This window comes from Balaenoptera acutorostrata, chromosome 2 (assembly GCF_949987535.1).
Source record: "Balaenoptera acutorostrata chromosome 2, mBalAcu1.1, whole genome shotgun sequence".
Classification (NCBI taxonomy): domain Eukaryota; kingdom Metazoa; phylum Chordata; class Mammalia; order Artiodactyla; family Balaenopteridae; genus Balaenoptera; species Balaenoptera acutorostrata.
The window spans coordinates 57,797,494-57,941,672 of NC_080065.1; the positions used below are offsets into that span (position 1 = coordinate 57,797,494).

The 144,179-nt window shown below is 41.4% G+C and overlaps 1 protein-coding gene across 5 annotated transcripts; it reads left to right on the forward strand.

Annotated features, from left to right (window-relative positions):
- Positions 1-12,606: 12,606 nt before the first annotated feature.
- On the forward strand, positions 12,607-94,922 carry PIK3R1 (phosphoinositide-3-kinase regulatory subunit 1). Of its 5 annotated transcripts, none has more exons than XM_057540531.1 (16): positions 12,607-12,746; positions 23,619-24,338; positions 69,669-69,761; positions 70,201-70,275; positions 75,850-75,981; positions 76,758-76,959; positions 77,173-77,252; positions 88,761-88,863; positions 89,423-89,521; positions 89,639-89,819; positions 90,071-90,196; positions 90,932-91,074; positions 91,286-91,462; positions 91,561-91,629; positions 92,342-92,512; positions 93,744-94,922. In XM_057540531.1, the coding sequence occupies exons 2-16, from the start codon at positions 24,005-24,007 to the stop codon at positions 93,931-93,933; spliced, it is 2,175 nt and encodes a 724-aa protein (XP_057396514.1). In that variant the 5' UTR covers positions 12,607-12,746; positions 23,619-24,004; the 3' UTR covers positions 93,934-94,922. The 5 variants fall into 5 exon arrangements, with proteins under 5 accessions (XP_057396514.1, XP_057396515.1, XP_057396516.1 ...); XM_057540532.1 differs by lacking the exon at positions 12,607-12,746 and adding an exon at positions 13,493-13,693; XM_057540533.1 differs by lacking the exon at positions 12,607-12,746 and adding an exon at positions 13,493-13,669.
- The last annotated feature ends 49,257 nt before the right edge of the window (positions 94,923-144,179 follow it).

Here is a 144,179-nt window from a genome sequence, read left to right on the forward strand (position 1 = left end):
GCATCTGAAGTTTCCAAGATTTCTAGAATTTCATATTAGATAGTGATGTACGCCAATAAATTTGCATTTGTGTATGATTTGGACTATGAAGTTTTGAACAGATCAACAAAGCAACACACTAGTTGTGAAATTATGCTGATTTTAAATGTCATTTGCATTTCTGTAGATAGAAAGTTATATAACAATTTCTAGCTCTTTTGATTCTCATTAGTATTTGATTAACACTGACTCCCCAAAGCCCTAAAAGAAGGAGCAGGGGTTGTGATTTCAATTGCTTTTGGGAAAATATGTACTTTGTTCCCTCGGAAATGAAGGAGAACATGTTACGTGACAAGTCATGAAGAAGCTGGTTTTGACAGTATTCTTTTGAAGCTCTAAGATAAAATGAGGGCTTTGCAAATGACTGGTGATGAAAATGAACAGAAATAAAGATCTCAGCTGAGCTTTCTTATGGATGGGCCTTGAAAAATACTAGGAAATAATCAGGTCGATATTTCCATTCTAACTTCTCAGGGTGGGGCCCTCTTTGCAGACTCTATACCTCACGTATTCATGACCTTTGGAATTTCCCTCAAGCCATTTACAATCCAGTTAGGACTAAATGAATACATGGTTAATAATGTTTATAAAACCATCTATTTTTGAGTGTCCAGTAGACAGTCTACACTAGTTTAGAGAGAAGTCAAGGGCTGGGAATCCAGGCAGGCTTGAGTGGCCCTGCTCTGGCTGGCCCTCAACAAAATTGTGAAATAGCTGCCTCTGTACACCTTTATCAGCACAGACTGGGTTTTCTCCCTGTTGGCCTCTCTGTACTTACCTTTAACTTCCTTCTCCATCTGCTGGATGGTCCCTCTGATTTGTGCCAGTCTTGCTCTCAACTCATCTTCAACTAATTCCTGCTAAGGCACTAACTGAAAATTGAGGGGCTGTCTCAAACACAGCAGGACAGTGGGTTGGGGATTTGTATTCTGGACCTGCATCTGCTGTTATCAGTGTCATCTAGGGGTCATTTTTCTCATGTCCCCAGACCTCAGTTTCCTCTCCTTTAAGACAAATGGGAAAGAATTAAATAGATGCTAAACTATCTCCCAGATATTAAATTGTTAGTGTATATAACAACAGCCTTCAGATGTGTCTGTACTTCTAAAAGGTGTGAGAGGGACAGTCTCTCTCCTTCCCCAGTATAATTCAGAGCAAGGGTCAGCAAACTCTTTCTGTAAAGAGCCAGTAAATATTTTAGGCTCTGTGGGCCACGCGGTCCCTGTTGCAACTACTAACTCTGCCAAGCGAGTGTGAAAGCCACACAGATAATGGGAGTTATTTATGAAAATAGGTAATGGGCCGGAGTTGGCCTCTGAGGTAGAGTTTGTAAACCCCTGGTTTAGAAGATGCTGTCTGGGACCAAGTTGCTTCAGTTCAAAGCTCAGCTCTACCAGCTACCTAGCCTTTTGGTGCCAGTTTCCTTATCTGTAAAGTGGGAGGAACGGCACTGTGGAGGCTAAATGAATTCATATATGTGCAGCACTTGGACCAGTGCTTGATTAGGTAATTAGTGTGATTAACTATTATTCTTCTCCCTCTTTTCAACTTCATTTTGTGTTTCTGCACACTGTTTTTCTGTTGATGAGTATGGCGCAACAACTTTTTCTGCAGGGACATGGTACTAAGGCAAGAGGCACTCGCCTGCCAGGTGAGGACCTGTCCCCGTAGAGAAACTTCTGTCTTCTGAACTTTCTACTGGTGAACAGTCATCAATCTCTCCAAAGCTTCTTTTACTAGAGCAAAAGCATAGGAACTTGGCCTGCCTCAACCTAATGGCTCTTGTGCTCCCTTGTCAGATACTACTTTGACTCTAAGACAAATGGTCTTGTAGGCTTCTGCAAGGTAGCCTGTTGGTAAGCCAAGAAGTTTCTGAACCCCCTTCCAAGAAAGGATGAATAAGGAAAAGCTTGGCAAAGCCACCTCTGTCAAAGTACTGAGCCTCATGATGGGTAGAATACTAGGTTTTTAGTATCACACGGGGATTGGTGAGGGAACGTTCCCCGCATGAGGGGAATATCAGGGCATGCTTTTAATGCGGTCCAACATGGCTTGCAGAAAGGAGGTGGGGGGGGGGTGTGTGTGTGCCGACATTCATGGCCAGGTAAATGGTTTGGGAAACAAGTACGTATTCTTTTTTCCCCTCGAATTCAGTGACTGAGAAAATAGCAGGAATTGCCATCTCTTTGCCATGGAACTGGGTGTTAGAGTCTTTTAGAGCATTTCAGGTTTAAAGAAGTTTTGTCCTTAGAGTACATCATCAGCCTGCACGGTTCCTCCTGTTTTTCACGTGGCACAGTGCCTAAATTGCGTACAAGATTATTAATCTTTTACAAAGCCATTGTTGACAGACCCGTAATCATGTATACGAGTCATAAATCTTGTCTTCCATAAGTCAGCGGTGCCTGTTATATTTGGCAAGTGCTTACCAGGCACTAGCTAAACCAGAATCGTACCGTGATGCCACGTGCTAGACCAGTGAGGCCTACGGACAGATTAAGGAGATGTAGGTTCTTTTCATGATTCTGTCACTAACTGCCTGTGTGACTTGGAGCATCACCTAACTCTGTATCATAGAGACAGTTATCTAACTTCTCTGAGACTCGGTTTCCTTCTCTGAAAAAGAGAGAGTTAAACTAGATGAGGCAGGCACTTGCCAACTCTGTGATTTAGGGTTACCCAAGGAGGGAGAGGAGATGGTCTCAGAGGTCTGAAGTTCTCTGTTGATCAGCCTAGATCCTTTTGGGCCCTTTCGAAGTTTCTCCTGGATTTGTAGTGATGATAGATTAGCTGATAATTGCAATCGTTAGACTGAAAGTTGCCTAGAAGTGGCCGATCACAGATTCAGGGTAAGGAGCATATTAACCAGAAGGGAGGTGTCACTGAACAATGAGGCAGCACATGCTGCAGTCCTAGAGTCAGAAAGCCCCAGCGGAGATTTTATTCCACTGCTCTCAGTCTATGAAACCCGGGTCAAATCACATAGGCTTCCCAAGTCTGTTTCTTCATCTGTAAAATGGAAATCAGGATGCACGCTCTGCCTACGACCCAGGAATGATGCATCAAATAAAAGAATTCATGTCCAAGTCCTCTTGAAGCATTAAAATCCGATACAAAAGCCATCATAAGCACGGCTCCCTTCTTACAACAGAAAACCTAAGATGTATTTTTCAAACATATTCATGGTTAAAGAAACTCATGCCCTACAAAACATCCTAAGTGAGGAGTAGTCATTCCTTCACAATGCATTTTGTTCATAACTGAAGAAAGGAAATCCTTGTTAACATTGTGATACAGTCACCCAACAAAAGATTCTAAGAATCTTAGAAAATTGGTACTGTCAGAAGATAACCTTACCTGATCTAAAGCGTTTTCTTTGCATACACAGCTTGGCAAGACCCAGAGAAAAGGCAGCGTGGTAGGGGCTAGTCTGGAGAGGCTGATGGCAATGGGTTTCCTTTATTCTGCGAGGCTGTCTGAATACTCGGGGCTCAGTTCTGTCAGAAGCACTGACAGTTCTGGATCCCCTCCAGTGGAGGGAACAAAGGCTGGGGTTTCTTTTGAAAAATTCTTTCTGAGCAGTGAGATTGTCCAACACAGTTTCCTTGATAAAGGGCTCATTATCTATCGGTGTGACTTTGCCCTTAATTTTTATGTTGGCGGTGCCAACATGAGCATATTTAAGCCAATCCTTTTACCCAGACAGCTGTAACAGCACCCTAACAATTTGTACCAGTGCTCAAAGCTTGGGTGTAGAATATAATCAACTACGGGCGAAATTTCCAATTAATTGAATCACCAAGAAATATAATTTATCAGCTGGCTTTTCATCATATTTACACTTTTTGTCATTTTTTAAATGCAAGCCCATTTTAAATTTAAAAAAAAAATAGTAGAATGTTTCAGAATTGCTTCCTTAGCTTAACTGATACAGGCTTATGGATCTAAGTGGGTTGATTTTGTTGGAGAAAGGTGGCTCCAGAACTTTGGGAAAAGGTGACCCTCTGAAAGAGAAATCCATATTAACAATGAACATATGATAAACCAGTCTGAGAGGGAGAGTCTGTCAATGGTGATGGAGAAAATCTTGTATCGCCCAAGTCTAAATGAGGTGATTAAATTTTAGCCTCTAAAACTGGAAGGACTGGAATATGATGTTAGCTCAGGAAGCTGAGAGCTAACTAAGCATACTATAAGCTTTGTAAAAGATTTTTAATCAAAATGAGGAAGCTTCACGGAGCCTACACAAAGGGGAGTCAGAGAGTAAGAGTGAAATAGAACCAGGGGCAACGTTTGTGAGGTGGGACTTATAAACACTGCTCACTAGGGAGGAGCACCTTCCAGCGGGTGCCTGGGACACTTCAGTAAGGTTTTCCAAAGCCAGGATGAAACATCCCTCAAGCCTCCCCACCACCATGTACTCTGGGTGTTTCTGAGGGTAGAACTCCATGTGTCAGAACTCCATTCCTTTTTAAGGCCGAATAATATTCCATTGCATGTCAGTACCACATTTTGTTCATCCATTTATCTGTTCATGAATACTTGTGTAGTTTCCAGCTTTGGGCTATTGTGAACAATGCTGTTATGAACATTGCATACAAGTATCTATTTGAATCCCTTCTTACTGTGGTTTTAATTTGCATTTCCCTAATAACTAAAGTTGCTGAGCTTCTTCTATACATGAGCTTATTGGCCACCCGTTTATATTCTTGGGTAAAGTGTTCAAATCTTTTGTCTATTTTTAAAAACTGTTCTGTTTGCTTTTTAAGAAAATATTGTGTTGTGAGGGTTCCTGACGTATTCTAAATACAAGTCCTTTGTTGGATATATATTTTGCAAATATTCTCTCTAAGATGTGGCTTTTTATTTTCACAACAGTGGCTTTTGAGGAGCAAACGTTTCTGATTTTGATGAAATTCAATTTACTGGTTTTCTTCCTTGTATAGTTCATGTTTTTGTGTCCTAATATTTAAGAAATCTTTTCTAAACCTATATTCTCTTTTAGCAGTTTTATAGTTTCAGCTTTTAAATGTAGGTCTATGATCCATTTCCAGTCAAATTTTTTATATGGTAGGATACCAGCATGAAGGTTCATTTTTCCTTGCGCATAGCTTTCCAGTTGCTCCCAGCCTGGTGATGTTTTAGCAGCACTCGTAGACTGGCAGCATTTGTGACCCTGTTGCTCCGTCCTCAAGTCTGGCTCTGACTTAGGCCCTCAGAGGTTCTATCTGAACAACACTTGCATTCTATTGCTTTAACAGTTGCACATATAAGAATTTCACGTTGAGTTTCTTTTAACCCTCCAGACCATTCTCCTTTACTGAGTGCCCACTATGTACCAGGAAGTCTAGTATTTGCCGGAGTTATACAAAAATAAAGGTGGCCCTGGCATTCAAGAAAATAACTACACAAAATTTTGTTTGTGTGTCTCATATTTTATCAACTGAGATTACTGTGTTGTAATTTTTTTTTTCTTTTTTTTCAAATCCAGCTTCTTATTACAGGGGATTTTGAGAGCAGATACAGAGTAGAATTAACTGAAACTATCACTAAGGTGGTTCATTTACTTCCATCGCTTGCTGGTTGATTTATTTAGTTTTATTCCCAAAGTATGAGGACTGAAGAGCTGAAAGAGACAAGAATGCCCAGACCACAGATTATGACCAGAGAACTCTGAGTACAGGTGATTATGATCCGACGTGTTCTCTGGGGGTACAGTCAGGAAGTTGCCTCTCCTTCTAATACCTCCACATGGTTAACAGCATGTACAAGCTCAGAAATAACAGAATGGGAATTCTAAAACTGTTGGCCTTCTGAATTCTCCCTCTGCTAGGAAGCACTATTCCAGCCAATAATTTTTTTCATGCTTCTCTTTATATGTGTTTAACCTGGTTAGCTCACAAAGAGGGGAAAATTTGAAGCTAAGTAATACAAAGATTGATTTTTCTCCCATTTCAGTTATCAGGGCAGGAGATAGGAAAAATAAAAATATTGGACAAAATTCCAGAGTATTTTGCCCCAGGGTTGCTAGCACTGGTATCTCACCCATTACCAATTCTCAGCCATTGAAGGCCTGCAATGTTTGATGTTGTAGAGAACAGAAGACTCAAAATACATGAGCCTTGAGATCAACAGTTTGACCTTCCAACAAGCCCGTTCTCTTCTTGGGTGTGCTTCCTTTTTTTTTTTTTTTTTTTTTTGGCCCACTTAATTTTATGATGTACAGCATCCTAAAACGATAAACTCCTGGTGGTCATAACGCTTACGTGGCCTAACCCAGGTTTCAAAAAATGTTGAATGAATTGCCATCGTTTAATAATTGGGAAATTGCCCATTAAAAATCTGGATTTCCAGCTTCTCTCTGAGAATTGGAAGGCCTGGCAAATCTGGGCTCACATTCCTGCGTGGCCACAGTCAGCTAAACTCCAGTAACAGCTGCTCCCTTTAAGACCAGCCATTTGGGCTCCAGTCTCTCCCGAGCTGGCTTTCCTGATGGTACCTTTCCTACCTGGATTCTTCAAGATGGTGGTTCTTGAACCTGGCTTCAAAACTGTCAGGAATCACGTGAGGAACTTTTAAAGCTACTGATGCCTCTGTTGCAACCCCCAAAGATTTTGATATAATCCATCTGTTGTGTAATCCAGGCGCTGGGATTTTTTATAAGCTCCCCAGGCAATTCCAAAATTGAGGACACCTGTGTAAGAGCATCTCGGAGTTTAACTTGCATATGAATCACCTGGGGACCTTATTAAACTGCAGATTGTGATTCAGCATGCATGTCTGGGATTCTGCATATGTAGCAAGCTCCTACATGGTGTCAGTGCTGCTGGGGTATGAGAAGTAAGGCTCGAAGGCATTTGTCTTTGTTTTATTTTGATTTTGAACCCTAAACTACAGACTTAGGTTTCGAGTCTAATGGAAGCTTATTCTAGCACTCACATTATTGAAGTAGCCGGAGTGATGGTGGCAAATGAGAATGTACTACTGGTCCTCTTTGGGAGGGTACATCTCAGCTTGCTGTGGCCACTGAAAACCTTTTGGTGTTGGGGGTCCTTGACTCCCATAGGTCTGCCTTCCAAACCACCTTTGCTGTCACCCATTATACATGACAACCCTCTCCCCCTTTGGCAAACTGTACCTCCTTTGACATTTTGAGCTCTTTGATGGTGGCACCGCTGTCACCCACCAGTTCCGCTGTTACTGATTGCACGGTAGTGTTTGTGCGTTTATTTGAGCATTTTCTTGCAGTGGTTTCAGTTTGTGTTCCCAGATGCCTTAGGCCTGGAGCAATGGTTCTCAAACCCTAGCATGCCACTTGGAAGGTGTATTAAAACAGATCCATAGGCTCCATCCCCAGTATGTCTGATTCACTGAGGAGAGAATTTGCATTTCCAACAAATTCCCAAGAGGGAATGCCATGGCTGGTCCAAAGACCTAGAGGCGCCCTTGGTGTCACCACATGGCTTCTCATAACAGTTACATTTTTGGAGTCCAGATAAGATTTGATTAAAGGAAAAGGTTATTTTTTAAAATTTTGAATACTGCTGTTTTGGTGACTTTTGCTTTAATTATTTCATAGAAATTAATAGAAAAAAAAATAATTAAAAATTTGAATATTGAGGACTCAAATCAATAAAATCAGAAACGAAAAAGGAGAAGTTACAACAGACACCGCAGAAATACAAAACATCCTAAGAGACTACTACAAGCAACTTTATGCCAATAAAATGGACAACCTGGAAGAAATGGACAAATTCTTAGAAAGGTATAAACTTCCAAGACTGAATAAGGAAGAAACAGAAAATATCAACAGACCAATCACAAGTAATGAAATTGAAACTGTGATTAAAAATCTTCCAACAAACAAAAGTCCAGGACCAGATGGCTTCACAGGTGAATTCTATCAAACATTTAGAGAAGAGCTAACACCCATCCTTCTCAAACTCTTCCAAAAAATTGCAGAAGAAGGAACACTCCCAAACTCATTCTATGAGGCCACCATCACCCTGATACCAAAACCAGACAAAGACACTACAAAAAAAGAAAATTACAGACCAATATCACTGATGAATATAGATGCAAAAATCCTCAACAAAATACTAGCAAACAGAATCCAACAACACATTAAAAGGATCATACACCACGATCAAGTGGGATTTATCCCAGGGATGCAAGGATTCTTCAATATACGCAAATCAATCAATGTGATACACCATATTAACAAATTGAAGAATAAAAACCATATGATCATCTCAATAGATGCAGAAAAAGCTTTTGACAAAATTCAACACCCATTTATGATAAAAACTCTCCAGAAAGTGGGCATAGAGGGAACCTACCTCAACATAATAAAGGCCATATATGACAAACCCACAGCAAACATCATTCTCAATGGTGAAAAACTGAAAGCATTTCCTCTAAGATCAGGAACGAGACAAGGATGTCCACTCTCACCACTATTATTCAACATAGTTCTGGAAGTCCTAGCCACGGCAATCAGAGAAGAAAAAGAAATAAAAGGAATACAAATTGGAAAAGAAGAAGTAAAACTGTCACTGTTTGCGGATGACATGATACTATACATAGAGAATCCTAAAACTGCCACCAGAAAACTGCTAGAGCTAATTAATGAATATGGTAAAGTTGCAGGTTACAAAATTAATGCACAGAAATCTCTTGCATTCCTATACACTAATGATGAAAAATCTGAAAGAGAAATTATGGAAACACTCCCATTTACCATTGCAACAAAAAGAATAAAATACCTAGGAATAAACCTACCTAGGGAGACAAAAGACCTGTATGCAGAAAACTATAAGACACTGATGAAAGAAATTAAAGATGATACCAACAGATGGAGAGATATACCATGTTCTTGGATTGGAAGAATCAACATTGTGAAAATGAGTATACTACCCAAAGCAATCTACAGATTCAATGCAATCCCTATCAAATTACCAATGGCATTTTTTACGGAGCTAGAACAAATCATCTTAAAATTTGTATGGAGACACAAAAGACCCCGAATAGCCAAAGCAGTCTTGAGGCAAAAAAATGGAGCTGGAGGAATCAGACTCCCTGACTTCAGACTATACTACAAAGCTACAGTAATCAAGACAATATGGTACTGGCACAAAAACAGAAACATAGATCAATGGAACAAGATAGAAAGCCCAGAGATTAACCCACGCACCTATGGTCAACTAATCTATGACAAAGGAGGCAAAGATATACAATGGAGAAAAGACAGTCTCTTCAATAAGTGGTGCTGGGAAAACTGGACAGCCACATGTAAAAGAATGAAATTAGAATACTCCCTAACACCATACACAAAAATAAACTCAAAATGGATTAGAGACCTAAATATAAGACTGGACACTATAAAACTCTTAGAGGAAAACATAGGAAGAACACTCTTTGACATAAATCACAGCAAGATCTTTTTCGATCCACCTCCTAGAGTAATGGAAATAAAAACAAAAATAAACAAGTGGGACCTAATGAAACTTCAAAGCTTTTGCACAGCAAAGGAAACCATAAACAAGACGAAAAGACAACCCTCAGAATGGGAGAAAATATTTGCAAATGAATCAACGGACAAAGGATTAATCTCCAAAATATATAAACAGCTCATTCAGCTCAATATCAAAGAAACAAACACCCCAATCCAAAAATGGGCAGAAGACCTAAATAGACATTTCTCCAAAGAAGACATACAGACGGCCACGAAGCACATGAAAAGATGCTCAACATCACTAATTACTAGAGAAATGCAAATCAAAACTACAATGAGGTATCACCTCACTCCTGTTAGAATGGGCATCATCAGAAAATCTACAAACAACAAATGCTGGAGAGGGTGTGGAGAAAAGGGAACCCTCTTGCACTGTTGGTGGGAATGTAAATTGATACAGCCACTATGGAGAACAATATGGAGGTTCCTTAAAAAACTAAAAATAGAATTACCATATGACCCAGCAATCCCACTACTGGGCATATACCCAGAGAAAACCGTAATTCAAAAAGACACGTGCACCCGAATGTTCATTGCAGCACTATTTACAATAGCCAGGTCATGGAAGCAACCTAAATGCCCATCAACAGACGAATGGATAAAGAAGTTGTGGTACATATATACGATGGAATATTATTCAGCCATAAAAAGGAACGAAATTGAGTCATTTGTTGAGAAGTGGATGGATCTAGAGACTGTCATACAGAGTGAAGTAAGTCAGAAAGAGAAAAACAAATATCGTATGTTAATGCATGTATGTGGAACGTAGAAAAATGGTACAGATGAGCCAGTTTGCAGGGCAGAAGTTGAGACACAGATGTAGAGAATGGACATATGGACACCAAGGGGGGAAAACTGCGATGAGGTGGGGATGGTGATGTGCTGAATTGGGCGATTGGGATTGACATGTATACACTGATGTGTATAAAACTGATGCCTAATAAGAACCTGCAGTATAAAAAAACAAACAAAACAACTAATACTAAACTTTCATTGGGTTATTTGTATGGAAATATGTTAATATAAATGTTTCAGACATTACATGAAATTTCTAAAAATCTTAAAAAAAAAAAAAAAATTTGAATATTAGTGATATGGCGGGGAGGTATCAGTTTAATAAAGATGAAACAAAGACTAAACTTATTCAATTATGGAAAGAGAACCATATTGTCCTATCATGGAACACTCTTTGGACTTAATGCTATGTGTTCAAATATGACAGAAAAATATTAAAGAAAAAACAACATATACTGGAAATAAGTTGTTGAAGTCTATCTAGAAAAGGAAGCTTGATTAAGGATTTCATGCTATTTTTAGGTTTGGGGGGAATAGAACCCCCTTATAACAGTATATAAATGTCTTTCCAGGAATTCATCGTGTATAAAAGGAGACAGCTGGTGAGGTTTCTTCAGACGCAAGCCTAAAGGAAATACAGCAAACGTCACAGCAGTTACATCTCAGCTTATTGGACTGGATCAAAGTAACTCTATCTCAGGGTGAGACCCCTCATTTCATTTATAAATCTCAGGCAAACAATATATGAGGTCCTTCATTTCACAGGATGGGTGGGAATCATGTAGCTTAGTAAACTTCATATTTACTTTTAGATGAAGTGGATTCTTAAACAACACAAGTATCTGTCTGCTTTTGTATCTCCACTTCAAGAAATATGCTGTAATAACAAAAATGCCAGGGCCTGAAGACCCTAAAGTAGAACTAACTTGTCCGTTAGAATGTGAGTCACCTTTAAGAATGATTATATTTCCTTAGGACAGTCAATAAATTTCAGGATATTCTTTACTTCCAACGCCCAGAGGAATAAACCACCAAATTCAAAGTTTGACGAAAGTCTAAGTGCTTGGTTTAAAAAAAAAAAAAGTAATATTCTTGCAAGGAAATTGGGAAAAGGGCTCTAGGGCAAGTAGGCTGGGCGGGTGCAGGTCTCAAAACCGCAGAAAGAGGAATCTGGGAAGAGCTTTTTAAAAAGCGGACTCAACATGTTTTCACGGGCGAAAGAGGAACAGAGGGTGCTGGCATCCCATCCTACTGTCAGAGGAAGGTTTGAATCAACGTCAGATTTTTCTTGAGCAACTAAAATAATGACGACTAGCTGAAGAGTGTGCATTTGAAAATTAACAAATTTAAGGAACCGTACAATTCACATGAGCTTCCTCCACCGACCCCATGAGCAACCAAGGGGCCATGGTCTGCCTGAGCGACCTACATTTGCTCTGTCATCTCAGGACTGAGAGGAATCAGCCAGCGTGCGCCCTCCTCATAAAACTCTGCCCTTCTGGCGGGCCGGGCCGGCTCCCGGTGGCGGCAGTGCCAGGCAGGCTCCTGGAGTTCTAGGCAGGCTGCGGGCGCTCGTCCCTCCGGTTCACCCTTTCACCCCTCCTTCACCGCCAGGCGCTACGCGGGGTGGCGAGGATTTTCCGCCCACTCCCGCGGCCGCGCTGGCGAGGCCATGAATGGCAGGGCCTCGCGGCTTTGGCGAGCCTGGAATCCGAATCCTCCCCATCCCAGCCACTCCGCTGGGGCGCTGGGGGCTCGAAAGAGGCTGGGGTTTGTTTCAAGACACTGCGATTAGAGACGCAGCTTCTAAGTCGGAATTTGTCCTCGATCTTCCCCTGACCCGCCGCCTCTGGTCTCGAAGACGCCCGGCAGCCGGCTCGGCCGCAGGCGGGCAGCAGCCTGGCCGGCCCGGAGGGCGCAAAGCCAGAGCGCTCGGCCCGGCAGCCCAGGGCATCCCCGCAGCTGGGGGCGGAAGGCGAGCCCGGCAGCAGGAAAGGTTCGCAGGGCTGGAGCTCCACCCCGCTGGCCGCCGGGCTCGGGGGCCCGCAAAGTGAACGGCAGAGGCGGAGGGCGCGGGGCCAGCGGAGAGGGGCGGAGACGCGGGCGCCGGTTGGCGCGGGCTCGGGGGCGGGGCGCGCGGGGCGGGGCCGGAGGCGGGGCCGGCCGCCAGGCGCTGGAGCTGCCGGCGCACGGAAAGGAGTCGCGAGCATCTGGAGCGGAGTTGGAGGAAGCGGCGGCCGCGGCCGGGGCGGCGGGGAGCGGGTCGGGAGACGGCGAGCTTGGGTCGGGAACGGCCGGCGGGTTGGAGCCTGGTCAGGGGCGCATCGGAGCCGTGCGCGCAAGAGGCTGCCGCTGCAGCCTGGGCCCCGCAGAGGAAGGAAGCCGGCCGGCGGGGGAGGTAGGCGGCAGCAGCGGGTCCGGGTGTGTGCTCGGGAGGGGGAGGCGGTGCGTGCGCGCGCGGCCACCGCCGCTCTCTTCCTGTCACCAGCAGCCGCTTCTCCTTCTGCAGAGCCGAGCCGGGGGAAGCGAGCCGGCCGCCGTCCTCCCTGCCGCCGGCATCTCCCGCCCGCTGGGCAGCCGCGGGCCCTCCTCGCGGCCAGCGTCCTGCGTGCCCCCGGCCACCTCGCGGCTCCCGTTTCCCTAGTCCTCTTCCGAGCGGGTTGTGCGCGCCGCCGGGCGCATTCGTCCCTGGAGTTGCAAGCGAACTCGGGCTTCCGCCACCCCTCCGTCACCTCACGCTTCTGTGGGTCCCCACTGTCGCCTTGCTGCAGTTTTCCGGCGCCTTTCAGCAGAGGAGAGCGCCCTGACCGCTGCCTTTGCGTTAGCAGGAAGGAGCTATGCCTTCCCCCGCGCCCTCCGGCTGCACCCGGGTCGCTGCCCGGGCCCTTCTCCGGGGCGAGCGGGGCGGCGGGGGTCCCCGGAGTTAGCCTCCAGCCCCCGCCCTCCGAAGTTCGCCTCCCTCCTCTTCCGGGGTGGGGGAAGTGCGCCTCGGGGCGGCCGGTCATGGGGACCCTAACTCGGCGTGTGGTGCCGACCGGGCCTGGGCAGGTTGTTGGAGGCAGACTTAATGGGGTCTTGGAACAGCCCGGAAATCCAGGTTTTTTGTAACGCGGGGCGAGGCTGGAGGGACTGGCCCAGCAATATGGAGCCGGCTAGAGAGAGCGAGAGAGCGTGCAAACCCGAGCTGAAAGATCGTGGGGAATTGTCTGGAATCCACAGCTCTCACACTCACTTCCCAAGGGCAGAAACTGCCCCGCAGATCACAAGACAAAGAGAACAGGAAAGCTCAGACCAACCGCTCCAGTGCAGAAATGTACTTTGGTAACCAGAATTCGATCATGAAATGTAAGGGTGTGAGCGGAATGGCTGTTACATGTTGAATGCAGAATGTGTGTGGACTGGATTTGGGGAAATTCTTCTGCTTCTCTGGGCGCAATTAAGATCAGAAAGGTCTCACTTATACCGTTAATCCCTGGTGGAGCTGCAGCACTGTTGGTATCTGAGTATGAGTTTACTCTGTTTGGGGGTTTTGTGACTTTAGAAGTGATAGGGGTTTGGGGGGCTTTTTTTTTTTTTTTTCAGTTCTTTTCCTCTTTGTCAGTGCGAAGTACGAATGGATAAAGCAGTTCCGGGTTTTGAATGCAGCATAAGATTGTCATTTCAGTGTGATGGGGCTGGAGTTTTAGTTGTTAGGCGGGACATTCACAAAGTAAGTGACCCAGGGGTTATGTGGAATGGTTTTTGTTTGTTTGTTTTTTAATATTTCATTAGCTTGTCTTGCGTTTGGCAGCTTTAAAAGATGGTTAGGTATTAGCTAGAAAAGGTCAGAGTAGGAAGACAAATTTATTTCTGAGACAGGCTATCAGTAATGGGGCAAATCATCAGGAATTTGGTGACTTCTGCACAGAAGGCCACAAACATCTTTTATTGTTGGAAGAGAAAAAAAAAAGCACCCTCCTAGCCATAATTTTTTGATAGATTACACTGTCTTGAAATAAACAGCTTTTAAAAAGCATAGATGATAGTTTTCTTAGAAACAAAAGTTCTTAAACTTTGGGAAGCAAGTGTTTTGGTCATTACAAAGAAAATACCCTGAGTGATTTTTTGGGGGGATCCCTCTTCAGTTTGGGAAGGTGTGTTTGGTTCAGAATCAGGCTTAAACTGGAAAGGCTGGTGGAGGAGGCTCCCTGCCTTGCAGAAGTGTTGGGTTATGTCACTGCTGGCCTCTTCAGCTTTTATATGACAATTGCAACTAGAGAGTTGTACTTTTTCCATAGAAGTGTATAGATTTTTGTGGTTGGAAGAAAGTTTTATATATCTGATACTGGCTTTCAAAGTGTGATGTGCATTTGCTTTTTAACTTTCATCTTGATTTGGGACCTGTTCTTGCCAGTTGCATAGCAGATAATTTGCATTGTACACACTACTATCTGCTGTTTTATCTGTTTTTGTAAAATGATGGTATCACTGTGTCTTTTCACCTCTGTGATGCTGATAGCCAAGGTGAAAAAGCATTTCACTTCCCATTGATTAATTATATTGTCTTTCCATAGCTGTTTCTTTAAATTTCACTTTATTAAGAACAGTAAATCCCCACAACATTAAGTTGGTTTTGGGAAACAGAAGTGGTACAATAAGTCATAGGTGATACGTATTTTGGTTATTGACAGTGATGATGGTAGTACGCATTTATTTGCTGAAAGTGTTAAGTGCACCTAAGCTAGTTTTTGAAGGGTTTTGGTATCTTCAGTGCAAGCCTGCTCCACTTACTCAAATTTTGTGTTATTAAGAGTGTTGCCCATATATTTAATTAAAATTTTCCATGAATGCCCCGTATTCTTAGGCTAATATGTTCGTCAGAATCTCCTTTTTTTCTTAGGTAGTTCAAGGGAGTATTCTAAAAAGGCATCCACTCTGAAAGATTGTCCACACACTCATTAAAACAGAAACAATTCTAGTTCAGCTCTCATTGTGTTTGCATTTTGTCATATGCAGAATGAGTTTTAGTGAATAGAGAGATGGTCAGTGAGCACATTGAAAATAAAATGATTTCATGGTCAGGTAGAATATAGAAAGCTGAGATCATGTTTGCATTTGGTGTTTTGCTTTTAATTCTCCCACAACTGGGGCATACACAATGCAGAAGAAAAAGGGAAGTGCCTTTTTCAGTATATTATACATTTAGACGGGCCCCCCACAGCTCTTCTGTCTTTTGGAGGATACAGGGATTTGCCAGTGAAGGCAAGAGAATGGAGCATCTTACTGAAGCCCTCAGAAAACAAGAAGTTACTTATCAATGGAAGGAAGGGATTATCACTTCATTTTTACCTTAGAAGGCATAATATCAATTATATAACAGCTTTTAATAAAAAACTTAGGTTGTAATTCATTTAAAAAATATTCATCCTATTTATTGATTTTTTTCCCCGTCTCCTCCACCTACACCCTAATGTGATTACCTGCCATGGTTCTGCCAACTCTCTTATTGGAATTACTTGCTTAAGAGAGTGGCAATTAAAGGCCATTTCATGTACGTATGCCAAAGCAGCTGAAAATAGACTATGTAATTACTCCTAAACTTGTCTGTTTGGGTGATGTTAGGGGTTTTGTCTATTTATTTATTTGAAAGGATAGAATGAGTGTAGTGTACCTTTTGCTTTAAAAAAAAAATAATCTACTATAAAAACATCTTTGGAGATTGTATCCTCCCAACATTGTTTTCCTTAAAGTAAATCCAATACGTACCCCCAGGCACCTGCAATCAAAATAGTTTTCATGTTAACGATCACCCAGAGAGTACTGCGAGTACTGCGATCACAGGAGTCCAGCAAAAGTGAGGAGACTCCAGCAGTGGGTGGAGAGAGTGAAGAAAGCAAGGTGCCTGGGCTGGGTTGGAGTGCTTTGCCCCTCTCCTTTTTCACTGGACCCCTAGTGGTCTAGCCCCGGCGCCCAGCCCCAGGATCTAGGGCTGTAACAGGAGGACGCTGCTGCCTTCAGTCCCTGGAGGACTGCATGAGCGCTGTCACCTTTTCTCTTTGAGGGCAGCTAGGGACCAGCCACCAAACCCTGCTGGAGAGGAGTGTTGCCCCCTAACTCCACCCCCTGCCTCATACCACCCTCTCACGCAGCCCTGGCCCCTCCCAGGTCTCCTTTGCCCTGACCTCTATAGAGCCACCCTCTGCCTCAGGACTAGATGGGCAAAGTCCACGAGCAGCCCTTATCTGTCTATCTATTTACTCTGAAAAGGAGTTAAAGAAACAGTGGAGAGGTTTATTTTGGCTAGCTTGAGGATTCTTTCAGTAGAGTTTGCAGCATTTAGAAGCAGTGCAAAAGAAAATTCTTAGCAAATGTTCTGGTTTTAAAATGAATTCTATAAGTGGTAGTAAGTGGCAATCAATATTAATAGTAATGATAGTAGTAACAATAATCCTACTATAGCTGTGGTTTACTAGGCATGTGACTTAAGCAAATTATTTAACTTCTCTGTGCTTATTTTCCCATCTGTAAAATGGAGATGAGAATCATACCCGGGATGGTTTTAAGGATTAAATGAGTTGACATATGCAAAACTGGAAGAAGTGTGCCTGGCCCCTAATAAGCACTATGTTGGTGTTAATTAAGCTCTAATGATCAAGCATGGAGCACAGTCTTTGTATAAATAATTTCCTTTAATCTTCGTAATAAATCATGGCACACAGAGGTTTAAGTAACTTGCCCAAGTTTAAAAATTTAGGCACCAATGGGGACAAGCATCTTTGAGTGTGAAACCCAGTGCTATACTCACCTTCTTGCTAAGAATTTTACACAGTAGCATTGTATTTTCACAAGAGGGGGGACTCTAGATTGTCTGCTTTAGTCCTGCCATTCCATGGCCGCCTCCTCAGGGCTTCTTCCCCGGGATGATGCAGAGAACTAGAATGGTCCATCCCATGGCCTCTTCTGGGTGATGGAATATGTTTCTCAGGCTCTGGAAGCCACAGCCTCCCTGTGGTGACCACTGAGCCTGAGAACTGCCTCCAGCCTGGTCTGTGTCTCTGCCCCTCGGCAGTGCTCCGCTATCCCATCACCTTGCTTTCTGGAGAGCCCTGTGTCCTTGTTTGACCGGGGCTTGTCCTGTCCCCCCACCCCCATATCCCCAACCCCCAGAGGGCTTGCGGGCAGGAGTTGTGCCCTAGGTGCCCTGCTTCCCCAGAGTGCAGACCCAGCCCTGAGCGCGGCAGCCTGGGACACGTTCTGGTTGGTTTGAAAAATGAATGGAGATACTTGAGGACTGTGGCTTGGGGCTTCCTCTGAGTCCATCATTTTATTTTGTTTTAATTGAGGTAAAATTTACATCCCATAAAATTTTACCCTGAGCCCATCATTTTAGCTTGAAATTCATTATGTTAGTAGGAAATTTTAACTGTTCAGTTTGATTTTCATGATTTCCAGGACACTATTTGAAAGGTAAAAAGAGTTTTAAATAATGAATTGTGCATTTTGTTTTTTAAAAAGGCTGTGTGAATTTAGTTAGGGAGCTTGCCCTACTCAGAGCTACCACACTGAAGATGGAGAGGTGAATTATAGGTCTGGGGGCCCAGGAACCTCTCTGTAGCTTTGCAGCTGGATTGAAAGTCCATTTTGTGCTGGGACCCAGGGCCAAACTGCTGACTTCATGGCAGGATAGAATCACACGATCAGGTTATATTCTTGATTTATTTAAAGTGATTTGAAAGTATCCTTTATTCCTGCCTCCCCACCAAGTTTGCTAAATCCCCGTCCTTTGTGAAAGGGGAAGGAGTAAGTCAACAAAGTCAGAGGACTTTTCAAAGAATTTTGTTTGGTTCTTTGCCCAAACGCCTGCGGGTTAGAGGGTTTAAATTGAAAATTTACTTTCAAGCAGTTGTACATTAAAAAGTCATGGATTGCTCCTTGTCGGGCATCAGAAACAACTTTATTCTGAGGAACAGAATGGGAATTGGTCGGTGTTTTAGCAGAGAGAGAAAAATCTGTCTTCCGAGTAATGGTATTGCAGGCAGTCTTTGAAAGGCTTGAAAGACAGGAGCAAAATAATTCCCGTGAAGGAACTTTTGAACTGTTGCATATGATGTTCTGTATGAGTAAGTTAATTTGTTATTTGTTCCTAGGACTCCTTTATACCTTTTGTTACAGTAACTTAGGTTATGTACTGTCTTGGAGCATACGTCATAAAACTGCCTTGGTTATTTGAAAACATTAGATTATCCACATATAAAAATCTTAACTGTGGAAATAATTCTGTTGAAGCTGGCTGGAAACATTTCAATGAACAGGTGTATGTAGCCGAAGAGGTTGGAGGGGTAAGCTTGTGAATCTGGGCACCATGTAGTATCGGCTCCGCACTGATCACAGGAGAGTGATCTAGGCACTACCAGTGCCCCGGTCTGCTGAGTCTTCTGCTCTGTGGGTGAGAGAGAAATTTGAGGGTGAGACAAAAGAGAACTTGCCAGTCCTCTAAACGTGATAGCCCTGGTGACTGTGGACGGTGCTTCACTTACACCCCCAGGGAGGAGCTGAGCTGTTAGAAATTGTGCGGTGAGGGGCCTGGGGTAGCAGCAGGGGGCAGAGATGCCAAGAAGCATGTAGGTGACAGAAGCTGAAGCTTGTAGAGCAGAAATGGGCAGGATTCCAGAAGTGATGTACCCAGTATTCTTTGATTCACTGGTTCATGGACTTCTTTGGCAAGGATGCATCTTTTTTTTTTTAAAGAAGTTTGTTTATTTATTTGTTTATTTGTTTGTTTGTTTGTTTATATTTGGCTGTGTTGGGTCTTCGTTTCTGTGCGAGGGCCTTCTCCAGTTGCGGCAAGCGGGGGCCACTCTTCATCGCGGTGCGCGGGCCTCTCACTGTCGCGGCCTCTCTTGTTGCGGAGCACAGGCTCCAGACGCGCAGGCTCAGTAGTTGTGGCTCACGGGCCCAGTTGCTCCACAGCATGTGGGATCCTCCCAGACCAGGGCTCGAACCCGTGTCCCCTGCATTGGCAGGCAGACTCTCAACCACTGCGCCACCAGGGAAGCCCCGGCAAGGATGCATCTTAATGAAGTCTCTTTGGAAGAAAATCTGCGTGGTCCAGGTTGCTGAGTCTCAGACTAAGGGCACTCCTGCTGAGTTATAATGGCTTTTTTTTGTGCAGGTGTTTTTGTGAAAGAGCCACAAGCACTGTTGGTAAGGCCACTGTCACAGAGAGCAACAAGCAGACCTTCAAGATGAATCTGAGAGGTCAGAGTGTGGGAGCAAGGAATCTGCACCATTGACCCCATGGACATATCTGGGCCGCCCTGGGGCATCCGAGCAAGCTGAGTTTGGGCAGTAGGTTCTAAGGTGTTAAAAGTGGTGGCTCTGGAGCCAGACTGCCTGGATCTGAACTCTAGTTACACCTCGCCCTTGGTGAGTGTTATCATGGCCGAGATATCACAGCCAAGACGCTGAACTCTCCACACCTCGTTTTCCTCCTATGTAAAGTGAGAATGTTGATAGTACCCATCTCTTGGTTACCTTGAGTATTGAACACGTTAATACGCCTATAGCTCCCACTGAATATTTGATGGTGACGATTGAATGGGTTAATACACCTATAGCTTCCAGTATTTGGTGACGACAACAGTGGCAGCCATTAAAATGGGCATGGCCGTCAGGAGAAAGTGTACAGTGTGCAGCAGGGGAGGGCCGCCCTCCTCCTCCCTCTAGCCAAGGCCTCTCTGCACCTCCCCATGGGATGCGCTCCACTCACCACCCCACGGCTAGTCAGCGCTCCCTCTTAATTGGCACCGAATCATGGCTGACCTTGGACTGTTTGGATTGGTCTTCCCGGCCTTGAAGGTGGAGTCCCGGAAGATAAGAGTGGTGTGTGCTGCTTATGGTCCAAGAGTCATTAGAAGATCTGGGGTTCTCTTGGTCAGTTGAGGGCCCAGAGTTCTGCACAGGATTCTTCTGCACAGAAAGTAAGGTGGTTCTTACAAACGGTGAGGGAGGAGGACTTTGTAGAGACAGGTAGATCTCCGGCATCTATGGCGGGAATTGTTACTCTAAAGTCTGGTCTTGCTAAAGTCTTCGGGTTCCTCAGCGTTCTTTGTCTCCTTGCAGGGATTTAGCCTCAGGCCAATGTAAACACCGTTCTTAGGTTTGTAAAACCTTGAGCAGACCTGGATCTTTTCTTACTGCAGCGTCCCCTGGTGAGGGACAAGCATAGCTACATAGGTGTGCCATGAGCAGGGCTTGGCGGTTGCTGAGCGCCGTGTAGCGGGGAGAGGAGGAACTGAGGGGGACAGAGTAGGAGGGAGAGAGAGGAATTATTATACTCCCCATTCTGTTAAGAATCTCACCAAACTGGCCTCCTGGGTTGTTGAAATAGAGGAAGCCATAGGCAGCAGCTGGCGGAAAGATCTACCCAGCCTACTAGTTGAGGATTTTTTTTTTCCAAAAAAACATACATTGCCAGGAAAAGCTAACAAAAATTTCAAGGCAGATTTGGAGGAATTAAATTATTCTCAGGCATATTGCCTGGTTTCCAGGCATTTAGGGATATGTAAATTTTCATGTTCTGTGTCTCATTTGTAACAGTACATTAGTACTAAAAATGGGATTTGCTAGTTCTACATTTTCTTGTGAATTTATGCAGTGAATATTTAATTTGATTCTGGATCTAGCAAAAGGAGAGGCTGTCTTCAAACATAACATAGTTTATTTTTCTCATATGCTCTACTGGCTGCTTTAATTTTTTTTCTCTGCCAACTGAAATACAAAGTAGAATACTACTGCAAATTAATATTCTTGCTACACAAAGATCTCCAGTGTTTGTTTTTCCTTCTTTTAATATGTAACTCTCCTAAGAGCGTTATTGTATTACAGCTAAGAGGCTTTAGCCATGTAAAGTTGAATACTTTACACTTCTGAATGCCAGCATAACAATTAATCTGTGATTAGATTTGCTTCTTAAGATGCCTACACCGCAGAGTGCCTATAATAATAAACTTCTAAAGGGCTCCATTCTTGAAAACTTATAAAAGCTCTCTTTGACATAGCACACCGAAATTGTGAGGCTATTGTTTTTATTGCTTTATTGTTCAGCCAGCTTAACTGAAACCTTTAGTTTGCTTTTCCTCTTTCTAACAAAGATAACGTGGAGAAATGAACGGAGCGCATAGTGTGTCCCTGTGCACATTGTTCTCTACTGTTCTAGCGGCTATCCAAGCTGCCTTACTGCCTCGCTAACTTAAAGAGCCTCGGACTCTCTAAGCCCTCTGCCTCTACTAGTTAAAAAAAAGAAAAGAAAAAACTTGCATTTCCGTTTCCCCCTCCACTGAGCTGTCTTCATAGAGTGATCTGCAGCAGCCATCTCTACTTTCTCTTTATTCCTTAGCTCCTTAAACTCTGGTTACTATCCCCAATACTACTAGACTAGAGTGGGCTTTCTCAAGTCCGTGATGATTCTACTATGGACAAAAGCCCCAGATGACCTAGCCCTGCCTGTTTCCCACTTCCGGAGGCCTCTGCAGGATTTAGTCTTAGAGATCACCTTTTCCTACCTGAACCCTCTTATCCCTTGTTTCCAGGACATTACATTGTCTTCAGACCTTGACTTTCCCTTCTTAGTGGCATTCATTGAACCTCGATGTTTGGTCCTTGGATCTTTTTTTTTTTTTTTTTTTTTTACTTTTAATATTTTTCCTCTGAGTTCCTTCATTCCATTGAGCTTGGTCTTGCCTTATTTGCGGCTGATTACCAAACCTCAGGTGTGTTTCCTCTCCTGAATCACAGACCAGGTTTTCAACGACCGACGCTTGCATTTGGATGCCCAGCATCACCATTAGCCCATCAGGCCTCCTGGCTTCCCTTTGCCTGATATTGGTAGCTACATTCTTCTTGTGAACTCAGGATCAGGCACCTTTTGCTTCTCTCTTTCTTTCTTTTTCTTCTTCTTTTTTTAAACATATGTATCATTTTTATTGCTTTTTAAGAAAGGAATCAATATAAAATTAAAACAGTAATCAACTTTGGGATAAAGGAGAAAGTGCGAGAGAGAGAAGTTTTTCCTTTTTATTTTGTACTTGTATTTTCTGTACAATTTATACTTTCTATTTTACTTTTTTGCTAGGAAGGTACCAACAAAATGACCTATGCTCTGCTATTATGTACTGAGTTTTGTGTCTTTATTTCTTTGGCTTAAAAATACTAATATGTTGCTAAACAGACACACAGGTCAATCTCTTTGATTATCTCTTTGATTATCTCATGTCATGCAGAAATGAATTCTAAAATAGCTGGCCGAGTGGATGATCTTTAAGGTCCAGCAGTCAGCTAGTACCTTGAACCTTGGCTCAGCCCTCCAGCCTGGGAAGAGCCCCTTCCTCTTGGCTTCTCTGCCATCCTCTGTTTCTCATACGCTGCAGTCTGTCCATCTCCCCAACCAGGATCCAGTACCCAGTACCATGTGCTTCTCTCTTTCTTGATCCATTTTTCAGCATTGCCACGTCCCACACATGCTTCTTTCTCCCTTACTTCAGTCCTCCCCTTTCCGTACCTTCTGCTGCCACTTTGGTTCACGCCTTCATGGCCACTTGCCCAGATGGCTGCAAAACACCTTTCATGGCTTTCCTCTTCTGTCCCTATGCCAGTCCCTTCCATGCACCAGGATTAGATTGAGGTTCTTCAAGTGCCGCTCTGGTCTTGTTGTTCCCCTCTCTCCAAGCCTTTTTCCAGCTCCCCATTGTAGATTACATCACTCATAAACTGGACACGGGCATGTTTGATGTTTGTTATACAACCCCTGCTTATCTTTCTAACCCGGATGTGATGTTCCCTCTTTGGCTTCACACATACTGGTCTGCCTGTTCTAGCTCTTCCCAGAATATGACATATGCTTCCTCACACCTGTACGTAAGATCATGCCACACGTTCTCTTCTGTCTTCAGATGCCTGCAGTGAGATGTGGTCTCTCCCTTGTTTGAACTCCCTAGCGTTCAGTCTCTGCTCTCTTATGACATTTACCTAGTGTTACAGTTCCTTGTGTCCTGTCTTATCTCTGAGATGTTGCCACATGCCAGCATCCCTCCCACCCTGCCGAGTGCTCTTAGAAGGCGGGGACTGCCTGCCTCACTAATCTTCGTTGTGTATACCATGTCAAGCAAAAGCATACTGGCCTGTGTATGTCTGCCAGGTTGATTAAGTACTTGTTGAATGGAAGTCGAAATTCAGATCCACACAGATGGCCAAGTGTGCCGTTGATTCATAAGTCTTGTTTTCCCTTTGCTAGGTGCAGCTCGCACGTGGTCTATGCCATAGTCAAATCAGATGACAGATGGACAGTGTGACAAGAGCGTCAGAAAGGATCGGGCCTCGAAGGGAGAGTCAGCCCCGAGTCAATGTGTTGACGAGTTGCTGAAAAGGAAGCCAGTGGGAAGACTGCGGCCACAGAGGAAGTGAGCCCTGACTTCAGTCACACCCTTGATGGAGGACAGATGGACGGCCGGATGGCCAATCACCTCTCCTCTTAAACCTTTGGAGAGTTATCCTTTATCCCCTGCTGGACGTGTATTAGGAACCTTAACACACTCTCTGAATTCACTTTCCGTAGAAACGTCAGGTTAGACTGCAGCGTGCAGCCGGCCTCAGCTGTCGCATGGTCGCAGGTCTGCAGCCATGAGTGCCGAGGGGTACCAGTACAGGGCGCTGTACGACTATAAAAAGGAGCGGGAAGAAGACATTGACTTGCACTTGGGGGACGTACTGACTGTGAATAAAGGGTCCTTAGTAGCTCTTGGATTCAGTGATGGACAAGAAGCCAGGCCTGAAGAAATCGGCTGGTTAAATGGCTATAACGAGACCACGGGGGAGAGGGGGGACTTTCCGGGAACTTACGTAGAATACATTGGAAGGAAAAAGATCTCACCGCCCACACCAAAGCCCCGGCCACCTCGACCCCTTCCTGTTGCACCAGGTTCTTCAAAAACTGAAGCAGACAGTGAGCAACAAGGTCAGTATTGATGAGTGATTGCTTCATGACTCTTTTTTTTTGTTGTTTGTTTGTTTAAAGGAAAAGTCTCACATTGGTTGAGCTGGGCTGAAACGCTCTGGGCAGAAGTTGTTTTGGCAACTTTACCTGAATTTATGTATGGTGCATAAAAGTTTGGTCAATCATTACATGGCTAGAAATTTGTGTTTGTGGGGTGGAGAGTTGTTATAAAACTAGGGTGATGATATCTGAGAACCTTTTCAGTTAGTGTCTCTAAACACTGTTATTAGAGTTGCCATGGAATTAAACACCTTTTGCATTCTTATTCTTGTAACTGGTATTATATACCTAAGTAATCATTCTGGGAAAGTAGAGGGTAAGTCTGATGTAAGTATATTTAACATTAATATGATCTGCATGGAAAATGGAGAGAGTAATAAAATGACCACAGAACTCAACGGAGAAGAAACCATTGTTTTTATAACCCGGTGTCTACCTCTTGGTTTCCTCACCAGGAATACTGGCTGACGCTGAAACTCTGTCCTGTAGTTAGTGTAGACTCACAGGGAGTCCTCTTCCTGCCTGGGTAGTGTCATCTGTAGCATTAATGCCAATACTGTGCTTGGCCTTCATGAGAAAAAAAAAAAGAAAAAAAATCACTGAATATTTTTCTCAAATGGAAAACACCTTGATCCAAAACCCACTCATTGTTCATTGGAGATGGTCCCCACTTCAGCTCTGAGCACAGCTGTTCCTTAAGGTATTTCTTCTGTTCAGTTTCACACAGAGGCAAGCCTTTTACTCCGCTTTGCTGTTAACAGCCTTGTCAAATCATTCATTTCTTCACTGGTAAATGTCAAGCATTGTTCCCCCTGTATAATCTTTTCCCCAGAGAATGAGAAAGGCATGGAAAGATGTGTTTCAAATGGGTGGACTCAACTGCGGTGGTATGTGTCAAGTAAAACTGACTGTGGGCATCACGGTGTATTTCTGGAAGAGATCCTGTTACTATTGTGTCTTCTTTAATGTTGGCTTATTTTAGCACAAATGAATGAGGTACCGGGAATGAAGAAGCAGAATGCAAGGGTAAATGGAATTGGGAATATTTTATAAATGTCGAAGAACTCACTAAGGATACTTGAAGGGAAGAGCTTTTCTCTTCCCATCCCAGCCCAAAAGGGATACTTGTTTTATAAACATTATACCGTACTTTAGAAATAATATTCAAATGATATGTTTTACTTGACAGTTCAAAAGCAAAAGTTAGTTTTTTTTCTAGATGAATCAAAAAAACTTGACTCTGAAAGTTTTTGGTATATATGTAATATATATACAATTTTGTCATTTTATATATATGTATATATATATATAAAATTATATAATTTTGTCAACCATTGTGTTTCTTGCATAGTTTCACTTAGCCGAGGGGAGGTATATACATACTTGTTTTTTCCTACCAAACTACATATTTTTAATTTGACTTTTGATTTTTTAAGTTAGATACACTTCCTAATATGTAGGCTAATTCAAAAGGAAAAATGATATAATTTCTCCTGGCATACAAAAGATTACAGACTTATAAAAATATCTGAGTCAGGTTAGAAAAGATTATTTAAAAGGGGTACCTTGTCAAGATTAGGGACAAACAGATTTTGTAAAAATAGCTTCTAAACAAAGATTGCATTTGATATTTTCATTTGGGTATAGTATACGGGAAAGCAAGTGTTTCCTTAAAAATAATTTTCTCTTTGTAGGATCTAAGCTATTTTATAACGCTTTCTTTCTCACGTAATGTGGTAACAACTGAGATTTTTAACATCTTTTTCTTTTTTTTTATAATACATAGAAAGAGTAAAATGAAATATTTTAGCAGAGTTTAAGAAAGAGACCCACGGTAATGTGCATTAAAGTATTAGAGCAGGCCTGAATATAAATGAGAAATTAGGAGCAATTGAAAGGTTGAAAAGACAGTATGGGGGGTTGGGTGGGGAGTTGAGGAACTAAATATTAGATTTTCTAGAAATGTTAATCTTGCATTCTCATTTTAATATGATTCCTATGAAATGAGAATTCAACAGCTCCTGCTAGTTGCCTGTCAAATTGATATGGAAAGTAGTTGTAAGGACAGACTTATTTGTTGGAACCTGTGGGGCTTTAATTTCTTTTGCCTGAGGGTGTGTTTATTTGAAAAGTGTTTGCAGGGACAAATTATGTGAAGGTGAGAAAGGATAGTACTTTTCTCTTCTTACTGAAATTGAATTCTTTCGCCTTTTTTTCCTTTTTACTCCCTCACCTTACTTAGCCTGTTTTTCATGTTTGACTGTATTTTATTGAGAAGGTTACCCCGGTGACATGCAGGTCTCTTTTGCAGAGGGAGTGTTATGGGGACAGTGGGCACGCCCCTGAGATGAGCGTGGGATAAACCTACCTTTACGCCCTTCTCACCACCTTCCCTCTTTGTATTTAAAAGAACGTTGTCTTTAAACTCTGCCCACAAGTAGCATCTGTGTGAGGAGTTCCCCCTGATGACAGAACCCACTTTTTGCTTTTCTTGCATGTTCCTAGAAAGAAAGCTGTGATGTCTCACATTTTGGGGAAAAGAGAGTCAAAAACCCATTTGAAGATCTGATCCCCCAGCTCCTCTCAGGAAAATGTACCTTCCACCAATCCAGTTTGTGTACAGTTTTCTTATGAAGCCCTGGCCTAGTTTGGATTGAATTTGTATATTGGATAATCTTATATTTCTTGGAGTTTAAATCATTCAGTAAATATGAACTGAGCCCCTATCTTGTGCTAGAAAGCAGGGATGAAAGATGAAGTCAGGACCCGAGAGAGACGGCGTGCCCTCTGATACCCTTTCCGGCTCCTCTCCCACCTCGGGCCTCTGCTTGGACAGTTCTTCCTCAGCCATCCTCTTAGCTGACCCACCCTCCACTCTTTGCTTAAAGCTTTCTTCTCAAGGAGGCTGGCTCTGCTCATCTCGTTTCACGTACAGCCTGCCCTTCTGCTTTTGCAAAGCATTTATTATCTAACCTACTCTAGAATTTACGTACCACATTGTTCGTTTATTATCTGTTCCCTCCGGTAGATTGTAAGCCCTGTGAGGGCAGGGGTCTTGGATGTCTCTCCGTTATCCCAAGTACCTAGAACAGCATCGTAGGTGCCTAGCAAGTGGACAGATGCTTGCTGTGGAAACGCATCATCCAGCTGTTTCACATCCCACGTGACTGTGGAAGTGAGCCACGTGCTTGGTATGTCATGTGCAGGCACACGGCTGTAACAACCGATTCTGTTTTTAAACATCACGGTTTATTGTTATTCACATCATTCACGTCTGAGGAATCTTGACCTGGCCTTGACCGTCGCATGCTGTGTCTCCAAAGCTGTTATTTTTTACCCCATTTCCTAGGACTGGTAGTTCTGCGGGTGGGAAAGCATGTTGAGCTGAGAGTGTACTCTGTCAGCCACTTAAGCAAAGTTAATAGAACACGTGTCAAGATCAGCACGTGTCCTCGGGCACAGATTTTATGCTGTCCCTCCCCCTCTTTTATCTCCTCTTTGCATGGAAGCTAAAATCACAGATATGAGCATCACATTTCATTTTCCCACAACCCAGTAAAGCCCCGTTTTACCTTCTTTGGAGAGAACCTCTTCCCCGTCTGGTGCAGGTGAACGGTGTGATGGGGGCGCACAATGGGTGGTACATGCTCCTTAGGGGAGGCGAGCTCTTGAAAGGCCATCCTCCTGCTCTTTCTGCATTCAGCGGTGCTTCCATATTTCCCCTGACACAGGGAAATGAGCTGATGGAAGTGGGGATTTAGGGATAAGAGAACCAAACTGTATTCCTTTTATAAGTAAGCTGTCCAGTGGGGCTATTTCTTGAGACAGTATTCTGAGATCCTTTGATTAAAGTCACACTAATCCAGAATATTTAGACTAGTGAGATTCCATGACCACGTCAGTTTGTATAGGATGTTGAAATCTGCTAGCTTGAGAGATCACTTAGGAATCTGAGTTCATCCCCGCTTCCATCCCCCATCTGCACACCCCTCCCCCAGCTCCCACTCTGGACCCTGACAGTGGGTCCCAGCTGGTCCTACATATAAAACATAAAGCACACATTTGGTGTGGGCTGTTTTAAACTTTGATCAAAATTCCTTCTAAACAGAAAAAAAGAAAAGCTTGCAGCTTGTGTTTGCTTTCACGGTCTCCCCAGCCACGTGATTTTTCCATTTCTCACACTCAGCATTTGAGTGTCCCTCCACGGTTGTCGCCCCCTGTCTAGAAAGCAAGGCTGTAATAAATCACGTAAATTGACTACACTGTACAGAGGTCGCAGAGGATGGTGACCCCCGATCCCAAATTGTACACCTTTGCTGAGCCCCCTGGTCGGAAAGTACTGCTGTGACTCACAGAAATAGTACCTGTGAAAGTAGTTTGCTTTGCTTCACGAATTCCTGCCTTTATGAATTCTGTTTTAGTTCAGAAGCTGCCGTGTCATAACTTTCCTCACCTTTTCTCCTACTTAAGTGAGACTTTGCTGTGAAGTGGGAGGACTGTGGTTAACCGCCCCCAGTGATGGGGTGAGGCCTCTGACCTTGGTGCTGACTCCCTGTTTTTCATCGATCACTGTGTTTTGGGGAGCAAGCAGGCCTGGTTGCAGGATATTTGAAGATCAGGGCCTTGGACTCCTGTCTTTAATTTCTGACCCACCAGAAAAATTAATCAGAACAGTAGAGATTTTAAACATATACCTGTTCTTTGTTTGTTTGTTTTGGGAGTTTTGTTTGTTTGTTTTTCTTTTGGGCCACACAGCGAGGCTTTCAGGGTCTTAGTTCCCCGACCAGGGATTGAACCCGGGCCCCTGCAGTGAAAGAGCTGAGTCCTAACCACTGGACTGCCAGGAAATTCCCAGCATGTAAGTGTTTGCCCTTTGTGTTTTAGTAGGAAGTGACATCTGAAAGATGTCATCAATATAATTGATGAAAGAGCAGGCCTGAAAAAAACAAATGTGGTAATCATTTTTGATAAAATCAGGTGAGCCTAACCAGTTCTTTTATGACAGACTGTATCACTCAGGCATTTGGTTACATATTATACCAGAGTTCTCCCTCTCAGGAGCACCAGCGTTTCTATTCTTCTTACTAAATTCTTGATTTTTAAGACGTTTTCCCTGTTAATTTTAAATTTAATTATTTTGTTTCCCCAGAAATGTGAAGGAGAAAGTAACCCTAATAAACAATTCCCATATCCACAGTTATTTGAAGAGGTAATTGACAAGAAGAGAAAGTATTCTCGCCTTTGCTGCTTTTTAGCAGGAAGGTTCTGCCCTGAGCTGGCCCAGCCATGTTAGAAATTTACAGGGTGCCCAGAGGTGGGATGGGCAGGAAGGTCCCCTTGTCTCCCAGAGAGGAGAGGACTCCTCCCTCCCTCCTCCAGTCTGTTAATTGACAGGAAGGATTTGATTCTCTCTTTCCTGGAGCTGCGGTGACAGCTAAGTTCAGGGTTACAGATAAGACATTATTTGAGGAAAAGCTTTTCTGCCAGTCTACCATGGCATGTGTCATTTAGGATCACAGCTGTAGTATGCAAATTATATATATTTTTTTACTTAAGTGAGATATATGTTCAGAGGCTTTCATTAAAGCTGCTGGCTCTAGAGATTTCATTCTGTGTTCTTTTTTCCAAAATGGGTAAAGGGTCCAATGTCCCTATCTGTATAACCTAAATAAAGCCCCCACACTTCTGATTCGAGCAGGAGCTGTGTAAGTGGAGTGATCCTATTTTGTTTACTAGCAACCAAGGTAATGTTGATGTTCTAATACAGTTTTCTTTGTCATGAAAGTAGAATTCTGTATGTTAAAAGTGTTTCTATTTTTAACTTTTTAGCTTAGTTGTCAATAGATCCTTTGATAACTTTGAAGTCGGTCTTCCCTTGTTTGTAGGTGAATGCATCTTTGTCTAAAACAGGCAAAATTCTGATTAACAAACACTTCTCCACTAAGTCAGGGTTTGAGAAAATAAATGTTCAAAATTCTGAAATCCAACAACAAATGGCGCCTTATATGCTAAGTAGCTTCCAAAAAGGGGAGAATCTGGTACCTCTGGCAAATAAGAATACCAAGTATTAGATGCCATTTACATATCCATGTTTTTCTTAGTAAAAGAAAGCAGATGTTAGCAGTACAGCTGGCTGTTGCATATTTGTGTCTTTGTTGCTAACAAATTTCCATGAGGAAGGACGTAAAATTGGTTTGAAGGCTAAAATAGGAGAAAATAACTTGGTATTTTAACTAGAAATGAGAAGGATAATTGCATGATGGATTATATCTTAATTTTTGAGGTCTTGATTGAGTTTATAGCATTCAGTATCAAAACAGTGTTTTCAGTTTCAATAAACTAATCTAAATAGAGGAGGTCAAAGCGAATTAGAAATTGACTGTATTTTAATTACTTGGGTACAGTTTCCCTAAAATATCAAGTTTAACGAAATGTTGTCAGAATACTTTATAAATGCATCATTCCTACTTACTAATTTATGTAAAAGACCGTGATATTTTGCTTCTGCTACAATAATTCCATACACTGTACATTTAAAAAATGTTCTGATGAAATATAACTTGCAATTAAAAACAAAACAAACGAGCAGCAGATCTTTCTGTTTAATTTTGCATGGAGAACTTTGTCCTAGTGGCTTTATGCCACCTAAAGTATGGCTGTCATTTTCAGGAATAACTTCTCTGTTCTGTTTCTTGCTTGGGGGTGTTTGTATTCATCTATTTATCTCTTCTCAGTTGATAGCTTGTATTGTGCAATGCCTATAGATTCTCCTGTCCTATCACAATTTGATGCACATTGAAGTTCCCACTGTGAGTTTATTACACTGTATTATAGAAGACTATTTGTAATTTGATGATCAAATCTGATATCCAAGATGGTAAAGATGTAGGCATAAGTGAAATATAAATCCCTGTGGTATATTATTTGAATCAGAAATTCCACTCTGCTTTGCTTTCTGTAAATTCCATAACCCTTCTAATCCCAGTGTTCTCTACTTTGAAAACAAGAAGTAGACGCTGTGTCTTCTGAATTCTGGCTGTATTTTCATTTTAACCTCTTACTGACACTCGATCAGTAAAAGTTTCTCCATTCCTACTCGTAAGAATTGTTGGAGAAGCAAAACCCAGAAAGTATAAGTTCTCACTAGTAGTGTTTCCCCAGTAGTGCAACCCAGAAGCTAGAAGGGAAAATAAGGAAGGAACTCAGAGAAATAAGCAAGGATGGTTGGGCAGATGTGCTCACATGACCTCACTGTAAGATCTGATTGGAGGTTGGTCCTTGGGATGATACAGGATTGTTGCTAATGAAAGCGCCAAATTGGTACCAAGTTTTTGCAAATCTACATACTGTATGATTTTAAGATCTGTTTCACCAAGTGTGAGAATTTATGCTCTAACTCTATTGGTGGGCACTCAGCAGTTGCTGACATCAAAATTGATTTGAGATTCTTCCCATTTTACACATTGCAGTTTATCAGCGAATTCAAAGACATTGATGGAATGCCTCCCTTGGACTGTGTCCGTGTGGCATAGCTACATTTGTTGACATGATATGTGCTCAGAGTTCCTAGGGATTTTTCTAGTGGTTTTTTTCTTAAATTTTCCAAGGCAGATAGAAGGTGATGTTTTTAACATTTGCCTATTCAGGTTATAAAGATTTGTTTATTCAGACCTCTTCAAATTTATGTGATAGCAGTGTTAAAATATGTACCCAAGAGATAACACATTAGCATAGGCATTATGTGAGTCTGCATTGTAAAGCCAGAGGGACTGTTGGGTGGTCAGTGTTATATTCCAAACTTTACCCTAAGGAGCAAAACTGCCATAGTGCCTTCAGACTGCACGAGGTACCACCGTGACAGCGAGAGACAGTCAGCGTTGGTTCCAACTTGCTACTGGGTTTTGGAAAATGCAATTTGCAAAATGACTTGAGGTTGTTCATAAGATAATCTATTGTGAATCCGCATTAAACACTGCTGGCTTTATTTTTTATCCTGTTTAAAAATTTTCTAATGTTTAAGAATGTTGCTTCTTTATCAGTAAATAGTTCATTTGAAATATCTTTCTATTCCTGTTCTTAACTACAGAAACGTAGTTGAATATTTGTATCATTATTAATTTATAATTTCCGAGTATTTTACAACATTGCTTACTTAGGTCTTACCATGTTTTTTCAGGGAGCAAAAAGTAAATTTTCCATTTTCAAAGGAGACAGGTTCAAAGAAGTTTGAGCAAGATGTGACTTTATTGCTAAATAATCGTGATTATCTACAAAGTACCAAGGAACGAGATGTAATGAATTTGGTTAGAACATATCAAAGTATATATTAGAGTCATTTTCCCATGTTTCCCCATGGGTCTATTTAAATATTGAAAATGGCTTTTTCCAAATATACCCTAAAAATTTGCTGACTAACTATTTGCCAAGCATTCTGCTCAGCATTTTAAAGACATTTTTCATTTGATCCTTACAGCCACCCTGCAAATACGGCATTATAACCATTTTCCAGATTAAGAAACTAAAGCTCAAACGATTGTGTAAATATTTAAAAAGGAGGGGGATCCCTAGGAGGAGCATTCAGAGGGTTCAAGAACACTCCAGCAGGCAGTCGTGTGGGTCTTGTTAAGCAGTCCTTTGTGAAGTTATCAGTAACTGAAGGAACCAGCTATTTTCTGCTTTTTGGGTGGTCTGTGATTACGTCTGTTTTATCTGTTAAGTTTCATTGGCTGTTACATTCATACCATCACACAAATTATCTTGTTTTACCTACAACTTATAGCATTTTCTTATGTCTGCTAAATATATGAAAGAGTTGAGTTACAAAGAGACTGATAAGGCCATGAACCTGAGACAAAGTTTGGGGTTATATGTGTGTATGTGCAGTTTTTCTCAAATACACCTTGATCAAATACTCAAAAGTTATGTACCATTGGTAAGTGATTTTCCTTCCATTTCTGTTATTTTTGAAGAAGTTAAATGTCTGCTTCAAATGTTTCCCTGCGCTTCATATTTTCTTACTTCTGATTCATAATTAAATCATTTTGATTAAAATTGAGCAGGTTATTACTTGCTTCTTAAAAGCCAAAAGCTGAGGCTATCCAGCATAAAAATTATGTGTTTTGGCACGTGGACAGCAGCTGCTTAAAATCCCTAAGTATAAGAAATCTGAAGTGGACTCACATGAATCTGAAGTCTTGTACCTGAGTTCTGTCAAAATTAGCAGTAAACGCCATTTTTAAAGTTTGGCTAAATGACTAAATTCCATTGAATGTCAAACTTTATTTCTCAGGAAAGTTAGTCACTGCCAAGTTTATAACATAAACATTCTGTTTCTGTTACCTGAATTCCAAGGACAAGAGGGTAGATGAGGGCAAGTGAAAGGCACAGGTGAATTTAATCCTAGGTGTTTAACTTAAAAGGACACTGTGACATTGCACAGAGAGAGTCTCTCCAAGGACACGAGTGCCAGTAAAAATTCTTGGATGCTTTTATTTTTTACTGTTGTTTTTTTTTCCCCCCAGTTAAAAAAGAAACTTATTTAAAAGTTTCCTGATTTAAAAAGGTCTCTGCCTGGTAGCCCTGACACACTTCTCACTAGAGTCTCTAAGAAGGTAGAGAAAAGTCCTTACATTCTAAACAGTTATAAAAACTAGAACTAGCAGGAGAAATGTCTACTGTAAACCAAATGGAACTGGGTTTAAAAACACAGGCAGAATAAGTTTTGACCACCTAAAAATAGGTAGGCAGAGACACATCCTCCCCAACTCTGCCTGTAATTCAGAAAGAGCCTAGCAGCTGTCCCCAGAATGCTCTGCCCTTCCTCTTTCTAATCTCCCCAACAGTGCCTTTTTATTCAGTGGAAGGTCATAACTCAGAAAATAACCAGGCAGAGCTGGGAGGGTGGGGTAGGGGCTTTATTAATACTGTTACCTCTTGAGAATCTTACTCCACAAAAGCAAAGTGTTGGAGATGGAGTAGAGTTAGACCTGTGTTTCCTGAGGGTTTCAATATTGTTTGAGTCCTCCATCATTCAGAGCCTGGCAGTAAAGGTAGGAGAAGGTTTGCTTTCAGCAAAACTGTATTGAAATGAAAATCACATTGGAAATTGGCCTGAGAACTGTTCATCTCAACCTGCCTACCAACTCTTGGTCTGAAGCCAGCACCCACGTGGATCAAGAGTAGCTCAGAGCAAACACCAGGTCAGGGCAGATATCTCCCTGTATAGTGATCAATAAACAGGGGGGAAAAAAAAAAAAATAGCTGTGCCTACTGAAAAACATTGCTCTGTAAAGGAAAGGAGAGATTGTATCAAAGATTTGAAGGAAGAATAGACCTCCAGCAATGGCCCAAATGAAAGAGGGGCAGAAAGTAGATGATTATGAGCTGAAAAGAACTGGATGGGATGAAATGGGAGTGGAACCATTAAAAAAAAAAAATAATTGTAAAGAAATTAAGAATGCAGTATAGCACATTAAAATCCATAGGAGAGGCAATAAAGAGTAGAATTAACACAGCTGAAAATAAAATTAATGTTGTGGAGGAGAAACTCAAAGCTCTTCCAGAATCGAAAGAGAAAAGAGATAAAAATGAAAGAGAAGATTGTAGATACATAGTAAGAAGGTATAACATGGGGATTTTCAGTGTTGATAAATGAGTAATAAGTCATATCAAATGAAAAAGAACAAACATTTTAAAAATAAGCATGCATGCATTTTGTGCAGATTTGAAAGCGTTGTCCACATTATTTAGATGAAATCAATGAAAGGCCACCTCTAGATATGTTTTGGAAATTTTTTTTTTTTAAATTATAAGAATGCTATTAAACATCTTTCCAAAATATCTGGTTAACTGTCAAGGAACAAAATTCAGGCTTCCTTCTCTTTTGTAGCAGTAAATGCCAAAAGATGGTGGATGCAGAGTTTTGAGGAAGAAAGAAGGTGACTCAAGACCTTAATGTGTTGCTTCCTTATATATCATGTGGAAGGAATTGAGAGGCGTTCTCTGATAAGCAAGAGCTGAGTGAGATATATTCAACTTCTCATGTCACATGGGTGAACTTCAAAATTGCCGTTTCATTGTTAAGCTTTATAATTAGAAAGGCATAGGTTAAAAATGAACTCATTTTGATTAACTTAAAGAATAGAATAAAACTGTAAGTTATATATTTTCCAAATACCTAGAAATACAAGGCATATTCCAAAAAACAGACAACAAAGGGTAAAATTATTATTGACGTGGGGAATGTCAATACTATTACTATGTATGAAAATTTACAGAAATACATATATGAACATATATATACATACATAAATATAAAACTGAATTTATACCTACCTATATTTGTGCGTTCAACAAATACTAGTTTTGTGTCAGATGCTATGCTAACATTTTGCTACATTAACTTGTTACTTTTCATTAGAACTGTATGACATTGGCCTTACTATTATTATATCTGTTGTAAAGATAAAGAGATTAAAGCTTAGTTAAATGATGGCCCATGGTCACACAACTCAGGCAGGAGTTGGGGTTTGACCTCAACCATGTGACTTTTGACCCAGCATTCTTAAGCAACAGTGTGATACAGTGGAAGGGCCCTTGGGTGGTCATGTTCGTGCTGTGCGACACTACTGTATTTCTGGCCACAGTCTGTTAGCCAGGAGGGCAGATCATCCCCTGGCTTGCCAGTGACCTATGAAGTGGCCTGATATGCAAAAAAATGAGTTAAACAACCAGATTTTCCCACTCTCAGGCAATAGACCCAAGAAAATCTAAAGAGAACGAAACAGATGCGTGAGTTATTCTTGCTTCCAGCAAAAGAACCTCATCAGAACAGGCTGGGAAGAGGTGATTAGTTTTAAGGGACAGTTCCTTCCCTTGGCAGGTTGGAAGCTATGGGGCTTATTAAATGGTTAAAATATTAACCTTCAAGTTAGCCCTCACTTGGCTAGTGCTTCTCAAAATGCTTATATATATATATGTGTGTGTATATATATATATATATATATATATATATATATGAAAACATAAATTTATAACATGGTATGACATTAATATAAAATCATTTATATAAGATATAAATGATTATATATTAAATACATTATTATATAAAGTTATATAATTTATATAAATATGTTTATATATAATAACATTTATATAGATAATGTTTATGTAAACATCTATCTGCTAGTACAGTATATAAGGCAATATAGAAAAGTCATCATTGAGTTAATTGTGGAAATATAATTGATTTGCTACTTCACTAAAGGAGGCTTGAAAGGATTGAAAGCTAGCTCTAACTTGCTCCTTTACTAGCCAACATTGTTTGTAGATACATACACAGTTATATTGTAACTGTCATTTGTGGTCTAATCTTCCCCTGAAGGGAAACTTGAGAAACCTGGTTGGCTTTAACATTTAGAGGAAGTTTAAACATATTGGAACATAAAATTTACAGTTGTTTAGGTTAAAACTCCGTTTCTTGTCAGACCACATCTATCCAGCTCTTCTGTGATTAGAATCGTCTAACTTTGGCCTGAATTAAGGACGAGTTTCACAAGATGCACAAAATATTTACTCTTGTTTTCTTTACCAGCTTCCTGAGCCTGTGCAGTGGACTGAGACCTCTTCTTATCTAAAGGCAGTGTGGTCACATAAGCCAATTGTCACCAGTTAACTATTTTCATCCCCTGAACTGCTTTTGGTGAATTCCCACCTAGTTATTACGTCCCTTTAATATTTTCAGTAATTTATATTCTTTAACTATAAGAGTGAAAATATTTGTGAGTTTATTTTGTGGGGGGGGGGTGGTTAGTTATAGTCTAGCTGTGAGGCTAGTTGCCTTTCATATACTCTAGAAGAGAAGGATGGGGTCAGTTTCACAATGATCTTTTTCCAAAATACAAGACCACTGTCACTCCCACCTCTCAGGGAACCCCTGCTCAATCTATTTTCTAGAACAATTTAAAATATAGCCAATGCTTTTGCTTCAGCGTCTCTTGATTCACTGGATCCCTAAGGGACCATCTTTTGCCAGTGTCAGATGCTGTGTTTATTTCGCATTTTGAAATGTTCTAAATTTTATATCCTAGCAAATATAGTAGTCTTCAGATTATGTTGTCTCACATTCATGTATAATTTCCTAAGAAAAGGAAATGGAGAGGGTGGGGGTTAATAGAGTAATTAAACCTTTTTAAAATGAAGGGGAAAAAAATCTTTTGTTTATAGGAGGTGAAGAGACCATTACTGATTGATGTTAGCCTTTTCCCAGAAATCCATCTCACGGAGTTGATATTGAGTGTTTTAGGCAAAGGTGGTGTAGGCTCTGATGAATTTTGTTACCTTATTCTGGACCTTTTATTTATGGGCATGTAGCTGAATGATTACATGAATTTTTGATTTGCCAGAAAGGTTGTATTTGCAATTTTTAAAATATTACTGTTTTTAGTTCATTGCATCTGAACACTGCCTTTTTCTTTTCTTAAATACGTGTCAGATGAAATGTTTTACCTCTGAGATGAAAATTTTGAAGTTTATTCTTTATTGATATGTTTGCTGGCACACATGAGCATTTGCTCTGTGCTTTACCTCCATTATCTTATTTAGTGCTATTTATAGGTTGAGGCTTAGAAAAAGCAACCTGCCCAGGGGCAAATACTAGTAGACGGTGGACAGCTGAGACTTGCATGCAGACTCTCTGACTTGAGGACGTGTGCTTGCCAACACCACACTGTACCACCCTCAAAGTGAAATGGGGGAGGACGGAACCTCTAGTAGGATTAACCTCTCCAGAGGTCATGTCATATTAAAGCCACCACAGGTTCTGAAAGCAATTAAATAAATATTAGGAAGTAGTGGCCTATAAATTGTAGGCTTTTTAAATACAGTCTCACATCTTTGTAATTTTTGCCCCATAATTCAGTTACCCTCAAACTAATGGAAAAATCTTAGAGATATTAAAAATGCTTGATTGACCAATATTTTGTTTCTGTTAAGATCATGTGCTTGAACCATATGTCAAACCAGAGACTTATATTAGACAATTTGTATGAAATCATCAACCTCTCTGTTTTCTTGCAATAAAGAGGGAAGAATATGTAATGTATAAGTTAAAACAGTGACCTCATACCATTCACGCAAAAGTATTGTGCTCGCAGAGCAGTATCAGTGTTTGAACCTAGAGTTGGGCTCCTCGATAGCAGTGCCAGTCCAGAAGAATGTTTGCGTTTTAATGGATCATTTAAATGAAAGTTTAATCTTTACTCAGAGAAGAAAGAAGCTCTGACTGAGAGCATTTGAAGCTAGAACATGGATCAGGGGGCTGAACGTTTCCATTTGGCCTCTGGTTGAGTCTTGCTCAGGGAACACAGCAGTCAAACTTCAGTTCACGTCCGTCATGGTGTAGGAAGCCAAAGGGAAAGTCCTTGGTGCTAGGTGGTTTTGTTAAGTCATCAGGATAGATTTAATGATTTTATTTGAAGCATTACTTCCAGTGAACCACAGCTGGGGACTCAAAGAGAGGTCTTCCAATGGTAGACAGGCCCTCAAATGCTTTCCCAGTGTCCACTACTGCAATATGGCTTAGCCCTAAGGCAGAAAAATCCTCCCTTCTTAGAAGTGAGGGTATCATCTGTAGCTGTGATTGGGGAAAATTCACTCCCATGAAATGGGAGGTATGCTGGGTTGACCAGATAGCCCAAAGCTGAGCTATAGCCAAGGATTTCCCAAATTCACAAGGCCTCTTTCTCGAGCTTGTCTTCTTTCAGACTTAACCCTCAGTTTCTGGGTAAGTTGCAATACATCTGTAGGGAAAGCCCCTGGTTTGGGTTTAGTCAAGCTTGCCAGAGAAAACTGGATCTAAGCGGGAATAAAATTTACTGACCCCTGTTCTCAGAGGTTAACATTTTCATTTATGTTTTACATGACTCATTTTAAATTACAGTGCTCTACAGATATAGAAAGAAGCCTTCCTCTTCCCACCCTCCTCCAGACACCACATAATGGAAAAAGCAAGAATTTTCTGCATGAGCAAGGCTTTTTTTTTTTTTTTTAAACAAAAAGCCAGTCTCTGATGGGACTTTTTTTCCTGCCAGAATTCCCACTGGTCCACTGTCGCAATATTTACAAAAGGCCACGATGAAAGAGGAAGGCCCATTTTGAGCCCTTTGCCTCTGTGTTATGTGAAACGTAACTTTTATTTCTGTTCTTGGTATCAGAAGAATTGTAATTTTTGAACTTCTCTGATAGGCTTGTAAACCTACTAGGTCCTCTTAAGTCGTGAAGTATAATTTTGATTAAGAAAAGATTTGTCCCTCTGCTCTAACTAGACACATAAAACTTTGAAAGGTTTTGATGTTCTGTTTCCTGTTTTTTTTTTAAATGTATCCTCTCTTATGAGCTCCAACTAGATGAGAGGATTTTCCTCAGAGAAAATTCAGCTCTGGGAACACCATCCACGAAGGTCGTAACCTAGAACATTTTTGAAGGGAAGTTTCAGTGAATTAAAAGAGGGCGGGGTTAGGAAGCAGAAAGTTCTGTTCTACCATAGCTGTAGCTAAATAAATCATTTCACTCTGGAGCCTGGGCAGTTCTATAATTTATAGCCAATTGTCAACAGAGGTCACTGATTACAGTTTATCATGGAGGAGAGAGGTGGTCTGGGGCCCCACTAGGAATTCATATTAATAGTTGTACCTTTCTTTCTTCCCCAGAATGTTCACTGGAGAACATTCTGTTAACCACTGATCCTCAGTGATCTTTTATTTCTACATAAAAACCTTTTAAAATGGAAATCAAGTCGACTTGATTTTTTCTTTTTTCTTTTAGTTAGGTAGAAGATAAATGAATCAGCTCAAAGCACAATTAAAAAGTGTGTATTTGCTTGGGTGCAGGACTGAGGGATGGAAAATTCTGTTCTTTCATTCAGTGGGACTCTACAACCAACTGTGGTAAACACATGTATCCCATTGTGCAGCCTTTCCTTTGCTTTAGGGGCAGTTTGATCTGCTGACCAAAAAGAAGCTACATTAAGACTAGCTCCCAGCCCAGGGCTTTAGCATAAAGCAAGTGCTCAATTAATTTTGGTGGCTCAGGGAGAGAAGCAAGTTAGTTTGGGGATCCAGATTCTAAAGAGTCTGCCATTGAACAACCTCATGGACCAGTGACAAGAGACTGTTTAATTGAAACTTCATAAAATGGTTCCTTAAACTTCATGGACAATTGAGTAACTTCAGTTTCCTCTCTTTACTCTTGTTTACTTCCTGCTCTTCTAGAAGGTATTCTGGTCTCTTACAATGAGAAGATTAAACAGCTGTAGCTTAACTTCAAGCATTAATTTGGAGTGTTCTGTGGCTGCATTAATTATATCTTTACTAAGATTGCATTCCTGTGGATTTGGCAGAAGCGTATAAGCAGCGGTGTGGCTTATCCAGGGCAAACCCAGATCCTGGTAACCACTGAGCCTTGATGATCTTTTATTTCTACATAAAAACCTATAACACTGGAATAATTCGCCTAGATTTTTTTTCTTCTAGTTAGGTAGAAAAACAAAAGAATCGGCACGGAGCACAGTTGTGAGGAGTGTTTGCATGGGTGCAGGATTGAGGGATGGAAAACTCTGTTCTTCAGTCAATGGGACTTAGCAGGAAGCATGTGTTGAAAGTTTCTCACCTAAACGGGTCATAATTACAGACTTTAGGATTTATTTTTTTGAATTAGAACATGAAGCTCACTCAGCAGTCCTTATGAAAACTTTCCTTCTAACTGCATATTTTATGTCAAATCATAAATTTCTGTGGTACAAAGAAGAGTTTTTTGCTGTAACCGTAATTGTAGCTCATGCTGAATATGTCAATGCTACTTTTCGCTGAGTAGTTGACTAGTTGGATCCATTGTTAATTTTAAGTTTTCTTTCTTGTTTTCTAAGAATAGTCTTAAGACTGTATGTTTTAGAAAAATGCTCTTGTTCAGAACTTCTAACCTGGCAATCAGTGGGACTAGAGGTAAGAAATAATAGCTTTAACTGAACATCATCTAAAATTCTGTAATATTCCATTGCATGACACATCCCATGTGTCTTACAATTTCTAAGAATTCAAAGTAGTGTGCAGTTTTATTAACCACCCTGCATCCCTGTAGCACAAGGAATTATTTTTGTTATTGAGTGGACAAAACAGGGGTGAAGTGACTCACAGTTAATTGCCGGATTAAATCAGGCATCCAAGTCACTCTGCTTCGGGTAGATTCTCAGAGACTCAGCTGCTGTCTTCAAAAGGAAGAAATACATTGCAGCATCCGAAAAGAACATAGCATGCAATATGTGACGGGTCTTGTTAACTATCTCTTGTTTTCTGATCAAAGTAGCCTCTGGGTTGGAGGAAAATTTTGAACTACTGTAGTGCAAATCTTTATTATATTTCATCATTATTTATTGCATTGTAGATGAATGTATTTAACAGTGCTAGTTTAGGAATTCTAATAATTTTTCTTTTTTTTTAAATTTTAAGATGGTTGAATTTTGCATCTGCTAAGTTTTGGCCTTTGTGGGTGTGTGTAAGATGCACAGGAGAATGAGTTAGTTAGTGATGTTACAGGAGCACCAACGCAACCATCACACTTTTGTTCAGGGTCCTTTTTCATTGTTCTTGCTTACGTGGAGCCCTTGTGTACAGGCTGGGCATCTCGGGGCTTTGAACAATGCCCTTGGCCAACCGTTAGTCCTAATTGCTGTGACTAATTTGCTGTGTGACCTGAAGACAGTAACATACTTAACTTTGGTTTTATCATCTGTAAAACAATTAATGACACTCTACCAAGCCAAGGATTTCAGTGAGGCATCATCATCACAAGCAAGCCCCTAAAATACTAATTAGAGTATTAAAAAGGAAATATTCTCGGTGAAAACCAAATACTCATTGATGCCAGTCAAAAACATAAAAAACACATTTGCCACACACACATACAAAATTGTTTCTTAGACTTAAGTGATGTGTTTAGACCTGAAGGAAATGAAAGGAATTGAGATTGTTTAGCTGCAGGAAATAAAGACCTGGGGCCGATTTAAACAGTTGAAAATTATTTGAAGAAGTGTTTTGTCTCCATAGTAATGAACTCTTTTTTAGCTTCTCTGAGGCTATCCAAAGAAGAAATGAGGTTCAATTACAGCAGAATTACATAAGTTAGATATCAACAGTAGTGCTACCAATTCTTTGTAAGACATAAACTTGAATTCGCTTCAGTTTCAATGAAAAGGGCAGTGAATTTGCCAAAGACCTGTGTACGTGTTGCCTCAAAAAAGAAAAAACAAAAACAAAAAACCACAAAAACACTGGAATAGTGCTTTGAAGATGTTTTCTAGTTAACTCCTTCATTCTTTCTACATTTGTATGTCTTCATTACCTGTACCGTTTGGTTGAGAGCTGTTTCAGTCTTTAATATGCCATCTGGGTATACTGTGTACTTTCTCTTTGCTGTACTTGGAGGTAATAATACTGCCAAAACCATGCTGGGTCAAAAAAAAAAAAAAAAAAAGTCTTGTGTTTTTGGTGTTTCTTTGTGAGGAAGTTTTCAGGTCGTCTTTTTCTCTTACAAAGCCAAAATTACAGTACCTTAGTAAATTACAACTCTTTCACCTTTATAATTGCTGATCATTTAACAAATAGCTCATTAGTTAAAAAAAAAAACCAAAACAATTCTGAGCCTTGACAGGAGGAAGGGAAAACAATCTTTCTCAACTGAATCTTGCTTAAGTAGTCTTAGCAATAAAGATTGCCACCTATTGGTTAAAGAAAAGAACTAAAACTAAAAAAAGGTTTGCCACTCTTACAGGTAGTGAGTGTGATCAAAACAGAATTATTTCAATGGTGCTCTGGGTTGAGGTATTTGAAAATGTGTGATTTGATGAGAGTCTTTGTGCTTTGAACTTCGCATCACCAGTAGCATTAAATTGTAGCAGATATTTCAGGAGAGGAGGTATGCTGCTCTCAGGATCCCTTTTGAAAGCATATTTTTTGAGACCGTCAGAATTCCATTGTAATAGGATATTAAGTGGATAAGTGCATTTTTAATTGGACAAATGTTGGAAGCTTGATTTTGAAAACATTTTTCTAACTCTATTGTTAGTTTGGACTTCCCTTCAGTCCAGGCTTTGAAATCCAGCATTTCCTGTCCAACCGAAATGGGATGGGCTTGGTGACATGGGCCTTTCGTGCCTCTTGGTGCCAGGATCTGTTTTTCCCAGATGACGAGCGCTATATAGAGGATGCTCTCTCTCCAGTGTCATCAAACATCCTTTTAAGGTACATTTGATAATAATTAAAAAAAAAAGTTCACATTTTGTTGTTGAAAAGTCTCAAGTGGTTGCACACTGGGAAAACGTTCGTTTTAATAATTTTTCCCCAATATTATGTGTATATAAATTCAATTTTTAGGAATACTTGTATTTAATGATAAAACAACAGTGCAGCAATTTTTTATTGTTAATAGTATACCATCTTAAATCCACCTTCTCTCTGTGTGTCCTCAATATCTACACATCCTTCACATCTTGAGATTATTAAAATTTACATAGGTAAGCGTTTTATCAGTGATTGTGTGTGTACATGTGTATATGTAGGTATATATCCTAACAAATTCAAGATTAAGGGCATCACTGCTCCTGTGTTCTCTCTTTATTTTTTGCTCATGTGTCTGTTTGTATTTGAAATTTTAAGCGTTTTTATCTTAGGTACTTCCCAAATAATCATTTGATGCCCTTTGTTGGCATTATATATTTGGTTAATTAATTTGGCAAAGCCTGTTTACCACCAACACCGCCCTCCCGCCTCCCCCCAACACGCCTGGGAACTAAGTACTCTAACAGCTAAAGAAGAGGTGGTACAAGGGAAATTGGGAGAACCATATGTTATTTGCTTTAATTTGTACATAGTACACCTATATATGTGTGAAATATATATATAAACTGTTATAAAGCAACATATTGATGAATTTAAATGAGTAGGCACAATAAAAACAAAAACCAAACAGAAGAGTGGTTGGAGTGAGGCCATAATAAATCAAGGAATGTTTTTTGAAGGAGGTAAAACATATATATATTTTCCAGCTGATTCCTATGGACATCAGTAGTAGGCTCATACCTGGTGTTGCTGTGTAATTTGAAAAGCTGAGATAGAGGAGAAAAGGTAGCTTTGTGAACATTGTCAAAGAATTTAAGACCTGAGTGTTTTTATGTAGGAAAGTTGAAATGCATTGTTACAGTCAGTTTGTGTAATTTCCTTCTGTAAAGACCTGCCCATTTACCAGTAATGATACCTTCTTTCTCTTCTATTTTTGTCCCTTCCTTTAGGAAAAGGAATATATGCTTACTCATTATTTAAAATTCAGAGTCATTTTCCTGTTCCAGTTGGTGGGGTTCCTACCATTAAAGAAGAGTGGAATTCGGTACACGTGAAACTCTTCCCTCCTGAACTTGTGCTCTTTTCAACTACCCAACTTTTATCCCTTTTAAAATTCTACTCTTTCAACCATCAATTCTGTATAGTGGTTACCTCTCCTTGGTCTTTTTTGTAGTTTATTCCCATGAAAGCAGATGTACTGGGCTTTTTCAATGCTGCCCAAATGATCTGCCTTGGCACTAAGAGGTCCTGTCACAGAATCCAGTACTTAAACACACACAATCAAACTAATTAAATTCAAATTCATTTATAAAGAATATTGTATTAGGCAGTTGGACTTCATGACTAAAGTTTCTTTCTCCAAAGGACATGTTAGTCCAACAGGCCATTCTAGGAATTCTGCTTCCCCAGTAGCTCCTGTTACTGCACTACTACGATAATGATTTAACCTCCCATAAAGCTGCATTTTAATAGGTGTTTATAGACATCACTTACCAAGCGTTTCAACTATTCTTTGAATGGAAACTACTGGGGAAAGAAGTTAACACAGATACTTTCTCAATCAGGCCACCATTTGAACGTTCCACATAGAAGGCAGTTGGTAGACGATTTGGTGAGTAAATGAATATAGTCATTTATATTCAGATGGTATTTGTTTACCAATTAATAATATTTATTATTCAGATGGGTAAATGAATACCCAGCTCAGGCCAGTGACTTTCAGTTGTTCGCCTAGAGAACTGGAGGTGATTCCCTGGGTGCCTCTGTTCACAGTCATTTATTATATGCTTATTTTATGCCCAGTACTGGGCTGAATGCTGCGGTCACCATAATGAATAAAGCATCCTCACCGCCTGCAGTGAAGCTCCAAAACCTAGTAGAGGGAAGCAAAAAACATGAGCTGAGTGCCACCCCCGCTGTGTGAACAGTGAACCTCGGAAATGGAAGGAGGTGCCTTCCTTCACCTCTGCCACAAGCTTCTCTCCTGCATCACTGCCCTTCTCTCTGGGATATAGGTTGCTTGGGCTGCAGTGCCCCCTCCTCAGATTGTCCAAGCAAGAGAAGGGAGTGGGTAGCCTCCCACAGAGTCTGGGGTCTCAGTGACAGTCCCCAGCATGGGAAGAACCCACGTGTTGCTTCCTGGCGTTGCCAGGTCTCCTCCGACTCTTGCTTCCCACCTGTCGTAATTCCCCCTGCTCCATCTCCGCCCGCGGCTCTGACAACATTGACAAAGAGGGGGAGGACTGGATTATTCCTATTGCTCTTGAAATACTTAGATACAGAAATTATTATAAATGGGTGAGGTTTCCATGTTTATTTACTAAAATTTCAATTACCCATGATGCCACTGAAATATGCTCATTTGTAGTCATCACCAATGTAGCTATTGAAAATAACTTGTGAAATAGACTTTGGTGGTCTAATCTGGGGACCTAACCACCTTTTATAACATTTCTGGGGGAAAGTGTGTTCCAAGTTTCGCACAACCAACTTACAAATGAGCTTGGGAAACACAATCCATATGTAAGTCGGAGACTTCCTGTATTGACATTCAGCCGCGCTGGGAGAGTTTGGTTTTGCCAGTGCTTGTGTGTCCCCAGCCTTCTGTTCCTAAAAGCAATGGTGCTGGGGATTTTGAATTGACTCTCTGGGATTCTTGAGGTTACGCAATTCAAAACCTGCTTACCGGTGCCACCGAGCTAAAGGAAACCTAATGCATATCCGAAAAGGTCCTTTTAAATCAGAAGTGTGTGTGTTTACCTTTTATGTATATACCTGCTGTTCCATCACCTTGTTGCCCTGTGACTCTCCAAGGGACTAGGGAAGCGAGGGGAATGATTAATTTCCTGACACAATAATCATCTCTTGGATATTAAAGATTTATCTTCAAAACCTCTCGGCATACAATGGGTTACTGCTATTGCTTTCAGATAAGGATCCCATTTAAACTATCCTAGGGTTTGTATTGTTTGTTTGGTTAGGTTTTTTGCCAGGGAGATTCTTTAAGGTAGGTGATTCTTTAAGGTAGGTTAAAATTCCTGGATTCTAGATTTGATTTTAAAATAGCTATTTAATAATGTATGGTGGAAATGTATTCTTGATAAAACCTTTTTGGTAGCCCTGCTGTGCATGAGATGACCCAGAGGTTCTTGGTTCAGCAGATGAAAGGTGTAAACAGTGTTTCTGAGTTGTTTTTTCAAGGTATCCTGCTATGTTTAAAAAAAATTTTTTTATAATGAATATGTCTTTCTGAGCCCTACTGGTCCTCGAGATTTTTACTTATTTGGCTGAACTTAGCGGGCTGGATATTCATGAGCCGTTGACTAACATTCACAGGAAGTGCATCAGAGTCAGTCTGTAGGTTGAGGTTGGGGTGTGTGGAGAGGCGAGTTCCGGGAGCCCTGGATTCATCCATTCGCTGATTTTGGATGGTAGAACCAGCTGCCAAAAGTAGGAGGCCTTTCTTATGGGCTAGAACAACTTTCTTTCAAATCTTCCAGCCTTTTCATTAGTCCGTTTTTCAGACTTTGCAAGTTTGAAAATCGAGTCTTTTCTCTCCAGAGAAAGGCACGAAGTTGACAGCATTGATAGAGAGAGAGGAGGAAACTCGGTGTCCTCCAAGGAGGGCCTGAGATCCGGAGGTCTGTAGGGGCCCACCCTGCTGGGGGGGTTGGTGGAGCCTTGGCTGTGTGCAGAAGGAATGGCTGACCATGGAGATGTTCCGGTTGGATCATGCGTTTGGGCTTGGAAAGCCCTGCCTCAAGTTCACCGGCAGGAATGAGGCAGAATTCACGATGTGGTGTCTTAAGACCTTAAAGTTTGCCAAGTGTTTGAGCAATGCCTCACATCTCCCGTGGATGGGAAGAGCTGTGCCTTGTCCCACAGTAAGTCCAGCAGAGATGAAAAAGGTCGGCCCCTTGCATCTCATTTGCTGTTCAGACTAAGACCTAGACCTTGTTAGACCACTCTTGGCCACTGTCCTGAACCTGAGGATCCTCAGAATTACAGGCCCAATTTCAGGCCGACTTGAGGAGTTGGTGTCTGATGACAGGCAAGTACCTACATGTGTCTTTCATTATTCCGTTGCCTTAGGAGATGCTGTTTAAGTTGGCAGATAGACTTATTGAAAGCAAAGCTTGTCGCTGGTGAGATTACTGACTTCACCAAAAAAAAAAAAAAAAAAAGTGGGATCAAATGCCAAGGGAGAGGGAGGGGAGTGTGTAGCATTTAAAAGTGTGGTGAAGCCATCAAGTTAACAAGAAAAAGTAGAATAAAATGTGGTTTCAATTTGTTGTACTGGGCTTGGGATGATAATGTTTCACTAGTAAACTGTAGGGGGAGAGAGAGAGAGACAGAGAGTGTTTTCTGAATTTCAAAATCCTAGAAGTTATTTAGAAGGTTTAATTTGTTTCAGTCCCCAATTCTATACTATAGTGAGTCAGTCTTTTTTGCAGGACTTGCTGATGATGAGAACAAAGGTTAGCAATTCCTAGGATGGAGGTCCCCAGCCTTTTTGTGGAGAGGAGGTACTTTTTATTTCCTGAAGCCTTGGGTTATGGGGCAGAGCGTGTTAGGAGTGTTGAATGACCCATCCTAACTCTTAGCAGTTCTTACCTATGTGACATCACGCTGCCATCCAGTGGCAGCTGCCAGACAGCACGGTAGCTGTAAAATCTACCTCGTTTTGCTCTCCCTTCCTGAGCGTCCATCTTTCTGCTGCTTCTGGTTTGGGGTTTTTCCCCCAGATAATACCCGACACAGTATTTGATGGGAAAACTTGACTATATGTCTCGCTTCAGTAATTCAGGGTGAATGTGCATTTACTTACCTCGTCCCTTCTTCCTAGCAATACTAATTATTTATCTTCATTGCTGTTTTTCCTCCCCAAGTTACTGATAATGTGCATACTTTTTCCTTGAATGTTTTTGTTTCCTTGGCTAAAGAATTATGGCTGGTGGTATTTCTGCTTGTTATAGTTTTAATTCAAAGTGGGTTCACTTATATCTTTGTGTTTATGCTTTGAGCTGTGGTTTCCCAGTTCCCAAGTATGTTTCATGACACTTATCCTACATTTCAGACAAAGTTTTATGTGTCCCATAGGATTCGAGCTGGACTCGGAGAAAGAGCCAACTAGCAAATGGAATTATTCTGTCTTGTGAAAGGTTCCAGCCCTTTTAAAACTCGACTCAGAGAGATAGAAAACAAATATTCTTGGGAAGAAACTGGGTTTGTTAGTACTTGGAGAGAAATTTTCGGAAAGGAAAGAACATTTCCCCTGGCCTCAGGAGCACATTCAATGTGGACTATTACTGTTTTTAAAAGAGTTAAATTTATCTTTGGGTCATTTATCTGACTTGAAAATAAATGGATCTAGTCCTTACTAAAAAAAAAAAAAAAAAAAAAAATTCAGAATCCTGTCTTAAATAAAATGATAGTTCAGTAAATTAGGCGAGATGCTCTCAACATCAGCACTTCACTGAAAACAGCTGGGACTTATGGAGGTGTTTTCAGAGATCTTCAGGAGTTGGGGGATGGACGAAATGTGGCAGAAGTTAGTTCCAACTGCACGCATTTGCCTTGTCCGAGCTCTTTATGGTAAACGAAGCGCGTGCTTCATACTTACTTGTAGTGTAGTCAGATTCTCTCAGCAGTTGACTAAGCAGGTGGAAGGTTTATTTAGTCAGAGGAATGACTGAAAACAATGAAGTATAAACCCATCGATAGCCATTCCAAGAAAGAGCTATTAATGTCTTCTGTTTATTTCCCCACGAATCCCTTTTTTGGTTTGTTTTCGTAACCCTTCTAGAATCTTGAGTGATTTTGAGACGTTTGCCATTTGGTCATAAATGTGGCGAGTGAATGGGAGCCTGCACACTTGGATGTGATATAAAGCAGTTGACCCACCAGCGCTGGGGCGAGCTTCTGAGGATGGCTCTGTGAATGCCCTTTCTTCTGGCACCGTCAGCAAGTAGGAAGTGGACCAGGAGAGATTTGCTCTTGACAAAAGAATGATCTGCATCCTAACTCTAAACGTACACTGTTTAGATGTTGCAGTGTTTGGTATGGTCAGTTCCCTTCTCTTGTCCTCTCCCCTTTTTAATTAGGGTGGAAAATGGAAAGTTTACTGAAGAGAATTTTGAGTGGAATTTTAGATTTGAAAAGGACCATAGGGATCATCTAGCCCAAATTGGTAAAAAAAAAAAAAAATCCAAAGAGGATGAAAGATGTCATGTTGGGATACTGGAATCTCTTCATAAAGCAGGCATCATCATAAGGTGTTTTCATCTTAGACCTGTATCCAAAAGGGTATCTTTACAAAGACTTTGCTTTAGTGAAGTCTTCAATTAAAAAAAATGGCCCTGGGTCAGGAATTCTAAGGACAGGGTTATGGGTATGTTTCCTGAACATGAGTTTAATATTTAAGTCATTCTTACCTTGGTGCTGGTCTGAATAGACTGATAATTGTTTGAGTTAGTCTCCATCTGTAACTTACTTTGTACAATTTTAATGTGATTTAAGGGAAGACACCCTTGGAAGTACTTAGCTATGGTTCATACCTATAATCAATCATGTTTCTTTTTGGTCTTAAAACTTTATATAATAGAGAAAAGTAGATTGCATAAGTACAGTCTTTGTTTTTCAACGAGGCAAATGAAGCAGTATCTTAAATTAAATCAGGGTTTCCTGAGGTTCCGGAATCTTACTCCTAAATTTTCCACTGGGTAACCTCCAAATCCTTCTCTTGCCTCTGTCCCTAGTTGACACGAGTCAGGCCACGATTTGTACCACGAATGGATGTGATGCTGCTCTGAGGCTGTACTTGCTGGGGAGAGAAATCCTTCAAGGGAAATAAATCTAGAATGGAATGTTAGTCGCTGGGTGACTCCACAAGCATTTTAGAGCTTAACTTCTGAGCTTCTAAAGGGGGGTGAAATTTAGCAGCATCTAATTTTCTAAAATTACCAAAGGAGAATGGTATAGGCCTCTGATTTGCAAAGTACTCACTTTATAGTACTCTCAAAATTTTTGTCGGATAAAAGCTTTTTCCGTGCCACAGATGTGGAAGGAATAGCCCACTCTTGCTGATAAAGGGAAGCTAGTGTTGGATGGGAACAAACAGTGAATTCAGGGCTTTTCCAGAGTCTTCGGAGGTATTCATTCTTGACCCAGCTATATGCGAATAGCATCTTTATCCGGGTCAGCCTCTGATTCAGCCTCATCATCTACTTCAGCAATGGAGTAAACAAATGTCACTTTTTAGCTACTTCTTCCTGACCCTAACGGATCAAGCATTAATTTGAAGCCATGCTCCATGAAATAGTCCTTGGGGGGAAATGGGTTAGTGATTTTATAATGATAGTAGGGTTTGGGGAAAACACCTAAGCTTGCTTATAATGATTGTATGTGTCTTCATTTTGATTCTCAGCCTCACTACTTTCATAGTGTTCTTTTAGGATCCCAGCCTGACTTGTCCACACTGCGCTGCTTCTTATAACTTGAAAACTTAGGGCAAGAGAGAAACATGCTGGCTGTCAGTGTGAAGCAGCTACTCCCCTTCTAGCATTGGTGTCTGTGGTCTTTAATCACTCTTATAATGGAGAGATTATAATACACACGTTCATCAGAGTTCTTATGTCGACTGGAACATTATTTATGCTTTGCAGAATTCCCAAGAGTGGTGCTTGGGACTTTGGTCTATAAGACATTTTGCATTAAAATGCAGATAATATCTTCAAAAACCACAAAGACATGGGCTTTGCAGGCTTGGTAACTGAGTGACTTTGTGGTGTGGTTTTATTCTTTTTTCTGAAGTACCTGGTTGCAAGTAGTGTGAGACTGAACTCATGGGGACGTAGTCACTGAAATCTTTAAAACCAAATAACTGTTTATTCCATATAGCACATTGTTCAAAACAACTTTGATGACCCCAACTGGATGTTTTTCTGGTCTTAAATGATAACACCCTGAACTTATTTATTAACCCGGTCTTTCTCTGCCTTCCTTGACCACTCACCAATGCTTTTCTCTTTATCTAGTTTCTCTCTTGAGGATCAAAAAAAAAAAAAGAAAAAACATATAAAATCATTTTGTAATCTTTTAAGGGGTCTAGAAATTGAAGGCATCATTGTCACACTTCTTTTACTGTTGTGGTGTGAAGTGGATTGTTGTTGAAGCGCTAACAACGAGCATGGTTGGGTGTCTTAAATGATCATCTGGTCTCAGCTTTGCAAAATCCACCATGAACTGGAGCATTTTAATGATCTTAATTAGACCCATTCTCATGATCCATTCATAGCAAAGTACTAAAGGACCATATATGTGGGTGTATGTTTTCAGAGAAGATTATGCCTGGAATTCTATAGAAGAATTTTGCAAGCAGACCCTTTTAAAATCAGCCGTGTCCCTCTGATGTGACACACGAATCTTTGTCATTTCCATTTCAGTGTGATTGTTTATCAGACCCTTCCCTTATAAGAGACTGGTTTTTGAGCGGGGGTGGGAGGGGCGGGGGGGAGTGGGGGAGTGAAGGGGGGTTGAAGGGGGTGGACGACAAGAGAGACCACGGGGCACTGAGTGGTCTCATGGCTTGGGGAGGAGGCTTAACAAGAGAGTGGGAAAATGGAGGAAGAAAAATATTACCAAGTTGGGAAGAAGGTTTAGGAAGGGAAGATGGAGACATTCAGGACAAGCCTCCTGGTTTTCAGCTGTGTCGAGGCCTTGCCCTGTGGAAGAAGGTCAGTGCTTCCACCCGGCCACTTGTAGCTTGATGACCGGCCAGGTTGGGGTTGCACTTGTCCTGTGGTAGAGAGCGACCTCCTCAGGGCGTGGCTACACCAGGGAGAAGCAGATGTGGCACTGTGATACGTACCACCAGGGACGTAGGCCACTGCATAGTTCACAGTCTGAGGTGTGAGCCCCAGAAAGAGATGAGGGCTGCAGGGCCCAGCGGGCTGCAGGGCCCAGCCAAGCCCGGCTCACCTCCACATCCTGTCTCATCTTTCTCCTCTTCAGTATTTTGAATTATAAGAGCAAGTAAAGGGGTTCATAACTCAAGGAAATGTGATAGATGACAGTAGAAGCTGTCCCCAAAGTTCCATCTACCTGCACATTTCACCCCCTCTCATCTACCATGCAGACATTACCATGAAGGAGTAACCCAATAATACAGGCCTGACCTTTGGTAATTTAATGTTGGTCCTTTCATGCCTTTGGCTTACTGTCTGTGAAAGACCCTAAAAGGGAGCAATGTAGTCTTGACAGTCGGGTAGGATGGGGAAGGGGGCTTTCACTGCTCTGTGAAGTTATGATACTTTTACTTGCATCCTGCAAAACAGTATTCTCCTTCCTTTGTTAGACTATTTTTGCAGAACAGATTAATTGACATTTTCAAACATTCACTGTATATGGTGTTACTTAGGGTTTTGCTTGTTTGTTTGGTTTGTTTTTTATTTTTTCTAACATGATAACATCTTTTTATTGTTCATCAGTAATCTCTGAGTTATTTATATACCATCTTCAGGTGCTGGGTAAGGAAAGATCTATTACTTACGGTTGCTAAAATCGTGGTGATACGTTACTTTAGGGTTTATATTCAGTATTGTTAACAGAAATAGATAACACAGTTGCTCAATTATTTTCAAACAGCAAGTTCAGTTCATAACATTGTTCAGAGAGCACTTGAAAAGATCTTAGAAAAGATCTTAAGCCACTCCGTATAGTTTATGTCTAAGAAAACTGAGGTCCAGAAAGAGTCAACTTAGAGGAGTCCAACATTCATTCATTAAAAGGTTTTATGTGTCAGGCAGCTGACAAATCACAGGGTCCAGTGATTGACATCCTTGCTCTAGATCCCTGCCTAGAGACACCACCCAGTGGAAAAGAGGCAGAGGTGTCATTTGAACCTGAGTCAAGCTAAATTCTAAAGTGGTTGCTCTTTCATTGACATTAAGTAAACTGCCTAAGGTCTCTTAATTAAGCACCTCAAATGGATCGTAATCTGTCCTAAGTTTCGTCTTCCAGTTGTCCTCTTAGAACAAAAATTCTTGAACATTTGGGGTGAAATGGACCCCTTTATAAATGCATTCAGTCAGTTGATCACATCCTCTGTGTCCTGGTACAATGAGTTCGGGACACATTCCAGGAGTGACCTCCCAAAGCCTATATTCTCTTGGTGATCTTTAGCCACTTCCTTGAAATATGGGTTTACATCTGAAGTGAAGCTCCTCTGGCTGTATGGACCCAATTTTACAAACCGCACACTTCCTCCTCAGAGCCAGTTTCTTGGGTATCACCATAAAGAAGCACATTCTACCAGAGTTTCACCTGCAGAGTCAAACCCTAAAACCATTCACATTGACACCGCAAAAGCCACGCGACCTTGATAAACTCTCTGTGTCAACTGCCTTACAAAGGGCAAACTCTTGCAAACCTCTCCTTAGAAGTTCAGGCCTGGTGCCCCTCGCTGCCTTCAGGCCTGGAGGCCTTATCCCAGAAGGAGCCCAGAGGTCTCAGCGGGACGCTCACTGCAAATTTCTGTTCTTTTCTCGTCCCCTTTCCTGAATAAGAAGTTTTGATTCAGTGCCTTTTAGCTCTTTCTAATGTTATCACATCATCTGAGTTAGGAGCTGCTTGCCACTTCCAGCCTCTGCCACCCGTAAAACATTTCACATTTGGAGAAAACAATAGCAGCTTGACTTTTTAAAGGAAACAGCTTCTCTTCTGGGATCAAACTGAAAGCAGATATCTGAACTGTGAAACTTTTTTTTTTTTTTTTAAGAAGTATCTGGAGCTGGATTGAAGCGTCATGTTCCATGTACTTGGACAAAGTCAAGTTTTAGGATTAGATTTAGGACTAGAAGCAAGCAACATGGGCCCCTGCTTCAGGAGAGACAGCCTTTGACAGCACAAGCTTCCTCTTAGGTTTCTCCACCCTTGTCCACAGCCCTGTGTTTTAGCAGAAGTTTGAAGTCCAGAACACACTTACTGTTAAAACCCACACAGCTGACAAATAGTCTCCAAGGTTTTATAAGAATGGATACATTAAATTATATGTTCTGGAAAGAGTGGTTGTATTAGAAACTTTGAGCATAAAGATGCTGGGCTGTAAAAAATACCCACATCGGACCATCTTATCAGAAAGAACTCTCCCTAAGGTGCCTGCCTGTGCCTGTGAGAGTAGGTAGACATTTTGACCTCCGCCCTTTTATTCTGACTTCTGTTAACGATCCCAAATTTTATAAATGAAATTATTGCAGCTCATGCTGTCAGGATGTGAACCTAAGCAGACCTCATATTTTCTGACTTAATAGCCGGACTGTAGCAGCCTTTCCTTGATAATGGAAGCTTCTGTCAGCTGCAGTCAGCAGCCTGTCTCTAACAGGAGGTACCCAGACACATTGAATGCAAATTTTAAGGGTAACCAGTAACAGATGGAGAGCCACCAGATGAAGCAATTTTACTAATCATGGCATTTCTGAAGAACCGACTTATAGGTCTGCCTAATGTCCTGACCCCAGGCCAGGCACTGTGATGGACACCAGGCCTCTGCTGCCTAGTCTTCCAGAAGGTTCTTACTGTATAATGAACCCTGCAGGTGCCCCAGCTCCCAGTCAACCTGGACTCAGTGCCTTCACAGTAGGGTTAAAGCTGGTTGTACTCATTACACACTAAAAGTAAAGAACTCAGAACTCTTACTTGATCTTTTGGGATATAAGGGATATGGTTCTTTTTTGTATATCTTTTTAGTTTTGATCCCAAAGCTAACGTCTTCTGCAGATAACCAAATTCACACTGAGACAAACTGAAGGCTGTCCTTATAGGGCTCTGCTGCCCAGTACAGGGTCCACCAGCCGCATGTCACTGTCACATGTGGGAAATGTGGCTGGTCTAAATTGAGATGTGCTGTGAGTGTAAAAAAGAAATGACAAATGTCAAATAGCTCATTAATAACTTTTATACTGATCATATTTTGAAATGATAGTATTTTGGATATATATTATTAAATAAAAGATTAAACTTTCCTCTGTTTCTTTTTTCTGGTAACGTGGCTACTAGAAAATTTTAATGTATATGGCTTACATTTGGACCCCACCACTAAAGGTACTGAAAGCCCTCTTTCTCTGAATTTCTGGTATAAACTCAACTATTTTGCATATTCTGTTGGATTTCTTTTCATGTATATCCGTGTATTTTCTTCCAAAATGAACTGTTACCTGGTCAAAGACAGGACCTTGGAAATGGTCCATCTCATACTGTGATTTTCAGCGATGGAGAGGGTTAGTGTTCGCCATGCCTGGGGTGTTCTCTCCTATGTGGGACGGAGCACATATGCTCAACATCCTGTAGAATATCACAGAATTCAAAAAATGTGGTTAACAGGGACATGGGCCAGTCAGGGAGTGCTGTTCTCTCTCTCTCTTTCTTTTTTTAATATTTATTTATTTGGCTACGCTGGGTCTTAGTTGTGGTATGCGGGATCTGATTCTCTCACTAGGGATTGAACCTGGGTCCCCTGCATTGGGAGCGCAGAGTCTTAACCGCTGGACCACCAGGAAAGTCCTTAGGGAGTGCTGTTCTTGAGCTCTCTGCTTTCCAGGTCTGTCCTTTGACTGGAGAACTCTAGTCAGCTTTGTTTTTTTCCTAACTCTGTGGTCTGGCTCTTGGCCATCCCAGTTTCCAGAGCAGTGCACTGGGCTGCACCAAGGAAAGGTGCAGTCTTTAAAGAAAACACGTGCCCTGTGGCACTCAGAGGGAATGACACACAATGAGTACAGAAGGATCCCTTGCAAGGAAGGTGCCGTTTTGTTCTCTAAACCCCTCCCAGTTAAGTCCTGGCTCTGACTGGAGCAGCTGTGTGAGCCTGGACAAAGCACTTAACCTCTCTGATCCTCAGTTTTCTCCTGTGTAAAATGGGGATGCTGATAGAACCTTCCTCATAATCCAATAATTTCAGTAAAGCAATTTAGCACAGTACCTGACACATCACAAATGTTACCCGCTATTATTATTACTATGGTGGTAATGAGAGCCTCAGCTACTAAGGGCAGTCTTGAATGTTTTATTCCTGGTCTTGTGTGATTTGGGATTATTCCTACTGCCACATTTTTGAGAATGAATTATTTTTCAAGTGACTGAATGGCCAGTCCCAGTCCCAAGTCCAGAGGTTGTACTGGACTTGGGACTGCTCAGTTCCCCAAACCCAAAGATCTAGGGTTTGGGGAACAGAGCAGTTTCCTCTGAGTATCTAATTCACCCCTTTACCTCTTTTATCACTGATATTTGTACTCACTGACTGCATAGCATAGATCACCAGCTCATTTTGCACGGACCCGCCCATCTCTTAGAACCCAGCCGTGCATTGGGCGGAAATCTCAAGATGTTGAAAGGAACTGCATTTACAAGCAACTCGATTCAGAAACTCAGAAGAGGGTGAACAGGAGAAAACTCCCTGTAGGAGAAATCACAGGTGAAGTAGAAAGAGCAGGGCCCTTGGATTCACACAGATGTGGGTCGTGGTATCTGCCCTGGCAAATACCACGTCAAGCGATCTTGCCGTAGCCATCTAACCTCTCCCGAGTCTTTCCCACGTACACAGTGAGACTGATGGACTTTGCAAGGCTGTTACCGTGACTCGAGGAAATGACCTAAGGGACTAGAGCAGTATCTAGGCCAGTGACTGCTCAGCCCTCCCGCCTTCCTCACTTGGCCTCATCCTCACTCTCTATTTCCTGATCTGCCCTCCCCCCCCCGCCCCCCTAAATCATGGTATATAGAAGCCAATTAGTGTTACATTCCCTGACTTGTAGCAGCCATGGCTTTGGAGTACATTTAAGAACATGTGGTTACTTGTCTTCCGTTAGATCCACGTACAGAAATGTGAGAAAGGTTTTAGTTCTTTTGAATTTACTGTTCATTCTGGCAAAGTGAAAGTTTGTATCTCACTGAAAAACACTTTCAAAAAAGTTTCCCCTTCCCTGTTAGAAATTATAGGTTAAACTATCTTAATGAAATATAACTAAATTTTGCCGTTTTCCCACTTACTTAATTTATTTAATTTAAACCCCCCCCCCCATATTTGAACTAAGTTTTTGCTTGATGCCAACACCAGCCATCCCCAGGTACCTGTGATTTTTGCCAGCTTTGCAACAATACGGTGGCTAAGGGGAATATAGAGTTATTTTTAGAGTAATTCATGATTAAATGCAATTTAGTGTTTTATATTGGCCATGTGATCTCCGTGACTTTAATCTTCAAATCATGGAATTTTAAGAACTAGAAATTATTTTAGAACTTCTTATTTAAACTTTACCACTTGAAGACCCAGAGATATTAAATATTTTCCCCAAAGTTCCCCAATCTGTTACTGCCAGATCTAGAACTCATGTCCTTACCTACCGTCTATTTCTTTTTCTACTATGACACAGTGGCTTTTCAATTGTTTTTCATATGATACAATAATAATCCTGCATAGGTATGGCATTTAATAGCGCTTTTTTTTTAAACAGAAGTCACAGAAAGGATGCAGTGTGTTAAAAGACCCTGATTTTTAGTTTCTCCAATAGATTACGTTCAAGTAATAGCCAAAAAGTATTTTACAGACTAAAATGGAAGTCTTTAGTCTTTAAAAGGCTAATGCAAAAAGTGACCAATGGGGGGAAAGCTAATACAGCCTTTTGGATTAATTTGCTTAACTTTGCCTAGCCCCTTTTAAAAAATTACCCAAGCTCCTGTTGAAGCCAGCAAAAAACATCTGTTGACTTATTTATAGCCACAATTTCTAAGAAGCATATTCTATAGCAGATGAAAAAGTAGTTGACAGCTCATAATTCATAAAGTTACTGAGGCCTAATCTAACAGAACAAAATGTACAAAACTCGCTCCCGTGGTTCAGGACCTATCACTTCCCTTTTAACTGAAGACAGAAGTGGTGCAACAAAGTGAAGTATAGGTTGTTCTGGTGGTTAAGAAAGAGGCGACTGGGTCCTTTTTTCATTAACAACATCACAGGTATTGTAATATTTCCATTGTAGGAAACCAGCGTTTTTCTGACCATTCCCACTTTTCACTGGAAGTTTGAACAGGGTGCGACCTACAAATTGTTACCAACGTATTTTCTATCAAGAATCTAAAGGGCTGATGAAAATGACTCATTGAATACTTCTGTATCTGGGGCAAGCTTAACTTTTTTCTTCATTCCTTTTCTTTGACCACTTGTTATATTTGACATAGTCACTATGATATAGTCAGCCCTGCTGACTTTTAAGCAATTATAAAAATATACCCACTCCTCAGATGTCACCTATCTATATTTTTTAGCTCACTTCTGATCATCTTTTTGGGAACATAGTCAGATATCTTTCTAAAATCAATAAGTTTTATACTTTGCTTCTGGTCTATCTGTAGGACCTCCTGTCTATCACAGTTTAAAAAAAAAAAAGGGTAGATTAGTCTGGTACAAATAAGTCTTATAGCATAGTACTATTTATTACCCTGTGCTTTTTTTTGAGAATGTAATGATATGATCCAACTGCTGCCCAAATTAACCCATCTAAAATTGTTATCCTTAAAAAGAAAATCATATCCAGAACAAGTCCATGGATTTCTTTAGCTGAGAGGTGAATAGCCTCTTGTTCATTTCACTATTGATTTTTGTACATCATGAGATGAGAGAATTTATTAGCCCACCAGAATTACTCACATTTGTCTGAGGTAGTGAAAGTATGGCTCTGTTTTTTAAAAACTCTGATTCCTCACACAATTGTTAATGGTTGTGTTTACTTTTATCTCACAATTGCTACCCTTTATTGTATATGTGGATAGGTTAGTTTTCTATCAGTGATTCTTTTAAAAACATTTAATCAAAAAGTATGATTAAATACTGTCTTCCCTTCTTAATTTTCTTTGCTAGCTGATAGGGAATTTTCTATTCAGTTATTTTCAGGCCCCTTGTCTTTCTTGCCTTTATTTTCTTTTTCTTTCCAATCCTATAGACACGTCATCTTTTTCCTTTTCTCTGCCTCTTTGATCATGAGCATTTTAACTCCCTTCATATACTTATTAAGCATATCATATTAATATTTTATTTTGGAATCTTTGAAATATAAGTTACTATATATATATATATATATATGTATAATTTTTTTTGGTAAATTTTTTTCTGGGCCCTTTCTGCATCGATGATTAACGAAAATAAGTCCATTTGTACCTTGCTGAAAGTGATGTTAGCCAGCTATATTTAGCTAAACAAAACCCATTACATCCTTGGGGAAGAATGTGCTTAGTTTAGCCTTATGAGAAAATATTTAATAAATGCTGTCCTGAAAATATTTAGCCTGGCTGAGTGGACTGGCAAGAGTTTAATCCTGATAAAGCCGAGGTGATGGCGAGAAGCTGGCCCTCCAGTCCAAGCTCAGGTTGAACAAACGCACCTCTTGTCACTAAGGGTTGTAGCTGTGGGTGTCTCCTGTTGCCAAGTGCTTCACCATCAGTATCCTGCAAAGATTTTCCACCCCCTTCTCATGGCTCCAGAATGGCATCATGCAGCAGGTCTGCCTAAGGAGGAAATGAGGTTCATGGAGTGGTTTTATGGCCAGCTTGGAAGTTGATCTGTTCTTTAAAATCCTAGCTTTACCACTGACTGCTGGCATGTCTTTGACCAGCTTGCTGCACTTAGCCTCAGTTTCCTCCTCTGTAAAATGGGGACAATTATAATACCACACAAGGTTCTGCACACGAAATGAGATAAAGCACATAAAGCGTTGAGCAGTTTCCAACACTTATTGTTCAATACTATCAGTAGTATTGGGGACTAATACTACTAGTAGATGGGAACTATCAGTAGTAGTAGTACTAGTAGTAATGTGTTAGGTCAGCCTTTCTAATATATCCTTGCCTTCCCACCACCATCCCCCTAGCCCCTAAATTTAAAGACCTGAGTTTTCTTGACTGTGGCAAGGTAGGAAAAGCTCTGATGTGGACATCAGAACTGAGTTCTAGCCCTTGGCCTGAACTTCTGTGGGACCTTGGGCAAGTTGTGACCCACACGATCTCACCCCACACAATGGTACACAGATGCACAGAGCAGTAGTAATAAGGTCACACCTTGGTCTACATTTTGCTGGTGATCTTTAAATGAAGCCTTCTATCAGCCAGAACCTTGGAAGAGAAGAAAAATGCTAATCTTTCTCTTTTGGTATCTAATTGGGTATAATAGCAGATCTAATTAGATTTGATAGCCAGACCCTCTGAGTTAGGCAGCCTCACTTGCCTGACACATGTTTAGATGTTGGGCCATGGGATCTGGTATAAGATCAGCCCATGAAGCCAGGACATTTAGGCAACAAGTTATCAGTGTGGAGGTTAATCGTTGGGAGTCTGTTTCCCACAGAGATCTGGATTTCCTCTCTCTGATTGGTGGATTCATTCTTAATCCTTGCTACTCAAAGTGTGGTCTGAGGACCAGCAGCCTGGGCATCACCTGGGAGCTTGCTGCAAATGCAGAATCCTGAACCTCACCCTGATCTACTGAATCAGGTTATTAATCCACATTAAAGTTTAGGAAGCACTGCCCTAAACGGCTGCCCTTGGGAGTATTCTGTCTGACACAGAGGATGTTTACTAAATACCGGTAGAATTTGTATTTGGCATTAATTTTTTTCTAGATTTACAGCTTCTTTCCTCTCTTTGGGTATAACATGTTGATGTGTTAGGTAGCTCGGATTGCCGTGACAAAATACCATATCCTGGGTGGCTTAAACAACAAAAGTTGGTTTCTCAGTTCAGTTCATGTGACTGAAGGTCTGAGATCCAGGTGTCAGCATAGTTGAGTTCTGGTGGGGGCCCTTACCTGGCTTGCAGGCAGTGCCTCATTTTGTGTTCTCACGTGGCAGAGAGAGAAAGAGGAAGCTCTCTGGTGTCTCTTCTTATAAGGGCACTGATCCCATCGTGATGGCCCCCACCCTCATGATGTCATCTCTACTTAATTACCTCCCAAAGGTCGCATCTCCAAATACCCTCACATTGGGAGTTAAGGCTTCAACATGTGAATTTTGAGGGATGCAGTTCAGTCCACGGCACCTGATTTCTACACCTTACTTTGAGATGCATCCAAAAAAGTAAGATGGGCTGATGGAAAGATATGTAATAAATATAGTAAATATTTAAATATAGTAAATGTTAATTATAGAGTCTAGGATGAGGATATATGGACATTCACTGTACAGTTCTTTCTAGTATGTTTACAATTGCCAGAGAAAAAGCCCTGCTCTTTCTTTAGTTACTGGAACAGAATCTGGTGGTTCTTTTCTCTGATTTCCACCTGGGCTTTCTTAAAACTGCCTCACTGGACAGCTTTGCCTCTTCGGCAGTGCCCCCCTCTGCCCTCTCTCCTTGGTCAGCCAATGTCCTGCTTCTTCGCTGTTAGTTAGTGAGGTTCCAGCCTCCACTGAAATGCTTCTTTCTGGTCTCTGGTTTCCCCACTAGTGTCCTTCTGTCCAGTTTCTGTCTTACCTCGGCCCTCTCCTGATCAGAGGATCCTTCAATTCTTGTGAGATTGGGGTTTCACAAGTTACATTGGAAGAGCCTGCTGTATTGTTTTTAAGCATTTCTACTATTTTCTGCCTTTGGCCGTGAAATCTGTTGTCAGATAAAAGTGGGAGAGAAGTGAGTGCCATGTTCTGCCCCTAGGGAGAGAGCATGGCTCACCTGGGGCCCCAACCTCCCTCTTGTTGTTCATGGGGCTCCCATTGTCTTCTCTTTATGACCTTAATTATCTGCAGTTCAAGATGTTTTCTAGTGAGGGGCAATGTACTGACTTGTTTATTTGGGGGGAAGCTCAAAAGCTCGTGTTATTAGGGTCATTTTACTTGAACACACCAGAAAGTACTATGGCTGCCCACTTGTAGGATGGAACATCCAGTATCTGTGTGTCATGTGACACCCTTGCCACTTACCCTTAAATTAGCCTTGGTGGGAAATTCGGGGAAACTTATCACAGGTTTCTCTCCTTGACTGGGACTTGTAGACTCTGGTGGAGAGAAACAGGTCCAGGCTGAACTCAGGGACACTATTCATGAGCTTTGTGACCAAATGACTTAATTTATCTCAGTCTCCCCACCTTTAAATTGAGGGTGATAAGGAACTGCTATGAAAAATAAGTGAAAGCATGTCTGTAAAATACTGAGTGTGGAGGTGTGAGTCCTAATTGATGTTCAGTAATAGTCATTCACCCAAGAAACTCAAGGGCCCATTGGGTATGTGTCACATGATTTTCCCTTCTTTCTTTCCCTTTTGGGGCCTCTCAGTCACACTTCATACAAAATCTTTCTAAGCCAACAGACCAAAGGATCAACTTGCCTTATAAACCGTTAGCCTCCGAAATCCCGGGGACTCAACTATAAATTATTTTCCTGGTGGGGAGAGGGGGGTGTCCCCTGCTCTTCCCCATTTATCTCCTGCCCAGAATCTTAATTTGCTGTATGCTGTAAATTGTAATCTAAATCAGACTCCAATTTAGGTGATAAGAATCACAATTAGGCTAGCCTGTCAAAGATTAAGTGTAATCTTGCATTTCGATCTCCACGCAGAGGCTTTAACCGAGGTCATCAGAAGTGAAGCTGTAATGTCTGCTTATGTTTAATAAAGTCTTTGCCTGCTGTTTGTTTCCTGTATAGTCTCTTGTCTAGAAATAAATTAAATGGGCAGAGGATCTCAGATTCCTTTTATTTGTTTTTAATCTGTGAAGCAGAAGAGATAAACAGGAGAAGGTAAACTTAAAGATATTAAAGACTAATTAGTTTAGGGTATCTGAAAAGATTTGCAAACTTCTTGTTTAAATCTGTTGACAACTCTTATTAATTCCCTCTGACTAGTTATCCCTGAAAATAGTGTAGTTATGGCTGAAGGTTTACTTTCACATCTACTCTTTCTACTCCCATTTTCAGTTGCCCCTATTTTTTTTCCTTCCTTCTGCAAAAGAAAAATCCTTGTTTCCACCAAGTTCAATATCCTTCCAACTTCATCTTTCCTTTACATTCAGAAAACTGGAGTATAATAACTCAAATAGATAATCCTTATAGGAGAAAGTGCAATGTATTGAAAATCATGTGATAATTTAGATATGACTTCTGAAAAGATATTGAGTGTTTTTATATGTAGAAAGGCAAAATGCAGACGTCTACCCTAATTAAATGTTTCCTGTTTGCCACCTTAAAAAAGTATTGAGAATTCTTTCAGTCTTATAATAATTTCTGGTGTTAAAATTTGCCATTGCAATTGGGTATTTTAAAAATCTGTGAATAATAAAGAAAAAGATTACATGAATAATTCTCAATTAATAATAGCTACCCATTAGTTTGTGCTTGCTACATTCTAGGCACTGTGCTTACCCGTGTTTGTTTATACAGTATTCATTTAATCCTTGTTACACTTAAAATTATTCCCATTTTACAGATGAAGAAACTGGGATTCAAGTTAATTAGCATACCCAAGATTACACTCAGTAAGTGGCAAAACCAAGATTAAAACCCAGGTCTCTTTGGCTTTAAACCTGTGTTTTTAATAATTTCTCTACTGCTGATTAAACAGGTGTGTTCCAAAATTAAGGAACTCATAATTGGTGGTGGTGGTTTTTTTCTTTTTTTTTTTTTTTTGCTTTGTTTCAGTTTTTAGCTGCATTATCTTAGCCAGCATTTGTTTTGGCTTTGCCCATAGAACTTGAGAAGTTTAAACCTTCAGAGTATTAACCATTATAAGCATAAAGTATGAACATGCTTGTAAGGTTTATTTAAGAAAAGTATAGGGATTTGTTAGATTTTTGCCCACCAGAATGTACATTTCTCATTTGAAAGAATGAGGGAGACTGTTTTAGGCAGGACTAAGGTTTTGATTCAGCTACAATTTAATAGACAAGCATCTTGATTTAATATTGATGCACACTTTGCATATACTTTCTTTTCTGTGTATTTGTATTACATTTTAAAAGGTAAGTGGCAGCTTTTTATGTACGTCCAAGCTGCTTCCATCAGTAATGGAATACTTGGCTTGGGCAGTCTCTGGAGTGTCAGAATTTCAACTTAAACTTTCCATTCGTCCCTTCCAGGCACTAACTCTAAAATATCCTTTTTTATGGAGAAGGCCTCCAAAAGGTGCAGCTGTGTGCTGGTTTCATCTTGCACTTTGTAGCGGCGTTGGCACCATTTAACGTGAGGAATGCCACTATCTCCCACACACCACTGGTGCCCAGGGACTGTTCAGGCCTGTCCCTGTTAGTGATTTGGGAAGGGCCTAAGTCAGGAGAGAAGGCTCTCTTCTGTGTGACTCCTTGTCACCAGGGCAAAGGGGGAAAATAGAACTAGTGGAAAATGCAGCACTGATGATGTGTCATCAAAAATTCTTTCTACAACCTGGGACACATACTTCATTGGTGTTCCTGTTAAAGACTGATTCCTCTCTTTTTTTGAAACGATACACGTCTTGGCTTCACCACCGCTTTTAGACCCTTTTGCTCTTCTTTCTCATCTTCTTTCTCCTTAAGTAATACTGATTTCTTTTGATGAAAAGTGATTCAGCTAAGTGAAAAACTGGTGTTGGCTTGTCATAGAGGAATCTAAAATTCACCCAGTTTTAAGAGTGGACTTGGCTCTCCAGACGTGTACATCTGGCTACAGCAGGATTCAAAAACCAAAAAACATTCCTCATTCAGATATAAAAATCTGCCTGAAAGGTGAAATCAAATGAGAATTTACATGTAAACTTGATGAGTATCATGCTCTGCTAATTTGTGTTTTTTTAATAGCCACCATGTACAATCTCTACATTTTGTGTGTGTGTGTGTGTGTGTGTGTGTGTGTCTATATATATATATTTAGTTCCATTATGTTTTAGTTTATTGAACTGTATGATGTGGTACTTTATCACAGACTTTTCAAAGAACAACTTGCCAAATTTGGTACTTCCTAGCCATTGTCATTTCCTGTTGGAATTTTTTTAAATGGGATCTAACGGAAGCATAAATATTGACCTTGTGTATTTAATAAAATGAAAGGAATAGTTGATTTTAGGATTGTTGAAATAATTAATATTTTGCTTTAGAATGCTTTTTAGACTTTCACTGTTAATTGATCCTATTGCCCGAAGTGAAAATGTGAACTTTAAAAGCTTACCGGGTGAAGCTTCCACGTCCCATATGTTTAAATATTTTAAAGGGGAAATGGATTGAATCATAGATATTGTACTAGAGAATAGGAAATCCTTGAATTGTTATTTTAAAAAACCTTGTCTCTTTGTAAAATTTACCTTTTAAAACTCCCATTGAAAAACTTTGATCAGTTATGATGCTTTATGCATTTGGGTAATAAGCTTTTTTCAATATTAACAAAATTCAGTGGTAAATTCACTCGATATGTTACAAAGGAGTACCTGTAATTCCTAATATATATGTCTAGTTTTTATCTTTTTAAAGTATTCTGGGGTGTACTTTGAGAAAAATGTTGTTATAGATACCTGATAGCCATCACAATGCTTTTTAGAAACTTCATGTAATACTTGTATGAGTGAAACAAATGATACTTTGCAGCTCAGGATATGCTGCATGGAAAGTAAACTACCCTGTTTTGCCAAAGAAACATTGAAAGGACTAAGGACAGGCTTTTTTTTTCCTCCTTCTTCAAGCTGAAGTGAAGAAATAAGAGTGGCAGAAACAATTTTATATGTCGTATTTGCCAACCCAGTAATATAACAACTCTTGGGTGCATATTTCAATCACAATTAGGTGAAATCTTTAATTATCACTTAATTTAACTTTCGTATCTGCCTGCAGAAATGATCGTGTTGATAAGATTCTGAAAGGAGATAACCCTTTATTAAGTAATTCCGTTTTTAGTTGCCAACTTTAAGGGTTTTTTTTTTCTTTTTTTAATTAAAAAAAATGCCTGTGTAATTTATGAGGGAAGGAAAAGAGGAACGAGGCATGTTAGTTGGATGAGTGTCGTGTGGATATGTGGGTTCATGCATGTACTGTTTAATCTTTAGCTTTTTGCATTTGGCTGTGCTGAGATCTGTAAGTTGGAGAGGGCTAAGAAGAGACGCTCCAGTGAGTCCTAATTAATAATATTTCTCTACACCATATCTCTGCCTTTATGTTTTCCTTCTGTAACATGTGCTGATGGGATGATATTTCATTTTGTTCAGTGTAGAAGGCATCTATGAGGGAGGCTATTTTTGTGAGCTGATAATCTAAGGCAAAGGGAAGTAGTTTATAATTTATCAGAGGAATGAGATGCTATGCTCTTTCATTTTATAGTATTTCTTTTTTTATTTTACAGTGCTTTTAACTAAAAAAAACTATGAAACTTTCAAGATATTTGTGTTTTTTATTAAAGTATAGTTGATTTACAGTATTGTGTTAGTTTCAGGTATACAGCACAGCGATTCAGTTTCGTATATATATTCTAAAGATTCTCTTCCCTTATAGGTTATTACAAAATATTGAGTCTAGTTCCCTGTGCTGTACAGTAGGTCCTTGTTGGTTATCTATTTTATATAAAGTAGTGTGCATATGTCAATCCCAACCTCCTAATTTATCCCTCCCCCCACCCCAAGATATTTGTATTTTTAAGTGCTTTTCGGGTATACTCCTATTTTAACAGATTTGGGCCATGTCATTGCTGGATTTTTTCAGGCAGGGGGTGGGGGTCACCCGCATGGATTTGCTTATCATATATAACATGTCCTAAAAGTTATTACTAACCCAAAACAGATGACTAGCTCCATTCCTGGATATTCTGATTCTGGGGGTTTGTAGTCATACCCAGCATTCTGTCTTCCTGGCAAGTTCTCCAGATGATCCATAGGCACAGGCCAGTGGGGGAAGCACCAGTGAGATGAAGTGTCCATTCAGCTGTCTGCATCGTGACTATCTGGCAAGTCCGCAGCATATCTGTCCTGCTTTCATGAAGTGCGAAATGTGTTCAAGTGCTGTTGCAGTAGGACAAAGTGGCCCAGGAAACTGAGTGATAAATTTTGTGTGCCCTGCGTTCAGATGTTGATAAGCCCCGTGTCCAGATGCCATGTCCTCCGGGACAGCTTTTAGTGGGGTCTTTGTAGCACGAAGTCAACTCAGGAATCTTTCATCTGTTGTTGACAAAACTTGCCCTTGCTCAGGCTATAGGACTGCGCTCTTCAATAGTGTGGTCACTAGCTACATACAGCTATCTCATTTTAAATCAACGAAAATTAAAAATTCACTTCCTCTGTTGCAATAGCTACATTTCAAGTGCTCAGGAGCACTTGTTGGGTAGCACAACTAATAGAACATTTCCATCATCACAGAAAGTTCTTCTGGAGAGGGCTGCTATAGGATTTTCTTCCATAACTTAGCTCTTCTCCTTTTATCCTGGGTACTTGGAATGGCTAATAGCGTTAGGTGGCAAGATCACGTTACTGTCTGTCTCAGGAAACAGTGCCACCTAAAAGGGTCTTCTACTACAGGGTCTGGGTTTCCGAAATGACGTAAATCATACTTAATTCTCTAAGGTCAAAATTTAACATAATCTCACTTGACTATGGTCTTGTGAATCTGTTGTTTTTCTATGCTGACTCTGTTAGAAAGATGGGCTTCATTAGAAATGTGCTTAACATGATATATGGCTTATAATAAAAATCACACCATGAAAATCTCATTGAAACAAAATTGTCAATATTTAGTCTTTCTTATTAGATTATATTAACTATTCCTAGGTGAGAGTATATACACCGCATTGAACCTTAAGTGTCTACAAATTATTTATTGATGGCTGATAAACAGACTGCACATGTAGGTATTTTCATGAAGACTGTCATTTCACCTATATTTTGCACTTTGAGAAATTTGAGATGAGTATGTTTAGCTCCCTCTTCTGGTATATTATGAGAAAAATATTTGTACTTTACTTTCATATATTTTTGGAGTGAAAATACAGTTATCAATGTTATGTTGAAGGGCATTATTTGTGTCATCCAATTAGACTCTTTTTTTCCTTTGTATCATTTGGTAAAACATGTAAATAAAAGCATGGAAACAAGTTCATGAAAGCATCACATTTCTTAAGATATTAACTGACCAAAACATATGTAAGCAAATAAAGGCTTTTCAAGAGTAGGTCCATGGGGATTTAATTTGAGTCTCAAGTGGCCAGGGATCATTTGTCCTGGCTTCGGATCTGATATTAAGCCCACCCCGCCATTTGTGGGGCTTGGGGCAAAAGTACAAAAGGAAGCCCAAGCAGCCTGTGTCTAAATATTTTAAAGTTATAAATCATATATTGATTGTTAACAGACTGTTCAATAAGATACGTTCCATTCTCCTACCTGGACAGTTATTTCTTCACAATGACCAGGAAGCCAGATTCGGATTTAGAGTTCTTGGGTTCTCAGTTCTGCCCGAGAGTGTGGTGATACGGGGAGAGCTGGTTCCCAGCCCACCCCTGGCTTGGCCCTGCGCTGCCAGGACCTTTGCACGTCCAGACTCCGTTCCATCCTGAGCCCCACTCCCCAGGTCCAAAGGGGCACCCCTGCAGGGAGGTCTGCCCTGGGGAGGATGGACCTGGGGAAGAGGCCCGAGAGGCCACTGGGACAAGGGATTCCGAGCTTCTGGGAAGTGTTCTGAGTGTGTCCTAGGAGAGAAGCAGTGGGCGTGTCCCCTTGGCCCCCCAAACTCATCACACTGTGGGAAGAGGCACAGCTGGGGGGCGGCCCGCAAGGAGCCTTCTAAACACAGGGCCCAGTACGGGCTCTCTCTCCTTCCGGCCTGAGGTTGCTGCCATCCCAGTAGAACTACATGACCTCGTGTTCCAGTCATCTTCACTGACGTTTACTGCGTTGGATTACCCCCAATTAAACATAACCGCGCAATTGTGTTTATTTGCAGCTTCGACTCTTCCAGACCTTGCAGAGCAGTTCGCCCCTCCTGACGTTGCTCCACTGCTTCTTATCAAGCTAGTGGAAGCCATTGAAAAGAAAGGTAATCCAGCTGGTAGAGGGGATCGGTTAACGGGTTATGGCCTGATTTTGTGGGTGTTATCATTTGTATTTGTCTGGTGGACATTCATTAAATACACTCCTTGCCACCTGTGCTGGACCCACAAGCTGTTTGTTGCAGTGACCTGGGGAGATAATCTTGGTCTGACTTCTGACTCTACACTAACATGTAGTTACTGTATGGAAACCATTAACTTCTCCCTATTTTAATAAAGAGAATTAACTTGCTCCTCAGTGGCCAGGTGATGTTGCCAAAGTTATTGACATGCCAGATAAGATGAATAGCAGGAGTTGACTTCCAGGAATATTTGGTACACATCTAGAATAGACACTGGATGGAAACTGGAATGTCTCTCTGGCCGCAGGCTCACACATTCTCCAGAGAGCTGTGTTTTGCATACTCGGTCTGTTTTGTGTCCTAGGTCTGGAATGTCCAACTCTATACAGAACACAGAGCTCCAGCAACCCAGCAGAATTACGACAGCTCCTTGATTGTGGTGAGTGTCACAGAGCTAGAAATACACATGGGAAAGACGATTCTCACCTTTCTGTTTCAGGTAAAGCACAAAACATGTGAGCTTAACTGTGCAACATTCTCAGTTTGAAGGGAGCTCAGAAATATGCACACTTCCCTCTGCCCTGTTACGGTAAGAGGGCAGACCTCTGATATTTGTCTCCTGAGTTGGGTTGGGGTGTGTGTGCCTGCCTGCCTGCAGGTACTTGGCTGTCATCACAGCCATGAGCCTCTGGGTGCTGTAGAAACTGCAGGGGAGAGAAGCATCTTGGGATTTCTCTGCCTCTGCTTATCTACCATCTTTCTCTGACCCTGCCATTGGCTACATCTAATTCATCTGGACCAGTTAAAAAATTATTTGTAAGTCTATGTCATTTAACAAAGGTCTCTTCTGACCTTTCCCGTTTTCCCTTTCTCTCTCTTTTTCCTTTTCTTTTCCCTTTCTTTCTGTCTTCCTTCCTTGCTTGCTTGCCTTTTCATGCCATATTTACATCAAGTAACATCATGATATTGTTATCTTCTGTAATGTGCTGGTAAACCAACTCTCTGGGGGGAAAAAATAAGCCCTGGTTTGTAGCATTTACCCACTTCTGTGGTGTAATCTTCTCACCGTGGTTAATTTCAAGCTACCAATGTGTTATCACTGAACTCTTGGGAAGAATTGTGAGCCAGTACAAGTCGGCTCAAGCACACCATTGGTTAAATGACATCAATTAATTTAACCAAGTGGTGGCTTTATTATTTGTCCCTTCCCTCCTTTGCCATATGGAATAAAACTGTACAAATGTAAATTTACTGGCCATCATTCTAGCAAGTCATCTTCTACATCAACTTCTAGAATCTCTCAGATCCTTCATTCCCTCCCAGTACTTTTCTTTTTATTAATAATTTTTTGCCTCACACTATTTTAACTGAATTTGGGTGTTTGAACCAAAAGGAGTGAAACCCAGTTTTGGAAGAAGCACGTTCAGATGTGCAGTTATGCAAAGAATGCCCACATGACATTTAATAAACGAAAAAATTTGAAGTGTGAGGCAGCTTCAAAACAAGGCAGCTTATGAAAATTTCTAGAAAAGATGTTTCTGGGGGAAAAAAAAGGAGATTAGATCTTTATCATTCGATAGTTTTACTTGAAATGCACCGCCCAAATGTTTGAAGCTGAAAAAAAAAATTTTTTTTTAACTTTCATTTTTCCTTTGTACATGGAAATCAGTCTTACACACACACAGAGCACATCCGCCTACACACATCCAGAGTAGGTCATTAGAAGTTGACTGGCAGAAAAATCAAGGTGAAAAGACTTGTTTTTCTTTATCTCTAACAGCTTTACCAGGGTGTTAAGGAAACACCAAATTTTGTCCTAGCCAATTGAAACAGAGATACATGTTTTGGTCAGAAAATTGATCAAATCGAACATGTTAAAAGTCACAGGAAATGTTTAGACTTCAGAGACTGATGAAATGGGAGTTATTTGCGAAAGAGCGGTTACGTGTTTAAGTGTGACCAAAAACAAAATGATGCAGTTGGGCTTTAAAAAAATCTTCACACCACCTGTGAGATGGAATAAATAACCCAAATTCACTTCAACAAGATATTTTGACAGACAGCTTTCTTTCCCCATTTGAGATCAAAACACACATAGAAAACTGGTTTCCCTTGGACTCTGTGCTATAAAAGTGAATTTTGTGGCAAAACAAAAAGAGTAAACATTATCTCAATTTAGGAGTGAGGATCCTCCAGGACTGTTTCCAGCTTGAGGATTTTTCAGTTTGTAAAAAATCATAATATCCTGGAGGAAGCTCAGAGATAAGTCACTTAGTCACTTACACTAAAAACAAAACGTATGGCTTTTAACCAACCCCATGAATTAACCAATGTCTGAAAAGGACAGACAGGGGTGGAGGACAACAGCCTACATTTATTAGCACCTACTAAGTTATTTTATTTCATCCACACATCAGTCTTGTGATATAAATATTAGTAACTGCTGATGGTAAAGCCGTGACTTGCATCCAAATTGTTCTGACTCTCAAAGCCCTTATTCTTGTTTTTCCCCCACTATATTGCCCTAAAATAAAATATTTCTTTCTTGTTTTTTTTTGTTAATTGTAATGGTGTGAATTATTTTCTTTCTCTCTTTCTCTCTCTCTTTTGGTTTCTCTTTACCTGAATCAGGCTTTTCCTTTAAAAGTTCTCATTACAAGAAACACCTTTGTGTGTGACTCTGTGTGGTGATGGATATTAACTAGACTTACTGTGGTGATGGTTTAATAATGGTCTATACAAATATCAAATCATTCTGTGGTACCCCTGAAACTGATATAATGCTGTATGTCAAGATACCTCAATTTTATTTTTATTTTTTTTTAAAGAAACGGTAGAGATTTTTTTTTTTTTTTTTGGCCGTGCCACACAGCATGTGGGATCTTAGTTCCCCGACCAGGGATCGATCCCACACCCCTCTGCACTGGAAGCACAGAGTCTTCACCACTGGACCGCCAGGGAAGTCCCAAGATACCTCAATTTTAAAAACTCAGCCTTTTGCAGCCTCAGCACTATGGACATTTTAGGATGGATAATTCTTTGTTGTCAAGGGGCTGTTCTGTGCGTTGTAGGGTTTCAGCAGCACTCCTGGCCTCCACCCACTAGATGCCAGTGAGATTTTCCCCCGGTTGTGACAGTCGGAAATGTCTCCAGGTGTTGAGAGATGTCTCCTAAGGGTGGAGGTGGGGCAGCAAAATTGAGGACCCCAGTGGAGAACCCTTTACTTAGATAGAGATCAGTCAGGGAGGGGGACCCCATTCCAGTGGGAGAAGGGGTGAAGTGTTGGAGAGTCTACTGGTCGCCCGTCAGGAGCAGACTCAGAAAAGCAGGGTAGAAGAGGGTGTAAACGCCCCAACCCAGACCTAGAGACTGGGTGGCTCTCTCTGAACTAACTTCCACTGTCATCACATGACAGATGTGTCTAGCTCTTGGAAGAGCACATTAGCATAGCTTTAATGCAGAAAAGGAGACTGCTAGAATGGAAGTCAGAAACCCCAAGGAGCTTTGGAAGTTGTCTATAAATAAATAGAACATACTACATCGGCTCTAGTGGAAGTTGACATAAGGTGAGCTGATCCAAAGACTTGAAATAAGGTTATTTCATTCAAAGGTTATAAAGGCTCTTTGGAATACACCTCCTGTGTTGGAGAAGGGCTTCAGTGAATGAACATTACTCTCAGGACTTTGTGTAGCTCAGCTCACAAACATTCAACCAGCACATTCTCTGCTGAGCACAGAGGGACGTGAGAAGAGCAGGTGGGAGCCACGTTCCGTGCCCTGGAGGGACTGTCAGTTCTAGGAGAGAGACTCGCAGTTACCATAGTGGGAAGTGTCAGGTGTCACAGAGAGATGACTCCTGCCTGCAGGGGGGACGTGTGGAACCTTTAGCATCTTAATGTTTATACCTCATCGCCAAATGGTGTTTTAGGATGAGCAAATTAAGTAATAGGAATTGGCTGGGCAAAGTGATATTAAGTGAAGTAGACAGGGGGCAAATCTGGGGGGAGGGGGCAGCAGCTTGCTGTAGAGTGGGTGGCTATGGAATGCTCCAGCAGAGGTGTACGCACAGTTTTGTGTGACAGTCACACTAGTAGTTGCATTACTTTCCACGTGGACCCTTTAGGCAAAGACCCAGTCTTGCCCTTCCCCACACTTATCAGAGGTGTCATATGCCTCTGGTTTGTTCTTTGTGGGACATTTAAGTGATTTAAGCCCTTGCTTCTCCACCTGTTCATTCTTTTCCTCAAACTAACCTATCCACATTTGCTACCAGCTCAGGACTTTCCTGAGCTTTATGGTATTGTACGATTATCTTTCATAGGTTCTGCCTAGTTAGTGGGACAGGTTTGGCTGATGATGACGATGCGTCCAAGGAGCTTTGTTAACTCAAAGCCTAAGTGCTTTGTAATATCACACCTGGTGCATGCGCATCCAGGATGCCACTTCTCCTCCTCGTGCTGAATACCTGCGAGTAAACTCTGATTCTCTCTCATCCTCTCCTAGGCCACAACCCAGTCCTGTCAATCTCCTGGTTAGGCTATTTCTTGATAATGTCTCACACGTTTCTAACGGTCCTGAAATCCAAATTACCACAAGTGGTATCAGTACTTCCAGCAGCGCTCCTTTCCGACTTATTTTGAACGCCACGATTAATAAAGCTGTTTAGAAATGCATGCAGCATTTTGCTCGTCAGGTCCCCTGTTCTCCACTGAGTACGTGCACGAGTCCCCAGCTAATTTCCCTCAAGTCATCTTTCCTGTCCGTAGTGTGCATCCTTCAGCAGTGCCCGTGGTCCTCCCTGCCCGCAGCACCCCTTCTTTCCACCGGGCAGTGTGTCTCATTCTACCCCAAGTACTCAGAGAGCGGCTGTGATTTGTGCTACCCCAGGGTTGAATTGCCTGACCTGTTTTCCAGATGAAGGATTTACTGGACAGACTGCATGTCTTATCTTTCTTCTGAGATAGTTCAGTGCCCACCAGTTAGATTAGTAATACCTTAATCAGAATACCCTGTCAGAACTAGGGAGAAACATGCTAAAGATGTTCACATCATTTTTATGGCCGTTCTTGAGACTGACTGCTAAAACTCTGTAATAGCTTACTGTTTAATCAATCAGTCTGTACTTCATTGGGTTAAATTTATATTAATTCTGACATGCAGTACTGAGCAACTCAAATTTTAGGAAATCTATGGATTTGCACGTCACGTTTTCTTGTTGCAATTTTAGGAAGCATTTACTGTGTGATTCGCCATCCCTAGAACAGAACCCTTCTCACTCAGGGCAGAACCACCGTCCAGAACGTACTTGCAAACATTGTGGGGGGCTGCATTTGTTTGCTGTGGCTGCCATAACAACATCCCACAGACTGGGTGGCTTAAAAAACAGAAATCTATTTTCTCACAGTTCTGGAGGCTAGAAGTCCCAGATCAAGGCAGGGTTGGTTTCTTCTGAGGCCTCTCTCCTTGGCTTACAGATGGCCACTTCCTTGCTGTGTCCTCATATGGCCTGTCCTCTGTACGTGCACCCTTGGTGTCTCTTTGTCCAAATTTCCTCCTCTTATAATACCAGCCAAATTGATTAGGGCCCACTCAAATGGCCCCATTTTAATTTAAACACCGCTTTAAAGGCCCTGTCTCCAAATATATTCATATTCCGAGGTGCTGGGAGTTGGGGCTTCAACATACGAATTGTAGGGGAAACAGTTCAGCCCACAGCAGGAGCACTGTTTTTTGTTGCCCCGAAGTCTGGGAATGTGTTCCTGGCATCCTGGGCAGGGGCCTTCATGCTTAATGCTGACAGGGTGGGGGACAGACCTACACAAGGGAAAAATGTTCTATTCGAAATGCCAGGAGCAAGCCCTGCAAGAAACACTGCTTATAAATATGCAAGCATCTTACATTTGTCCTCATACTGCGTCCTTTCGTGTGTCACATTGAAGTCGCACATTCAGAAAATCGGCCCAACCAATGCATAAAGTGTCTGAAAAATTTTTTTTGCATATTTCTATCATAGATGCTGCCTCCGTGGACTTGGAAATGATCGATGTGCACGTCTTAGCAGACGCTTTCAAACGCTATCTCCTGGACTTACCAAATCCTGTCATTCCAGTAGCCATCTACAATGAAATGGTTTCTTTAGCCCCAGGTGTGTTGTGTCTTCTGAGAACCTCCCTGAACTGTATTGAGATGTGGATGTACTTGTCAACTCAAGGGCTGCAGATAAGAGAGATTTCTTAGAAAATGTTAGGAGGGGTCTGCCCCCACCCCCATCAGCACAAATTCCCTCCCTTACCAGGGCATCCGATAGAAGAACCAGATTCTAGTTTGCTTAGGAAGGCCGTCCACATGTTGAAATGGCTAATTGTTAACCTTTTATCAGTATTTTAAGGTTCACTACGTCAGCGAATGCCTCAGCGTGCCAAGTGCCATCACTGGATTCAGGGAACCGGACTAGGACCCAGTGACTGGGGATGTTCCCATCACCTTCCTCCAGTGGCCATTAGAAAATGAGTTGAGGGAAGAGGACTCTCCGTTTTAGGAGCTAATGCTCAGTTAAAGAGCTTTGGGGACAGGAAATTGTGGTTCGTAACCTTCAAAGTTAAAACCTGTGATACTTATCTGATGCTCCTCCGAATTAGCCAATCACACTTGAAGCCGCTCCATGGACGGCAGCACACAGAGAACTTCTTGTGGTTTTGTACACCAAGAGCTTCTTGCATTTCCATTTGACTTGAGATTTTGACTTTCTCATAATGCCTTTTCTAATGAGAAGAGCAAATGTATTGTCTGCTGTTTCTGACTCCTTCGTTTTAAATGATCCCTCTGTAGCTAGAACAGAAATTTTCTAGGTGTTTATTCGCTAATAGCTAGAAACGGTCTCTTATTCCTTTTGCTTTCTTTCTTTCTTTTTTTAACCTGTAGAAGTGCAAAGCTCTGAAGAATACATCCAGCTGTTGAAGAAGCTCATTAGGTCGCCCAGCATACCTCATCAGTATTGGCTCACGCTGCAGTATTTGCTAAAACATTTCTTCAAGCTCTCTCAAACGTCCAGCAAAAATCTTTTGAATGCAAGAGTACTCTCTGAACTCTTCAGCCCCCTGCTTTTCAGATTCCCAGCAGCCAGGTAAGTGATAGAAGAGCAACCTGGATTTTGGGGTGATGAGGGTAGTCCGAAGTTTATGGGTCATTAAGCTTCTTCTGAAGATACCAGTTCACAAATGCGTGTACATAGTTCCATCAGACACATTCGCTTGAATACGCAGAAATGAAAAGAAGTTTGTTGTTCAGGGAAAAAGGTGTCTAATGGATCTCTTTTTTTTTTTTTTTTTTTTTGTAGTTCTGAGAATACTGAACACCTCATAAAAGTTACGGAAATTTTAATCTCCACCGAATGGAATGAACGCCAGCCTGCACCAGGTAATGCCTTCGGAACATTTAAAATTCCCTCACTGTTTGTTTTTTAGAGCCTGAAAAATGGTGGCTTTCAGTCTCCTCTGAAGTGCCATAAGTCTCTCGCGGAATTGCGATCCATAATAACACGTTGCCTTATGACTTGAGGGAAAACTAGCTGGGCAGCAGCGCATATGGTCAGTATTATCCAGCTTTTGATATTTGTGGATTTTACATGGTCTTGGTTTCAGGTGAGGGTTGCTGGGAGAGCTCCCCGACCCCCTTAACTTGATGCTTCTGGTTGTTGCATAAATTACGGCGTTGATTTTCGTTGCTGACATTTTTGTTTTTCTTTCTCGTACTTACGAAGTAGGGGATTTATAATTACTATATAATTTAAAAGTATTTTGGAGTGTGTTTTTTGGAAGCAGATAGGCTGAGAGATGTCTTGTCAAAATAAACATTTTTAATAATGCAAGCAGTATGAAACTAGGGGTCTACTGCAACAAGTTCGAGCAAGCCAGACACTTCTGTGAAAGCAGGCTGGCATTCAATTAGCCGTTTAACAAAGCGGGAAATGTAGACCGAGTTAGCAGTGGATTTCATTTAAACTGATGTATTTTTCCTCTACTGTGGAAAGTCTAAACAACCCCACTTTGCTGTATACTGGCTAAAAGTGAGCTGGTCATTTAGAAAGTGATGAGGGCCCTAGAAGTGAAGTGGAGTTTCAGGACCAGTAGAAGGTGTTGCTTGTAGGCTGAATTTATGTCTTGAATTTAATTAAAACATCATGAATTTATTATTTATTATAAGTAACTCATGCAAATTACCAAACTCATCTCTGTATGAGCAAACGTGGGGACCCAGATATAAGTCATGCAATGGCGGACTATGTTGTGCTTTTTTTTTAAGGTGTTCCATAGCTAGGCTTAGTTGTTTGCATCTGGAAGGGGCAGACAGAGAGGTGAGGGCCTAGACTTAAAACCCACCTGTAGGGATGGGATAAAGGATGGGATGGGTAACCACTCATGATACAGGTATTGGGAAGGGCTTCTGTCGACAGATCCAAAATACGGGATCCACAGGTAAGAGTGGCAGCATAAATACTACGTAAGGCAAGTCTGGTCCATTCCAAATGTTCCAAATCCCAGCAAGCAGGATATGTAACAGGGATACCCTGGATTGTAAACCGCATCAGAGAAATCTGTCAACGGGTACGGCCCAGGACTGGAGTCCCAGAGGGTGACCAAAAGGTATCATATCGTGTGACTGCTTGGGTCACTCGATAATGGATTTGGGAGCTCTGTGTTGGTGTTCAGAGGCTGCCTTTGGGCTCAGTAGGAAACGATGCAGTGATAGATTAGAAGTACCCTGTGGGGAGGGGACGGGGGCAGGTGTGAACGTGGCACTGGAGCCATTTATTGACCGCCCACTCCTAGACTGATCACGTGGGTGGGAAGGAAGAGGACCAGCAAGAACAGAACAGGACCCCCGGCCAAAGGATCGAGCTACGATCTTTCACTTCCTCCTGACCCATGTGGAGGTCGGTCTCAGAGACAGGGAGAGCTGGGCCCTGCTTGCAGGGAAGGCAGGGGAGGTTCCCAGTCTTCTCAATGGCCAGCTCTCTGGAGAGGGGAGTCATGGAAGCTAAAAGCCAGACAAGGCTTGACGCATACCCACAAGCGAATTTATCCCATGGAGTTTTCGAGAATTTCTTCTACAGGGGTTGTAGTAGAATCAGTGGTGGAGTTTAATGCTTCTGCTTCTGGTGTACACTGGTTAAACGTCTTTCTCAGTTTCAGCCTAATTCCACCCAAGAAAAACTTCATCTGCAACTGTTTTGATAATGCACACTTAAGACTGCTTGCTATGTCATAGACCCTACCTACATCCTTCTACTAAGAAATTGGTGTATCAGTTTCAAAGGCAGATGGATTAGTCCCATCAGCTCTGTTGAAGAACGATCCATAAAGCCTTGAACGTTGCTAGACTGTCCCAGAACACATGCAGCCTCTTCCAAACAATTGCATCCAAGTAATTTTTAAATCCTAGTTGGAGGCATTTCCCCCTTTGTGTGATCTCTGTCAACTATTCTGCAAATCGTATGGGACTTTTGGAATTAAAAGGTTGCTTCAGCGTCTCTCACCGGTGAAAACAGATTACCCAGCCCAGGACAACGTCCTCGTTAACACCTTTGTATTCAGGAACGGCTCCAGTGCGGACGACTGGCAGGGCACCCTGGGTTAGAGCAATGACTTCTTTGGCCTGGTAGGAATGGGATGTTTTCATGGAGTCTTTCATCATTACCCCTGCACGTGCTCATCCCAGTGGGCTGGGAAGCACAAAACCGCGCATCTCCAGGGAACACTCGTAAACCATTCATTTGCAGTAACTTTGTCATGAATAGAAATGAGTGCTTGAATGATATTTGGGGGGTGGAGGACTAGCAAGACTATGATGGGGCAAACAGATACCTTTTCTAGTTGTTATCAGTTAGAACTTGAGGTGATAGGCAGGACTAATGATGTGTGAGGCAGCGTGTCAGTTGCAATAAGGCCCGTTAGCACACAGTGTCTCATTAAATTCCGGGCGGGAGGGTGTGTTCTGTAAGTATAAAAAGAATTCGAGAGATCTGGTTGGTGACTTTTTAGTAGACAGGAAAAGCTCATAGGAAAGAAAAGGACTTGAAGTGGGCTGCGAAGAATAGGTACAATTTGAAAAGGGGAAGGCGAAATAGCATCTCAGTTCAAGGAGTTTCAAAGATTTCTTCAGAATAAATTGGAAAGGACAAAAATAACAGCTTGATATTTTTACCGGATTTGAAAAAGCAGTAAATATTTTAGGTGACAGCGTCATAAAAAGCATCACTTGAGAGCTGAATGCATTGTCCAGCTCTCCGCTGGCACGTGAAGAAACTGAAGACCACAGAGCTTGACGGTTTCACCTGCTGCCACCCCAAGCAGTGTGAGCCGGAGTGGGTCTGCCGGGGGTGGGGGCACCCGGCCCAGACACCAGGGCTGCTGCTCCGTCTGCTACCTGGGCTTCTGGAACCTTCGTGGGCAACGGGACTGCCTGTAGTGTACAGTCAAAAAGTCCTCCGAAGTTTCCAGCAAGCAACAGACCAAGGATAGGTGATGTTTGCTCCTATGGGTCACATACAGTAAAGAGCCCCAGTGCAGTTGTTGTAGCTTTGGGGGTCAGGCTCAAAGTCGCTCCGTCGTGTGTCATGCAGTGGAAAGAACAGTGCAAGTCACGTCTGGGTGTGAATCCCAACTCTTGCTGCTTACTTGCCGAGTTCATCACCAGGTCATTCAGCCTTTCCAGACGGTGTTCCAGTCTGTGAAATGGGAATAACGCCTCTCTCCTGGGGTGGTTATGAGCGTTAAATGAGGTGAGGAGTACTGAAGCTCACGACCCTGTAGTATGTCCTTGGTGTCGTTGTGTCAGCTCTGGTGTTTAAGGCCCTGCCGGAGCTGGCCTCGTTCAGAGCTCCATCTCCTCGAGCCGCCTTCCTGGTTAGTGCCGTCTGAATCCTACCAGGCCGTTCTCCCCGCTGGCCCCACGTTCCCATGTTCCCGACCAGCGGAGCCTGGCCTCAGGATGCCTGGAGGGGACTTAACGCAGATCTGAAAAGGACACTCAGTGGGCAGCTGCTGCCCCGTGGGCGCATTGCTTGGAGGGAGGAGGATGCCTTTGTCTGACGCCCTTTGCTCCGTGTGCGACTCAGGGAGTGGAGGCGCCTGGCTCTCAGCACCAGCCCCAGCGCCGCCCCCCCCCCCGCCCCCCCCACCCCCCGTACCTTGCCCAGGTGCCTTTACGCTGTGCACACGGTGCACAGCCGTCCCCAGTGGCCCGAACAGTGCCATCCTCTTCATCTGCACCCAGGGGGCTCCTCCCCTGCTTGAGGTGCAGGGGTTTGACCCATTCACTACATTTATGTCCTTAAGCCCCTTGTCCTCTTATACGTAACTGTTCTGTAGTTGTTCTGGTAGTTTCATCAGCTTAGCTACATTTCTCAAGGACAGAGGTTTCTCCTTTTCAGCTCTTCTTAGCATAGAACTGGGCACAGCATAATAATCATCCAAATGAGATCTCAGAGAACTCTCACACACCAGCTCATTTAATGCATCCAGCACACCTGTGAAGGAAGGCTTCTCCCCCCTGTAGGGAGGGAAACTAAGGTTTGAAAGGCTAAGCACAGAGTAAGTTCTCGGAACTTGGTTGACAGTTTGCTGTTCTCTGTGTTACTAAAAGTCTTTAAAAGGGTTAAAGCTGAACAGCAGGTTTTCTTGAATCACTTCGTGTTATATTTACCCTACTGATCCTTAGGTCGCTAAAGTAGATTTCTATAGGGCAACTAAGGTAAAAACGGGCCATTTAACACTGAGTGCCTTTGAATGAAACCCATTATAAGTGTATTTACATATTTCAGACTTCATGGATATATTCAGAAATATTAATGTAGCATAATTGAAGTCTAATATTGCACGCTCAAGCCCAGAGGGAAAATAAATGACTCTTTCTCCCCCCTGCCCTTCTACACCTGTCAGAGTTAATTTTTAACCGCTGGTGCATTTGCAAAACATTCATCCTGAAGAGCCCGATTCATGAATCTTGTTTTAAATGCTCTGGGCTTGGTTTGCAACCAAGACTAAAGCAAGCACTAAGGTAGAAGGAAATGACTTTCAAAGAGTTTTACTCTCCTCTGATTTATTTTATATTGGGTTTAAAATGTGGTCTGACATTAGAAGGTTGTTTCAAAGGTGAGAAGTGAAAGTTTGAAAAAGCTGCACGTGTTTAGAGCGGCAGGAGTAAGCAGGCAAGGCGTGTACTAGGTTTTGTCAAAAAATAGGAAGTTTTATTTGTGCTCTGAACAAGGAGCATGCATTGGAGGGTATAGTTCAGTTTTACTTTTGTTTTCACAGTACAGCCTTCTCTTTCTCTCAAGGGACATCTGAGAGGGACATTGTGGAGAAGGGGTCCTTTTTTCTGCTAAGCAATGGGCGCACCTTTTCAGATACTTTGTAGAGTGTATCACTTTTATGCTTCTGTAAACCTGAGTTTATTTATAAACTCAAATGGACATTTTTCTTAGTGCAGGGTCATTAAGAGCCCTGGATGTGGACTAAAGAATTGGCATCATCCTGAAGGGCCCTTCTGGCCTAAGTTGTCTTAAGTTAAAATTATGAAAGGAGGCATTAATTTAACCCCTAAAAGAAGATTTTGGCTCATTTATTTTTTTCTTAAATGGGCTTTTGTTCATAAATCGTGGCCCTTGACAAAAAACCATTTAAGAAGCTGTGCAGGATGAAAGCTGCTCGTGGAGCATTTGCTACCTGATGGTGATTGGCACGTATGAGATACAGTGTTCAGTCTGTAACTTTCACACTATTTTAATGATTAAGGGACATTTTCCTGACTAGATCACATCTGCTGAGAAGTGACACATGGCCTATTTTTGCTTCTGAAATGAGTTTTGCAAAACTTTGAGAGAGAGGAAAGTAGTAAGACTTAGTGTTTTGAAGAATCTAGAAGGTAAAGATAGTTTTCAATTAGGTAAGTTTTCCAGTATGGTAGAGGCTTTGGGTTTCAGAAATTAAAATACAAGTTTTCTTACAAGAGCTTATTAGCAGGCATGTGAAAAATATTTCCAAGATTGTTATGACATTTGTGCATTTGATTTATTAGTGATTTCTTAGTGAATCATATAGATTAAGTGACAGTTGGGCAATTATGTTTATTTTGTGTGAACTTCTGGACATAGTGGGAGATCAATGAAATACGCAGAAAGCTGATTGTTTTCTCTGGAGCAGAAGTTACTGATTCTGTTCTACCAGCAGAGGGCTCCCTTTTGAAGCTAATGAAGAGCGTGTGTTTTGCAGATCACTAAATTGACTAAAATTGGGAAAAGACTCAGCTCACACTTTGAGTAATATAATAGAACTTCTAGGGTAAATGATTGTACATATTGTGAGAAATTTGAAGCAAAGTTTTCAAATCTATTTTAAGACTTTCTCTAAGTAGAGAGTGTGCCACTTCCCGGTAGATAATTTTCTTCTGAAACGGGAAATAGACTGTCAGAGAAGAGAACACTTTAATCTGAGAAGGTTTTGACATGACATATCCTGTGAATCCAGACAGGTATGCTTAAGTGACTGATGTTTCCAAGGTTCCCAGCTTTAGAAAGACTATTTTTTAAAGTAGGGCAAGATTATGCAGCTCAGGAGGCAAGGGTATTCTGTGAACTAACCCTATGTCTGTGATCAGCTGGCAGAAGCTGAGTCTATTCACTTATAGACTAATTTTTTCCGAACTGGAAAAGTAGGTGTTTCGTATTACCTCAATTGCACCAAAGGAGAGCTTGTAAAATCGCTTTCATTGTGAGTGTAGCAGCACTTCCCAGGTATTGCAAATAACTCTGAAGCTGGTTCCTGCCTGTGTGGACTCTGTGTCAGCACCTAGATCTTCCTTTGTCACTGCATGTGACCTTTGGGTCACCTTGTCATACAGAGTCTGAGGGTATTATAGACAGAACCCGTGTTTCTTCAAAGATAATTAGAAAGCAGCTTTTTTAAAAAAAAAATTAAACTAAAAATAGAAAACAGAAAAAGTCAGTTTTGTTGTAGGTGTGAAATTTTTTGCATGTGGCTTAAAAGAAATTAACTTCAGTTTCACTTGTTAATTTTTACTTTCTCTGGCAGAGGCAAGTAAAGAGCAGGGCAAGTGGGTGGAGAAAAAGGAGTTTAGGACCAAACATCGGAAGTCTGGGTTCTGGTCCTAGTGCTATAATATTATGCAAACCACTTCATTCTGGGTGAGAAGCGTACGCGCGTGCGTGTGTGTGTGTGTGTGTGTGTGTAGCACGAGGGAATTGAAGTGATCTCTAAATTTTTTTTCTGGTTTTAAAGCTAGTGATTTCGTGATTTTACATTGGGTTAAGGTTCTTGGGATAACAGTAAAGCCATCTATGCTGATGTGAGTGGAAATTTTCTTCGGCCAAATTTTAGTTCTTTAAATAGTAGCCAACAGTCCTAAGTTTGGTTCCTTGCAACTTTGTCGAATAAAGGGGGAAAAAAAGTCCTCTAGAAAGGTGTTCCATTCTCCTTGCCCTCCCGTCCTTTGCTCCATGTAGCATCTGCACCAGCCTCATGCAGACAGACCTTTTATGGCCATTTTAACAGGAGTTGAAATTGACTTCATACAAACAGCTGCAGAGTAGAGTTTTTATCTTGGAGTGTATTTTTAATACAATGGAGCTTAGCGTACCCATGCCGAGGCGCAATACTCTTCCCTAGGAGCCTCCTCCGGGGAAACGTTTGTAAACCTGTTCCCTGCAGGGTGGCTCTGCCGGGCTCTCCTGTGACACCTGCGGGGCTGTCTGCGCTGGTATGTGGGAGGAGGTGGACGCGAGCAAGGCACGGTGTTCTGGGCAGCTCTGAGAGGTTCAGGCCTTTACAAGCAAGGCTTTGATTCTATTTTTTGCTGAACTAGCTCAGCCACTTCCTGTGTTTGGCAGCGCCTAGTGCCTCGCTGCACTGTGGCCACTTGAGCCCCGCGAGCCTGCGAGCCGCGCGCCGCCGCAGCCGGTTCGAGAGCCTATTTTAGGTCCCCTGACAATGGCCTTCTCACTTCCTCGGCGAGGAGGAGGAGGAGGACCCGGGCTGGCACTGGCCACTTGTTAACGATGATGACAACTTCGACTTGGACTTGGGCTCCCCTCCCCCACCCGAAATCCCTAGCTCAGCAAATATTTGAACCTGCCCAAGTTAATCATGAAGCCGCGATCGTTATCTGAGAGGGACGTGCGAGCGCCTGGGCTCCTTCCCTCCCCGGCGCAGCCTCGGCCCCGGCGCGCGGCCGGCTCCGGCTTCTGCACGGGCGGCGGGCGCTGAGCTGCGCTGCTGCCGGCGGCGCGTGCGAGCCTCGGGGTCCTGCGCCGCACAGGCTGGAGGAATCGCTTTTTGGATTTTTTTTTTTTTTTGCCATTGTCGGATACAGGCATTTCTAAGGGAAACCGTTGAAATGCATAACCTGCAAAGTAAGTTGCCTTTCGTTTGGGCACTGCTCTGCCCCTTGGCTGTTTCACTGTTTTGGGGGACTTCTGTGAAAGGTTCATTTCTGCAGTTTGTCTGCGTGTGTGTGTGTGTGTGTGTGTGTGTGTGTGTGTGTGTGTGTGTGTGTGTGTGTGTTGTGTGTGTGTCAGGGAGAGAGGGAGAGATAGTAAGTAAGCGCTGCCTGGGGAGGGCAGATGAGAGATTAGGGGAGACACTCCCCCATTTCCTCGAGGGGCACAATGTGAGGGAAAGATGGGGCTTCGGTTGGAAATGGGGAAGGAGGAAATTACCAAGTGCTGGTCTGGAAGTTGGGGCCTGGCCAGGCCTGGGAGAGACGTGGAAAGTCACCTGTCTCCCTGCCCTCCTCCCGGGGTCTACCACATGGGTTCCCAGCAGCAGGACCGGTTTGCACCAAGTGCTCCCAAAGGCATGCGGGACGGGTCCCCTCCGGGCTGTCGCGCTGTCCACAGCTGCTGGGAGGACTTGGGTCAACATTTGTATTAAATTAAGATTTTTTTTTTCTGAATCTTTTCTGAGGACATATCCCCACCACCACCATTTTTCTTTGCATTTAGGGTTACTTCAACCTTTAGGCAAAGAGAGGCTGTGAGTGGGAGAGGGTGGGAGGGTATAGGTTGAATCTGCCTTCCTCCTTAGTGGGAAAATGAATTAAACTGGAAGAGAGGCACGTGAACAGTGCTCAGAGGCTGTCTTGCCTTTGCTCTATTTCTATATATTTTATGATGCCAAATTTGACAGAACGTCTAAGAATAAATTTCAAGGGCTTCTGTGTTCTTTAAATTGTCACAGAAATATGTGACATGCACATGTACGTAGATCACACAGCCCACTCTAGTTTTTTAAATTAACTACATTTACATGGGTGGGGGGAGCCTTTTCTCCCTTCCTCCCCTCTCACTGTAGGAGAACTAACATTAATTTAGATTTATAGGGGAATTGATTTCTTCACATTAAATACTGCTAAGAAGGAATAATAACATTTCTTCCCAAAGTGAGGCATTTGAGATGGAGGGGACAAAAGACCCCCCACGCCGTACACACACACACACACACAAGTAATTACATCACCCCCCCCCCCACAAGCAGTATTTAGCCCAGTAAATCTGAAGATGGGCTCATCAGTGAGAAATACTTAGCAAAGAAAGATAGCTCTGCCTGTACTCTGCATTCTGATATATGGCCTCTCTTTTTTTTGGATTTTCATTCCATATTCTATAGTTTTAACTGCAGTGTTTAATAGAGGTTTTTGCCTCTACATTTTTTTAATTGTGCTTTCTATAATGTAGCATGTTTGTGACAGTGTATAAGTTCTGAGTTTGCAGTGAATTATGAGGACTGAAATTAAATATCCAGAGTTCTTGATCCTTCCTGCTTTTAGTATAAAATATCGGAGGCATTTTAGGACTGTAAAATATATCTTGAGTATACTATTTGGATGCCTTTGTAAGATTTTTAAACCAAGAAATGACCGGGCTATCTATAAACCCAGATGCACTAGGAGGAAAAAAAAAAAAAAAAAAGCTACATGCCGCAGCGTATCAGCTTTTGTCAACCTGCCAAGAGCGGAGCGTACCATGCTGCACGGAGCAATAAAAAAGGAATTAGAAAACTCACGGCTAGAGAAGAACAGTCAGATTAAACACCTTTTTGAAACGAAGAGCGTGTATACATTGCAGTTCTGTTAAATGTAGGATCTTCGTGAGATTGGGGCTGTGTTAAGGCTGGTAGAGAAGAGAAATGATGAAGCAGGAGTGGTCTGGTGACATTTTTCTGACTTGATTGGCTGGGGTGTGTGATGTCATAGGTTACAGTGCAGCCCCTTATAGGTTTTGAAATGAATTCCAAGACACCATTACAAAGAAAGCCGGACTCTTTTCTTATAACTGAGCTCAGCCAAGGAAACTCTCGCACAAATGTACAACACTGTTTGGAATATGGAAGACCTGGATTTAGAATATGCTAAGCCAGATATAAATTGTGGCACAGACTTGATGTTTTATATAGAAATGGATCCACCAGGTAATACTGCAGTATTCTTGTGGAAAGCTGGTTAATGTTGTGGCATTTAATTTTTTTGACAACTACGGTTAACGGCTCCTCTTTGGAGGTCTGTTTTTATTCATTTGTTCTAATTTAATGAGTTTGCTCATAGCGTGAAAATGAAACAAATGGTTTGACTGCCTGTGGAAGCAAGTCAGGCTGTGTGGGGTAAATGCTTATTCTTAGTTGAATGGATATAAATTGGACTCCAGTTTTTCACTGGTGTGTTTTGTTACTCGAGCTCATTTGCTGTTTGGGGTATATTGTTGTATGTCGTTCCTTTAATGAAAAGGATGCAACCTTGGTGCTGCTTTCTCTGTTGACAGTGGATGAGGACAGTGTGGCACTTGGCAGTGATAACACTCGGTACTTTAGAAAGCATGTACCAGTGCTGCTATCGAATGTAGCAGTGATTGCAACTCAGTGCTAGGTGCCCTGAAACTATTCTGAATCAAATGTTGAGACTTTGTCTGCTCTCTCTTCTATTAAGATACTGCAGTGAGAGAAGTTGGCTTCCCATTAATTGAGTCTCGGTCTTCTTTATAAAATATACCTGCTAGACTCCTGAAATAATTTTTGCTTAAAATAATAAAACAGTGCTTTAAAACTTCTTATGACTTAGAATTTAGCTAGACATCCTAGACTTATTTGGCTTTCTCAATTATTTTCGCCTTCCTCCCAATTAAGAAATTCGGAAACACTGCAGTCTTTCTTTATTTGTCACCAGTTGGTACATGAATACTGATTTGACATTGAGGAAGAGGGATATGGTTTTTAATCACTCTTGGCATAATATAGAGCACAGTTATCCAATAGAATATTATCATGAATACTAAAGAGATTGAGGTCCCAGAGGAGTTTCTTAAAGTGGCTTTTGGCAGAACAGTGCCTGAAACACTAAGATTAGAGAAACCCAATTCCGCCTCTTAAAACATATTCCTGTAGATGAGCTTTTTTATTACCGCAGCAGCATTTGTGGAGGACAGAAACCAAATTTGTCTTTTATAATTAAATAAGAGGAGGAAATTAAAACCAAGCCATGTGATTCCTCCTGCTATTCTCTTTGTGGTCTCTTACTTCAGATAGATTTGACCAGATATGAAACTTTAATTCAACTCAAACCTGAAAGTAGAAAATGTCGTGACTGACTGACTGACTCTGGATTTACTTTGAAATTCATTCACATGGCCAGCCCATTTTATTTGTTGGTCTCTAAGCTCTTCTTCTCTTTTTTTCAATTATGGTCTATAGCCAAAGATTTCTGATATTTTTTTTTTTTAAGAAAAGGTTCATGGACTCGTGCATTATTGCTGTGTTTCACAGTTGAAAATGTTACTTATCTAAAGGAACTTGGGTCGACTTTTAAACGTTTATTTGTAGTTGGGACTGCAAAAACTTTTTCTTTCTCTTTCATCTACAGCACTGCCTCCTAAACCACCAAAACCCACGACTGTAGCCAACAACGGTATGAATAACAATATGTCCTTACAAGATGCTGAATGGTACTGGGGAGATATTTCGAGGTAAGGCTACAGAGACTCTTTGAGTTTTTCACCAGAGCTAGGGAGTTTTAGATGAAGAGAAAGAAAAGCAAAACGCACCAGCTTGCTAAGTTCCATTTTTAGGCTATCATCCAACATAAGCATGAAGCACAGTTGGTTCCCTTCCAAAGACGACCACAGAAGTCACTGAGCTCTGGGGAATTGTGGGTGCTGGATGCCACAGGAAATTAAATACCCGAGAAGTTTCATTACTGACAGAACTGTCAGGGGGGCAGCAGGGTGAAGTGGCACTGCCTCAAGGCAGAGTGTAAAGTCACTCTCTTTATTAGACAAAAACTCTAAGAATTAATGCTATCAGCTTAAAGTGGCATTTCTAGTCTAAGTTTTTTTTTTTTTTTTTTTTTTGAGGGGAATGAAGAGTTGGGAGGAAACCTTTTGGGGATCACGACTTTCTGTGCTGATTTGTCAGAGTGACTTGTGTGTTAAAATTCTTAAGGTCTGAAAATACAATTAAGAAAATGTAACACGAGAATCACCAAATCCACTAGGTGAGCATTGTCTCATGTTCTTTTCACTTCAGGGAAGAAGTGAATGAAAAACTTCGAGATACAGCTGATGGGACCTTTTTGGTACGAGACGCATCTACTAAAATGCATGGTGATTATACTCTTACACTAAGGTGAGTCAGGGCGTGTGGCTAAAATTGGCGTGTTAAAGGTGATGGGAGAACATGCTTTTTTTTTTTTTTTTTTTTTAAGAGAATTCTAATGCCATTATTTTTATATTGCATTTGCAGGAAAGGAGGAAATAACAAATTAATCAAAATATTTCACCGAGATGGGAAATATGGCTTCTCTGACCCATTAACCTTCAACTCTGTGGTTGAACTAATAAACCACTACCGGAATGAATCTCTAGCTCAGTATAATCCCAAACTGGATGTGAAATTACTTTATCCAGTATCCAAATACCAACAGGTAATCACATACTCATGTTAATATTTTAAAAAGATACTTTTAATGTTTAGAAAATATTTTGAAGCAGATGAATTGCATGTAATCAAGCTTGAAAAACTTTCAAACTGTGTAATTTTGTGATCACAAGTGTATAGTGGCTCAATAAAATACTTTCACAAAATAAATGACCATTGTTTGAGGATTTTCCCATGTCAGATAAGTACCTTATCAACTGAATTTATATTTTTTCCATTTTCTTCTAATCCTTCCAGGATCAGGTTGTCAAAGAAGATAATATTGAAGCTGTAGGGAAAAAATTACATGAATATAACACTCAATTTCAAGAAAAAAGTCGGGAATATGATAGATTATATGAAGATTATACCCGTACTTCCCAGGTGAGTTTTCTTTGAAAAGTCACATTAAAATTGTAGAGCTCTTAGTTACTAGAAGCTAATGCATGTTATATTCAGCTTCAGAAAAAGAATTTAAAAGGTTGAGGAGTTTTTGCCAATAATAAAGTGGGGGAGAGAGATCATTTATTTGTGAATCGTTGATTATTCTAATAATTACTTACTATAAACCTTTTAAATGAAGCCTGTAAGTATCAGCATAATAAAGTAAGTAAGTTGGATTGGCATAACTGCAGATTGAAGAATTCTTTTTTAGAGTGAAAGCTAATAATAACTGGAAGTTCCACAGACTTGTCTAATCTCTGAAATGGGGATTTCACCCTGATATGCCCTTACTATGAAAGGTTGAGGCTACATTTACTGCCTTGTTTTCCTAGAGGCTTTAATCTCCTCTGGGCCATCACGTATCTGGGACCGCCAGAGGGAGCAGGAGGATGGCATAAACTGCTGATAAAGTGGAATGGTTTTTAAAAGAGATGAAAACTGTAGAAAACTGTCAAGCAGTCATCTTCCATAGACTGGGAACATTCTCCAGAGGAAATGTGCGCTTCTGTGATACTATTTTAAGGGGTTTTATGAATTTGAGTCCCACCTTGCTAACAAAATACTTGCGTGCCAGATAGTAGCGCCGATCAAATGTCCTGGTAGTGTCTTGCCGTAAGAAGTTGTCTTTCTTTTCTGTGAAAGGAATGACCTTGTCTTATTAAAATTGTGTTGCAGGAAATCCAAATGAAAAGAACAGCTATTGAAGCATTTAATGAAACCATAAAGATATTTGAAGAACAGTGCCAAACCCAGGAGCGGTACAGCAAAGAATACATAGAAAAGTTTAAACGTGAAGGCAATGAGAAGGAAATCCAAAGGTTGGTGACCCAGGAGGGTTTCCATTGCCCATGTGCTAGAGATCACCACAATTCTCTTAAACTGTTTAAAGGTGACCTCGATTTCTATGAAACGACAGGGAGAGAGAAAGCATTCTTTACCTGAGGAAAACTGCTGGGAAGCAATACTGCAACCTTGGGGGAACTTTCATGATGCTCCAGGTAATTGTGGATGCACTTCTCTTGCCTGCAGGATTATGCATAATTATGAAAAGTTAAAGTCTCGAATCAGTGAAATTGTCGACAGCAGAAGGAGACTGGAGGAGGACTTGAAGAAGCAGGCTGCCGAGTATCGTGAGATTGACAAGCGGATGAACAGCATTAAACCAGACCTCATTCAACTGAGAAAGACAAGAGACCAATACTTGATGTACGTACTGGAAATGGAACCCTGCATGTGCATGACTGGTAATTGCAAAAATCAAGGATAGGTTCCTAATGCATTTTCCTTTTAAACCTCTTTTCCAGGTGGTTGACTCAGAAAGGTGTTCGGCAGAAGAAGCTGAACGAGTGGCTGGGCAATGAAAACACTGAAGAGTAAGTAGTTAGCACAGATGGGAGGTAGCAAGGGTGTTTTTTTGATTTAAGGAAAATGCACAACTTGCTTCGTTTGCAGAGCAAGTGAGGAATGGAACGTCTCGTAGGAGAAAATATTATCAGTCTCATTACCCAGCATTTTAAAAAAAGGAAAGTTTAGCAAAGGAGAATGCAGATTTCCTTTTCCCCCATAGGGCTTTGAAGTGACATTGTGTCCGTGATGATGTCCTGGAACCGTCTAGAAAAATCCCATGTTTTGGGACCAATGTGGGCGGGGGGAGGAGGGGTGTTGGGGGAGACAACCCTGTTTAGCATATTTTTAAAGCTTAAGTATATGTTTTGTTTCAATTATTTGAAAACTGGTGTTCCTCCTAGTCAATCAATTTCCTGATCTAAACTGGACAAACGGGATTGTTTAATACCTTGCTCTCTGCCGCAGGTAGCTGAGCGTAGGTGCTGACTTGACTTGAAAACAGGAAGAGTATCACTTAGTGCTACTAAAACTCTTTGTTCGGGGTGGGGGTTGAAGGCTAAACTCAATGAGGAAACTCAGGCCAGAGAAGCTGGTTGAGTCAGACCCGCAATCGCTGGCCTGACTTGCTTGGAGGAGGGGCAGGAACTCGATCGAAGTGAGGAGAGGGCCCTTTCTCAGAGGGGCAGGCTGCTGGCTGCCATGTACTTCATTTAGAAACCTTCTCTTCTACCTTTTTAGCCAATATTCGCTGGTGGAAGATGATGAGGATTTGCCCCACCATGACGAGAAGACGTGGAATGTTGGAAGCAGCAACCGAAACAAAGCCGAAAACCTGTTGCGAGGGAAACGAGATGGCACTTTTCTTGTCCGGGAAAGCAGTAAACAGGGCTGCTACGCGTGCTCCGTAGTGTATGTACCTCCAGCCAATTACGTGTCTCGTCAGACATCTCAAGGAGGTGTTTCATTCATTCAGCCCGCCAACCGTGCGGGCAAGGATTTGGAAAAGTTGTAATCTTTAAGAGTGTTACAGTAGTACAAGGGTGGAGAAGAGGAAATCAAACCTAATATTTTTAATTCTAGGCAGGAATAGCTGTCGAGTAGAAAGAAACCTGCTGTTTAGGTGGAAGACTAGGGCTTGGGAGAAGTCTTGTTTTTCTTTTTCATCTTTTAAATGGAAATAAATAGCCACACTTGCTGCTTTTTGGGGGGGGGCTTCCATATAGTTAGAATCTGAGGTGATTCACATGGAAGCACCACCCACAGGTAAAGTCCCCATCAGGGACAGGTCAAAACAGTAAGAGAAAGGACCCTGGTCACTGTCCCTGAGATAAGTACACCCAAGAGAAGACATTTCCATCCTATGGCCTATTTTCCTTTGTTTACGTAATAGTTTGGGGGTACTTTGAAGAGTGAGGTTGGATCACTGACATTATTTCAGAGATGGAATGTCCTCTAGGAGAGAAAGGGTCTCCAAGTATTTTATAGCCCGTCATCTCCGTCCATTTAAGCAGAGAAATATTGCTACAGGAAAGGAGTGAGAACTTTGAGTGAGGACAAGGGAATAGGAGAATAGAGAGTAGATGGAGAGGTATGTGGACGATTCCAGGCCTGCCTGAAAGGAGGAATCCTGTTAATAATTGTAACAGGCTTGTACGATTATTATTATTGTAATTGTAATGGTACCAGTACCACTCTGGGCAGCAGCACTCATAGTAATGGCTGAAGTCACCACCCGTTGCCTGCTCACTGCGTTCTAGGCATCTAGCAAGCAAGCCCCTCCCATACATCGCCTCATTTCTCAAAGCTCCCCTCTTACAGATAGGTTACTACTGTCTGTCTCCCTTTTAATCCATGCTATAGATGACAATCCAGTGGCTCAGTGAAGCTGGGTTACCTCCCGAAGTTAGTCAGTAAGTGACAAGGGACAACTCCACAAGTCTAGGGCTCCCCCAGGACTGGTCCCCAAGTTACTCAGCCAGTAAGTAAGTGACAAGGGACAACTCCACGAGTCTAGGGCTCCCCTAGGACTGGTCCTCATGTGGAGGCTGGCCTGCATCGGGGATTTTCACGATGCTTTTACCAAAAACGCCTCATCCTGGCCCAGCTCACCCAGGCCCTTGTGCTCTCTCTCTGTGTGCAGGGTGGACGGTGAGGTCAAGCACTGCGTCATCAACAAGACGGCCACGGGCTACGGCTTCGCCGAGCCCTACAACCTGTACAGCTCCCTGAAGGAACTGGTGCTCCACTACCAACACACGTCCCTCGTGCAGCACAACGACTCCCTCAACGTCACACTAGCCTACCCGGTGTACGCGCAGCAGCGGCGATGAAGGGCCGCCCTCCCGCCTGCTCCTCACCTTCAGCTCCCCGAGGCCTCCAGCAAGCACAGGGCTCCCCTGCAGCCTGAGCTGGGAACTGAGCTGCGGACACCCAGCCGCCTGTCTTCAGATGTGACTCGAGCTTTCGGTCACACGGCAGTAGGGGAAGACACATGCGCGGCGGGCTCGCAGTAGGCGACGACCACCACCATTCCTCGTCTGGAGTGCTTAATTAGCCTTCCTTTCTTTCCTCTTTCTTTCTTTTTGGTTTTGTTTTTTGGATTAATTTAAAGAAGAAGTCACAACCACACACGACACCAAGAGAAAAAGAAATGCAAAAATCTCTGCGTGCAGGGACAAAGAGGCCTTTAACCATGGTGCTTGTTCGTGCTTTCAGAAGCTTTACCAGCTCAAGAGTTGGGACCTTGGAGACCAGAGCGGGGACGGGCTGACGAGCCCTGGCCTGGGGTCGCTCGGTCCAGCCTGGGTGCTGCCGTGCACGGTGGCCCCAGACACATCGCACTGTGGATTCTTTCATTTTCTAACGAAATGAACCGATATGTAGCAGAAAGGCACTTCCGCGCACAGGGGACACTTTGGGGAACGTCCGCGCGTGTACGTTCAGAGGAAATTCTGTTGTTGCAAAGTGCCAGAAAGTGTTTCGTTAAAACTCTACAAACCAAGAAAACCCACCAACAGGAAAAATGGAGCTTGGAAAATAGGACTTCAAAATGACATTTAGTATATAAAATATGTACATAATATTGAATGACTGACTAACTATCAAATAGATGGATTTGTATCAATACCAAATAGCTTCTGTTTTGTTGTGCTGAAGGCTAAATTCACAGTGCTATGCAATTCTTAATTTTCATCATTGTTACCTGTTTTAAACGTACCTTCAGAATAAGCTTCCCCTGCCCCAATTTTTGTTGCTTGAAAATACTGTCCCGATTTTTTTTGTTAATATTCATTTTGTTACTCGTTACCTTTTTTTTTTTTTAAAGAAGAAATGTACAGGATGCCAGTTTAAAAAAAAAATGGCTTCAGATTTAAAACTATGAAATATTTTACAGTTTTTCTTGTACAGAGTACTTGGCTGTTAGCCCAAGGTTAAAAAGTTCATAACAGATTTTTTTGGACTAAATGTTTTGTTGGGCAGTGCCTGATAAGCTTCAAAGCTGCTTTATTCAATAAAAAAAGAGAAAGATGATATATGAATATGACAAAGTATGGCTGAGTTCAACAATGTTGTTTCAAGACTTACGATACGGTACCTGGCAATGTTTGTTTCATAAAGAATTGTGAACTTCTTGATCTAGGGAGGGGAATGTAGCAAAGGGATGTACAGGTGGGGGGGGAGGGGTGGCAGGATGGCATGCACTTTCTCTTTCTTGTGATTGATTACAGAGAAGTGGATCACTGCAAAGTGAAGTCTTTTCCCACTTTGATCTGCTACTTTACTTACTATACTCTCATGACAATTACAAACCTACCGGAATGCTAGGTCTTAGGAAGGAAGGCAGGCAGGCAGGGTCCTGGAGCAGTGTTCACCCTTGTTGGAAACACTGATTTCAAAGTATCATTGCTGCATTTAGAAAAACCTGTCTCTAACATTAGACTACCCGTTAAAAACCAACCAACATCCATTGTAGAAAAAGCATGATCTGAAAAGATAATTTTATCTGGATATCTGCTATTTTCCTAGCCTTCCATTCAACTTAGATCAGAAAGCAAATAGACATGGTCATAATCGTTCCTGCCCTGATCGTGGGGAGCTTGTTCAAGTCATGGCCATTGTAGGAATCATAGTAACAGTCCTCATTCATTCACCCAAATAATTGTATGTGTTACACTTCACTGTGGGGAAAAGGAAGGAGTTGTTTGTTAGAGTATTCTTTCCAACTGAAGGCAACAGCAAGAGATCTCTCTCTCCCCAATTTACATATGCAAAAGCCTTTGGGTTCAGTGGGAACTGTACCTGTGGTGGGAGGAATAAAGGGGAGATTAAAATGGACACTTAACAACTTCAGTTTTCCTTGCTCAATATTACATTCACCACAGCTTGATTTCTCTTTCCTTCAACTACTGGGGGGGTAAGGGGGTTTTGTTTTGTTCTTTAATGTTCTTTTTAAAATTCTTTTGAAAGAATCAGTCTAGTGGCTGACTTAATCAACTGTAGAATGTATTTTTTTTTTTTCCTTTTTACATGAAGCTACTCAGATCAATAGCAATAGTCAGTCTTACAGCCGGACTGTCAGCCCTCAAACTTGACTGTACTGACCTGACCATCTCCCTCGCATCTCCAGACAATTGATGATTCCCCTGGTTTTATTCTCTGAGTGTCTCCTTTACAACTATCCTTCCATGTCATACAGAAGCCCAACCATTAGTTAATAGTAGTTTATCAACTAGGTTTGGTGGTTTTTTTAGTAGCACATCCATGTATGCTATTAAGGAACTTTAATTTCTAAAATATAAGATCTGAGATGGAATATTGCATTAAAAAGCTACCATTCTGTTCATGTTTTTGCTTCAACACTTCACAAGATGGCATGCTATTTAGGCACTTGCCTTATTTCTTTATCTCACGAGCAGAAACGCAATAGGTTTTTCTTTGACCAGCAAAGGCAGGATTCATTGTTTCCTGCCACCATGAGTCACAACTTACCTATGAGGCTTCGCCTGTGCCCAGTACCCTTCTGACAGCGTGTGGCATGCCATCACATCTGTCCTTGTAGATGTTTGACCAGCAGGGCTCTGAGTCCAATCATTCATCTCCTAACCACACTGAGCGGCTTATGATTAGGGATGGATACAGCAGAGCCCCTCCTGATACGTGCTTACATCCATGCATTGATTTTCCCCACCCAATGCAGCATCCTGAAGATAAAAGCCAGAAGCTAAGCTGCAGAGAGGCTGTGATGGGGCTCTAGAATTGGGAGCACTGGGATCTGATATAATACATGAGGGAAAAATCATAACCATGTTGAAAAGGCAAAAGCCTGTGTCTGCAACATCTGACAACTTCACGGCCCTTGATATGTGTATATATGTATATGTGCATGGACTGTGTTTCCAGTACACCTTTCAGCCAAAACAGATCCACAGTCGTTGAGTTCAAGTACACAACAAGCCAATGTCTAGTACAATTCTTGTATGTGTGTACGGGTTTTTTTTTTTCCTTTGAAGTTGCTTTGTTTTGTCTTATAAAGGTGAAAAGTGTTTGCAAGTGAAGTGAGAAGAAGTTCATAATTCTTTGGCTTGTTTCTGTTGTTTAAAAGTTACTCCTTTTGGGTAGCTGGTCTATGTGACTCGCTGAACTTGGAAATACTCATTTTCAGTGTGTCAAGTCAAAGTGTGTTTATGTGAGCTGTCACTGTGGGGAACCAATTGCTTTGTCATATAGCTGGTTATGAACTAGTAACGTGTTTGGGAAGTCCTACTGATGTTCCTTTTTGGGAGAAAAATTCTGCTGGTTCTAACAACTGTGCTTTTGCTATGCATGGTATCCAAGTCAGTTGGAGAGCAGACCCTGAAATTTGAGTTCAGGGTCATTTAAGAAAGGGGCAGTTTATACCACAATGCCTCACATGGGACAAAGTTCTGAAATGCCAAATTCTTATTTTTTAGAAATCTCGTTATATAAATTACTAGTATAAATTACTAGTATTATGAACAAAATTGGGTTCATTGGAAACACTAACCAACTTAACATTGAACTTGTCACCATGAGATAGCATTAGCTGCCCAGGATGCTGCTATTTAAAAAAAGAAAAAAAAAAAAGGCAAAACAAACAAAAAAAACATTTATATGTGTGTATTTTTTAAAGCTACAATCTCTTCGATGTTTTTACAAATCTGTTTCTATGACATTGTTAAAATAAAGTTGGTCTTTTGACGAGAGGGAGGATGTCATGGTCAGTTGTAATTTTGCCTTTACAAGGCACCTGGGGCGGGGGGCGGGGGGACTGTGCCTCCTTGACATTTGTTCAAGCTATAGATTCAATGGAGCTATGTCTTGTTGTTTTAAGTTGCTTTAATGCATTGTATTAGGTCTTCAAACAGAATAAAGTTTGTTTTGAAACTTAGGTTACGGTTTGAAATTTCAGTGATCACTGAAGACATATGTTCTCTTGCTCTTTTGGTTAATAATGTTGCTTCTCCTTCTGTAGTCTCCCACCCACCCCCTTTCACTGTCATTACATTATCTCATTTTTGTCAAGTGAGAAGAACAAATGAATGATGGCTCAGTGTCATTTACATCATTTCACTATATCCTTAATGATGAAAAGAAGTAGCTCTAGGTGATGTCATTGCAAGGCATGTTCTTGCTCCAAGAAAATGTGATATCCACTGTCCCTCAATCCCTCCCCTTCACCATCCATCCCCAAACCTTCAGAATTGTTCTCTACAAACTATGGTTAGTGAAGGTATCTGGCTTTGTCTCTCTGTTCTACAGGCTGCGTGTTTGAAACAGGCACAGTGCAGGGACACTGTGAGGCACTGTGCAGTAGGCAGAGGTGTGACATGGGGTTCCAGACAGGGAACAAAGATTCACTACAGATTCTGGTTTCACACTCTAGCATCTAGTCATATATGCAAACCATTCTTAATCTAAAATAACTTTCCCATTTGTTTTGATTGCTGAATGAATTTATAATGAGGCCACTTTGCATGTACATGGCACTCAACACCTAAGCACAGTGAGGGTCCTAGACATGAAGGCATGGTCTACTGATGACGATGAGAGGGGCACATAAGTAATTAGTCATGGCAACAATGACTAATACACCGTGTATAGCAGTAACTCGAGATTCATTTACTGCTTTTCCCCTGCTCTGTTCTCTATCACAGAGAACTATATACTCAGGGTCTCTTGCCCTCTGGCTTCTAGGTAGTGAATCTCCCCTGTGGCTCCAGTTCCTGCCAGAAAGACTCTTTGGAACCTGAGCAGCCCTACTATGCTCCTCTCTCCCTCTCTGTTCCTCTGGCAACAGTGCCTCCTCCCATTTTTATCCTAAGCCAAAGGGTAGTTGCAGCTTTCTGCTGTTGCTAAACCTCTGGTTTCTCTCACCACCCCCAGTTTGGTTTCTGAGTCCTTCCATCACCTGAGTAACCAATCCTCTTTATTCAGGTCTTTCTTTAAGATCTAGAGTCATTTCTTTTTTCCTGACTGGTCTCTGATTGATAGACCAAGTGATTATTTTTCATTTAAACTCTTTGTATGTGTTATCTGATTTAATCCTTCCACAATTATGAGTTAGAAGACAATATCTCCGTTCTACAAATGGGGAAACTGAAGCACTGAGGCTAAGCGACTTATCCAAGATCATGCAGCCATTAGAACACAGAATAGAGCACCTAGGCCGTTTGACTCAAGCCAGAGCTCTCCACCCCTAAGCAAGTGCTGGAAAAGGCACTAGGAAGGTCAGAGAAAAGTTTACTAGTTGCTCTTCCTGCTAGGGGATCTAACCACGTGGCCCTCAATTGGTGGACAGTATACAAGTGGCACATAACAAATAGCAGGAAACGGTATGGGTTTGCTTTAGACCACCTAGGTTCCCAAAGTGTGGTCTCCAGGCTAACAGCATTACCATCAGGACCACTTGGAAACCTGTTATAAAGGCCTACTCGAGGGCCCCATCTACTAACTCAGAGTGACACCATCTGTTGCAGCAAGTTCTCTGGGCGATTTTAAATGTATACTAAAATTTGAGAATCACTAATATCACCAGATTGTTGAAATATTACTTCTAGTATTTTAATTAAAAGCCACTACTATTAGTGAGTGATATGTATTTTACTTTATGATATAATTTGTGCTCACAGTATAGAGTCTATACAGGAAAGATAATAGACCCATTTACAGCTTAGGAAGGTCTAGCTGGGTCTTAGCTCTTTCTTTAACCAGCGATGGGAATTAGACCAACTCCGTTTACCTGTCTAGACCTCCAACTCCGTACCTGTGAAGTAAGGTTATGAGTCCAGAAAGTCTTCAGGACTCCTAGAGCATATACTGTGGTCTGGTGTACTGAATGAAACAACTCAATCCCCCAGTTCTCCACTTCTAATTTGGCCAAAATGATAACCCACAGCGTGACTTGTGACTACAGACCACTGAAGTTGTAGTACCGGCCCTTTATCAGTGACAATGGCCAAGAAGCATTAGCCAAATTAGAGTCCCCTTATCTTGCTAATGTCTTAAAGGTACACTTCAGGAGAATCAAAATGGTAAGCCAAGTTCTCGATAATGTGGAGTACGTTGGAAATGACACTTTGTCCACCTATCTAAAGCACGAGGCACGGAGTCAGAGAACTTGGCCTACCAAATCCTCTGGGACATGGTGGGAGTGAGGTAAGTATAGTACATTAAGACTTTAGGGACTTCCCTGGTGGTGCAGTGGTTAAGAATCCACCTGCCAATGCAAGGGACACGGGTTTGAGCCCTGGTCCAGGAAGATCCCACATGCCACAGAGCAACTAAGCCTGTGCGCCACAACTACTGAGCCTGCACTCTAGAGCCTACGAGCCACAGCTACTGAGCCCGCGTGCCACAACTACTGAAGCCCGCATGCCTAGAGCCCGTGCTCCGCAACAAGAGAAACCACCGCAAAGAGAAGTCCGCACACTGCAACAAAGAGTAGCCCCCGCTTGCTGCAACTAGAGAAAGCCTGTGTGCAGGAACAAAGACCCAACGCAGCCAAAAATTAATTAATTAATTTTAAAAAGACTTGATACTGCTTGATACTGTGTCAACTCAATAATTTTTTTCTGAACTTGTCCCTTAAAAAAAATATCTAAAAATAAGAATCCTGTAAAGACTTAAATGTAAGAACTGAAACCATGAAACTCCTAGAAGAAAACATAGGGAAAAAGCTCCTTATATAGGTCTTGGCTATGATTTTTTGGATATGACACCTGAAGCACAAGCAACAAAATCAAAAATAAACAGGAGGGACTGAATCAAACTAAACAGCTTCTGCACAGCAAAAGAAACAATCTACAAAATGATAATACAATGAACAGAATGGGAAAAAAATATTTGCAAACCACATATTTGATAAGGGGTTAATACCGAAAATATATAAAACACTCATGAAACTCAATAGCAAAAAACACACAATCCAAAATGAGCAAAGGACCTGAATAGGCTTTCTTTTTAAAGATACTGAAAAGGCCAACAGGTACATGAAAAAGATGCTCAACATCACTAATCATCAGGGAAATGCAAAATGAGCTAACACCACAGAATGGCTATTATTGATAAGTGACATGTCCCAAATGGTGACATAGGTCATTCCTGACTTCACTCCGCCTCACAAGAGGAACAATTAACAACAATTCATGGACAAGACACAACTAAGAGAATCCTAGAACAAGGGAGTGAGGCTAAAGCATCCCCCTGTGCTTCAGTAGTAGTCCCAACCAGCGGCTTTGCTCATCTGTAGAAAAAAGACGATGGCCCAGTCTGACTAGGGTACTTGGCAGGGTACAGGTCTATCTGATTCAAGTCCCCAGTGGAGGAGTTTTTGCTGGTCCTGGAGCCTGGTCTGACCACTCCCAGGCAGAAAAGCTGAGTCACAGCCCTACCAGCTGCAGAACATGGCTCCCATCTGACAGGAAGGGCTGGTGAGAACATCTGGAAGCTGTGTAACCCAGCAACACTTGAGCTGAGAGGCAGGTGGACAGAGCTGATCGCCCCCAGAGTAAAGCGAGTGGCCCTGTTCAGCCAGGGAACTTGGGGCATGGGTCTACTTGAGTCAGGACCACAAAGAGCCTTAGTGGTTTTGGAGCTGCTTTTCTTACTGTGCCCAGGCAGGGAAATGAATTCATAGCCCCGCTCATTGCTGAATACAGCCTTCAGCCTGCCTGACCAGGGAACCTAACCAGAGCACACAGGAAGCTGCACAGCCCATCCAACAGTCCTGCTTACACTGGAACTTCAACAGAGCATAGCCCATGCTTTCCCTGTCTGCAGAGCAAAACTGGTGGCCTCACCTGACCAGAATATTCAGTGCACACTGTTGCCTGATTCAGGTTCCCAAACAATGAGTTGTGCAGGCTCTGGGTCCCATCCTGCTGTCCTAACATGGCAGGGAAGCTAATTCATAGCCCCACCTACTCTTGAGTATATTACCCAGTCCCTGCCATCTAGTAAGCCTGACCAGAGAATCAAGGCAACTGTGGAGCCCATCCTATAGCCTCACATGGGCAAGGAACCAAGCCAGCAGTCCTTTCCAGCTGTTCTCAGCTAGTGGCATACACCCCCACCCCTGACCTCAGCTTGAACAGCTGCCTCACCCCAAAATAAACCCTAATAGCAGGCTCAACCTGCCCAAGGACATTACTAGGAGACATGTCCAGAAACCCAAACTGAACTAACTGGTGAAGAACTGTCTCTGCCAAAGTAAACATGCAAAGTCTGAAAGAGGAGACCACATACTCAAATGCACAGATACCAATTTAAGGAATCAAGGATCACAAAAACATCAGGTAAATATCATACCACCAAAGGAAACTAATAAAGTGCTAATAGCTAACCCTAAAGAAATGGAAATCTATGAACTGTCAAAAATTTCAGAATAATCCTCTTAAAGAAGTTTAGTGAACTACAAGAACACAAAGCCAAACAGCTAAATGAAATTAGGACATCTGCATGACCAAGACATGAAGTTCAATAAAGAAACAGAAACCATAAAAAAAAAAAAAAAAAAAAAACAGACATCCTAGAGCTGAAACATAAAATAACTGAACTGGGAATTCAACAGAGAGCTTCAAAAATAAACTCAACCCCACAGAAGAAAAAATCAGTGACCTAGAAGATAAGATGTTTGAAATTAACCAGTCAGAGGAGCAAAAAGACAAAAAAAAAACAAAAACAAAAAAAGACAGAGAAGAAAGCCTACAGGACTTATGGGACACAATAAAAAGAAACAATATTCATATTGTGGGAATTCCAGAAGGAGAAGAGAAAGAGAAAGGGACAAAGTAAAACTAAAGCAATAATGGCTGAAAAGTTCCCAAAACAGAAATAGATATCCAGATCCAAAAGGCCCAAAGGACCCTGAATACATTGAACCTGCACAGGACTGCACAGAGACACATTATAATTAAATTATCAAAAGACAAAGAATTTTATGAGCAGCAAGAGAAAAGAGAGAAATTACATAAAAGGGAATCCCCATAAAACTATCAACAGTGTTATCAACAGAAACTTTTCAGGCCAGGAGAAAATGGGATAACATATCCAACACACTGAAAGAAAATAACTGTCAACCAAGAATTCTACACCTGGTGAAGCCATCCTTCAGAAACAAAGGAGGAATAAAGACTTTCCCAAACAGACAAAAGTTAAGGGAGTTCATTACCACCAGACCTGACTTCCAAGAAATGATAAAGGGAGTTCTTTGAGTGGATAGAAGAATGCTAATTAACATAATAAAAACAGGATTGGGAGACAACATGGCAGAGTACAAAGATGTAAGCTCACCTCCTTGCATGAAAACACCAAAATCACAACTAATTGCTGAACAAACATTGACCAAAAAACACTGGAACCTACTAAAAAAGATATCCTACATCCAAAGACAAAGAAGAAGCCACAATGAGATGGTAGGAGGGATGCAATTGCAATAAAATCAAATCCCATACCCACCGGGTAGGCAACCCACAAACTGGAAAATAATTATATCACAGACGTTCTCCCACAGGAGTGAAAGTTCTGAGCCCCACATCAGGCTCCCCAGCATAGGGGTCCGGCATCAGGAGAAGGAGACCTCAGAGCATGGCGCTGCCCACCAGAGGGACAAGACCCAGCTCCACCCACCAGTAGGCAGAAACCAGTCCCTCCCACCAGGAAGCCTGCACAAGCCCTTAGACCAGCCTCATCCATCAGTGGGTAGACAGCAGAAGCAAGAACTACAACGCAGCTACTTGCAGAATGAAAACCACAATCACAGAAAGTTAGACAAAATGAGATGGCAGAGGAACATGCCTCAGATGAAGGAACAAGATAAAACCCCAGAAGAACAACTAAATGAAGTGGAGATAGGCAATCTGCCCAAAAAAGATTTCAGAGTAATGAGAATAAAGATGATCCAAGAGCTCAGAAAAAGAATGGAGGCACAGACCAAGAAGAAACAAGAAATATTTAACAAAGAGCTAGAAGATCTAAAGAGCAAACAAACAGAGATGAACAATAAATAACTGAAATGAAAAACAAACTAGAAGGAATCAATAGCAGACTAACTGAGACAGAAGAATAGATAAGCGAGTTGGAAGACAGAATGTTAGAAATCACTGCCAAGGAACAGAATAAAGAAAAAAGAATGAAAAATAAATGAGGACAGTCTAAGAGACTTCTGGGACAACATTAAATACACCAACATTCGCATTATAGGGGTCCCAGAAGGAGAAGAGAAAGAGAAAGGACCTGAGAAAATATTTGAAGAGACAGTAACTGAAAAATTCCCTAACATGGGAAAGAAAACAGTCACCCAATTCCAGGAAGCACAAAGAGTCCCAGGAAGGACAAACCCAAGGAGGAGCACACCTAGACACCCAGTAGTTAAACTGACAAAAATTAAAGACAAAGAGAAGATATTAAAAGCAACAAGGAAGGGACTTCCCTGGTGGTGCAGTGGTTAAGAATCCACCTGCCAATGCAGGGGACACAGGTTTGAGCCCTGGTCTGGGAAGATCCCACATGCCACAGAGCAACTAAGCCCGTACGCCACAACTACTGAGCCTGCGCTCTAGAGCCCACATGCCACAACTACTGAAGCCCTCATGCCTAGAGCCCATGCTCCACAACAAGAGAAGCCACTGCAATGAGAAGCCCATTCACCACGACGAAGAGCAGCTAGCCCCAACTCACCACAACTAGAGAAAGCCTGCATGCAGCAACGAAGACCCAACATAGCCATAAAAATTCATTAATTAATTAGTTTTTAAAAAGCAACAAGGAAAAAGCAACAAAAACATACAAGGGAACTCCCATAAGGTTATTACTTGATTTCTCAGCAGAAACTCTGCAAGCCAGAAGGCAGTGGCACAATATATTTAAAGTGATGAAAGGGAAGAAGCTACAACCAACAGTACTCTACCCAGCAAGTCTCTCATTCAGATTTGACAGGGAAATCAAAAGCTTTACAGACAAGCAAAAGCTAAGAGAATTCAGCACCACCAGACCAGCTTTGCAACAAATGCTAAAGGAACTTATCTAGGAAAAGAAAAGGCCACAACTAGAAACAAGAAAATTACAAATGGAGAAGCTCACCAGTAAAGGCAAACATACAATAAACACAGGAAATCATCCACACACAAATATGATATGAAAATGAGAAATTGTGAGAAGAGAGTACAAATTCAGGATATTGGAAATGCATTTGAAATTAAAAATCCAGCAACTTAAAACAATCTTGTATATATACAGACTGCTATATCAAAACTTCATGGTAACTGCAAACAGAAAATCCACAGTAGATACACACACAAAAAAGAAGAAGGAATTCAAACACCAACATTAAATTTAGTCGTCAAGTCACAAGAGAACAAAAGAGGAAGGGGAGAAAAAAGACGTACAAAAACAAACCCAAAACAATTAACAAAATGGCAATCAGAACATACATATCGATAATTACAATAAATATAACTGGACTAAATGCTCCAACCAAAAGACATAGACGGGCTGAATGGATACAAAAACAATACCCCTATATATGCTGTCTACAAGAGACCCACTTCAGATCTAGAAACACATATAGACTGAAAGCGAGGGGATGGAAAAAGGCATTCCATGCAAATGGAAGTCAGAAGAAAGCTGGAGTAGCAATACTTACATCAGACATAATAGACTTTAAAACAGAAACTGTTAGAAGCGACAAAGAAGGACACTACATAATGATCAAGGGATCAATCCAAGAAGAAGATATGACAGTTGTAAATGTATATGCACCCAACATAGGAGCACCTCAATACATAAGACAAATACTAACAGCCATAAAAGGAGAAATTAACAGTAACACAATAATAGTGGGGGACTTTAACACCCCACTTTCATCAATAAACAGACCATGCAGACAGAAAATTAATACAAGCAGTTCTAAGAGGGAAGTTTATAGCAATACAATCTTACCTCAGGAAACAAGAAAAATCTCAACAACCTAATATTACACCTAAAGCAATCAGAGAAAGGAGAACAAACAAAACCCAAAGTGAGCAGAAGGAAAGAAATCATAAAGATCAGAGCAGAAATAAATGAAACAGAGATGAAAACAATAAAAAAGATCAATAAAACTAAAAGCTGTTTCTTTGAAAAGATAAGCAAAATTGATAAACCTTTGGTCAGACACATCAAGAAAAAAAAGCGAGAGGACTCAAATCAATAAAATTAGAAATGAAAAAGGAGAAGTTACAACTGACACTGTAGAAATACAAAGGATCATAAGAGACTACTACAAGCAACTATATGCTAATAAAATGGACAACCTAGAAGAAATGGACAAATTCTTAGGTACAATCTCTTAAGACTGAACCAGGAAGAAATAGAAAATATGAACAGACCAATCACAAGTACAGAAATTGAAACTGTGATTTAAAAATTCCCAACAAACAAAATCCAGGACCAGATGGCTTCCTAAGCAAATTCTATCAAACATTTAGAGAAGAGTTAACGCCTATCCTTCTGAAACTATTCCAAAACATTGCAGAGAAAGGAACACTCCCACTCATTCTATGAGGCCACCATCACCCTGGTACCAAAACCAGACAAAGATACCACAAAAAAAGAAAATTACAGGCCAATATCACTGATGAACATAGATTCAAAAATCCTCAACAAAATATTAGCAAGGGATGCAAGGATTCTTCAATATATGCAAATCAATCAATGTGATATATCATATTAACAAATTGAAGAATAAAAACCATATGACCACCTCAATAGATGCAGAAAAAGCTTTGACAAAATTCAACACCCATTTATGATAAGAACTCTCCAGAAAGTGGGCATAGAGGGAATATAACTCAACATAATAAACACCATATATGACAAACCTACAGCTAACATCATATTCAACGGTGAAAAGCTGAAAGCATTTCCTCTAAGTTCAGGAACAAGACAAGGATGTCCACTCTCGCCACTTTTATTCAACATAGTTTTGAAAGTCCATAGTTTTGAAGTGACCAACAAGGGATTAATCTCCAAAATATACAAACAGCTCATGCAGCTCAATGTCAGAGACAAACAACCCAAACAAAATATGGGCAAAAGATCTATATAGACATTTCTGCAAGGAAGACATACAGATGGCCAAAAAGCATATGAAAATATGCTCAACATCACTAATTATTAGAGAAATGCAAATCAAATCTACAATGAGGTATCACCTCACACCAGTCAGGATGGCCATCATCAAAAATCTACAAACAATAAATGCTGCAGAGGCTGTGGAGAAAAGAGAACCCTCCTACAACGTTGGTGGGAATGTAAATTGGTACAACTATTGTGAAGAACAGTATGGAGCTTCCTAAAAAAGTAAAAATAGAGCTACCATATGATCCAACAATCCCACTCCTGGGCCTATATCTGGAGAAAACCAGGGTTCGAAAAGGTACACACACCCCAATGTTCATTGCAGCACTATTTACAATAGCCAAAACATGGAAGCAACCTAGATGTCCATCAACAGAGGAATGGATAAAGAAGATTTGGTACATATACACTATGAAATATTTTCAGCCATTAAAAAGAATTAAATAATGCCATTTGCAGCAACATGGATGGACCTACTGATTACCATACTAAGTGAAGTAAGCCAGACAGGAAATGACAAATATCATATGATATTGCTTATATGTGGAATCTAAAAAAAATTATACAAATGAACTTATCTACAAAACAGAAATAGACCCACAGACATAGAAAACAAACTTATTGCTACCAAAGAGGAAAGGAGGGGGGGTTGCTAAATTAGGAGTTTGAGATTAACACATACACACTACTATATATAAAATAGATAACCCACAAGGACCTACTGTATAGCACAGGGAACTCTACTCAATATTTTTTAATAACTTAAGGGAAAAGAATCTGAAAAAAATGGATATATATGTATGTATAATTGAATCACTTTGCTGTATACCTGAAACTAACACAGCATTGTAAATCAACTATACTTCCATAGGAAATGTAAAAAACACAAATGAGATATCACTTCGTACCTATTAGAACAGCCATCCTCAAAAAGAAAAGTGAGAACAAATGCTGTCAAGAACATGCACTGTTGGTGGGATTATAAACTGGTGCAGCCACTATGGAAAACAGGATGTAGGATCCTCAAAAAATTAAAACTAGAACTACCATATGATCCAGCAATTCCAGTTCTGGGAATATATCCAAACTAAATGAAAACACAAACTCAAAAAGATATCTGCACCCACACTTCATAGCAGCATTATTCACAATAGCCAAGACAGAGAAACCACCTGTGTCCATTGATAGCATTGATGGATGAATGGATAAAGAAGTTGCACACACAGACAGACAGACAGACACACACACACACACACACACAATGGAATATTTTCATCCATTAAAAAAAAAATAAAAAAGGAAATCCTGGCATTTGTGACAACAGGGATGGACCTGGAGGGCATTATACTAAGTGAAGCAAGTCAGACAGAGAGAGACAAATCCTGTATGATCTCACTTATATGTGGAATCTAATAGTAAAAAAAGAAAAAAACAAACTCACAGAAAAAGATCATATTTGTGGTTACCAGAGGTGAAGGGTAGGGGTAGGTAGAATTGGAGGAAGGTGGTCAAAATGTACAAACTTCCAGTAATAGATGAAAAAGATGATTAATGTACAACATGATGACTATAGTTAACACTGCTGTATGATATGTATGAAAGTTAAGAGCATAAATCCCAAGAGTTCTCATCACCTGGGAAAAAATTTTTTTTCATTTCCTTTTTATTTTTTCTATATGTGATGATGGATACTAACTAAACTTATTGCAGCAATCATTTCACATTATATGTAAGTCAGGCCATTATGCTGTACACTTTAAACTTATACAGTGAGGTATGTCTGTTACATCTTGATAAAACTGGGGGAAAAAGGAATGGCCATTACTGAGCTTCCCTGGTGGTGCAGTGGTTAAGAATCTGCCTGCCAATTCAGGGGGCATGGGTTCGAGCCCTGGTCTGGGAAGATCCCACATGCCGCGGTGCGTCACAACTACTGAGCCTGCACTCTAGAGTCCGCGAGCCACAACTACTGAGCCCACGTGCCACAACTACTGAAGCCCATGTGCCTATGGCCCATGCTCCACAACAAGAGAAGCAACCGGAATGAGAAGCCCACACACCACAATGAGGAGTAGCCCCTGCTCGCTGCAACTAGAGAAAGCCCGCACACAGCAACGAAGGCCCAATGCAGCCAAAAATGAAATAAATAAATTTATAGGAAAAAAAATGGCCATTATCAAAAAGGTAAGAAATAACAAAAGCTGGGGAGGATGAGGAGAAAAGGGAAGCCTGGTGCATTGTTGGTGGGAATGAAAACTGGTGCAGCCACTACAGAGAGCAGTATGGAAGTTCTTCAAAAAATTCAAAATAGAACTACCATATGGTCTAGCAGTCGTACTTCTGGGAATACATCCAGAGGAAACAAAAACACTGTGTCAAAGAGATATCTGCAACCCCATTGTCACAGTACACCCATACACACACACACTGGAATATTATTCAGCCATAAAAAAAGAAGGAAATCCTGCCATCTGTCATAACATGGATGGACTTTGAGGGCATGATGCTAAGTGAAATAAGTCAGAGAGAGATAAACCCTGTATGAGCTCATGTATATATGGAATCTAAACAAACAATAAACAAAAAACAAAAGAAAAAGCAAAACTCAAAGCAAAACTTTGTGGTTACAAGAAAGGGGGTGGTGGGGATTAAAGGCGGTCAATGGTACAAGCTTCCAGTTATAAGGCAAGTAAGGATGAGGGATGTAATGTACAACATGATGGTTATAGCTAACGCTGTGTGGTATATTTGAAAGATGTTAACAGAGTAAACCCTAAGCACTGTCATCACAAAAACCATTTTTTTCTTTTTCTTTTTGTATCTATATGAGATGATGGATGTTAACTTACTGTGGTAATTATTTCACAATATATATGTCAAATTATTATGCTGTATACTGTAAACTTATACACCGCTGTAAGTCAATTATATCTCAAAAAAATTAGAAAAAATAGCAAGAATCCTGTTGTGCTATCTTAAATAGATATATAATTGATTGTTAACCACCCAAGCTTCAGATAATCTTCTCAAAAGATAGCCGTTTTTATACCTCCAGCTTGGTAGTGATGTCATAAATCAGCTCAACAGAAAACTGCTGAGATGCTTTTGGGAGAAAGTAAAAGGGAGGGGCAGGGGATAAACCAGGAACCACCAACATGCTTATCTGCATTTACTTTCCAGAAGGAAATTCAGAAATTCCCTGCTCTGTGTAGCACTCAATCACAGCTGTCTGAAGCATGACCTCAGGTTTAACTTTCTCTTAAATAAAAACTTCTAAAGCTGTACCTGGCTTGACATGTGTAAAGGTTTGGTCTGTAAGACAAGACTAGGACAGTCAACCTCCAACCACCACCGTTTATCACATTAAGAGCAAAGTTACAGGATAGGTCCATTCATCACCAAGACTGCGCATTAGAATTATGGTTTTGACTGGGAAATACACCATACGTTCTATGACTAACCTACTGGAATCAATTTATTTATGGAGCTCTCATTTCAGAGCTCAGTGATTTATAGTCCAAGCCCTGACAAACCAAAAAATATGGATAACTTCACCACAATGGAGAAAACGTGCTGGTCACTTTAATTCATAGTTTACTGTCATCTTAAGAGAGGCCCTGTGCCACATGATCTGGGACTTTAAATAGTTTCCTTGACAGAGGGAATGCTCTGTTTCCCCCAGACCAGTGAGGATGAGATGTCTATAACGGCTTATTGATTCATTCGACGAAGCCTTATTAAGCACCTATTAGGTGCGCGATATTACGCGTCCCTCAGGCAGTCCAATGATAAAGAAGACAGGTGGCTGCCTTCAAAGACCTCGGTCCTCTGGGTAAGGCAAACTCTTAAACAACCGCCATCTATCGTGATAAGAGATATAGCAGAGAGGAATGAAGAGTAAGCCTCAGGAGGCCAGAGGGAGAACGAGTTAGGTAAAGCTTCAGAGAGGAGATATCTTAAAATGTTACCTAGTTTAGAAAAACCAACCCTCCTCCTGGCTGCTCCCTGTTTTAGCTTGGACTACCATCACAAAAATACCGTAGCTTATAGACAAGGAAAAACAGAAACGTATTTCTTACCATTCTGGAGGCTGGAAAGTCGAGGAGCAAGGCGCTTGGTAAGGCAGGCTTCACTCTAAGGCTTCTTCTTTCGGCATATAGGCTGCAGCTGTCTGCTCACGTGCCCTCTGTGCATGCGTGCAGCGCATGCGTGCATGTGGGCGGGGGCAGGCACTCAGGTGTGTCTTCTTAGAAGGTCATTAATCCCATCATGAGGGTCCCACACTCGTTACTTCATCTAACCTTAATTACCTCCCAAAGGCCTCATCTCCAAATACCATCACACTGGGGGATAGGCCTTCAGCAGATGAATTTGGAGGAAAAGAAACATTACTCTGATAACTCTCCTCCGCAGCCTTCATGAGAGCTACTACTGTCAAGGCTAGGCCACTGCACCTCTTGAATACAATCACTTTTCAGACGTAGTTTGTTTTTACTTTTTCTTTTTCTAAGTACTGTCACAGGCATTACCTCCATTGCAAGTTCTCCAGAATTGAACGTCTGCATCTATGGTTCCTGTGCTGCAGGTGGTTTCAACAGCTGACATCACACCCTCTGCTCCAGGCAGGCTGCTGTCCTCCCCATGCATGGCCAGATGCCAGGGTGTCATTTGGCTCTGCCTTGGCATTGGACGTGAACTGCCTGCAGTCGCACCTATTCCTTTTACTCTGAATTAGGAATTCTCAGCCCAGGCTGCATGTTAGAATCACCTGGGTAGCAATTTAATAGGAAACCTGACCCACTGAATTGGTGTCGAGGGGGTGAGGATTAAATAAGGTAATATACAGAATGCACCTGTAACATGGCTGTCATCTAATAAATGGAAGCAGTAATTATGGTTGTTGGAAAGATTTCCCTACCCAATAAGTTAGGTTCTCAAGAAACTATATTTATAACTTTTGATTTCATGTAGTTTTTAGCATAGGACTGAACATTTGGTAGACCACTCGAAATGTATTTACTTAACTTCTAAAATATTTATACCTTTACCAACTTCAGAAAATATTTCATCGTTATACTGGATCAGTGGTACACAGCATTGGATTACTCATAACCTAACACACTAAAGTCACTGATCCACATATGGTTGGCTGTTCTATTTAGGTATTTATTCTGATAAACATATTGTATAACATTTTATTAATTACGAGTATGACAAGAGGAAAATAAAAAAGGACCAGTATAAAATAGATACAAATCAAGTAGTGAAGGGCAAGGGGAAGGGAGAAGTTATTGAAAATAAAATTAAGTCTAAGGAAATTTCCAATAATTGAAGGAAAATGGAGCTTCCTATTAGTCAGGCAAAAAAAGGACCACACAATGGTTTCATAGTCCTAACTCTCCAATAGGAGGAACTTGTTAGTTCATTGTGAGATAAACATTTCCCTTGCCCTGATACTTGAGAGGAATCTGTCAGAGTGGACTTTGTAAATGATAGTGCCTCTTATACAATGTTCTTGATGTTAAAAAACTGTTTCATAGATATTCCCTGTATAGTACTTTCTTATTCTCCCTGTGGCAGAAGCTAAATATTGTTCTCAAAAGGGGGTTCTGTGGCTTAGCTCTAAAGCCATGGTGCAACGTGTCCATTTCCTAGCCTTCCATGGGCTGCACTCGCTTCAGCATGCCTGATAAAGCTGATCTGCAAGTTCTTCAGAGGAAAGGCCAACAAAATTGCAGACCACAACTTATATGCTAGACTGTTGCAGGCCAGAAGCTCAGTGGTAAATCTCTCTTGCCACTTAATGTTCATTCTGGCACATGGATAATAAAAGTTAATGCAAGATGAAAACTAATGCAACTTTTCAAGAAGTCCTTATGACATCTCTGGCAGTGCCAGATGTCAAAGGTGTGGGGAACCAGACGCTTCCACCTCTTACCTGCACATCAGCTTGATCTGGTCTGGAGCCCAACTTCATGTGGCACTACATCCTGTTCATCATCCTCTCACAGGATATACTAGTTCAGTTCATTTTTACTGTTCATTTTCTTTTTAACTTCATCTCTCAAAGATCAATTTCAATGATACATTTCAGCTAAAATAACACCCATGAATCTTTGCGAGTCCGAGGTTTCTGGACTTTTCCTGAGAGAAGGAGTTTTCATCAACACATAGAACTTTTGAAAAATTTCTGCAAACATTTGTGAGCACAGGACAAGATGGAAGGAAGTTCTGATCAGCCTATGATTAAAGGCATTAGAAGGATAGGCATCTCTGGGAAGTAAGGAGTTGTAAATCTTCAGCAGAACTCCATAGCACACCTCCCTCTCCCCTTAGTTCAGAGAAATTGATGCTAGAGGTAAGGGTGGACCAGCAGGCGTGTGGTAGAAAATGGTCAACCATCAGCTCTCCCTCATGTCACTGAATGTGGAGTTGGGACGTGACACAGAGGAGCACACTGATACATAGCATTGCCACCATATGGATACAATAGATGAAAAATACCCTCAAGAGCACAGATAATAAAATGTAAAACAATTAGGAAGTGATGAGTTTTGAATGTATGTTTGATGGTAAGTTTATATGATTTAACTTGTAATGATACCTGTAATTATAATTTGTATGATTTTCAGTTAGTATCATTTACTTTTTAATAATAGCTGTGTATAACAACCAAGTTGTAAAAATACCAGAAAACATAGCCAGTGGATTTTTGTGTCAGCTCCAGCACACCCCTCGCAGTAGGAAGGGACTGATCTTAAATTTAAGGGCACTTTGGGCGATGCATCAGGTGCCTACATACACCAATTGGCTGTGGACCTCAGGTTCAGCTGCTGCTTGGAAGGAAGGTTGCTAAGAAAAGCAGAAGGATCCCCATAGCAGGTTCCTAACAATATCAGTTAGGTAGACTGAACTGTGTCCTGGCTAATTTAGGGCTACAATACAATATGTTTACAATAACATGGAAAACAAATTGGAGCAATGACTATTTTTATTCAGGAGTTCTGCCTTATTTCGTCACAAAACAATGATCCCCTAGTCTAGAAAAATAGAAATTTTTAGATTATTAAAATTTTTATAATTATTTTTTTTAATTAAAAGCTTTAAAATGTTCAAAACCATGTAGGTAACTCCCTCTATCCCCCACAATTTCAGGCAGAATCCATATGTGTTCTCAGCGATAAGCCACCCAGTCTTCCTGCTGCAGAAATTTCACAGCCAATCTCTGGGCCCATGAAAAGTTTTAGTAATTAAAACAAAGGGGATATTTCCAGAGGGTTAGAGCAAACATCTTCCATGTAGAAAAATTGACTATAGGAAACAAAACAAAAAAATCAAATTATTTTCTCAGTGAAATTTGATAAAACATTGCATTATGTGAAAAGGAAATAATTTGAGATCAGGTTTAACTGCTATCAGATGAAAAACACTATTAGCAAAGTATAAAATGGAGGGCTGTCAGTAGAAAACACATTGGATGCAACAGAAACTTATACTAGTGAATTAGAGGAATAATTCAAGGTATCCTCTCAGAATACAGAGAAAGAGAGAAAAGAGATGACCAAGGTAAGTGAAAAGAGAGAAGACCTAGTGAATAGACTGAGGAGATCTAATACATTTATACAGTTGACCCTTGAACAGCATGGGTTTGAACTGTGTGGGTTCACTTATAAGTGGATTTTTTTTTTCAGTAGTAAATACTACAGTACTACACAGACCATGGTTGGTTGAATTCGAGGATGTGGAATCATGCATACTAGAAGAATCACCTATATAGAGGGCTGACTATAGGTTATATGAGGATTTTCCACTGCATGGAGGGTTGGCACTCCTAACCCCCACCTTATTCAAGGGTCAACTGTACTAGGAATTTCAGGAGAGCAGGGCAGGCAGAGAAGTACTAATGAAAGAATTGTTAGAAGGAAATTTCCTTGAGTTGAATAAGGATTGAGCCTACATATATAAAGGACCCACTGAGTAGCATAAAATAATTAAGAGCCTCAGATTGCTGGTAGTTCTTTTTAAGACTCGAGAAGAAAAAAAAAAAAAACAAACATTTTACAAGTAGCCAAACAAAAATGACAGACTATGCTAATAAAATATTTTTTAAAATAAGGTTAATAATGACTTTCCTTCTACCACTTAATGACAGAAAACAGTGGAAGAATATCTACAGTGTTTGAGGCAAAAGGATTGTGACATAATAGCCATATGACCACCAAATGATTGTTCATGTTTGAAGGCAAGAGAAATTCAAGACAAATAATGCCCAAGAGTGACCACTGTTTACCTTTTCTGAAAAAAAATTACTCAAAAAACCCTCTAGCCAAATGAAAAGAAAATCAAGAGAAAGAACACTACATGGAAAATTGTCTTTAAAAAATGGTAGACAACAGTGACAGCAATAAAAACACTATTATTCAAATTGTTGTTAACACATCTCTGAAAAATAATGAAAATGACAAAATAATTATTGAATAAGGAACATATGTAATGTAAAGGTAAATTAAGATGAAAAAGAACAATATGGATGTAAAAGTTGAAATTGTTCCAATAATCCTGAGAGTTGGGGGAGGGAATGGATAACTGAACAAGTGTGTATTTATATATGAGCAAGGATGCTTATTGATGTATTCCTTTTAATGGTAAATATTGTAATTCATCTGAATGAACAATAATTTGTTGAATAAAAGTATAGTATAGATCAGAAGGAAACCATCAGCAATTAAAAAGTTATATAATCTGATATCACTTATATGTGGAATCTACCCAAACTCCTATAAAAGGAAAGTGGATTGGAAGTTTCCAGGGATGAGCAGTTGGGGGAAATGGGTGAAGGTGGTCAAAGGGTACAAATTCCCAATTATAAGATGAGTAAGTTCTGGGGATATAATGTACAGCACGGTGACTATAGTTAACGATACCATATTGTATACTAAGAAAGTAGATCTTACAAGTTCTTACCACAAGGGGAAAAAATAGGTAAGTGTGTGAGGTAATGGGTGTGTTAACTGACCTAATTGTGGTAATGGTTTTGCTATACATACATCAAACTATCTCGTTGTACACCTTAAATTTATACAATGTCACTTATGCCTCAATAAAGCTGGAGAAAAATCTTTAAAACTGAAGTTTATCCTTCTGAATTGCTTAATGTTCCATTTAAAATTAAAAATAAGTCAAGAAATAATATATCAGCAGTTTGATTTAGCAGTTACTTCAGGTATCTTTTGTAGAGGTTTCAGTTTTATTAAAGTCCATTATTAGTCTCAGCCAGTTTACTCCAGACTATGGCAACTCTGAAACCATCACAGAATCTAAAGGTCACTATTGAAAGTTTTGATCTTCTTGCCTTACATATTTCTTGTATCTTCTGCTGGGGAAAAAAATCACATGGTGAATTTTAGCTTAAAAGTCTATTTAAAAGGCTTAAAAATAATAAAATGAAATATGCTATTTATATACTCAAGGCAAATTTGCTTCAAAGAAATATGATTTCATAAGAACCTTCATTAACGCTTAAAACACCTTTGAGAAATGACATTCCCATATGATAGATGGAACAATTGGGTTCTAGGGGGTTAAGCAAGCATCCCTATGGTGGCTTGTAAAGATGTACAAAATAATATCTGATCACAATAATGATGATAATAATAACTACCACTCATGTTATTGAGTGTTTACTATGTACTGAGTACTATCTATGTGCTTTACATACATTATTTGGTTAATTTTTACTGCTCTGAGTGTACAGATGAGGAAGCCGAAGTTTAACAAAGTTATGTAACGTGCTGAGTCATGCAGCTAATTTGAGGTGGAGCTGGGGCTCAAACTCAGGTCTGCCTAATGCCAGAACCCTTGCTTAGACACATACACTGTACTGCCTCCAATGACACAAGATGTCCCTAGCCTTGTCACATCTTAGGGAACAGGGACCAACACAATCTTGAATTTAGAGATACGGATTCAGTGACAACCACAAATGGAGATTCTTGGTGCATCCCCTGTAGAATGCCATTCTTCCTTTCATCTGCTACATTCCATCTATCCAAGCATGTCCCAGTGACCCTGATTCCTCCAACCAGGCCTCTCTTACCTCCCAGCTCTCACTGAATTCACCTCTCACTGATCTTTCAGTGCATTTACTTTCTAACACTCTCATTTGGACTTCTCTCTTTCATATCACTTAGAAAGAATCTGAAAACAAGAGAAAAGCCACCCACAAGTGGCTTTAATGAATATTACTAGAAGTCTGGAGGTAGGGAGTTGGTGAAAGTTTGGAAAGACAACAGTGCCATCCATGACCAAGTTTCCCTTCATGCTTTGCTCTGCATATGGGTTTTCTGGCCTCATGTTTGTTGCTTCATGGTCACAAGATAACTGCCCTACTCTAGCCATCACATTCACATTCAAGGCAAGAAGGAGATGAAGGGGCAGTGCTAATGAGACCTCTCCTCACAGCTGTCTCTTTTATAAGGAAAGAAAATTTTCCCAAATGCCTCCAGCAGACCTTATGCCTCTTTGGCCAGGATTGGGCTATGTGGCCACTCCTAGCTTCCAGGAAAGCAAGTACCTCACTTCTCCATCTACTGTGCAACGGGGGCAAGGAGAAGGTACTGAAATGGCTGCTGGGTGAGCCAGTCAATGGTGCCTGCCACTGTGGCTTTGTAGTTTCTTTCAGCTCTTTTTCTTTAATGCTTTGTCACTCCAAAAGGACCATAAGATTCTTGAGGGCAGAGTTTTTAAAATTAGTTCTTTTTTCACTGTGTCCCCTCCCCACTCTCACCATTATCTTGCAAAGTTCTGGGGCACACTGTTGGTATTATATAAATACCTGTAAAATTGAATTTATTAAGTATAAAATGCATACCTAGAAATACAAGGAGTATTCTTTTTTAAATTTCATAGAATCTAGATCAAGACGCACAAAAGAGAAAGAAAACCTTTGAGCAATTCTGTGAAGATTTGATTGTATTTCATCGTTGTGGGAAAAAAATGCAATGCTCAGAGCAGAAGGGAGGTAGCTGAACCTAATGCTTTCTGTTTTGGCCCCTTTTCTGACCATTTCTGTGCAGGCCAACCCCCTTACAGAGGCTGAGCAGGAAACAGCACAGGAAGTCAAGCTTATATTTGCTTTTTGTTGGCAGGACGGATGAAAGTTCTGCTGGGGTGGAAATTTGAAACTATTGGTTAAAGTTGACTCTGTTACTCTTCTGTCCTGCAACAGGCACAATGGGAGCCGAGCAAGACAAGGCTCAGTGTTCCTGAAGCTTTTCTGAGCCTCTCAACCCACCCTTATTCACTGCTCTTTTTATGTATCCATGACACTTCCTTGCCTTCTCTTTCCGATCATCTGCACTACCTCCCTAGCCAGCCTGCTCTCCCAAATGGTCTTTGGGAAGAAAAAGTGCATTTTGGAGTCTAAAGTTCAGAGAATAGAAGGAGGTGCTGGGCTGAGAGGAAGCCTGAATTTTAGCCAAGGTCATCACTTAAGCTAGAAGTAGTTCCAACTTACAGCAATATTCTCAGATAGAACAATACATCTGATGACATATGCAGTATCCAGCTTATCAAATGGCTTCTAGGATGGCTCCAGTGAGTCTTGACCCCTGGTATTCGTGTTTCTATGTAGTCCCTTCCACATTGAATAGAGCTGACCTATATAACCAAGAGAACACCTGTGCTGAGGGAAGCCTGCTGGATGTCATGAGAACACTCAAGCAGTCCTACCAAGAGGTCCACATGGTAAAGAACTAAAGGCCGGGCTTCCCTGGTGGTGCAGTGGTTGAGAATCTGCCTGCCAATGCAGGGGACACGGGTTCAAGCCCTGGTCTGGGAAGATCCCACATGCCGTGGAGCAACTAAGCCTGTGAGCCACAACTACTGAGCCTGCGCATCTGGAGCCTGTGCTCCGCAACAAGAGAGGCCGCGACAGTGAGAGGCCCTCGCACCGCGATGAGGAGTGGCCCCCGCTTGCCACAACTAGAGAAAGCCCTTGCACAGAAACGAAGACCCAACACAGCCAAAAATAAATAAATACATTTAAAAAAAAAAAAAAAAAGAACTAAAGGCCTCCTGCCAAAAGTCAACATCAACTTGCCAGCCATGTGAATGTATCATCTGAGAAACAGAGCCTCAAGCCCCAGTCACACCTTCAGATGACGCAGTCCTGGCAGCTATTTTGACTGCAACTTCATGGGCATCCTCAAACCTGAGCCACTCTGCTGAACTGCCCCCAAATTTCTGACCTACTGCAACTGTGTGACATAATAAATGTTTATTGTTTTTGGAAGCCACTAATTTTAAGACTAATATATTTGTTCTCTCAGTATTTAACTCTCATTTGGTTCACGTAACTACCCTATATAAGAGAAGGAAGAACAGGTATAACAATCTCCATTTCACAGATGAGAGGGCACAGGCTCAGCAAGATGGAGCAGTGTGGCCAGTCTCACATTGCTGATACACGTTGGGGCCTGGCCAAGGACCCTGATCATCCGATGTCTAGTGTGGGATATTTCCTGCCTCAGCCCTCTGCTATACCAGTGGGGTTTCAGGAAAGTGACAAGAGAGTCCTCATTTCATTCCCTGTCCCAGAGTAATGCATCATAGCAGAACTACTAGCCTGAGTTGTAATCAAGTTGACACCAGCTTAGATCTCCAACCTCTCACTGGGATCAAAGATAGTCACCTTACTGCCATGGGCTTCCCAAGCTCAGGAGCCTTGCTACCTGTGCTGGGTGAGGTACATGAGGAAATGCACATGGTCTCTCCAAATTTAATTTCTTTTGCTCCTCCCTTTTTAGGCCTCAGTCTTCCTCTGGCCATCTTTGTTTCTCTCCAAAGAGGGTTTTGAAGTTATGATGGGAAGATCTTGACTGTAGACGCTTGGTCTCAGCTCACAGTTATATTAGTGGCATGTCATTCTCACAAGAGTCAAGAGCTTCCCAACTATCTGGAGTAAAGTTTTGGGTAGAGAAGTAACCCCTATGCCTTCCATGACTTCGCCTTCCATATTCTCCCCATCATAGCTTCTTTCCAATACCACCTCCATTTCCAGAAGATCCCTGGTTCCAGGATGTAGGAAATAGCACTTGGCCACTGAGTCAGGCCCACAATTTAGAAATCCCTGGTTGGAGGGCAGCTCTCAAGGCTTCAGATGTAGAACATGTTATCCCAACACAGACCACAACAAAGAGAGAAGGAGCATGGAAATATGAGCTTTAAGCAATCCCTGTCTGCAGGAAAATAAAACAGAAATTTGGGCATATGGGTGTGAGCAAACCATTTCAGCTAAAATTTTCCTTCCTGCAGTTGAGTTCTCCCATCATGGCTGGGAAGGTCCAGCCAAAGCCTCTGGGCTACCCCAGATCACATCCCCCATGGGTCCACTTGTCCAACAGGAAGGCTTGGCTCCGTGTTTACAAACACAGATAGGGAGCAGATGTCTAGGGTCACATGGGACTTCTGTTTTCTAAAACACATTGCTTTTGTATAATTATAGGCTCTCATGGTTGGAAATGTTCTTGGAAGTAATATAGCTCAACCATTGCATTTTATAGGCTAAGAGATGAAGGGTGAAAGGATAATGAGAGGCACCTGGGGTTAACCATGGTCAGGACTGTAGCTCTATGTCTTGCACTCCTTCATCACACATTGCTCAGCTTCACCCATAACCTACTCACCTTGCTAAGAGATAATTCAGAAGAGTTCTTCTTCTGCCATCCCTGTACCTGAAGCTCACAGTTTAGGAATTGACTATATCACGGGTTTGGGAGTAACCTACCCTTGGGACCTCCTCAATGGGAATCAGCTATGGCCTTCACGTAACACATATACTACAAACTTTCACTTAACCTCTCTGTGACTCAGTTTCTTCATCTACAAAATGGGTACAAGAATAATATTTGTTTCGTAGGATGTTGGGAGAATTAAATGAGGGAAAAAAACTACGTAAAGAACTTCGCTCAGTGCCTGGCATGCAGAAAACTCCCAATAAATGTTAGCCATCAGAAAGAAACAATCACAGAAACAGGACATCTCTATGGAGTAGTAAAGACTCACCATGGAGGAAGTGGGTTCCTTCAGTCAGAAGTGGAGCACTTATCAAAAGTTGTTCTGGCCACACAATATTACAAAAAGGCCAGATCAGGCCAAGGGGGGAAATAGAGGTCACGGTAAGGGGAGGATCTGGGGAAGCAGCCAGCATATGGGAGAATGGATGTAGACACAATGAAAGGGTGGGGGTGGGGGGGAGAAAGGGAGAGCCAGGTCCAGTTATCTCTCCCGTGCAGCTGAGAAAAACCTTTATCCTCCTAACCATTCTGAGAAGGTGGCACTAGGTCAGCTGTCCGAGAAACCAGGAAGGGATGAAGGAAACACACAAGAGCGACGGCAGTGAAATCTGGGCTTCCCGCCTCTTACCAGGCTCTCGGTAAAGCAGGCCTAGGGCTGAGTACACCCTCAGGTGCTCAGGCCCTGGGATTCCCCACTCACTTCTCCCTGGGCCTTAGCATTCACCACACCCCCTTCCACAAGGCTGCTGGATGACCCCCAGGTGCAGCTGTGGCTCAGCCTGGGAGGACGCAGAGACCCATTCTTCCTCACCCCTCCTGTGAGTCACACTCCAGGCTTGCCCACTTCCACTCACTTCAGTAGCATCTTCTTCCAGGAGGACAGAGGAGCAAGCAAGCCTGAACGTATGGCTTATTTGTTGGAAAGCCCTAGGGGTATTTGTGGGTAGTGACCAGATCTTAGCACCAACTTGCTAAGAAACTTTGGGTAGGTAACTTAGCTGCAGATGCCACATTCATAAAATGAAGTCAATTGGAATCTCCCCTGCTGTTATCCCAGGGAGGGGGTATGGATCAGTGAACTGTTAAAAGAAATTGCCTCGGGGTGACAGGTGTCAGCTAATTGCAAGCCATCCTGATTCATCTGATGAATCTCTCTGATGGACAAAAGAAGAAAAAGAGAGGAGAAAGAGACAAAGAGGTGGATGGGAGGAGAAAGGGGAGAGAGAAAGAGGGAGAGAGACAGAGGGAAATTTTTTAAAGGCTAGGGTAATTCCACATATAAGCAGGCTTCATTTCCACTCTCAAGCCTCAGGAGAAAGAAGACATTGGCTTTCTCTTCCCAAGAAAGCTTTCCAAAGAGTGAGGGGCTCCTGAGGGACTTTAGAGGGAAAGGTGATTTGATTCTGCCCAAGGTGAATTCTGCACATTCTTGCTCTCAAGATAATTCCCCTGTCTGGCTTTGTAACTATTTTTAGGGTTGCCCTGAAGAGTTTAGGGTATGTGAGTCTATTTATTTGCTTGGAGGACCAATCAGCTCAGTGGAATAGGTAAGCCTGTAGGATGGTGCGGTTTGCCTGAAAGAAATGATGCTTCCTTAGAATTTCCTTACGCTCTCCAATGTTCTATATAAGTGGTTCTCAAAGTGTGATTCCCTGGGAACTTGTAAGAAAGTAAAATTCTTGGACCCTACTGAGACCTACCAAATCAGGAATTCAGCAATTTATAACAAGCCACCTGCGTGATCCTGATGCTTGGCAAAATTTGAGAATCACTGCTCCACACCACTGCTCCTTAAATGTTAATGTACACACAAAACACTTAAGATTGTGTTAATCTTCAGGATTTGATTTAGCAAGTCTTGGTACTCCACACATCTACTGAGCTCCAGGTGTTGCTTATGTTCTGGTCTCCAGACCACACTTTGAGTAGCAAAGCTCCACATCAGTGATTCACATAAGAATTCACATGAGAATCAACTGAGGGGATTTTTTAGACTATCAATGCTTGAGCCCCACCCCCAGATATGCTAATTCAAATGGTTTAAGGTTGTATCCCAGCCCCGGCATTTTTTATAAACCTCCCCAGGTTCCTCTCACCAGGGTGAAAACTGCTGCCTACACTTTCGACTTTATTGCATTCAGTTAAAAATACTTTGATTCCTGTTTGTGTAATACTCACTGAGGAGCACAGGCAGACCTCCGAGATATTGTGGGTTCAGTTCCAGACCACTACAATAAAGCAAATAATGAAATAAAGTGAGTCACACGAATTTTTTGGTTTTCCAGTGCATGTAAAGGTTATGTTTATATGATACTGTAGTCTATTAAGTGTAAAATAGCATCATATTTAAGAAAACAGCTTACATACATTAATTTAAAAACACTTTATTGCTCAAAGGAAACCAGCAAAAAAACAAAAAGACAACTTACAGAAGGGGAGAAAATAAATGATATGATTGATAAGGGGTTAAGATCCAAAATATATAAACAGCTCATACCTGTCAACATCAAAAAAACAAACAACCCAATTAAAACATGGGCAGAAGAACTAAATAGACATTTTTTCTAAAGAAGACATACAGATGGCCAAGTACATGAAAAGATGCCCAACATCATTAATCATCAGAGAAATGCAAATTAAACTACAATGAGATATCACCTCACACCTGTCAGAATGGCTATCATCAAAAAGACCAGAAATAACAAATGTTGGTGAGGATGCAGAGAAAAGGGAACCCTCGTACACTGTTGATGGGAATGTAAATTGGTGCAGCCACTGTGGAAAACAATATGGAGGTTTCTCAAAAAGCTAAAAATAGGACTTCTGTATGATCCAGCAATTTCACTGCTGGGTATTTACCCAAAAAACACTAATTTGAAAAGATACCTGCACCCCAATGTTCATAGCAGCATTATTTACAATTGCCAAGATTTGGAAACAACCTAAGCGTCCATCACCAGATGAATGGATAAAGAAGATGTGGTGTGTGTGTGTATACACACACACACACACACACACACAATGGAATACTACACTGTCATAAAAAAGAATGAAAATTTGCCATTTGCAACAACACTTGGAGGGTATTATGCTAAGTGAAATAAGTCAGAGAAAAACAAATACTGTATGATATCATGTATATGTGGAATCTAAAAAAATAAAACAAACTAGTGAATATAACAAAAGAGAAACAGGCTCACAGATATAGAGAACAAACTGGTGGCTCAGTGGGGAAAGTGTGGGGGGGGGAGGAGCAAGATAGGGGTAGGGAATCAAGAGGTACTATCTACTATGTATTAAATAAATAAGCTACAAGGACAACACAGGGAATATAGCCAATATTTTATAATAACTATAAACGGAATATAACCTTTAAAAATTGTAAATCACTATACTGTATACCTAAAACTTATATAACATTGAAAATCAACTATACCTCAACAACAAAAAAAGTTTATTGCTAAAAAATGCTAACCATCACCTGAGCCTTCAGCAAGTTGTAATCTTTTTGCAGTAATATCAAGGATCACAAATATAATAATAATGAAAAAGTATGAACTATTGTGAGAATTACCAAAATGTTACACAGACACATGAAGTGAGCAAATGCTGTTGGAAAAATGGTGCCGATAGACTTGCTCAATGCAATGTTGCCACAAACCTTCAATTTGTAAAAAATACAATATTTGCAAAGTGCAATAAAACTTAAATGCAATAAAACAGGGTATGCCTGTATGTGCATCTTAAGCACCCGATCATTGTAAATGTATATCAATGAGGTCATTGGTCTAGTGATATAAGGGCAGAGAGAACTTGAGGCATTAAGAAGGGAGGAAAGACTCTAGAAGAACTAGAGTCAGGAAGCTGGAAGTGTTGATGCCTGACTGTGTTTGTTACAAGACTTTGGAGCTGCCTAGTGTTTCTTTGATGATCAAAGGGAATTTTTCAATTGTAAGAGGTGTCAGGAAACATTGTGAAAGGCTGAAATGGGCAACAAAGGTTACTGGGTGCCTACGATAGCCCCTTGGGTTATCTTTGTCTTTCAAATGAAACCACAACTCCGTAAGTTGTAGAATATTGATAGAATGTAATAGAAACCATTTTTTCATAGAAATGCAAATTATGTGGAGATGTACTCAAGTTTTGTCCTATAGATATAGACCAATTTTATATCCATCTATAAATTCATTTCAGCATTCCCGATGGCCTATGTATGTATGTGGGTTTTTAATTAACCTTTGAAACAGTTGTGCAATTTTACCAGTTCCTTAATTAATTGGTGTGTTAAATAAAATCTTTGACGTGTTGATTTTATTTTGTATCTGTAGAGGGTTATGGCTTTACCACTGGGGAAAAAATAGCCTTTAGCAAAGGGAATGAACTTCACTGCATAGTTGTGATAGGCTGAATAACAGCTCCCAGAGATGTCCACTCCCTAATCCTGAAGACCTCTGAATATGTTACCTTCCCTGGTAAAAGGGATTTTACAGATGTGATTAAATTAAGAATCTTGAGATGGAAAGATTATCCTGGATTATTTGGTGGGGAGGGCAATGTAGTCACAATAGTCCTTATAAGAGAGAGACAGAAGGATCACGTCAGAGAGGAGATATGATGATAAAAACAGAGTTTCAAGTGATGAGCGATAGAGACCACAAGCCAAAGATGCAGGGTATCTCTAGAGACTGGAAAAGGCAAGGAAGTGGATTCTTCCCTAGAGCTTCTTGGAGGAATGCAGCTCCACCTTGATTGCAGCCCTTACAACATGTTTTGGACTTTTGACCTCTAAATCTGCAAGATAATACATTAGTATTTTTATAATTTTTTATAGCAGCAATGGGAAACTAATATAGTAGTGATCAGAAGGCTACTTCCAGTTCCCTTTAAAGGCCACGAGTCACATGGGAGTGTTTGCTGTTTGCTTTGACAAGCAATGATGCCTCATGCTGTGCTCCTGCCTCTGGCTCTCCATGGTTGAAAGGAGAAGGTTTGACTTACACTCCCTCTAACCTTCCCTCCAGTTTGGTGTTCCAGCTTCCCTGGCTGAACCAGTAAATGCCACCCCACTTCTAATGACCTTTGAGTCAATTACCTCCTCTTTCCCCTCTCACTCAGACTTACCAAAAATGATACTACTGAAGTTTAAATCCTCAGTTCTTGGGGGCTCTCAGAAGCATTCCTCAGCCTCATCTCACTGCTCTGTAACTTACTCTTATTCTTGTCAATCTTTACTGAGAATACTGAGGACCATGGCATGGGTGACTCACTGACGGCCAGCAAGTAAGTGGCTGGGCCTCCCTCATCCTCCCAAGGGGCTCAGCAGCTCTGGCCTGACTCCTTCTCTAACGAGGTACTCTCAACATGCCCTTCACACTGCAAAGGGATGAGCTGCAAAAATGCCTCCTGATCCCTGAACTTGGTCTTCTTGTTCTCTTATCCCAAGTCCTGGTCTTTCTCTTACTCTTCTAAACATGCTTTGAACTTTAGAATTCTTCCTCAGTTACAAAAGCAGCTATGGAAGCCCCTACCTGCTGTATCAAATGCTGAACCAAGAGACGCACTCCTTGACCCTTGGGTGTTCATGAGTTAAGACATGGACAAGATAGCCACTTAACCTAAACCAGAGATGGTGAATAGACAAGGAAGAATTTACCCATTTAGGTCAAGGGTAAGTGCACAAAGGGGGAGGAGTGACTGGGGTGGGGAGGGAGGTGGGGAGGGCCCATGAGGTCCAAACCCAGGCAGGAAGAAGTGAGAAGTCACTACATTCCAGCGGTCAGTGCTGGGAAGAGCTTTCATGGGTTTCATGGACGTCAATGAACCTCTTTGCAGGGGGTAATGAGTAAGAGAAGCTCTTCTCCAGATACCTGCAGTTCAATAGGTCCCCAGGGAGAACAGCCTTTAGGGGGGCACTGGTCTGAAAAGCTTCAGAGTAGAGTGAGTCAGCAGACACTATTCACTCCTAATGAGAGCCCTGCAGACAGACCTCTCCAGGAGAAACAAAATCAAGTTCCAGCCCTATCAGCTATTATCGTTGATTTTCAGCCAATTGCACCTAGAGTGAGCTGGAAAAGCTACCAGTTAGCTGTTGTGATGTAGCAGCACTCAGGAAAACAACCCGGAGCTCCCATCTTAACTTGTCATTTTCCCCTGCCAGGCAAGTGGAGAGGCAGGGCTGCATGAATCCCCACCGTCCCAAGCCTATGAAATAGGCACCCCCATCACAAGGAAATAGCAGGGCTGAGCCAGGGTCTGAGCTATTTCATCAGGAGAAATCTCCAGACTATTCTCTTTCCTATGTTCTAAGAAACAGACCTAGGAGGGGGGCGATTTCTACACCTTGAAGACTTAGAGAGGAAGGCTAATGACAAAATATTTGTAGAAAACACCTATTTTTAATAGATACATTAACCAGGAAGCATCATATTCTCTCTCTCCCTCTCTCTCTCTCTCTCTCTTTCTCCTTTTAGGGGAATGAGGAACTAGGATATGGTTCCTGGTTGGTGTGGATAGAAAGCCTCTCAAAATCTCCCTTGATAGGGATTTGTTTGTCTTACCTGCTTTTTAAAAAAGTAGTATTATTTTCTTATCAAAGTAATACATGAATATAAGTTTTAAAGTGAAATGATAATGGATGAGATTTATTGAAGACTTCCGATAGGCCAGACACCATATTAGGTCTTTTACAAGGATTATCTCATTTAATTCTCAACACACCCCATGACTACGTCATCCCCATTGTACTGATGTTAAAACTGAGGTTGGTGTATCATCAGTAACTTTCCCAAGGTCATGATGCTACTAAGTAGTGGCATTAAAATTTGAACTCTGACAGTTTTTCTCTAGAATCAACACATTTAACATTATGGTATTCTGCTTCAAGAAGGTTTATAATAGAAGTTTAGAGTCTTCAAAACTAAAAGCACCAGATTCCTAAAACACACACACACACACACACACACACACACACGCAACTCTCACTGTCCCACTCCTGAGAGGCATCTACTTTTAACTCTCTGCAGTGTATCTTTTTTTTTTTTTAAGATTTTTAGAAATTTCATGTAATGTCTGAAACATTTATATTAACATATTTCCATACATATTTCCATACACATACAAATATAAGATTTTTAGAAATTTCATGTAATGTCTGAAACATTTATATTAACATATTTCCATACAAATAACCCAATAAAAGTTTAGTATTAGTTGTTTTGTTTGTTTTTTTATACTGCAGGTTCTTATTAGGCAACAATTTTATACACATCAGTGTATACATGTCAATCCCAATTGCCCAATTCAGCACACCACCATCCCCACCCCACCGCAGTTTTCCCCCCTTGGTGTCCATATGTCCATTCTCTACATCTGTGTCTCAACTTCTGCCCTGCAAACTGGCTCATCTGTACCATTTTTCTAGGTTCCACATACATGCATTAATATACGATATTTGTTTTTCTCTTTCTGACTTACTTCACTCTGTATGACAGTCTCTAGATCCATCCACGTCTCAACAAATGACTCAATTTCATTCCTTTTTATGGCTGAGTAATATTCCATTGTATATATGTACCACCACTTCTTTATCCATTCGTCTGTTGATGGGCATTTAGGTTGCTTCCATGACCTGGCTATTGTAAACAGTGCTGCAATGAACATTCGGGTGCATGTGTCTTTTTGAATTACGGTTTTCTCTGGGTATATGCCCAGTAGTGGGATTGCTGGGTCATATGGTAATTCTATTTTTAGTTTTTTAAGGAACCTCCATATTGTTCTCCATAGTGGCTGTATCAATTTACATTCCCACCAACAGTGCAAGAGGGTTCCCTTTTCTCCACACCCTCTCCAGCATTTGTTGTTTGTAGATTTTCTGATGATGCCCATTCTAACAGGAGTGAGGTGATACCTCATTGTAGTTTTGATTTGCATTTCTCTAATAATTAGTGATGATGAGCATCTTTTCATGTGCTTCGTGGCCGTCTGTATGTCTTCTTTGGAGAAATGTCTATTTAGGTCTTCTGCCCATTTTTGGATTGGGGTGTTTGTTTCTTTAATATTGAGCTGAATGAGCTGTTTATATATTTTGGAGATTAATCCTTTGTCCGTTGATTCATTTGCAAATATTTTCTCCCATTCTGAGGGTTGTCTTTTCGTCTTGTTTATGGTTTCCTTTGCTGTGCAAAAGCTTTGAAGTTTCATTAGGTCCCACTTGTTTATTTTTGTTTTTATTTCCATTACTCTAGGAGGTGGATCAAAAAAGATCTTGCTGTGATTTATGTCAAAGAGTGTTCTTCCTATGTTTTCCTCTAAGAGTTTTATAGTGTCCAGTGTTATATTTAGGTCTCTAATCCATTTTGAGTTTATTTTTGTGTATGGTGTTAGGGAGTATTCTAATTTCATTCTTTTACATGTAGCTGTCCAGTTTTCCCAGCACCACTTATTGAAGAGACTGTCTTTTCTCCATTGTATATCTTTGCCTCCTTTGTCATAGATTAGTTGACCATAGGTGCGTGGGTCTGCGGTGTATCTTTGGGTATGCCCAAAACTACCACTGTAGTTCTAAATAATATTCATATACTTACATCTCTTGGTTTATAAATTTGCTATAATCTATTTAATTCTTATTATGGCAGATGAGCATTTTAGCTCTTTTATATTTTCAATATAATTATAATTATAGTTTTTGGTTAAATCCATATTCAGTGTTTTATCTTTGACTACTGTTCACTTCTAAGCCAAGTAATGTACACTATTTACATTCCTTATGTTGTATAACTTTTTGTTTTTCCTGTAGTTAATTATTACCTAATTTTTTATTTGCTTAGGGTTTTTTTTTTTTAATCAATGGCAAAAATCTTTCCATATCTTCCTATAGCTATGTACCATGGCTTTTAATACAATTTTTCTCATCCTCAAGCCCATCAGACAACTAAGTTTCGACATCTCTCTGGAGGCATTTTTCCCAGCATCCTCTTTTCTCCTTTTCCCCTTTGGGCTGGTGTTCTGTATTCTTGCCACACAGCTGTGGTTCGGGAACTTCCCTTTACCATCATCCAGGGAATTCCCTTTACCTCTTTCCTGCATGGATCTCCTGTTTCCTAAAACCCCCGTCTTCCTCTTTATTAGTTTATACCCTGTTATGGTCAGTATATCCTTCCATAGTTTCCTGAAAAAGTGGCAGCATAGTCCAAATAACTTTTATGTAGCTTTTAATCACCCCCTTCATCTTTTTCAGTCTCCCCCACCCAATCTCTTCCCATATTTTGCAATATTTGGTGTCTCCAATTTTGATGCCTTTCCAGAGTCCTGCAGGTAAATTGGCTAAATTTAGTTCTTCCTTTATAGACCCTGAGTTTTGACCTTGAACTGTTTTGCTAAGTCATTTACCAAACTTCCATCTGATTTTATCTCCATATCTCATGTTTCAGGGTTTCATTTGGCTTCTAGTATCATGGAAGGCAGTGTTGCTGTTTCCTGTGATTCTTGTTATTAAGGGGATGGGTTTTAAGAAGGGAATGGGCTATTGTTATCCTGCTCTTGTTAAGCCCCATGTCTCTTCATCACTGGCTGTCTTACAGAGTTGGTATCAGGCAAGGTTGGATCATAAGATGATCAATGCTCTTGACTCAATAAATGTCCCACAAAGCCAGTTCGTTATTACCTCTGTGGTCAATTGATGTCTTGAAGGCCTAGGAATTGGGATAATTTTGTCAAGCCTAAAGGCTCAGGCTAGCTTTTGTCCACCTGCAAGTCCACTTTGATCCTGGTGGGATGCTGTTTTTCTTTCTTTCTTTCTTTCTTATTGGAGTATAATTGCTTTACAATGTTGTGTTAGTTTTTGCTGTAGAACAAAGTGAATCAGCTATATGTATACATATATCTCCTCCCTCTTGAGGGGATGTTGTTTTTCAGTCCTTGGATGGGTGGTAGACTAAGTGCCTAACAATCACTAGAGAAAGAAAGAGGCTTTCCAAGCCTCCCTTTCCCCATTTATAAAGTCATGATAATAACAGTATTATATTTAATAAAGTTAGTAAGGATTTAATGAGCTAATACATAAATGGTGTAGCATAGTACCTGACACAAAGTAAGTATTCAGTAAACATTAGCTCTTATTATTAAATCTTTTTGCTCAAGTTTCTGACCCAGATGGAATTTTGCATAAAAGCAAAAGGATGGATAACACTGTCAAGTTTTAATTTTTTCTCATTTGGTCTCCACTTTAACCAACTACAAGCTTGTTTTTTCCCCTGTGAAAATAGAAATATCTTGATTTATAAACAAATAATCAAATCAGCCTTCTATTACTACTGCAGCCTGTGGGAACCTCTTGACCTTCTGTAGCATCTTTATCTACATTACTCACTTGGTACTTAATTGAACAACCAGAGGCCACTGAGGCCATGTGTTGGACTTCTGAACAAATTCTCTCCAAATACCTCCTTTCCCTTCCTGCTTGTGAGATCCTTAGGGATCTTAGAGAACTGGTTTTGTGTTTTTTTCTGAAAGTCTCCAGCACAAGTAGGTATCAAATTGTTGTTTTATGATGAATAAGAATTGTCATTCTGAGGATATTCTCATCCAATACAAAAAAGAAAGTACGAGCACCAGTCATTTCATTAAGACCTCTTCTTTCTAGCAACACAGGCTGGACATTGGCTTTTGTCCTGCCCTGAGCACCAGAAGGCCCTTGGGGTCAGTTAGCACCAATTAAGCAGAGGCCCCTCATATCTGACGGAATCCACAGGAGAGTTACTTTTTCGGCTGCCTTACCCTACTTCAGACCCTCACACTTGACCACTGTTGTACTGCAAAAGCCTCAGGTTAGTGGATTCCCATCCTCCATGCCAGCAAGCCAGCCCCTGTCCCATGATATTTCTAACAGCACCACTTACACCAAGGCAATAAAAGCCTTTATTGGCCCAAACCTAAGCTTCTTCTAAACTAACCCTGAACCACCTCTACCACTTTTCCTCCCATGTCTCCCCTGCATGAACCCCCTGCTCCAGCCAGAATGGCCTATTTATTGCATCCTCTTCTCCCCTGAATACAGGACACTTGTATCTTGGTCTTGCCGAGATACACCCCATGACCTCCTCTCCTACATATGTGTCAAGACTCCAGTAAAACCCTACGTCCTCCAGGAGGAATTCCTCCATTCTAATTCACAGAGATCTTCCCTCTCTCAATTTGCTGTAGTTACCATTCTATATTTATTATATGCTGCCTTCTATTGGCAGTTGTATTTTTATGTGCAGATATGTTATTTCCCCTTACTATAACTTTCGGGTGTTTGCTTTGTGCCACTTACTTTATAAATGTCTAATTAGCTTAATTAATGTCTAAAATTAATTGCTAATTTTTATAGCAAACATATGAGGCAGGTCCTATTATTAGCCCCACATTAAATTAGGGAACTGGGACAGAAAGAGGTAAAGGAGGTTAGTAAGTGGTGGAGCCGGTAGACCCAATACCTTATGTACTTAGCCACTATGCTATGCCCTACACACAAGAGTCACTCAATAAATATTTGCTCATCAATTAATTGTTGATTTTCCCACCCATTCTCTGACCCAGGCCTGCCTACACTACCTTCTCAAAGAGAGCCCAGCTTGGGAAGATGACCAAAGGTCTTCATTACGTTGACCTCCTTGGGATAAAATATACCAAAAATAGCTGAAACTCTGTTATTTTGACTCCATGTTTCATCACTGTGGTTTGAGATTCCACTCTGAAATCCTTTGTTACCAGAACCCCCAGATATATGGCCTGTTGTAGTTGTTATTTTTGATATCAGAAAGTTTCTATTTGAAACATTGTCTATTTACATTCCTCAGCCCAAAATAGTATGAAGTGTCAGTATAATGTCTTCATGTTTCTAATAGAATGTGCTAATGTTACATCAATAGTCACTAGTCCCAGTGAGGTAGTTTTGCCCTCTCTAGCTTTTGGGAAAGCGTATTATGATAATGAGTAAGGTCACATTTATGAAGTGATGCCAGTATATCTTTCCCCAATATGAGAAGGAAGATAGAATATGTATGGAATTAAGTTGTTGGCAACGCACAGGAATAAGTTGCCCTCATTAGAGCAAAAGTTCTCACAACTCCCTCATTACAATGTCATGAATCGGCCCACTCCTGGTTTTATCCTGGCCCCCAAAAGAAAATCACGTGTCCAAGGCCACTCCTGTGGGATTGCAGGACCCAGGACCCATTATATTACATGAATGCCTTCATCTTCTCCTATTGTTATTATTGAGATAAATTCCAGTTACAGTGAATAACATCAAGGACGATCTGCAGGAGGAAAAGTCATACAAATTCATCCTGATGGTGTGTGAAAGGGGACGAAGGAGGTTTGCTGTCAATCATTGTCACATCACAACTCTATTCGCCTGCTTTCTGCATGCTCGTGATTTTAGCAAAAAGCCAAGAAAAATGTAGAGGGTGGTGTATTTGTTACTGTCTGGTTTTAAAGCAAACGTATCAGAACTTGGTCATTTATATCAACGTGTTCTTAAAAGTAGTCACATTAGGAAGTTGGGTCCTCAATCTCCAAATCCTGCCACTGCTTACACATTTGCTTCTTCCTTTTTGGAATTGTCTTCAGGACAGGATATCATAATTTATCACCCAAAGTGGGGCACTTTGAGAGTGACAGTGGGTACTATTAATAATTAAGTTAACCAGGGAAAACTCAGTCTTGGGCAACTAGAATGGGTGATTACTTTGCTCTAGGGCCATATCAGAAAATCAGTTTTCATCATTTTTTTTTTTAAAGGATATCTTTTTTTTTTAAATTTTTTATTATTATTATTATTTATTTTATTTTATTTATTTATGGCTGTGTTGGGTCTTCATTTCTGTGCGAGGGCTTTCTCTAGTTGTGGCAAGCGGGGACCACTCTTCATCGCCGTGTGCGGGTCCCTCACTATCGCGGCCTCTCGTTGCGGAGCACAGGTTCCAGACGCACAGGCTCAGCAATTGTGGCTCACGGGCCCAGTTGCTCCGTGGCATGTGGGGTCTTCCCAGACCAGGGCTCGAACCCGTGTCCCCTGCATTGGCAGGCAGATTCTCAACCACTGCGCCACCAGGGAAGCCCAGTTTTCATCATTTTTTGACCAAAATGTTCTTACTCGGCTGATATAGTAGAATATTATTTATAGTTTGTACAATTACATAAATTAAAAACCACAAAACAATGGTTTAGGTTATTTAGAAATATGCATGTAGTAAAAGTGCATAAATAGACTGGATTGACACCAGATCATGACAGTGGTTGATCCTAGGGAGAAGGGAGGGAAATGGGACCAGGGAGGACAAAGGGGACTTCAACTTTGTTGGGGACACTTTTCTTAAATCTACAATGAATGTGGTAAAGTTATTAACACTTACAAATTGTTCATAAATTTTGGCAATATTATCTCTTGAAGCTTTCTGTTATTTTTTCAAAATTAAGGGAAAAAAATTGAGGTTTTACTGAACGTCTCTTGAGGAAGCTTAAAAGAAGGGATGAAACACACATCACAGGTACAACTTTTCAGAGATGCTCCGTATACACCTTCATCTGAAGTCCCACCTGCCAGCCTCCTCTCCCCTCTCCCTCTCTGTCCTGCTGCCTTCTAATATGCCAATTCTGTCCTTTTCCCTCCTTCCCACATGAAAGAGCCACCTGATCTATTCTCAATTTCTGCCTCAGTCTTTCTGGGGCAGAACGTGTGAAGATGTGGGCATTCATCCCAATCAGAATAACTTGGGAGCTGGTAACTGGCTTCCTTAGACAGAGCTTCTCAAACTTTAATGTACTAGGAGGCACTTGGGGATCTTGCTGAAAGGCAAATTCTGATTCAGTATGACTAGGTGGGGCCTGAGATTCCTTTGGTCTACAGAGCTCCCTTGGTGCTACTGGCCCCTGGACCATACTTGGAGGAAAGAGAGCTTGGAAACTGAGTGAAGGAGGAGTAGAGGAAAGGACTGGTGGGAGCCTGCAATTACAGTTTAGTATTTTTCCCTGTGTTCCTTGTCACACACACACACACACACACACACACACACACACACACACACAATCTGCCACTCTGACCCCAGCAACACCCATTGTGGCCTCTCAATCTCTGATTTTTATCGCTTCCTTGAAACTTATTTTCTATACTTGCAAAGTAAATCTAAACATAATGTTGGGCTCTGTATCAAAGGGGGGGGTGTTATCAGCAGAAGAACATTTACAGTAATAAACTCAGGTTGTCGGAGGCTAGATACTGTATGTTGATATTTATGACCCCGCTTCTAAAAAGAAAAGGTAAAAATAATTTGCTAAGTAGCATTTCCATTAGTATTTTTGTAACAATTAACTGCTATTCATTTATAGACTTGTTAAAATAATCTATAGTATTTGCCTCATCACTGTAGACTTTCTTGTTTTTAATGGCCTTAGTGCCTAGGACAAAGCCAGACCCAGAGACATGATTTACCAAGTGATTTAGGAATCCCCAGTAAACTTAATTCCTTTCCCATTCTCCTCATTTCTAACCCACTGAGCTGCTGTGACCTGAAACTTTTGGCCGTTTTTGTCTACAGGATGAAATTTAGAGGGTGACAGATTTCACCTCACCCTAGAAAAGCTCTTAAACAAAGACTGTTCTTTTACATATGCAGGAACCTATATATGGAAAGAATGCTTATACATTCATTCATTCCATGAATACTTAACATGGAATGGACACTCTGTTAAGTCCTTTAAAAATATTTAATACTCCTAATAATCCTAGAATATAGGTAATATTATGATCCCCATTTTACAGATGATAAAAACTAAGGCACAGAATTTAAGAAACTCACCCAGTGTCACATAGCTAGTGTCAGGCGTTGTTATTTCTAAAGCCCATATTCTTACCCACTTCAATGGAATAAACTGTATTTTAGTTTGGGTTCCCTCAAAATTAGAGCCTGAGGCAAGGGCTTGAATGCAGGCCATTTATTTGGGAGATGATTCCAGGTCACACAGAAAAGAGAAGGAAGGTGGGGGTAGTGAGATTGGAAAGGAAGAGGAGCCAATATAAATGAGCATCATCCAAAGACCTCTGAGAATCTTGGCAAAATGTCCCAGGATCATCCACCTAAAGGAGGGTAGGCTGCAGCACGGACCCAGGACCACCCCCTCCCCCACTGATTGAAGGTCACCCCGAGGGCGACCACTCTACTTCTGGGCTGCACTTAAGCAGTAAGTGGGCTGAGAGAAGGTCATGAGCAGATGTGGAAATATGTGGGGGCACCAATCAGCTCAAAGCGAGTCTGGTTTGGGCCGCGGCTTAAATCAGAGGTGGGCCGAGCTGATGTGACGGGGCTCCAGCGTTATTTACAAGACTACCTCTAGAAGCAGTGACATTCGGGGGTGAAGGACTGTGCCTGGGGAATGTTGCAGAGCATGTAGGCTAGATAATCCCTTCATATATGAAACTCTATAATTCTCTAAGTAAAAGTTCGTAGGAGCCATCACACTCTGGCAATAATAAAAATGCTATATCTTTAACATTATAATTATCAAGAGTGATGAGAAGTATAATTTAAGGGAATACTGTCAGTTGCAGCCAACTTCTTTTCATTCACATCAAGTACTATTTAGACATGACCCCCAAGTAGTAATAATTCCAATGGAGAAATAAGTCCTTTTGAAATACGTGTTAATGTACTCTGGCTTCGGTCAGTTGGAGGGGGAAATTTCCTGTAGACTCTCCTCCAGAGGCCATCATGACTAGGAACACGAGATTTCCAATCTTCTAATGATAATTCCAGGTCGGGAATATGTTTCACACAAGAATGTGCATATATGTTCTCTTGCTAAATCAACGCTCTCAGTTAACAATGGGGTTTTTGAAAACTGGAAGCTGACTTCCTGTGCTCAGTGCAATGCCATCCATCCTATCCATTTTGCTGAATTCCCGAGTAAGTACCAGAAGGACCCTTGGTGAAGACTCAGTTTTATCCACTGACTCACAGTTGTGGTTAAGGTTGAAGAAATTCTGAGTCTTCTGCCTCCAGGCCACTGGCCATTTCTAAGTTTGGAGGTTCTATTTGGTCAATTCAGGATGCTTTCTGAGGAATCATGTGTTAGGATTGTGGGGAGTAGGGGGTCAGCTCAGGTCACATCAAAGTGCAGCTCAGCCCAGCCCAGCCTAGGCAGCTGGTGAGGATTTGGCACCACTGGTGAAAGGATGGGATGGAGGTCAGCTTTGTTGGTTTGACCCCTCAGTGGACCTGTCATCTTGGTACAACTCCATGGCCACAGAGTGTAACCTCATTCCAAGCTGTGGTCTCCTTCACGCTTCCCTCCTGGCTCATCCAGGGAACAAAGGAGAGGCTGTGCATGAGTCTGTGCACATTCATCATTTCTACTGGGGTAAAACCTCAAAACTTTTGGATATTTTCCCAAAGGCCCACATGAACAGTCGGGAAACACATGAAGGCAATCAATGCCTAGAGAGAGTATTATTGTAGAATAAGGGCAACACCATTTTCTCTGTATTGTTTTCCTCTGTAAGTTTCCTCTGTAATATTGAGATCCTCAATATTCACTTTCCCTTTGCTTTATCTTTTGATCACTGGTGAGTTTTTCCCTTTAGTGATTTGATGATTATATTGTCTCCCTGCTCCTGACTGTCAACACACCCTTCCTTCTTAGGAAATGGAAAAGGAGAATGTAATTAGACTTTAACAGGGGACACGCAGATAGAATATAGAAGAATTATAGTCTCTTGGGGCAGCAAATTGTGTTGAAGGGCCCACTCTGGTACGCTGGAGTTTTGCTTCCTGTGGGAAGGGTCACTGAGAAGAAAAAAGATAATTCTAGATTGCCACATGAGTCAGTCAAAAGAAAGGGCCGTGATTGTAAGGACTCTGGCCATTGCAAAGGACAGAAACACAATTCAAATTAGCTTTGGCAAAAATGGGAATGTCTTTCTCACATCACTGAGAGATTCAAAGGGTCAAGCAACTTTTGTGTTCAAACGTATTCAAGGATTCAAAAGAGGTTGACAGGAGTTTTTTTCTTCATCTCTTGACTCTGCTTGCTTCTGATTGCCTTCCTTTTCAGATAGGCTCTCGCTCATGTAGCAAGATGGCTGTAGGAAGTTCCAAGCTCAAAATGTGCTTGTGGAGCCAGAGAAAGTGAGAGGCAAAGTCTTTCCTGAGAGCTCTGGGAAGTCTCAGGAAGCTCTCTTATTCGGCTGTGTATTAGTCAGCATAGGCTGGTTATGCTGTGGTAATAATCAATCCCAAATCTGAGGCTCAACACCCAAGTTTATTTCTTGTTCACATTACATGTCCCATGTAAGTCATTGGTCATCAGGGACCCAGGATGATGGATACTCCACCATTTTGTAGCTGCACAACACGGGATTTAAGATTTCCTTTGCTGCAGCAATAAGAAGGGAAGGAACTAGAGAATTAGACATGAGTTTTCTGCTGCTTCAGCCCACAAGTAACCAACATCATGTCCTCTTCCTTTCTTTGGCCAGAACTAGCCCCATGGTCCTGCCTAACTTGCAAGGTGACTAGGAATGTGAGAGAGGATTTAGAATGTTCAACAAGCATCACTGTCTCTACTACATATGGCTTGGGTTATATGCCCATCTTTAGGTCAGGGCTGCGGCCAGAGGACTAAATGCTTCCATTGCTGGACCTAAGCCACATGCCATCCCAGGGAATGGTGAGGAAGCTCAACGCAAACCTCTGCAGAGATCCAGTAGCTCCAGGCCTAGTCAAGGGCTGACACTCCACCTGGAGCAGCTCTTAGCAATCAGATGTTGCTTGGAAGCATATTTCTAGCCTTGGGAAGCATATTTTAAGCCACGTTTCCCCGAAGTGAAATTCCCATCCAAGATGAAGTCTGGTGAACTGGTCACAGGGTGATGACTGAGAACACAGAGCTTGTGTCATCTGGAAGGGAGAGGACACTGGGATCCCTGGAAGTTGATTCAGACCACACGCCTGGGAAGACTGCCAAGGGAGCCGGATCATGAACGTTAACCAATGGCCAGAAGGAGGCAATTCAGGAGGCTGCTGGAAGGCCAGCACCTGACCAGGCCTGCTTTTAGCAATGGTCCTGTGCATCCTCTGCCTTGTGGAAAGAAGGGAATGGAGTGTGGTCAGCAGAAAAATGCCCCCAAAGGCGTCCACAATCTAATGCCCAGGTCCTGGCAGTATGTGATGTTATGTGGCAAAGGGGAATTAAGGTTGCTAATCAGCTGACCATAAGATGGGAAGATTATCCTGGACTATCCAGGTGGGCCCAAAGTAATCAGAAACATCTTTATAAATGGAAAAGGGGGGCAGCAGAGAGAGAACCAGAGAGATGGCAGCACGGCCAGAGACTCAGCCAGACCTTGCTGGTTTTGAAGATGGAAGATGGGGACCATGAGCCAAGGAATGTGGGTGGCCTCTAAAAGCTGGAAAAAGCCATGAAACAGATTCTTCCCTAGCACCTCCAGAAGGAAGGCAGCTTTGCCAAACCTTGATTTTAGCCCAGTGAGACTTCTGTGAGACTTCTGATCTCCAGAATTGGAAAATAATACATTTGTGTTGTTTTGAGCCACTAAGTTCATTTGAATTTGTCACAGCAGCAACAGTCACACTGTGGCTCAGACATTTAGCAGCCTCCCCCCAAAAGTGCATAAGAGAGAGGGGTTTAGGCATGACCGAGACCCTCAGGATCAAGACAGAGCTGTGGACACCTCCTAGGCTGGTCTCAGGAGGTGAAAGGGGCCACAGGCTGATAAGGAGGGCAGATGCTATGGCTCCTGTGATGGGGAAGTAGACCAAATCCAAAGAAGGTACCAGGGAACACGGTTCTTCTTGGCCCACTGTGTCCTTCCTGGGTTTAAGGCAGTTCAGACTTTAGCCATCATATGACTACCACTTTTACCTAAGATATGAATATCGAATTGGAACATATGAAAATCAAACACAAACACAAACAACTGGATATTTTTCCTTCAGGATCAGGTAGGTGGAGCATTGCAAGAACTCAAACTTTATAAGCCAAAAAGCTACAGCCAAACCCACAGACCTAGCAGTAAATGAGTCCAAGTTGAGAGTCACGGACAGCCTGGCCTTTGCTAATAATCCTCACATAAGTGGATCCTCCCGGTGTGCTCTCTATCATGGTCACATAGAAGGAGATGATAATGAAAGCAATATTCTTTTACGGTTAGCCAGTGAGTTTGCACACATAGCCACGCACCCATAGACACACAGAGACAGCTAAAACTTTTTCGTCTCTTCAATCAGCTTGTCTGTCAAGAAGAAGTAAACACTAGCAGGAAAGACTTGCCTCCTTCGAGTCAAATGGATTTTCCCCTCCCACCTTTGAGAATTGCTCCCCTGTGCAGGTAGACTACCAATAGGGCCAGAGGAATGAGGCTTCAACAGTGGGTAATGAGACTCAGGACTCATTGCTGCCCTGAGGGGAACAGCAAGTGAGTGCTGTGATCATTTCACAGAGGCTCGGGAGCCCGCATGCTGTGAGCTAATGGTCCCAGTCTTGTTCTTATGCAAGCACGTGTTCACATTAAGCTTGAACCTGAGTGCTCGTCTATCTATTAGTTATCAGCATCTGAGTCATCCAGAGCAGACAAACCACTCTAACATGTGGATCTCATTAGCACCCTTCCTGGCAATTATCCTTACACGGCAAAGGCAGGGAATCAACCTACTTTCAGAAGCCAAAGTATTTTCAGAGCTCTTCCAGGAACGGTTCTGCTTCAGGACAGCTGAGGCTGAGAAGTGCTGAGATGCTTGGCCACCCGTAACGAGTACCCACTGTACCCGGTTTGTGGGCATGAGAAGGCTTCTCAACTCCAAGCTTTAGTTAGCAGATTTCATCAGGTAGACATTTGTCAATGTAACACATGAGGGAGAGGAAACCCACGCCTAGAGAGCATCTGTTTGCCAGGCACACATCTATAATCTATTTTAATCACCATGCAACACCATGAAGTCGAGACTCTTATTCTCAGTTCTGAACTTGGGAAACTAATAAGGTTAAGTAACTTGCCCAAGTAGCAGAGCCCAAGCCTTCCCATGAGCTCCTTGGGCCATCCTTGCTGTGCACTAAAGTCTCCTTTTAAAAAAATCCTACTCCTCTTGCTGATTTTCTGTATTATCTGAATAAACTTTGTTTTCATCTCAGGGATACAATTTCCTAATAAGTGATTATGAAAGAGGAGAGAGCATATATTTTCACTGAGCATTTCAAAGATGAACACATAAATTTTAGAGTGGTCGGCTGGCATAAGTTCTGAATTTCAATTCAGAAGACAGGTATGTGAGGCTGAGGGTAAACCATTTAATCTCACTAATCCTTATCATAGCCATTTGTAAAATGAAGAAAATAACACCTATCTTCCATCACAGGACTACTATGAGGATCAAATGAAATAACTGACGCAAAATTCCTATTTACTTGTAGGGTGTTTTGAGCTCACAGAAGCAAGAATATACCCATTAAAACTCTGTATTGTTATTTTCGAAATCAGGATGACCAGACTACACCTTTCATAAGATTTGGTTCATCTTCAGACACTCCATTAATTTGGGAAATGAGTTCTAGAGTAGTTACCACAATATTAGCTACCATTTATTGAGAGCCTCCCCTGCATACATTATTTCCCATCCTCACAGCTCACTCCTTCAAGCAGATATTATTGTCCACAATTAAAATCTGAGAAACTAAGACTTAGAGGCTAAGTAACTTGCTCAAACAAGTGGCAGAAGCGGGATGGGAATCCAGGTATGTCTCATCCAAACTCAATGTTCTGTGCCTTGAATTTTGTAGGAAAAGAAGTCCCATGATGTTATTACTTTATAATATAATTTGCTTATCTATAAATTTACTAATTTATATAGAATCAATATATAGCCTCTGGGTCTGTCCTAAACAGTCTGCACCAATTCCTAATTTCTGTTGTCTTTTCTGCCGATCCTTCATTTCTGCTTCCTCCCTTTTTTGACTTGGAGATGTGGACAAATGTTACATACAAGATAAAACAGGTCAGATCCTGCCAAAACCAACATAGCCAACAAAACCAATAAACCAACATGAGGTGGTCTGAGCTTGTGTTGCCGCTGACCCTTGCCCTGGTTGGCCGTGGCAAGGGGCTGCCTGTGTTCCCTGAGGTCAGCTTGGTGTGCAAGGCAAAGGGCAAACTTCATGGCAGGCAGGCAGGCTCATCCAGCTCTGCATGCAACTGCTCCAGCTCCCCTGCATCCTGCTGGACTTCCTACTTAGCTTTTATTTTAGTTGTTTGAATAAATGTGCAAAGAAGGGAAAGACTCCAGCTAGATCACAGGATGGAAATGCAGTGACAGTGCGGGATGGAATGTCTTCCAGAAGAAAGAAGTCCCATTGAGCTGCCTTGCTTCCCAATCCCAGACCTGTTCAATTTAGGAGGATGGATGGTGTGTGGAACTAGGCTGCTTAGATGAATACCTCAACCCAGCCACTTTCATGTTGTATATAGACAAATGTCTTAACCTCTTTGGACCTGTTTTATCATCTTTAATGGGTGAATAACCCATAGAGTCCTTGTGAGGATTAACTTATCCATGTGAAAGACCCAACACCGTGACTGACACATAGAAAACAATGCATTGGTTGGGTGGGGAAGGAAGTGAGTACATTCTCACGTAAACTGGAGAAGGCCTGGTGTGTTCCCGGCCAAGCACTGTGACTCTGGGATGGGCCAGAGGCATCGTCTTCCCACGGAGCAGTCCTGGTATGACCCAGAAATGCCTTTCTGGATTGCTGGCTGAGCTGTGACCAGATTCCCTCAGGAATGGTACCAAATCTCTGTTTATACAATGTTTTCTCAAACTGTGGAGTGGGGACCACTTGAGTCACAGTCATCTTGAGTGCCTTTCAAAATGCACATAGCTGGGCTCTACCCAGATCTATAGAACCAATACCTCTTGGATGGGGATGGAGTGGGAATTTTCACCCTTGGTTCTCTCTTGCTCTAGAGCCAGACAGAATTAGCCAAGCTGAGGCTGGGCAAGAGGACTGAGGGAATGAGACTCCAGGGAGGGGATGGAGCTGAACATTTTTCTGAGAACCCCTCCACCTCCCAGCTCAGTAAACCACTGCCACCGAATTCCCAAGAGCAGAGTAGAGTCTGTGCTCTGCAACTTTTCTTCTGCCCACTGAAGAGAATCCTGCAGGGCACTTTATGACAGAGAGGAATTTTCCAGGCTTTTTCCTAATACTGCTGGGTTATTCTAATCATCATAATCAAACACTCTACAGGAAGCTCTACTAGGAGCTGGAGCAATAAGGAAGAATAAGACACAATTCATATCTGGAATTCTGTGGACGGGTGATCCATTGGCAAGACAAGGCAGCCCTTGATAAAGTAATTTAGGAGAATATAGATTGTGACAAAAGGAAGGATTGTGGAAGGAAGAGGAAAGAATGTGGGGAAGGCTCCCCATCAACCAGATGCACACACTGAGGACTCTGCTAGGACAGGGGTAAAGGTTCTGAGAAGAGGCATCTCCCTTTCCTCCCTAACTCCGCAGGGGCTGAAGTGGCGCTGGGCACTATGGTGATGGACAAGACCCTGACGTTTGAGTTTAATCCCAAATCTACTTCCAGACACCTACTTAATTTTGAAACATGATTTCAGCCCTTCTGAGGTTCATTTTTCTCATCTACAAAACGCAGAAGATAATTTTTTACTACAGGTTGGTTGTAACAAATAAAATTTACATGACAGTGCTCTATAAACTCTAATGTGCCAGAGATTTATTTTTTAGAATGCACAACTCCTATTCCACGTCATATAGTAAACATGTGAGGTGTCACTTTTGCTATTTCTCACAGCTAACAGGATGTCTTACCCATAGCAGATCCTCAGAATATGTTACCAGCCAACACTGATAATCCTCATGTGTTAACCCTTCAACAATGCAAAGAAACATCTCTGCTCTGGGAAGTTCTAGGCTAGGAGCTTGGGGGTTAGGAATATTTTGCAGAGAAGTAAACATTTCAGAAGACCCGAAATCATTAAAAACCAGCCTTAATTATCTAATTTCTTCAGGCAACAGGAGGCCTATCTTGGAAGAAGTAGGTCTGTGAGGCAGAATGGTCAG

Bases quoted from the DNA above. Each gene is read 5' to 3' on its own strand.
- PIK3R1 (XM_057540531.1), top strand. From the start codon at position 24,005: ATGAGTGCCGAGGGGTACCAGTACAGGGCGCTGTACGACTATAAAAAG. The intron at 77,253-88,760 runs GTAATGCCTTCG...TTTCATCTACAG, and splicing joins TGAACGCCAGCCTGCACCAG to CACTGCCTCCTAAACCACCA. The intron at 91,463-91,560 runs GTACGTACTGGA...CCTCTTTTCCAG, and splicing joins ACAAGAGACCAATACTTGAT to GTGGTTGACTCAGAAAGGTG.